Source organism: Gracilinanus agilis, chromosome 2 (genome assembly GCF_016433145.1).
Source record: "Gracilinanus agilis isolate LMUSP501 chromosome 2, AgileGrace, whole genome shotgun sequence".
Taxonomy (NCBI): Eukaryota; Metazoa; Chordata; class Mammalia; order Didelphimorphia; family Didelphidae; genus Gracilinanus; species Gracilinanus agilis.
In genome coordinates this window covers 50167551-50277074 of record NC_058131.1, presented here as the reverse complement: position 1 = coordinate 50277074, position 109524 = coordinate 50167551, and the positions used below count along the sequence as shown (strand labels likewise).

The following is a 109524-nucleotide window of genomic DNA, read 5'->3' as shown; positions in this document are numbered from 1 at the left end:
CCGGCGGCCTCGGCCACGGCCTCCCCGGGAAGCGACGACGGTAAGAGCCAAGCGCCGGAGGCCGGGAGAGCCGGGGCGGGAGGCGCGCCCGCCCCTCGAACGACGGCCCACGGCGAGGGGGCGGTGGACACAGGCGGGACGAGGGCTGGACCGCGCTCCTAGGGGGCCGTCTGGCCGCAGACTCCGCGGCGGCGCCTCCTCGCCTGGGGCTCCCGATCCATAGCGCACAGTTCCGAGGCGGCCTCTGACTTCCAGGACCCAGCGGCGGCTGCGGCGGCCGCAAACCCGCATGAGACGTGCCCTTCCATTGGCTCGCCGTGTCCGCCAATGCTATTGGTCCGCCAGACGAGCACAAGAGACTGTGTACGTCACGCCGTCGGGGAGGAAGTGCGCTAATAGGGGGCAAAGGGGCGGGAGCAGGGACGGGCATTCCCCCCTCCTCCTGAAGACAGGCAAGAGGCGGAACGAAGAGACACGATTGGTCGCAACCATTTTCGACGGGGTGTATCTACGTAGGGAGAGCGCGCGGAGAGGAGGTCGGTGGATTGGCTGCCGGCCGGGATTGGTCATTGGGTGATTCTTTAGAGTTTCTCGTTGACGATTGGTCCTTTCTAAATGCCGGAAATTATCAAGAGCGGCGCTGGGCTTCAGCCTAGAGTGGAGGACCTCCCGAGCGAAACTCCCAGACTCTCGTCTCCTTGGCCCTGAACGGCTTGACCTAGGCTGGGAAGCCGCTCGACCCCGCCTGCTCCTGCTCCAAGGGCCGACCGCCCAACTCTGAAGGAGTCACGGCGGGCCTCGTCCTTGCGTTATTCCCCTGAACGGTCTCGGGAGAGCACGGGGCCGGCCCAGCCCAACCCTGCCAAGCCAGGGCCTTCCAGTCGGGAGGCGCGTCCTTGGATCCCGCCGGGTAAACACGGGGCTAGGGAGCCGCCCCTGACGCGGATTCCGCCCCACCCCTAGTCACGCCGGAGTGCCCCTCCTGGCCTCCTCTGCGCCTGGGATTGTCTTAATATTGCACTATGCTTCCCATCTCTCGTGGGCTGCCTTTGTAATCCTGTTCATTTTGTTTTGTTTTTATTAAACCTTTCACCAGGCTGCCTAAGAGCTCTGACTCACACACACACACACACACACACACACACACACACAAGCTTAAGAACTCCTGCTTTTTAAGCCCCAGGAAGATTTCACACGTTACAGGTTTTCCCTATTCTCTTAACCTCATTAATAGCATTTTTTTAAATCATCGGTGATAACCTAGTGCCCAGCACACACAGTAGGCGGTTAATAAATGCTTGTTGACTTGCAAAGCCTCTTAAAAGGAGCTTCATCTAAATTTCCTATCTCTCACAGTCCATTGTGCACAAAAATGTTTGCTGATTTAAAGAATTTTTAGCATTTTAAGGTTTACCGAAGGGGGGGAGCTTTCCCTATAATCTCATTAGGTAGGGAGTACAAATAATTGTTGTAATGAAAAACTGGAATTTCTATTCAGAGAATATAAGCAACTCACCCAGGGATCAATCCAAATCATTGGCTCTGGAGAGGGTTTCTAAAACAAAAATGAAGAAAAAATCTGTCTTCCAGAAACTGACGAGGGGGTGGAGGATGAGAAGAGAGGAGTTTCAGTGAGTAAAGTTGGTACCTGGACAGGGACAACTAATAAATAAGAGGGCTATGGTTATGGAACCAAGGAAAGCATGCTGGAGGAGATAGCCTAGGATTGAATGAGTTCTAGACTGCTGAAATCAGAGTGTATGGGACTGAGGACCATAAGTAGACCAGTTTCACTAGAGTGCCTGAAGAAGAGTAAAGTTCAATGAACTGGGATCAGGGAGTCTGGGACCAGATAATAAAGAGCCTTAAATACCAAATTGAAAGGTTAGTATTTTACCTTAAAAGCCAAAGGAAGCCTTTGGACTCATACAGCTGCTGGGGTTGGAACTGAAATTCTGTACATGGGAGCTTCATGACTGTTCCTGCTCTTCCCATTATACTAGATTTGAATGGAGGAGGAGGAGGAGGAAATGACTGGAGAAACTGGGAGTACAGAAGAAGGCAGTGCAGAGCCTTTCCCCTACCCTGCCCCACACCTCAACACACCCTTTACAATTCAAGTGCATTACTACACACCCCACCTCCACTGTCCCCAATCCCTGGGTATTCTTTCTTCTGCCTCCCTACTTCCACCCCTCCCCAACCCTTGCACCCATGGAGGACTTAGAAAAAGGTTATGTGCCCTAGGTTGGATAGCACTGGCTTCCTGCCACTTCACAAGTAATATGATTATGGGATTTTAGTGTTGAAAGAGACCCTAGGAAGAAAAAAAAAACCTTGAGTCATCTAATCTTTGCCCCTCCCCCATTTTATAGATGAGAAAACTGGATTTTAACAAAATACTAATGTCTCCTGGTTAATTGTCTTTTGTGTAAATATCAATGAATAGACTAACCCCTCTTGGCTTCAGTTTTTCTACATTAATAATATTCACAGGATGTAGTGAGAGGTGATCTGTGTATATAAGCTTTTTCATTTAATTTTTTATAATATTCACAGGAAGGGATCACATCCAGCCTCCTCTTCTTTATAACCTTTCATTTCGAAAAAGCATCCTATTGTAACTACAGTTATCCTTTCCACATTGAGACTTTCCCCATCTTGGTTTCTATATCTCTGGCCAGCATGAGAAATTAAATGGGAATTTGGGGGCGTTTTACAGAAGCCCCAGAGGATACTCAAAAACCTGCAGACAAGACAGAAAAAAATTTAGAAACTCAGAAATATACACAGCCCAAAATTTACAATAAGGTACTGTGAATACTCCATAAAAGAAAACAAATTCAAACTTCTCTGGTTCAAAAGGAGGGCCAAAAAATTTTACCCAGATTTTCCATATCTCAAGGACACAATTCCCCTAACCCCAGAGATGTAGAAAGGGTGACTATATAAATAATGTAATATTTGGAGACTACTGTGTGATATAGTAGAGCTCTAGAAATAGATTCAGAAAGATGTGAGTTCAAATTTGACCTCAGACACTAGCTGGGTGACCATGGGCAAGTAATTTTTCAGTTGTGACTCAGGTTACTGTTTTCTTGGCAAAGCTACAAGAGTGGTTTGCCATTACCTTCTCCTGCTCATTTTATAGATGAGGAAACTAAGGCAAAGAGGGTTAAATGACTTGCCCAGGGTCACGGAGCTAGTGACTGACTGACGCTAAATTTGAACTCAGAGGTGATGGAATACTATTGTGCTGTAAGGAATGATGATCTGGAGGATTTCTCTATGAACTGGGAGAAACTCAATGAACAGAACCAGGAGAACATCATACTCAGAAAACACTGTGGAACAATCCAATGTAATGGTCTTTGCCGCTAGTAGCAATGCAACAACAAGCCAGGACACTCCTGAAGGACTTCTGGGAAAGAATGCTAACCACATTGAGAGAAAGAACTGTAGAAATAGAAAAGCAAAAGAAAAACATATGACATCATTTAGCACATGTATATATGGGGATGTAATTTGAGGTTCAGGTTTTAAAAGATCACTCTATAGCAAAAATTAATAATATGGAAATAGGTATCAAGTGAAAACATTTGTACAACCCAGTGGGATTGTTTGTTGCCTCTGGGAGGGGGAAGAGAAGAGGGAAGAGAGTAGGGAAAGAAAATGAATCATGGAAACATGGAGAAATATTTAAAAATTAAAATTAAATAAAAATAATTTTGAACTCGGGGAGTTGAGTCTTCTGACCCTAGGCCTAGTATTTTATATCCACTGTGCCACCTAGCTGCCTTTTCTCATCTATAAAATGGAAAAAATAATAGTAACTACCTCCCATAGTTATGGTGAGGGTCAAGTTAGATTATATTTATGAAGTATTTTTGCAAAAGTGTTATATAAATGCTAGCTATTATTAATAGCTATTCAAACAATAAATTCAAACAATAAATAAAGTCAACTGAATTAGTCAAGATGTATATCTATTAGGTACCAGGCACTATAATTACAAAGTAAGAAAAAAATAGTATTCTTGCCCTCTTTATGTCTTGTTTTTATTGAGTTTGAATTCTAATGAAGACAAAAAGTAAATATCCACCTGTAAAACACTGGGCAAGAAAATGGAAAGTAAAAGTAATTTCAAAGAAAGTAGGGGAAAGTCCAGGGAAGGCCTAAGGCAAGAAACTCCCTTCTTGAACTGAGTCTTGAGAGAAAGAAGCAAAGCCATTTGTTTATGTAATGTAAGCAAAAGACTTCAAAAATAAGGATTAAACTATATGCTTGGGGACCAGCGAAGAATGTGACTTTTATTCAAAGAATCATATACATATAATACATATTATATGTAGATGAAGGGAAAGGGAAAGCTAGGGTTGTATGTCATCCAGTCCAAGTATGTTTATTTTACATATGAAGAAACTAAAAAGTAATTTGCCCAGTCACACAAAGCCCTCTGACTCAAAATCCAGCATTGTTCCTAATAGCTACATGCTCCCTCCCCCCCTCCAGTGGGTGCCTATGGACTAAAGGAAATTCTGGATTTCATTGGGTAGATTCTTTAAGAAAGATTAATAGAAAGAGTACCTCTACTGGGAATACAGACAATGCTAAATCATAGGGTAGTCAAGAATTGTGGACTTTAAAAATATTTGTTCCAGGTTGGATTAAAATAGAATGAAGTACTAAGTAATCCTAAATCCCCTAAGCAATTTCATAAATCCCTGGCAAAATTTGAGTTCACTCAAGAGGCATTGTATGTGTATTTATCCAAGGAAGGGCACAGAAGTAGAGAAAGATAAGGTAAATGGGGAAGAGGCCCCAGGCCCATTGTTCAATTCAATTCGGCCAGCCAGGCCCCCGTACTAGGCCCTAGGGATACAAAAACACTCCAGAGCTCCTTCCCAGATCCTGCCTGCCTTCTGTTCAAAGCTCCTCCCACAAGAAAAAGTGACTCCCACCTTCTGTAGTCTAAAAAAAACCCTGAAGATAAACACTTTTGCCTACTTGCCCCAAATAAGTAACAATTTTAGATTAGTAAGTGGAAAAAAATGCTAATTAGAGTCATGTTCATACCATTGTTTTTCACTGGGGGCGGAGGGGGGGAGGGGGGCATAACAGCAGCCAATAAACAATTTCTAGGGTAGTGACAGCTTTGTTTTTCCTTGTTTTTCTTTGTGACAGGGAAGGGTAAGGGTGGAGAAAGAATATGAGGAAATGTCCCTAGAATAAAAACAAGACATCAATAAAACTTTTTTTTTAATTTTTTTTCTTATTTCATGGGCTGAGAAGCTTGTTGAACTTGTTTACAATGCTACTTTCAATAAAATATGGAGTATGTGTTACAGTAGGAGCATTTTATTTTTTTATTTATTCACATCCTCTTCCAAGCCATCAGTGGAACCAATCTACTTACTACTAAAATTTATTAAACACCTGAGTTTGCTCTCTATTTCTGTATAATTTATTAGCCTACTAGAAACTCACAAGACTCGGGCTTGTTCTCAAATCTTTCATAATGTATATTAAGGAGGGAGAAGTTAGGGAAATCAATTAAGAATTTATTAAATGCCTACGAGGTACTAAAATATCGAAGTAAACTTGATCTCAATATCATTTGGAACCTTTGGCAAATGTTATCAATCTATATAGTTACATATCTCATTTGGGGTTTGGGTGACATTTGCTTAGTGCCCTTCAAAAATAAAATTTTTTCATACTTAAACTGTAGTGGTAATGCTGTTTTTTTGCTTTAGTCTTATCCAGCTCTATAAAAAACCTAAACATTTCAGTAAAGCTTCCAGACAATTTTCTTCACTGTCTATTATGAGAATCTAACATATGATTTAACCCTTTAAAAAGCAGCAAGGTAGAGGCAGCTAGGTGACTCAGTTGATAAAGAACCAGATCTAGAGTCATGAGGATCTGGGTTCAAATGTGACCTCAGATACTTCTTAGCTGTGTGACCCTCAGCAAGTCACTTAATCCCCATAGCCTAGCCTTTAGTGCTCTTCTGGTTAGAACCAGTACTTAGTAGTATCATTTTAAGATAGATGGTAAGGGTTAAAAAAAAGTGACAGCCTTATTTAACTCGGGGAAAACCAATATCTCTAGGGGGCAGCTAAGTAGTTCAGTGGATTGAGAGCCAGGCCTAGAGATAGGATGTCCTGCATTAAAAAGTTGACCTCAGATACTTCCCAGCTATGTGACTCAGAGCAAATTACTTAATCCCCGTTGCCTAGCCCTTGACACTCTTCTGCCTTGGAACCAATACTCAGGGTTTTAAAAAATAACAATATCTCTAATTGATGTCAAGATTTCAAATCAAGAAAAAAAACATAATAAACCCAAAATAGCTGTATTATCTCCTAAGTAAATAATATTTTCAAGGGTTTACTAAAAACTTTCCTTGGTGACCAGCAATTAATTAAAAATGACACCTCGTCTGATGCCTCTTCCCAAATTCACAACCAAGCCAAAGATGAATTGGCTTTGAAGACTGCCTCCTTAGAAGTGATCCCCTGGGAACACAATTGAGTTAAACTGATAGAGAGTGTTGTTGTGACAGTAGCACTGTTACTGGGAAAGCTACCCTGAATATAGAGTTCCATCAAAATTTCAATATAAATCTTCTCTGTGTGTCCTTGTAATGTCATACCTAGAAGAGGGTCAAATGAAGGCTCTCATACCATTCCACTGATTACCAATTATTCTCTCAAACAATTCTTCCAAAAAGAGAAAAGTTCTAGGACATTCTAGGACCACAAGTAAAATGTAGACTTATTGTCTATCACTCCAAGCTCTTCTGAGCACTTTCCTGACAACCACCCTGGGTCCTAGGTAGTCCAAGGATAACTTCCATTTCAGAGGAGAGGAAACACACCCCTGCCCAGAGAAACTGGGACAAGAGTTAGTACATGTCAGAGCCAGGCTTTAAACTCTTTTTTCACCGACTTCATCCAAGGCTCTTTCTATTTCATTTTACTCTACTTCATATTCTTCAAGATTACAGATCTAGATGCACCTGAAGAGTCATGAATAACACACAAACAACTCATCAGAGTGCAGAAATTCCATTGTGGTGGATCATGCTAAATACTGAAGTCAGTCAAGATAAGCGATTGTTTATTTGTGGGTGAGAATTCTTCCACTAAAGCTCTACCTACTTCACTGTTGTATGAAGGTGACCCTGAAGCCTTCCCTAGAGAAGGAGTTTTGGCAGGTCCCAGCTGGAAAAGCTTCTGATATGGACCTGGCAATAGACTATGGGCTCTTGGCCAAGGACTATCCTAGCTAAGCTCTCAAAGAGGCTTATTACCAGTCTATTCGTAGGTGATAAATTTCATAGCCATGTAAACTCTTGAAAACCATCTATTTACGCACTCATAAAGGGGTTTTGAACTTCATCAGAGGGATAAAGGAAGTAGGGAAAATTGTTGTTTGTTGTATAGTCCTTTCCTATTCTTCATGACCCCATTTGAGGTTTTCTGGGGAAAGACACTAGAATGGTTTGCCATTTATTTCTCCAGCTTATTTAAGAAATGGGAAATATGAGGCAAATGGGTTAAGTGACTTGCCCAGGGTGGTCCAGCTAATCAGTGTCTGAGGCCAGATTTGAATTCAGAAAGATGAGTCTTTCTAAATGATCCCTCTAGTGCAAATATCAATTATGTGGAAATAGGTCTTGATCAATGACACATGTAAAACACAGTGGAATTGCACGTTGGCTATGGGAGGGGAGTGGGAGGAGCAGAGGGAAAGAACATGAATCATGTAACCATAGAAAATTTTTCTTAATCAATTAATTATTGATTAATTATACTTTATTACATATAATAACAAATATATTAATTTATAATAAATGAGATTAAATATTATTTAATAATAACAAGAAGAAAGATGAGTCTTTCTGACTCCAGCTCTGGCACTTTATCCTCTGTGCCACCTAGCTGCGCCACAAAAAATAGTGATGGCATCACATAAGAATCTTTCCCACACTGACCACAATCCAAATGCCCAGCAGTGGGGAAATAGTCTTAATCTGATATGCTGGTCTGGCATAGTGCCATTAAGACCACCAAGGACATTGGGAAAGCCTTTAGGCAATGCTGCCAATATGAGGTATACTCTGGATAACCTCAGTCACTCTCCACTCTGCCATCTAGCTGTCCCATTATTATAATTTGTCATTTTATTTTCTATCTCTGTTCATGTAGTTCATCTGTCTGGAAATTCCCTGTCACTGACTGTGAAAATGTTACTCATCCTTCAAGCCCCAACTCAAATATGAATTCCTCCAAGATCCCTTCCAAGATTGCTTCAGCAAGGAGTGATTACTCCCTCTGTACTGCAGGGAATTGTATCCCCATCCCAAATAACAAAAGCACAAAAAGATGAGATTTCTCCATTGAATAATCAAGCAAATGGGTAGATTAGGCATGAACAAGTACTTAATGAATTTGGGAGTGAAGAGACTGGGTCAGTGGATGAAAACAGAAATTATTTTGTGATTGGATGATTTGGATACCCCTTTGGCATCAAAAAAAAAATAAAACATGCCAATGTGGAAGTACTCATTCCAGAAAGAAAGTCATCAAACTTCAGGAGCTGCCAGACTAGGGAGTATCCTGAGTAGGCAAATCTTTTTACCTTTACAGGTGAGTTTTTCACCCATCATGTCATCAGGCAGACAGACTGGACCGTTAGAGGATAATGGATCCTACCAGAACTAAGAGCCACACTAAAGATAAACTACACACAGAGGACAGCAGATTCAGGACTTTACTAGATCACCTAGCAAAGAGCAGCCACTAAGGGGAACATCATGAGGTCAATGTGAATGAAGAATAGGGTTTTCAACAACTTAGAGATATGATATATGATATGATATATGTTACATGCATATCCTAAATATGTACTTATAGCAGTAATAGTACTTTATGTCTGAGCCCAGTTTTCCCATGGATTTGTGTGCCTCAGACTTATGGAGAAATATTTCCTACCAAGAATCTGTTAGTAAATATCATTTTTCAAAAACTATTTGGCTAATAATCAATAGAAAGCACACTAGTGAAGGCTCACAACTGATATCAGTTCTGTAGGGTTGACCCTGGAATCCTGAGAATCCACCTATGAAAATGGGGTTTCAGAAGTAGACCTAGAGAGAGGTCTACATCTCTATCGTAATTGGTTCCCCTTATAATAATAGCATTCATTTAGAGCAGCTAAGCTGGATCTGGAGGCAGGAAGACTCATCTTCCTGAATTTAAATCTAGTCTTAGACACTTATTAACTGTGTCACTCTGGGCAAGGCACTTGACTCAGTTTCTTCATCTGTCAAATGAGTTGGAGAAGGAAATGGCAAACCACTCCAGTATCTTTGCCAAGAAAACCCTAAGGGGGTGGGGAATCAGGAAGTGTTGGACAGGACTGAAATGACTCAATAACAACATTTAGAGATATAAGGTTTCTAAAGCACTCTGCTTTAAATCATTGATCCTCACAATAACCTAGTGAGGCTGTGCTATTATTATCCCCATTTTACAGATGAGCAAACTGAGACACAGAACAGTTCAGTGATTTGCCCTGGAGCTTAGAGCAAGTGTCAGAAGCAGAATTGTAAATTAGATCTTCCTGATTCCAAGTCTGTGCTCTATCCATCTTCCTTCATATTCTAATTTCACATTATGCTTGTATTGTATTTTTTATATTACATTGTAAACCCTTTCAAATCAGCAACCTTCAAAGGGCTATGAAACAATTGATCAGGTAATACCACTACTAGGTCTGTATCCCAAAGAGAATATAAAAAAGGGGAAAGGTTTTCATTTTTTACCAATTACATGTAATAACAAATTGAAAGTACCTACTTGCACAAAAATATTTATAGCAGCACTTTTCGTGGTGGCAAAGAATTGGAAACTAAAGGGATGTCCATCATTTGGGGAATGGCTGAACAAATTGTAGTACATGGTGATGGAATACTATTGTGCTGTAAGAAATGATGAACAGGAGGATTTCAGAAAGAGCTGGAAAAAAACCTACGTGAACTGATGCAGAGTGAAATAAACAGAACCAGGAGAACATTAAACACAGTAACAGCAATATTGTAGAATGATCAACCTATCTATTATCAGTAACACAATGAACCAGGGCAATTCTGAGGGACTATAAAAAAGAATGCTATCTACCTCCAGAGAAAGAATTGTTGGAGTTGAAATGTTGGAATATATTTGATGTTTGGTTTTTTTTTGGAAGGGGGGTTGGTTTTATGTATTTATTCTTTTACAAAAATGAAAAATATGGAAATATATTTTGCAAGATTATATATATATATATATATATATATATATATATATATATATATATATATATATATATAAAACCCTGCCTGCCAGCTCTTGGAAAGGGGAGGGAAAGAAGGAAGGGAGACAATTTGGATCATATAATTTCAGAAAACTTATGTGGAAATTTATTACATGTAATTGGTAAAAAAATAAAATATCTTTATAAACAAACCAAAAAAAGTATCAGATGATCATGTCTTTCTCACCCCTACAGTATCTAGTTCAGATCCTTGTATACAAGAAACATTTAATAAATATTTGCTGAACGAATTATTAGTTAGCATAACTACAATCCAATATTATGCTACAACTTGGAAAAAAAATTTTAGAAAATATAGGGATGAGGACAGCTAGGTGATTCAGTGGATAGAGAGCCAAGCCTGGTGTTTCAAGGACCTGGGTTTACTTCCTAGCTGTGTGACCCGGGCAAGTCATTTAACCCCCATTGCCTAGCCTTTATTCCACTTCTGCCTTGGAACTGATACTTAGTATTGATTCTAAGACAAAAGGTAAGTTGTTTTGTTTTGTTAAGAAAAAGAAAGAAAGAAAATATAGGGATGGATTTCATGTCAAATTCAGATTTATGATTATATTCCTATACATAAATGCCTTTTAGCTGATTAGATTGATAGTTTCCATTAGCGAGATAAATCATGTTTAAATTGTCTGACATAATTAGCATCTACTTTGTAATTAGTATACATGGCTATACTAAGTCAGCCTCCCTAGCAAAATCTATACCAAAGCAATTTTTTCCTATAATCATCTCAGTTTTCTACCTTACCAGTAAAAATCAGAGACTTAGTTTGCAGTCTTTTAGATTGATTTTTAAAATTTAATTTATTTGATTTTTTAATTATTTTTTAATATGCACCCTATGCATATTATGCAGGATGACCCTGGGTTATTTGTAGAGAATTAAAACATCAAACTCAATTAGACCTATAATAGTAGCTGCCATGAAGCTAGCAACAGAAAAAACTGTCTGTGTTTTATAAAGCAGTCCCAAGTATCACCCAGTCCTCAAAAGCAGATTTAAAAGCTTACTCTTACATCATACCCTGAAGGTCAACAGACTCGGACCTTTTCAAAACGGGGGCAGACCAGGAATTCCACAAAGGGCCTTTTGAGGAAAACACATTGCCTGAATTCCCTGTAGGAAAAACTTGATAACTGACAGCAAAAGTATACCCATTTATTTCAATAGTCTTAATGGACAGGGAGAAGAAGGGGAGGGGAAAAATTGCTCAAGTGAATTAAGTACCCAAGCCAAATTATAACTACATTCAACTCAATCCTTTCATTTGGAGGAAAAACTCAAGTAGTAATTAGCATAGACTATAAAACTGCCCCATCTGGGTCACCTTTTTTAAACTGAATGTATTAGTCATCCACATTGGCTCATTCTGTAGGACAAAGTATATTAATACTGTACTCTATATTTTTGGCGAGAATCTGCTAAAAACAATTTATCTGTTTGAACATTATTTTATATCCTGGACATTTCTGTCCCCCTCCCACTTTTCCAGTCTTCTCTCCCCTTACTTCCCTCCACAAAATCCAGTGTCACCCTAAATTCCATCTCTTTAATTCAAAGTATTTTCACTAACACCTGGAACTCTATGTGTACTCCTCTCAGCTCCCTAGCTCTCTGGCTCCCTTCAAGTTTCAGCTAAAATCCTTCTTCTGCAAGAAGTCTTTTCAGGTCTCCCTTAATGCTAGGTCAACAGTGCCTGGAAGGTAGCTACTGTTCATCTTTCCTTTTTGCAAAGGACCAATGACATCACAGGTAGTGTCTTGACTTGCTTGTGAATTGGATTTAAGTGAGGCAAAATTGCCAAAAGTCATTAGCCTCACTCACTCAATCCAGTGGTAAGACAAAAGCGAGAACACCTGGCAATAACCCAGGATGCAGTGAATGACATTGGTACCTCCAAGCACTAAGGGCTCCACAGCATTTGCTTCAGCTTCCTTCATGACCAGTGGAACAAATCACTTTCATCTACTCATTTCCATCAGGGAAGACTTCATATGTCTGGGGCAAACACCCCCAAACCCAACTCATGGACAGGTTGAAGGTTTGTTGGTTACCCTCAACTTGAGTTTATTCTGTCTACTGGAACAGTTTTCCTGGGGTTCGACTTGGAATCACAGGTGAGAGTTGGGTGAAAAGTATATAGCAAAGTGGGATGAGCAGCTCTGAAACACTAGAGGTGTTAGTCTTCCCTGAACACCTGTAGCACCCCCCCACCCCAAACATGGTGAGTGCTTAATAAATGCTTATTGAACATATCTAACCCATTGGAATTGCTTGTCAACTCTGGGAGTAGGGAAGGAAGAGGGGAGAGAGACAACATGAATCATATAACTTCTGTAGAAATTTGTTATAGAAATAAAATAAAGATGAAATTTTAAACAATAAATAAATGCTTATTGATTTTACTTGATGTGGAGAAAACTCCAAACTGGCATAATCCTTCTAGACTCTTCTATACTCTTGGACAGACTCTCTAATGAAAGACTATTTGAGGTAACAATTATAGTAATCCTGAAGAAGATAAATCTGTGTTTGTTTTTTAAATCCTTACCTTCTAAGAACACGTGTGATTTATATATGGGTATAGGATTTGGGATTTTGGTTTTGAAAGATTATTACAAAAATGAAATAGGTATCAGCTCTGGGAGGGGGGAGGGAAGAAAGGAGGGAAAGAACACGAATCATGTAACCATGGAAAAATATTTTAAAAATAAAATAAAATAAAAATTTATACTAAAAAAAAACCTTACCTTTTGTCTTAAAACAATGCAGTTAGATGGCTCAGTGGATTGAGAACCAGGCATGGAGATAGGAGGTCCTAGGTTCAAATTCATATACTTCCTAGCTGTGTGATCCTGGGTGAAGTCACCCCCATTGCTTAGCCCTCACCATTCTTCTGCCTTAGAACCAATCCACAGTATTGATTCTAAAATGGAAGGTAAGAGTTTAAAAAAAAAATGTGAAGGTCTAAAAGGTCCTAAGGAAATCCAGTAGAAATTCTTGTATACCATGTTTAATTATAAATAAATTTTCCATTTATAAAAGTTGCAATTCATTGATTACCTCTGACATTGTTAATTCCTCAGGTAAGCCAAAAAAGATAAGGATTTTTGTTAATTAAGATTTACAAGAAAATATATTTTTGTAAATTTTGAATATACTAACAGAGGGGGCAGCTGGGTAGTTCAGTGGATTGAGAGTCAGGCCTAGAGACAGGAGGTCCTCCGGCCTCAGACACTTCCCAGCTGTGTGACCCTGGGCAAGTCACTTGACCCCCATTGCCCACCCTTACCACTCTTCCACCTAGGAGCCAATACACAGAAGTTAAGGGTTTAAAAAAAATAAATAAATATACTAGCAAAGGCTGATAGGTGGCTCAGTGTACAGAGAGCCAGGCCTGGAGAGGAGAGGTCCTGGATTCAAATCAAAGTGTCTGCAGACACTGCCTAGCTATGTGACTCTGGGCAAGTCACTTAACCCTGACTGCTTAGCCCTTACTGCTCTCCTGAATTAGAACTGGTACTTAGCATCAATTCTAAGACTGAAGGCAAGGGTTAAAAACAAACAAACAAATAAATAAATAAATATACCAGTATTTAAAGAGATACAATAAAATATTATTCCAACATATGTATCATTTATTTTTGATCTAGCCTCACAATTTCACCCAAAATAAATAAATAAATAATTTTGCCAGTATTCAAAGAGACAAAATAAAATACTATTCCAAAATATGTATCATTTATTTTTGATCTAGTCCTATAATTTCACTGATAAAGAAATTCACTCACTCAATGAGCAAACAAATCTTTGCCTTGTGTTACATAAAAGACTTTTAAAAATATAAATTAATAGCCTTGGTTTTATAGTCAGGGAAAAGAATTACCTTTATTTTTAAACAATAATATTTTGCATTTTGCTCCTTTCAAGACACTCTCAAGTTTACTAACTTGGTTCAAATCATAGCAACTCTGAGGGTGTAGGAGTTCAAGCAAGGTTGAGTTATAGTTTGGTGGATAAAGCCCTGGACTTGGTGTTAGGAAGGTCCAAGTTCAAATTCTGCCTGCTTTTGGTTCCTCTAGGACTCAGTATACACCTTAGTGAAAAAAGAATTTGGAGCAGATGATCTTTAAAGTTCCTTTTCTTTCTAAATCTGAGAGCCTAGAGGCAGCTAGGTGGTGAAATAGATAATCAATCAGTTAATAAGTATAAATAGAACACTGGACCCTAGCCAAGAAGACCAGTACAAATCCCAGCTCAAATAGAACACTGGACCTGTAGGCAAGAAGACTAATACTAATCCTGTCTCAGACACTTATGAACTGTGTCACCCTGGGCAAATCATTTACGTTTTCTTCCTCATAGTTTCCTCATCTGTAAAATGGGGATAATAATAGCATCTACCTCCTGAGATTATGGTTGTGAGGATTAAGTAAATTAACATATACAAAAGGCTTTGTAAACCTTAAATCACTATATAAACATTAGCAATTATTAAAATAACTTTCATCAGTTTATGGAATATTAAGGCATTTCAAAATGAGGACACAGTTGTGCCAGTTGTAAATTGTAAAAGCAAACTATTCTTTAGGGGATGGCTGGAATCATTGGGAAAGAGGGATAAATCAAAAGTAGAGATAGCATTTAATATAATTTTTCCCATTTTTTTGTTTTTTTCAGTTACATGTAGAAATAATTTTTGACAAGTGTTTTTTGACATCTTAGAATTATGACTTTCTCTCTCCCTATACTCTCCCCTAACCCAGAGCGAATCGTCTGGTATAGGTTATACCCATTCTTTCATGTAAGACATATTTTCATATTGCTCGTCATGAGAAAAGGTATATATGACACATAAAACAGAAATCTCACAAAGTAAATACAGTGGAAGATGACATGCCTTGATGTTCACTCAGACAACAACTTTCTTCTTTGGCCATGGAGAGCATTTTCATCATGAGTCCCCTGTGCTTATCTTGGAGATTTGCTTTGCTGATAATAGTTTAGTCTTTCACAGTTCATTATATAATATTTTTGTTACTAAATACTTTGTTCTGGTTCTGCTCACTTTACTTTGTGTCAGTTCATGTAAGTCTTTTCAAGTTTTTCTGAATTCATCCTGCTTGTTCCTTTATGGCACAATAGAATTCAATTGCAACCATATATCACAACTTGTTCATTCGTTCCCCAAGTAACAGATAGCTCCTCAGTTTCCAATTCGTCATCACTACAAAAAGAGCTGCTAAAATATTTTGGTATAGGTGGGTCCTTTTTTTCCTTATCTCTGACCTCTTTGGGTCTATAGACCCAATATTGCTGGGTCAAGAGTACATCTTGTTTTGTGCCTTTTGTGTCTGGTTGAAATGGAATATATATATATATATATGTATATATAAGTATATATATATACATATATATAAAAGGGAGGGATGACTACCAATACAATGCAGTCCATCCAAGAGCATTTCCCTAGATAGTAATGGTTGAAAGATAAGAGGGAAAAGATAGAGAGAAAAACAGAATAGATGGATTGACAGTGAAAGATTGTACAAGATATAGGGTATGAGGGAAAGAGACTTTGGAATAGAATAAGCTAATAACTACAACACTTTTGCAATTAGACCTATGGTTTCTTTGGCATAGGGATTCTCTGATGGGGAATTGTCTATTCTGAATGTGTCCTACAGCTTAAGGAACTTGCCTAGGCTCACTTAGCTGGGATGTGTCAGAATTGTCAGAAGAGATTTGAACATAGTTCTTCCTTGTTTGAAGGCTGGATTTTTGTTCCCTAGACCAAGTGTGCTGCCTCTCAGTTATAAGAATAGTGCAACAACATTGCTTTTTATTATCCCCATTTTACAGTGGAAGAAACTGAGTTAAGTAACTTGCCCAGAGTCACAAACCTAGGATATATAGATATAGATATATACATATATATATGTATATAATTAAATAATTTATGTATTAGTATTATTACTATATTAACTAATTACTATATATTAATGAGCTCAGGAGGTGCAGCTAGGTAGCTACAAAGGATACAGAGTCAGGCCTAGAATTGAGAGACCCTGGATTCAAATCTGTTCTTAGGAACTTCTTAGCTGTATGACCCTGGGCAAGTCTCTTAACCCCTTTTGCCAAGCCTTTGTTCTTCTGTCATAGAATAAAACCTATTAATTCTAAAACAAAAGGTAAGGATTAATTAAAAAAAAAAAAGACAGGTCAGGATGCTGAACTCAAGAGCCTTGGGAATAATAAAGCCTCAAGCCCAATGCCCTTAGCCATCAGTTATCCTGGGAAGGAAACATTACTTGTTGCTCAGCTACTACTGCTGCAGCTATTATGATTTCAGAGCTACGGCAAACCCAGAAAAGAAAGTTCTTGCCATCAAAGTTCTTGGCATTGTCAAATGTTCACCATTAGAAATGGATTCATTTTATTAAGGAGGAGGTTTAAGCATTTTCTTTGTTGCTGCTTCCTAATGACCAGACCACTAGAACTTGTCACTGGTTGTAGGGAAATTGTAGGATTTAACTTTAACCATCCTTAAATCATTTACTTATTTCACACCTGACATCTTCTACAATATGCTATCTCCCCCATTTGAATGAGTGTGCCTAGAGAGCAAGGATTGTCTTTTTTTTTTTTTTTTTTTTTTTTTTTGAAACCCTTACTTTCTTAGTATCAGTTCTAAGACAGGAGAGCAGGAAGGTCTAGGCACTTGGGGTTAAGTGACTTGCTGAGAGTCACACAGCTAGGAAATGTCTGAGTACAAATTTGAACCCAGGTCCTTCCAACTCCAAGTCTGGCACTCTAGCCACTGTGCTTCCTGGCTGCTCTAAGGATTCTCTTAAGATTCTATTTTTATTCACAATGCTTTGCATAGAGAAAGCACTTAATAAGTATATTTTTCATTCATGCATTCAAGATTATGAAGCAGGATTTGGATCTGGGTCTCCCTGACTCCAATTTCAGCTTTCTCATCTGCTAAATATACCACACTGACTAGATTAGCCATGAAAATTAGTATGTGCTTCAGGGAATAGGGCTTGATAAGAATTAGGATGGAAAAAATTAAAAATATATCTGTGAGCAAGTAAGAATTGTAATTAAAACTGAACATTTAATTTACAACTGTGCTAATATATTTTTTCTTTAGCTTATTGCTTAGAAATTTGGTAAAAATGCATGTTACTCCTTATATAACTTACCTAGGCAGTGGGCATTAGGGAGCCCACCTGAATAAGAGCCAAAATTGTCTCCTTGGGAAGATAGAATTCAATTGTTCATCTCTCACTTTTCCTGTGTGACCCTGAAATAAGTCACCTCACTTACTACCATTTCCTAATTTGTATGGATGGAAGATTTAAATGATATTTTTGATATTACTTTTAGATGTAAAATTGTTTAATTCTAAGGAATATTTTAGGTAAGAACCAGACAGATGGCATGGTAACTTCCAAAGGAAAAAAGTGACTCTTTGCTGTTAGGAAATCCTGACCTCCTGCAATCAAGAACTACCTCCCACTCTCAAGAATAGGGAATTGGGGGCAGCTGGGTAGCTCAGTGGATTGAGAGCCAGGGCTGGAGATGGAAGGTCCTGGGTTCAAATGTGAACTCAGACACTTCCTAGCTGTGTGACCCTGGGCAAGTCACTTGATCCCCATTGCCTACCCTTACCACTCTTCCATCTATAAGTCAATACACAGAAATTAAGGGTTTAAAATAAAAAAAAATTAAAAAAAAAAAGAATAGGGAATTGTATAAAAGTGATAGAAAGAAACTTTCAAAATGACAGTATAGTATAATGGATAAAATACTGATTTTAGAGGCCCTAAGTTAGAAGTCTGCCTCAGGTACTTACTAGTAGTATGATCCTAGATAAGTTGCTTAACCTTTCTGGACCTCAATTTCTTCATCTATAATTGGGGGTTGGGCTTGCTGACTTCGAAAGTCCATTCCAAGCAAAATCTAAAATACCATTGAGTACATTCAAAACCCTCCTCTAGAAAGGATATCTATGAAGTTTTAGTGACATATCAGATTTCTTAGCTACTGAATGAGCGTTAACAACATGGAATTTCAAAACTGAAAGAGGAGTCCTTTCATTATATAGAAGAAGAAACTGATGTCCAGGGACATGACTAGCCCAAGATCTCACAGATTATTAATGTCCAAAACTCTGACTAGAACTCAAGTGTACTTACACTTAATCAATCAGTTAATAAACATGTAGTAAGAACTTATTATACCGGGCAGCTAGGTGGCTCAATGGATTGAGAACAAGGTCTAGATCAGGGAGGTCCTGGCTTCAAGTCTAGGTTCAGATACTTCCAAATTGTGTGACCCTGGGCAAGCCACTTAACCTCTATTGTCTAGCCCTTACCACTCTTCTTTCTTGGATTTAATACACAGTATTGATTCTAAGATGGGAGGTAAGGATTTAAAAAAAAGAAAGAGCTTAGTATATGCTGTACACTATACTAAGTGCTGTTGATTTAAAGAAAAAAGAGATCCTTCCTTCAAGAAGTTTACATTCTAATGGTAAAGATAAATACTTAGATTCTTAAGAGATATATACAGAGTAGATAGAAGATAATCTCAGAAGGAAGGCTAGGTGGCTCAGTGGATAGAGAGCCAGACTGAGAGATGGGAGATCCTGGGTTCAAATCTGACCTCAGACACTTCCTAATTAAATGATTCTGGGTAAGTCACTTAATCCCCATTTCCTTGCCCTTCTAGCTCTTCTGCTTTATAACTAATACACAGTACTCATTCTAAAATGGGAAGTAAAGATTAAAAAAACAAACAAACAAACAACCACAAAACTAAGGAAAGCAGCAGCAGCTGGGGAAAGCCTACAGGACAAGGTAAGATTTGAGCTGAAAATGGAAGGATGCCCCCGGAGCCAGGAAGTGAAAGTGAAGAGGGAAGACATTCCAGGCAAGAGAGGCAGCCTAGACAGAGAAATGAGAACAGTAAGTAGGCTGATGTCATTGGAATGTAGAGTGATGGAGGAGAGGAAAGTATAAAAAGCATGAAGAAGTTGGAAAGCCAGGTTATGAAGGGCTTTAAACGATGGAATAATTCATATTTGATCCTTAAAGTAACAGGGACAGCTGGAGGTAATTAGGAGAGTGACCTGGGAGACCTATACTTTAGAAAAATCACCTCCACCTTGAAGAGAGGACAAACTGGAGTGGAGAAAGAATTGAAGCAGGAGACCAATTAGAAGAGTATTACAGTAATCTAAGTGAGAGAGATGAGGAGGTCCTGAACTAGTGTGTGAGTGGAGAAAAAGGAGATATATCAGAACTAGGCTAAGTGATGGGAGAGAAGGGAATCTATGTAAGAAATGATATGAAGGTAAAAGTAGAAATTACTTATATAATTTATATATTTATAATATTATTACATATATTATATCTTTATTATACTATTATAACTTTATTTTTAATTATGTATTTTTAAATTGTATTTATTTGTTTTTTAAACCTGTATCTTCTTAAAACCTTCTATCTTAGAAATAATTCTAAGTATCAGTTCCAAGGCAGAAGAGTGAAAAGGGCTAGGCAATTGGGCTTAAGTGACTCACCTAGGGTCACACAGCTAAAATGTGTCCGGGGTCTGTTTTCAATCCAGGACCTCCTCTCTTCAGGCCTGGTATTCTTTCACTGCGCTACTTAGCTGTCCTAGAATGACAAGATTTGGCAATGGATCCAATATGTAGAGTGGAATGAGAAGAAGTCTAGGATGATCCTGAGGTAGTAAGCCTGGGTGACTGGGGAGATGGTGGCACCCTAGAAAATAACTGAAATTGAGAACACAGGAGAGTATGCAGGAAAAGATAAGTTCTGTTTGGACATAATGAATTTGAGATGCTAGGCTAGGTGTTTCAAGAGGCCACAGTAAATCTAGGTTATCCAGATGGCACAAATGTTTGACCCAGTAAAGGCAAGGAGATTAGAAAAGAATAGGTCTATTTAGCTTGTAAGGATCCAGATATTGGTTAGAGAACAAGGACAAAGGTGGGTAATTTTGTTTCTAGTTCTGAAACAGATTCAAGTTCAGCTGAGTACCCAGAAGCCCTTGTCACCTTTCCCCCTGTGCTGATGACATTTACAATGGTGGCTGGTGTTTGCCACCGTCTACATAAGGTGGAATAACAGTGGATAGTTTTATACGTCCAGAGGTTACTCAGCACCATGCCACAAGTGCAAATGTCTAAATTATATCCATGAATCAAAGCAACTTTCGTGTTCTGACTGGGAGGGGAGTACTGTGGTCCATCTGCACTCCCTAACTCAAAGTGGTTTGTAATCCTCACTGCTCTATCAGCTAGATTCCCCCTGTGAATTTCTGTGCCTACTTTAGCTTAGGAATTTCCTTCTTGAAATCCTGGCTGTACATCTCAGATCTGTTTGGCTGTGGAGTTGTAACTGGTCATTGCCTTGAATCTTAAGTCTTTCAAAATTTGTCCTTTACCCAGGTGTAGTCAGTGCCGTTATTGTTGTCCTGGTCTAGTTAATCCTGTAGAGATCTCATAGCTGTTTACATGTCGTTTTCTCGATTGAGGATCCTGCCTGGCACATAGTAAGTGATTTATAAATGCTGGTGAATTCTTTGGAAGAACAAGCAGAAGTGGGGTGTCGGTCTGGGGAGAAACAAGGACTGAGCTTTGAAGTGGTGATAGCCGCGGGAATTATTAGACCAGGTCCGGGTGGGGCGCGGGTGGGCGAAAGCTGATAGGAGGAGGGACTCGCCCAGGCCACGACCTTGAAGAGGGTCTAGAAGCAGAGAGAGCGAAGGAGGGCGGAGAAAGAGACGCATGCGCATGAGCTCCCGGTGCGTCGGCACCCCGGATCCTCTGCAGACCTCGTCCCCACCCCTCCACGCCAGCTTCGTTCAGCCCGAGAGGCGCCCTGTGCGCAGGCGCCGCTCTCAGACGGATCATGGCGGCGGCGCTGCTGCTTCTTTTCTCTCTCCGCCGCAGGCCGGGCCGCTGGAGGCTCCAGGCCGCGAGATCCAGCTGGAACCTCAGGCCCGTCGCCGCCGCTGCCACCGGGCTCGGGGAGAGGCAGTTCTACTGCGCCCCGGGGGATCCTGCTGGGACTGGCGGCCGAGTCCTACAGGTAACTTCCTGGGCCTCAGCTCCGCCCGCGGGGGGGAGGGGTGGGAGTGGAGGAGTAGGCCCCGCCCCCAGCCTTGCCCCGTAGCCCCCTGGCTCTTTAACGCCTCAGCCCCATCACCCAGTTTTCCCAATTTTAGGCCCTGGCTCTCCAGCAGCGTTGCCTGATGTGCCGGGCAACTTCTCCAGGCGCTGGGGAAGCAGCCCTTGCCCTCAAAGAACTCCCAGTTTAATGGAGTCAGAATGCCCACAACTTAGGGACAGCATGAGGTGTATGCAAAGTAGAAGTAAGGCGGAGGGACCAGGGAACCTAGGAGAGATGATGGGAGACAGCTAGGGAAAAAAGCACTGAGTTGGAAAACACTTTAAGGCTTGTGAGCCCAGCTCGTCAATTTTACCCTTGGGGAAACTGAGACCCAGAGAATAGGAGGGAGAGCTTTTGACCCCATGTCACATCCAGGGCTCTTTTCACTGCATCACTTTCACCCTCCACCCCTTTAGCGGTCTGAAGCCTTTGAAACCTTTCCTTCCTTTCTTTCTGCTAGTAATAATGAGCATCAAGGACTTCCAGGAGAGCTATTTGTTCTTATTATTTACGAATACTCAGGTTCTAATTTACTAGATCTAATTGATCTAGTGAAATGTCTAAATAATTGTCTGTTGAACCATTACTCATCTGGTTAAATTCTTCATTCGCCACTCCCATCAGTAGCAGCCCAGGTGACACCCACCCCCTGGCTGAGTAAAATGGTTATGTTTATCCCTGTTTTCATCAGTACTAAAAGAGATTTGTTCAGCTTGACCCCAAAGTGCAGAAATCGAATGAATAGAAGTTACAAAGAAAGGTTTCATTTATTCATAAGGAAAAGTTTCTGTACAAATAGAATTGACTAAAAGTGCAATAAGTTGACTCAAGTAGCAAAAATAGTAATACAGTTGATCTTTACTTAACCCTTTTTTTGGTCATGAATCCTTTTGACAGTCTGATGAAGCTTATGACTCCTCAATTTAATGATTTTAAATGTATAAGATAAAATAGAAAGGTTTGCAAAAGGGAAGGGAACAAACATTTGTTAGGTGCCTACAATTTATCAATTACTGTGTGAAGCACTTTATAAGTATCTCATTTGACCTTCATAACAACCCTAGAAGGTAGTTTCTTTTATTATCCTCACTTTACAAATGGAGGAAAATGAAGTAGTCAGCAGTTAAGTAACTTGCTTAGCATCACATATTTATTAAGTCAGGTACCATCTGAACTTGGGTCTTTTTGACTCTAGCTCTCTATCCCTTGTACTACCTTTCTATCTTTTTCCAGTTATGTGGAATAATAAAATAATTTAAACAATTTAATAATAATTAATAATTTAATCATAAAAATTAAATTTCCAATTATTTTAGGAAATTCATGGACCTCAGATGAAGAATTCATGACTTAGTGTTTTAAATTTTGTGAATTATTTTATATACATCATTTCATTTAAACCTTTTCATGGCTTAGAAGGTAGACAATGAAAACCCTACAACTAGAGATCTTAGCTTGGAGGCTGGGTAATGACACTGGGAATCTTGTAGAGAGAATTTCTGTTTAGGTACAAGTTTGATCTGGGTGTCTTTGAAAAAATCATTTAACCCACTATGGTTTTCAGTTTCTTGTTCTGTAAACTGAGGGAATTGGACTCAGTGATCTTAAGATCTTCTAAGGTCCTTTTTGATCTAATTATATAAAACAAGTTTTGTCTATTCATATGACAATGAAATATTAACTGAATTCACACTGTGTATATGTTGCATGTGTTTTGTAAGCTGTAGTCTCTGTTGGTCTGTTCTTCCCAGGAACTCCCTTTTAAGGAAGTGCCCAGACCAGCAGTTTCTTCTCTGGACTCCATCCCAGAATCCTCTCCTTTTCAGCTCCCTTTCATGTGAACCACCATTAGAACTATAAGCCTCTTGAGGTCAGAGACTGTTTTTCTTTCACCTTGTATTTGTATTCTCAGAGTTTAATACAATGCATGGCACACAGTATGTGTTTAATAAATGCTCTTTGACTAACTGGACCTTCAGAGGTCATGCCTGGGAGGAACACTCTTTGGGACCATTTGCCCTGTCTCCCCATGAATTGAGGATCAAATGGATACTAATTGTAAAGAGCTCATTAGAATGTAAGCTTTTTTCCCCCCCTTTTTTTATTTAGCATATTTTTCCATAGTTACATGATTCATGATTCCCCCTGCCCCCATTCTTTCTTCCCCCCTCCCAGAAGCCAACAAGCAGTTCCACTGGGTTATACATGTATCATTGTTCAAAACCTATTTCTATGTTATTCATATCTGTAGTAGAGTGATCCTTTAACATCAAAATCCCAATAATATCCCCAATCATAAATATGTATCGAACTATATGATCAATCACATATTTTTCTAATGCATTTCTATTTCCATACTCCTTTCTCTGAATGTGGAAAGCATTCTTTTTCCTAAATTCCTCTGGATTATCCTGGGTCATTGCATTGCTGCTACTAGGAAAAAGTCTATTATATAGGATGTAAGCTTCTTGAAGCTTATCTCTTTAAAAAAAAGTTTTTATTGATGACTTTTTGTACTATAATTTCTCCCATTTTCCTTTCCTCTCCTCTACTCAAAGATCCATTCCATATAACAAATGATATTTTTTAAGATAGAAAAGAAAAGGAAAAAATCAGTACAACTGATCAATACATAAAAAAAAATCTGAAGATTTGTGCACCTCCTTCAACAGAGGGTGAGTGGGAGTGTCTTTTAGCTCTTTTTTCAAGTCATGCTTCTTTAATAATTTTGCAACATTCACTTAATTTTTAAAAATTAAGTCCATTTATGTCACTGTAGTCACTTTATACATTATTTTCTTGGCTCTGCTGACTTCACTTTGTATCAGTTCACATAAATCTTTCTAGACTTCTCTGTAGTCATTATCCACATAATTTCTTAGAGTACAATAATATTCCTTTACATTCATTTGCCACAATTTGCTTTACCCTTCCTTACTCAATGGGCAATGACTTAGTTTCCAATTCTTTGCTCCCACAACAAGTGTTGCTATAAATATTTTGGTATATTCTTATCAGTGGTCTCCTTGGGGTATAAGCCCAGTAATGGAATCTCTGATTCAAAGCATATGGACATTTTTGTTATTTTATTTTCATAATTTCAGATTGCTTTCTAGAATAGTTGTCCTGAGTAAACAATACCAACAATTTGATAGTCTGCCTATCTTCCTATGACTCCACCTATACTGATAATTCCTATCTTTTGGCAAATTTTGTAGGATTTGAGATGCATCTCTTACTGATGATTTGGAGCATTCTTTCAGGTGGTTGTGAATAGTTTGCAATTCTTTTGAGAATTGTTTGTTTATATGCTTTTATTTTTTTTTAAATTTTATTGTTTGTATACATTTATACTTTGGAGAGAGCTGGAAGCTTGTTTCTTAATTAGAACCCCAGGACTTTCATCCTTATTCTTTGCTGAGGAGGGACTATCTAGCTCTGTATTTGTATTCCCAGTCCTTAGTATAGTTTTTGGCACAGCATTTAATAAATTCCTTTCATTCATAGTTAAAAAAAATATAAAATTGATTCCTTTTGTTTTTACATCCCCTAGATACCCTGTATCTATTCTTCTCCTCCCAAAGAGCCATCTAATATAACCAAGATTTTTTTAAAGAAAAAAATTCAGCAAAACAGATTAATACTTTTTAAAAATTCATTTAAAATGACCAATACATTTAAAAAAACTTGAGAATACGTGGAGCATTCTATATCTGAGGACCTTTCTCCCCTCTGCCAAGGAGAAGGGAAGGAATCTTTTTTCTGTTTTCTTTGGAACTAATTTTATTTTTTGTTATTTTGCAATATTCATTTTTTTTTTAAACCCTTGTACTTCGGTGTATTGTCTCATAGGTGGAAGATTGGTAAGGGTGGGCAATGGGGGTCAAGTGACTTGCCCAGGGTCACACAGCTGGGAAGTGGCTGAGGCTGGGTTTGAACCTAGGACCTCCTGTCTCTAGGCCTGACTCTCACTCCACTGAGCTACCCATCTGCCCCTTTGCAATATTCATTTTTGATTGTTTTGTGGTAGTTTTTTCCATTGACGTTGTTTAGTTGTGATGATTATTTTCTTGGTTCTGCTACTTCTCTTCTAGTCATTTCTTGTAGGCCTTTTTGTGCTCTTTATTGATAAAGTTCATTGTTTCTTGTTGTTCAGCCCTGTCGAACTATTCATGACCCAATGGACCATAGAATGCCAATATTGTCCCTTGAGTTTTCTTGACAAAAATGGACTGGTTTGCCGTTTCCTTCTCCAGGGGATTAAGGCAAACAGGTAAAGTGACTTGCCCAGGGTCACACAGCTAGGAAGTGTTGAGACTGGCTTTGAACTAGGATCTTTCTTACTCCAGGCCCAGCACTCTATTCACTGAGCCCCCTAATGGTCTCCAGCCACTGAGCCCCTAATGTTACAGCATAATAATGTTCCATTATATTCATGTATCATAGTTTACTTAGACATTCACTAATGAATGGTATCTACTTTTGCTTTCAGTACTTTTCTTCCACAAAAAAATGGTGCTATAAATATGTTAGAACATATGGAAGTCCCCCCTTTTTTTAACTGTGACCTTGGAATATATGCTTAGTTGTGGAACTTATAAGTCAAAAGAATATGGACATTTTAGCTACTTTATTTGCATAATTACAAATTTCTTTTTTTTTTTTTTTTCAACCCTTACCTTCCATCTTGGAGTCAATACTGTGTATTGGCTCCAAGGCAGAAGAGTGGTAAGGGTAGGCAATGGGGCCAAGCGACTTGCCCAAGGTCACACAGCTGGGAAGTGTCTGAGACCAGATTTGAACCTAGGACCTCCGGTCTCTAGGCCTGGCTCTCAACCCACTGAGCTACCCAGCTGCCTCCTGCAAATTTCTTAATGAAGTGGTCTTACTAATTCACAGCTCCACCAATGTAGTAGAATGCCTATCTTAGAACCCCTGTAATGCTGTAATCCCAGAATTGTTTTGATTTGCATTTCTCTTGCTAGTGATTTGGAACATTCTTTTATAAAGTTAAATATTTAAAATTATTCCTTTGAGAATTGCATATCTTTTGAACACTTATCCATGGAGTAATAGACTTTGGGGCTTATATATGTCCTATGCATTTCTGTTAGTTAACAAATACTTGTCCAAAAAAAAAACAACTGATAATAATTTTTTTCTCAGTTAGCAGCTTCCTTTCTCTTGGATACATTGTTTGTGTAGAAGCTTTTCAGTTTTATTTAATAAAATTTATGTTTTTCATTCATTCATCATGTGTTTATAAAGACATGTTAAACACTTTAAACATGCTATATAACACTAAGGTTGGCAGTTTTATATATGTTATCAATATGTGTGTGTACAGATGTGTGTTGTCTCTCCCAATAGAATGTAAACTTCTTCAGGAGAGAGACTATTTCATTTTTCCATATTTGATTTCTAGCATACTGTTAGGTATATAGTAAGCACTGTGGAATTAGAATCTGTTCCCCAGGACTCCAATTCCCAGCACCCCACTTTCGTTCTCACATTATGTCCTTACATTTTGGAGATAAAGTTTGTGGGTAACTGGGCCCCTTGTTTCCTGCCCCCCCCCTGCCCCCCCGGAAGGAAAACTTTTCTTTACTCAGGCTTTTTACTTTTTGTCTTTTATTTCTTTTACTTGAAGTGATTATTAATACTTCTTATAAAATATAATGCTTGGAGTTATTGGATATTACTTTTAATTTTACAGCACTTAATAAGTGGTAATTGATTGATTCTGTATATCTGAATAATTGGGATTTTTCCAGACTGTTGCTTATATCTCATTTATATATTTATTTTCAAATACCCCTAGATTTTTTTGTCATTAGAGATGTTCCTTGAGTTTTTTATAGTTGATCTTATGTATTATGATCTACAGCTTTTAAAAAAAATAGACTTACTAAAGGTAGAAAATAGAATTTATTGGGTAGTAGGAGGGAACAGGCATATCCATAGCTTTCCAGGACCACCCTTCTTACTCTTCTGGGCATTTGCTCATTTGCTACTTTTCATCTGATTGTTCCTAACCTTTATGGAGTTAATTTTCTAATCCTTCAGTTTTTTGTTTTTTTTTTTGTAGCCTTCTCCAGTAATCCTATGTCTGTTTTTTGCCTAATTAAAAAAAAAATGTATCTACAACTAGATACAGTAAGCTTGACCAGTCTGTAGTGGATCATTCTATAGATACAGTTTGTATATCTAGTCTAATAAGTGTTTATACTGTTTAACAGTATAAGTTTATACTGTTCTAAAGGCAGCTGGGAGTGCAGTGGATGAGATGCTTAATTTGGGATTTAATAAGATTGGAGGTCAGATGTAGTCTCAGATGCATACCAGCTGTGTGGTTCTGGGCAAGTCACTTAACCTCAGCCTCTGTTTCTTCATCTATAAAATAGGTATAATAGCAGTACCTGCCTTCCAGGGTGGTGTGAAGATCAAATAAAGTAACATATCTAAAAATGTTAGCCAGCTTTAAAATGATTTATAGACAAAAGAAAGGATTCTACTTACATTTTCCCAAAAGTTTAATATTGTATGAATGTCATTCATCTAGTATTATTTGAGGATGTTGTTGAACAGCTGATTGATTTATAGGAGAGATTTATTTGTGAAAAGAGCAAACTTAAGAGACAGAAGACAGATTTTTGGTTCTTGTTCTGCTACTTACTAGCTGGGTAGCTTTTGATAAGTCACTTATCTCTGAACCTTACTCAGTTTCTTCATTTGTAAAATGGAAGTAATGATACTTGCCTACCTGCCTGCCTACCCACCTCATAGCATCACTGTGATAATTAAATGAGACAACATTTAAAGGATTTTGTAAACTTAAAGCATTATATAATTATAATTATTTCTCATTTGTAATATAGCTAAATGATGCCATTACTGTAGAAAAGCTTGTCACATTCACAGGCCAGTTTTTATGTCCTTGAGCTTTTCACTAGGGAAGGGATAAGCATTAAAGAATAGTTAGTGTATTAGCTTATATTTAATTCAGAGATCCTACTAAACAAGAAAACAAATGAATATAGGGTACTATTTCTGTGGCACAGCCATAAAGGTGACTAGGTGGCATAGGGGGTAGAACATAGGACCTAGAGTTGGGAAGCTCGTTTTCCTGAGTTCAAATCTGATCCTCTGTGAGGATCTGTGCGATCCTCAGCAAGTCACTTTAACTCTATTTGCCTCAGTTTCCTCATTTGTAAAATGAGCTGGAGAAGGAAATGGAAAGCCACTCAAGTATTTTTACCCAAAACCCCTCCCCCCCAATAGGGTTGTGGAGAGTCAGATATGACTGAAATGACTGATTAACATCACGAGTATATTACTTTGATTCTTGTTACTGTTTTTTTTTTTCTTTCAGAGTTTACTTTTGAGGACATTGTCCCCTACCTTTCAAGGAATCAGAGGATTGTTATTGAAACAACATCTAATTCAGAATCCAGTCAGACTCTGGAAACTTTTAGGTATGAGGCTTTCATGATTTTTAAATGCAGCTGCTATTAAAGTAGTAGGAGCAATAATAATAGGTACCATTTAATGCTTTCAAGTTTGCAGTGTACTTTACATATTTTCTCAATGGAGTCTCACAACAGCTCTATGAGGTAGATGCTAAACTGAGGTCTGAAGAGGTTCAATATGTTACCCAGGATTCCACAGCCAATTTAAAGATCTGAGCTGTTTCATACCCAAGATTTCCTGACTCCATGTCCTTTCTACCCTTTTCGGATATGCATGAGAAAGAAAAAGTAAGATATGATGGTCCCAGCTTACACTAGCTGTGTTACCTTGTGTGAGTTATCGGATCTTTGGTCTCCATAGCTATAAAATGAGAGATTTTACAAGCTCTTCTAGCTCTAAAATTCCATTATTCTAAATTGGAAATGGCTAATAATGTTGCTAGCTTGGTTTTGGCCAAAAAGTTTAACCATCTCATCTTTTGGTGATGAGACATTGTGATGTCATCAAGTTGGCCCTTAAGTCAAGAAATCCTGGGTTCTAATCCCTCCTCTGACCCTACACAAGAGTCAACCCACATTTATACAGATTGCTTCCCTGGGAGCTATCTAGAGCAGTGAAATCACAAGTCCATTCCCTAAACGTAGCTGGATAATACTGTGGATAGAACTTTGAAATCAGGAAGACTGGAGTTCAGATCCCTTCTCAGACTCTAGCTATATTTTCCTGGGCAAATCATTTATTCTTTCTTTGCCTCAGTTTCCTCAGCTATGATGAGATGGATATAACAATGGAACCTCTCTCTCCCAGTATTATAGTGAGGATTAAGTGAGAGAATATTTTTAAAATTCTTTAATACAATATCTGCTACATAGTAAGTGCTTAATGCTTATTTCTTTCTTTTTCTTCCATCCTATTCCTATTCATTTGACTACCAAGAACAATTTGGACTTCTGTTGTAGAATTGTTTTATTCTCTATATTTGTATCCCTAGTGCTTAGCATACGTAGTGCCTGGCACATAGTTGGTGTTCAAAAAATGTTTGTTGAATATCTTCCATCAGGGAAATCCACATGTCCTTAGGATAGGCTAGAATGAATTTAAGAAAATACAATAAAAAGACAATAAATTTAAGGTCTGAATGGCATTTTTTTGCTTGACATGGAATTGTTTTGATTTTTATACAGTATTTCTCATATAACAAAAAGTGATATTGTACTATTTGAAAAATAAATAAATATGAATTTTTAAGCTTTTTATTGTAAATTTTATCCAAAATAAACCTTTAGATATATAAACAAGAATAAATAAGATTGTTCCTAAAACTGTATGAATCTGTTTCTCCATGTTGTCTTTGGCCTTCTGTCAGCTGTTGAAGGAAGTAGCTCTGTTGCAGATCTCCGACATTGTTGTGAATGTTTTAAATTCAGAATGGAACTGAAAATAAACTACAAAGAATTTAGTGCTTAAAATAGATAGGTATTGCCCTTTTGTGAGTCACTCTATTGCTTGGCTGAACTCCTACCTAATGCTTTCTTTTGGTCCTTGGTTAAAGAACCTTTAGCATAGATACTGTGTACCATGTTCAGCTTGTTTTTATTGTGGAGAAGCATAAAAAGATTGAAAAATGTAGAATCCTAATTACCAGCAAGCAGCCTGCTGTCCATATGTGATAATGGAGAGAATGTATGCGTGCCAATTGGTTTTGAGTCAGTAGCTTGCACATGTGAATAATATGTGGTTTTTCCTTTTAAAATGTACTTAAGAGAGAAAAACAGAGGAAGGTTGGCATATATCTTCATGTCCTTGAAAAAATTCTTTTAATATGTTATACTGACTCTCAAACAAGATTCATTTGTAGGTCCATTAGTATTCCTATAAAGAAAGTTACAGTTCAGGCCACTGCTTTATTAAAAATAGAATTTTGCTAAGGGCTATTCCCTTGTCCAAAGGCCTTGAACAAACTGAGGTCTTTGATGTAGTATGTATTGTCTTTGGTATATCCTAGTGATAGTGACCAGAAGGTTACTGATATTGCCTTATTCAAAAAAGCTACCTGTTTGTGAATTCTTGAGATAGAATGTCAGTGTACAGAGGAACCAACTTTGGAGTCAGGACATGAGTTAAATTCTTTTCTTTGAAACAAATTAGTTGAATATTTATTGGTAATACTATTAATCTCTCAGTTAGGGCCCCTGACTCTCTTAAGGCTGAAAGTTATGAAGGAATTGACAGAGTGTATTGTTGGAGAATCATAAGATAAATAGCAGGGGGAAAATTAATTTTCCACATTAATGATCCATTTAATAAAGAGCTTTAATTGTTTTCTGCAACATTTTTCCAATATATTTCCATAATCATTGAATATAAATTGTTCCACCTTAGATGTTTTACATAGCATCATGGGAAAAATAGTTTATTATTTTATACTTCATAAATCACACTTGTTTGTTTTATCCAGTTGATGCTTAGAATTTTTCAGATGATCTATGCTGCTTCATTCATTTTATCATGTAGTGACCTTTTTTTCTCCATCATTTTATACCTTGACACTCAATACTTAATATATTCTTTGTAGGTGGTACTGCTTATTTTAGTACCTCCAAGATGAAGCAAAAGAATAAGGAGAAAGAAAAATCCAAGAAAAAAATGCCAGAAGATGATGAAGGTAGGTCTGAGATTTTGAAATTTTTGTTATATCTTGTGTTCAGAAGGTTTTCTCAGTATAGCCACAACAGTAGTTTATAAAGCCAGACTTATAAAAAGTGGGATTCTTGAGAGGCCACATTTCTGTGTGTTGGTTAGGTTTTGATTGATATTTCAATCAATTTCGTTTTTTCAATTTTATATAAATCTTTAATTTATGGATTCCATATTTTTATAAACTATCTTTATAAAATGTATTTAATTTCTTTTTTAATATTGAAAAAAGTATCCCAGCTCCATTTCTGACTCCATCCTTCTTTTTTTTTTTTTAAACCCTTACCTTCCATCTTGGAGTCAATACTGTGTTTTGGCTCCAAGGCAGAAGAGTGGTAAGGGTAGGCAATGGAAGTCAAGCGACTTGCCCAGGGTCACACAGCTGGGAAGTTTCTGAGGCCAGATTTGAACCTAGGACATCCCATCTCTAGGCCTGGCTCTCAATCCACTGAGCTACCCAGCTGTTTCTATAATAAGATACTCTTATCTCCCACCTCTGGGCAATTTTCCTGGCTATTCTCCCTGCCTAGAATGCTCACCATCCTCATTTCTGCCTCCTGGCTTCCCTAGCTTCCTTCACATACTTCTTATAAGTTACTTCATTTTTGTATTTCTCAGATACCTTTCATTTCCTCAATGGATATGTATACACAAGTTTATGTATTGGATGTAATAATACTTTGAGTTCTACACACACCTAGATGTCCCCTCACTTTTGGAGTCTGTCTCCATCCTTTTCCCAGTGTTTGGAGTGGTGGTGAAGAATGAATGAGGATGATTTAGCCACAAGTGTCTATCTACTAGCACTGGTCTGATAACTGCTTTCTTCATCCAGAGAGCTACCCCAAGAGGGCTGAGGTAATTGGAGAGAAAAGAATAGGTAAAGGTACTATCCCTTTGGACCAGTAAAAACAGTGGGATGGATTTCCTTCAGGGCTCATTTCAGCTGCCACTTCTTATGTGGAATCTTTCTTGACCCAGTTTCTGGTGCTTATTGCTCTCTGTTTCTTCAGATTACTTTTTATTTTATTTGTGTTACATATTTTTTCCCAACTCTCCAACCCTCTTCTCCTCAGTGCACTCATCCCTCACACCTTGAAGTCAGGAATTAATTACATTTTTGTTCTATATATCCCCAATACTTAGTGTTTAAGCCTCATATACAGCTTTTTGAATTGAATTGAAAAAAATTCAAGCACTAGTTACATTCTGTAATTGCAAGAGGACCACAGAGAAATACCCATGACTTATTTTCCAACCAGATACCTTTTTGAAATGGTCATGTAAAACATCATTGCTTTAATTGATGGTTTCTGAGGCCTCCACTTAAGTGGGAAAGCCAGTTTGAGACATTGCTTGTCACATACCTAGCAATAGGATTATTTTAGTTAGTGTGTTTTGGGAGTAATTGGTGTGCACGAAGGTCAGACTTTTGAACTTATTTAGAATAGATATGTATATATAGTATTGATTCAAAGACAAAAGGTAAGGATAATTAAAAAAATTAATATATTACTTCCATCTTAAAAATGGAGTTTAAACTGTAGAAACTTTCTCCCAATATTTCTTATATCTAGATACAGCATAACTTGCTGAGGCTTGTACTTTTTCCAGAGAAGTTAGAACTATTTAAATACAAGTTAGATGAACATTTATTAAAAACTTAGCCTGTGCTAATCCCTGGGCATACTAATATAAGCAAGCAAGACATTTCCTGCTGTCAGTGAGCTTACATTCTCACAAGGGAAGAGGATACCTAAAACAGGATGGGGATAGGGACATATCCTTGGTGGTATGATGTGAACATTAACTATTATTAGAAAAATAGTTCCAAAAAGTAGTTCACTATTCTCTTTAAAAGCTATTGAATCTCATTGTGTGAACAGGTTTTAGCAGCTTTTTCTAATGTGGTCTGGAATAGTTTGACCTAAATATTTCTCTTTACTGTCTCTCTGACTTTGGTGGTTTTGGCAGTAGTTACAGGTGCTTAAGCTAATTGGATTTTCTGTGTAATTTGATTTTGTGAGTTGTACTTTCCCCAGCCTTAAAATGGGGCAGAGTTGGAAATTCTGGGTTTTAAGTTTGACTGCTAAGCCCCTATTGCTACCTAGAAAATCCTATAATTGCTTTTGTTTTAAAAGATTCTGAATTTTTATTCTGATCTTAAAAAAAGCACATAATAAAATGAACACTTCCATTTTCCTGAGACTATAAAAAAGATTGTATATGAAAATGTAGACCTCCAAGTATGTATACTGCTTGCTTTTTTCTTTATAGATTATATTATACATTCAGAATATTAGCTTTCAAAGCTGTCCTGATTGTCTATGAATTTTTCTGACCTTCCTTCTGTTTTCTTATGTACATTTTAGAAAAGCTTCAGTGATTTTTCTCTTCTTTTTTCTCTTTCTCCCTTTCTCAACTCTGTTCACTCTGCATTATTTCAAACAAAAAGTCATTCCAGATTTCTCTGAAATTGTTCCAATTTCATTTCTTTTAATATCTTTTAATACTTTTAATATTTTTGTGTATATATGGATCCTTTTACTTTTCCTTTGATCTCTTTGGGATATAGGCCTTATAAGTACTGTTAATGGGTATAGACATTTTAGAACTTTTTTAGGTACAGTTCTAAATGACTATCTACCCACAATGAGCTTATTTTACCATATCTTCCCCACACTTAGCATTTTCTTTTTTTATTATCTTTACCAATGTTCTTTTATTTAGCAATTCTGTAATTATTAATGATTTCAGCAACTTTTTCTGTATTTGGAACAGAGTTTGACCTAAATATCAATTATTCAACTAAATTATTAAATATTAATTATTAGTGATTTGGACTATTAAAAATATAATTATTGAAAACTTGGATTTTCTTCTGCCTTTTCATATCCTTTAACCATTTATCTGTTGAAGAATGGTTCTTGTTCTTACAACTTTTAATTCATTCCTCATGTGTCTTGGATATGAGAACTTTATCATAGAAATTTGCTACAAAGACACCCCCCCCCATCCTCCCTGTAACTATTTCTTATTTATTTAAACTGCATTGGTTTTCTTTATGCAAAACTTTTTCAATTTTAGGCAATAAAAATTGTCCATTTTGTCTACATTATCTCTTTTTGGGTTTATCAACCAAATCCCCTATCCATAGTTGCTTAAAATATTAACTTTCTTGCTCTTAAATTTGTTTATGATGTGTCTTTTAATATCCAAATTATGTTTCCATTTTGAGTTTATATTGCTATATGAGGTAAGATGCTGTTCTATACTTAATTTCCCCTCATTCTTTTGCTAGTACTTTTTGTCAAATGTTCGATATTTCCTTTAGTAGCTGGGGTATTTGAATTTAGTAAGCACAGTGCTACTATATTTGCTTTTGTAACTTATTTACCTATTTTGTTTCTCTGATAAATCTTCCTTTTGACCAATACTAAGTAAGGTTACTATTTAACAATTTGTTGTATTGTTTGAGATCTAGTACTGGTAACTCTTCCTTTTTCATTATTTCACTTGATATTCTCTATCTTTTGTTTCTTAGGTAAAATTAGTTTTTTTTTTTTAGTTCTAAAACAATCCCTTGTAGATTGAATGACAGGACATTGATTACATTAATTTAGGTGGTAGTGATTGTCATTTTTGGTATATCGTCTTAGCCTATCCATTAGCAGCTAATATTTTTCAAATTATTTTTAGGTCTATATTTCTATATGGAATGCTTTGTAATTTTATTGGTATAATTCCATTGTATGTCTTTGTATCCTGTAACTTTGATGAAGTTATTTAAATTAATTTTGAGTTGACTTTTGGGGGTTATTTAGATGGGAAAATGTACAAAATGTACAAAAATCAATAGTTTTGTTTCTTCTTTGTCTTATTACTATAGGTTGCATTTCTAGCACCATATTAAGTTATGCTAGCCAATCTTTTTCTATTACATGTATTGCTTACTTTTACTTTTAGATCAGTATTACTTATAGTAAGGAAAGAGTCATTTAAGTTTTCTAGTATTTTTAACAGAAATGGGTATTGTAATTTGTCAAAAGCTTTTTAAAAATAAATTATGATCCCATCTTTAAAAGTTATTTTGTTACCAATATAATAATAAAACATGTTTATTATGTTTATTATTTTCCTTACATTGAATCAACTCTATATTCTTGATGTAAGTCCGTATATATAATATAGTCATAGTGCATAATCTTTAAAAATGTTACAACCTATTTGCTAATATTTTTGCATCCATATTTATTAGGGAATTAGTCTATAGATTTCTTTCTCTTCTTTATATCTTCTTATTTTAGATAAAAAGACCCTTTTTGTATTAAAGAAGGAGTTTGGAAGTATCTCTTCTTTTTCCATTTTTGTTTAAAGTTTGTGTAAATTGGAATTAATTCTTTGAATGTTTGATAGAATTTATTTGTCCTGGAATTTTTTCATTGGCAAGTTTATTTAGAGCTTGTTGAATTTCTTTTTCTGAGATTGTATTGTTTAAACCCTCTATTTCTTGTTCTCCTAATCTGGGTATTTTATATTTTTGCAAATATTTATATACTTCAGTCAATCAGTATCCTTTTATTGACAGTTCATTATGTGCCAGGCACTTTATTTCATCTCAGTTATCAATTTTGATTGAATATAATTGGACAAAAAATAGTTCATTTCATTTTTAATTATGAGTTCTCCCTTTAAATTTCTGCTATAATTTGGTTTTCCTCTCACTAAAATATCTGATCAGAAAACTTTTTTTCCAGAAATTAAGCTTCTGATTTTATCAGTTCAAGGATATTTTTTCTTTTAGTTTTGTTAATCTTTTTTGATTTTTTAGAATTTTTATTTAGATGTTTACTTTTTTGAAAAATATATTGTTTAGTTTTCCTTTTTTTAATTCCAAATTTTATAAAACCAAGAAAACAAGCATTTCCATACGCAAAAAGGAAAAGAAGACAGTACATAAATGAATTCACAAATTTCTTATATGTTTAGCTTGCTTTTCTTCATTTCTACATAATAAATTTCATCCACAATTATCACAACTCTTCCCCACCCTCCCTGCCTCATGAAATTGTCTAGGAGGCCAGCATGTACATATAAATTAAGTCTTTCATGTTTCACCTTTCTGTTCATTTTCTGAAGGTAATATTCACAATTCATTCTTCCCGAATTAATTCTATGGGTATATATAATGTTTTCTTGGTTAAGTGGTATTTTTTTACTTAATGCTTTTTAGTTTTTTTTTTTAAGTGCATGTCTGATTCATTGATCTTTCTCTATTTTGATGTTTAAGGAATTTAGAGATCAAAAATTTTCCCACAAAGGCTGTTTTAGCTGTGGTCCACAAGTTTTGGCCTGTTTTATTGTTATTTTCTTTTATGGAATTTTATATTTCTTTATTTTGTTCTTTGACCTACTAGGTCTTTAGGATTAAATTAGTTTTCAATGAAATTTAATCTTCAGAGCCTTTTATTAAATGTAATTTTTATTACATTATGATTAGTAAAATGTGTGCTTGTCTTTTTTTGCTTTTCTTTAGTTGTGAGGTTTTCATGCCCCAATTTGTAGATGCCATACTCTGCTAAGAAACATGAAAATTTCTTTTAGTTTCCATTGAATAATTATTAAAGATCTATCATAACTTTTCTAAAGTTTTATACAAGTCCTTAACTTGTTTATTTTTAAGTTTTTCCAATTCTAAAACCATTTATTATAGTACCCTATTAGTATGCTTTTTTTCTTGAAAAAGTCTGTTTTTCCTTGAAATTCAGTGAACTTTTCCTTTAAATATTTAGATGCTATATTTTTGTTTGAATACATAGTAAGTATTGATATTGATTTGTCATCTCATGAATTTAACAAAATAGAATATCCTTTCTTACCTCTTTATTCTGTTTTTACTATTTCCTTCTCTGAAATAATTTTTGTTACCCCCTGCTTTCTTAGATCTCCTGAAGAATAATACTTTTTGCTTCTTTTTGACCCCAAGCCCAGTACTCTAGCCACTAAATACATGGCATTTGATTTTTCTAATGAAGCAGTTCACTGATGTCAACTATGAGTGTCTCTTTGGTTAAATTTAAGAACCCATTTCTCTTTTACAGTTCTTTTCATCTATGTCTACATAGTTAAATATATATTAATTTTTGCTTCCTACATATTAATTTTGTGATTATATACTTAGAAGTTTAAGAATCAAGTCTTTAATTCCAAGAATTTTAATTCTTACAATTTCTTGGAAAGAAATCTTGTGAATTATTTACTTTAAAAGGTTTTTACAAAGTGATTCTTGGCTATAATAACCCCTGAATATTATATACTAAGGTTTTATCAGTTAGCAAGCATTTATTTATTAAAATTCTATAATATACTAGATAATATATACCACTGTACATTTTCTTGTGTTTTTTTTTTCAATCTTTTGATTTTGTTTTGTTACTTCTTATTGTCTTATGAAGTCATTGCTTTCTGTTTGGCCCATTCTAATTTTCAGGCAGTTTAGTTTTTGAATAGTGTTTATTACCATCTCTTTTTAAGTTATTAATTTTCCTTGCCTTTCTTTCATTCTCAACATTACCTTTAAATCTTTCATTTCATTTTTTTTAAGCACTCTTGCAGCCATTATGGTCAAGTCATTCTTATCTCAGAGGTCTTACTTAGTCTTGAATTACTGTCCTCTTTTGAGTTTGTGTCTGGAACTGTGTTTCTTTTCTTTCCTTTTTTTTTTTTTTAAACACTTTTTATCTTATGATCTATTCTAAGAAAGAAGAACTGGCTAGGTAATTGGGATTAAGTGACTTGCCCATGATCACACAACTAGGAAATGTTTGAGGCCATGTTTTGGAGTTGGGAATTATACTTGAGTCAGACTTACTGTTGTATTCTTAGATAGTACGAGAAGAACCTATTTGGTCCTAGAAGTGACTAAGACTAGGACCCATTCTTTGCTGGAATTATTGAATTTTGTCTCTTATTACCTGATGTTGACTTAGGCTTTGGCTTTGACTCTTTCTTTGTTTTTCTCTCTGAATAGTTTCAAACTTGGAGTTGACTATTTTTCCTTCCTGTGATCTTGACAGGCTCTAAAGAGATATTATTGATTGTGTTGATAGCAGGTTTAGAATTCTGGGCTGATTGGAGGAGTTTAGAATTATTTCTCTTTGATTTGCTGTATCATTGTTCTTTCTGATGAACTTGTAGAGCTTTACATGGAAGTTTGTTGGGGAATATGTTCTTTTCTAGGTCCTAATGTACCATAATCTTCTCCAAATTCCCCCAAATTAATCTTACAATTTTTTTTTTAAGCAAATGAAGGGTCCCTGGTCAAGTCATTTGTTCTCACATATGTTTAGTAGCATCTATTAGAAGTAATAAGGCTGGGGCAGCTAGGTAGCACAGTGGATAGAGTACCAGGCTTGGAATTGGGAAGATCTGGATTCAAATTTAGTCTTAGACACTACTTGTGCAAGTCATTTAGCCTTGATTGCCTAGCACTTGTCTCTTTTATGTTTTAGAATTGATACTAAGACAGAAGGTAAGGGTTTAAAAAATAAAGTCTAAGAAAAAAATAATAATGGAAGCATTTGCAAATTGTCTTTTCATTTTTAAAGTTTGTCCTGTGATTTAAGATGAAAAAAAATTGTTTTGCTTCAAATGAAATTATTGCATCTCAAGAGGGAGGGGTAGGATTTGGGTAGGTTGAAAAAGAGTGGGCAGTTGATACAGTGGATAGAGTTCTGTGGCTGAAATCAGGAAGATTTATCTTCCTGAGTTCAAATTTAATCTCAGTTACTAGCTCTGTGACCCTGTTTGCCTCAGTTTCCTGGTTTGTAAAATGAGCTAGAGAAGGAAATTGCAAACCACTCCAGTATCTCTGCCAAGAAAACTCCAAATGGGGTCATAAAGAGTCAGATACAACTGGAAAAAAAAAAAAAGAAGAGTGATGACTAGAGCTTTTGAGGAACAATTTGAGGGTCCTCATTTTAAAATTTTATCTGTTAATATCTTTTGTTTTCATATTACCTTGATTTCCAAATACATCTCTTTCTCTACCTGGTTGGTGAGCTATCCCTTGTGTAAGGATGATTATTGGAGAGCCCCAAGGATGTTAATTTGATTTGATAGGCTTGTGTGTATGAAGCCTGTCTGAGAGGACTCTCTTCTCCTTACTTGGAGGAAGAGGGTATCTCTGTAAAGAAGTGTAATGGACAGAGAGTCAGTGAACAGATAAGGGATTTCTTTGGGGGTTAGAATTGACAGGGTGTAACTTAAATGCCTGGACCCCAAGAAACCCTTTCTGAACCTAACCCTGCCGGAGTCAGGCTTGAATGACTTGCAACCTTGGATTTTGTGTAGCCAAAGCTTGTTTAGACAGCCTTCCCCAATTCCCTCTTCTTCCCTCTGCTTCCCAATATTTCTAGGAAAACTCTGATCTGACTGCTAATAATAAAGATTGCTTTATTGTTATTGTGATCCAGGATGGGTGAGGAGAATGGGAGAGGTGACCCTACTCTGCCTGATGTAAAAGGGTCCTTCTTCCCTAGCCATGCCAGCAGGCTTTGACCAGGAATTTTCCTACTCCTTTTCCTATATCTGATAACTGAGCTAAACTTGAATAGGATGGTAAAGGGTCTCTCTTGAAAGGCTAAGGTCTAGACAGAGAGCCTTTGCGGTTGGCCCAGTGGCCGTCTGGATTCACAGACCCTTTTTCAGCCATTGGCAAATGTCCCAGCTCTTCTTTGATGGTTGAAGTGAGAATCAGGAACAACAGGTCTAGGGAAATCTCCAGAAAGCCACAGCTGAATCCAGAGGTCAGGCAAAAGTCCTCCGTCTCCCACAGAGTCTAGAGACGAAGACTCTCTCCCAGGGTTCTCTCCCCCACAAGCCTCTGCTCCTCCTCTCAACCACTGCTCTTGTCAATCATGTACCTTTTCAACATTCCTAATTGTTCTTTGCAAACTTTTCCTTGCACTTGCAATAAAAAATTTTAAAAGAAATGAAAAAAGCAGTTTAGCAAAACTAACCAACACATTAATCATGTCTGACAGTGTATGCACTTTCCCACACATTTGCAAAAAAGGGGAAGGAGATGCATTATCTCTTCTTTGTGCCCTAGATTGATCATAATAATAATACATTTTGTTTGTTCATTTATTTTTTATTCTTTCCAGGTACATTGTTTTAGTCACTATGTTAGATTGTTTTTCTGGTTCAATTTACTTTATTTTCATCATGTAGTTCATATGAGTCTTCCTATGGTCTCTGAATTTTTAATGTTTTTGCTTTATAGGATGCAGTGACATTTCATTTCATACATACACCATATTACATACATTCAGTGACATACATTACATTCATGTCATACATACATTCATATACCACAGTTTGTTTAGTCATTCCCCAATTACTGGGTATCCACTTTGTTTCTAGTTCTTTGCTATCACAAAAAGTACTGCTATCAATATTTTGGTGTATATGAGCACTTGTTTTTTCTATATTTGATCTCTTTATATGTCTTACCGGATTCTCTGGGTCAATTCTTTTGACATTTTGGTCTTTTCTTTTGTTTAACTTGGAAATTGATTTCTGGAATGGTTGGACCAATGTACAACTTCACTAAGGGTTATTTTTTAGCCCACGAATATAGTCTGTTTTCATAGTTTTTTATTTTTACCAATTTTCAGGTTATATGGTAAAAGTTCAGAATTGTTTTAATTTATATTTCTTTTTAGTGTTAGAAAAACAATTCTAAGACAGAGGTTAAGTGACTTGCTCAGTCATTGTGTGACTGATGGTTTTTTTGTACTTTTAGCCTCAATGTACTATGTGATCTAGTGACACTGGATCATTCCTGGTCATTCCTGGAACACATGATATTCTTCCCCTAAGACATTCTATCTCCAAACTCTGGGCATTTTTACTGGCTTCCTCTCATGCCCAGGTTTCTTTTCCCCTTTTCCTCCTCCTGTCTCCCCTGATTTACATAAAGTTTCCTCTAAAATCTCACCTTCTACAAGAATTTTTTTTGATCCCTCTTAATTCTAGTGCCTTTTCTTTATCATCTCTGAGTTAGTTTTATTGTGTTTCCAAAGCAATAAGAAATATAATTTGATTTTGCATGATGCATTTTTAGGCTAATAGCTTAATTTTAATATACTTATGTCTTTTAAAATTAAGTATGTATGTATGTGTCTTTTATTCAAAAAACAATTTTATGAGATTCTTGCTTGCTTTGCATCATTAAACTATAAGTATTTATTAAAAAAAATATTCCTTTCAAGGGGCAGCCAGAAGGTTCAGTGGATAGAGAGCCAAGCCTGGGACAAGAGATTCTGGGTTCAAATGTGACCTCAGACACTTCCTAGCTGTGTAAACCTGGGCAAATTAACTTCAATTGCCTAGCCCTTACCATTCTTCTGCCTTGGCCAGTGATGGGCAAACTTTTTAAAGAGGGGGCCAGAGGAAAGGAAATGCTCATCTGTCAGTCTGTTTCTAAGGCAACTCTTTCTAAGTTTCATTGTATTGTATCCTACTCATTGTATTCATCAGATTAGGAATGATGTGGCTCAGCTGGATAGAACATTTCAGGCCAGCATCTGGCCACAGGGGGTTTGCCCATCACTGGAATAGACATTTAGTATCAATTCTAAGACAGAAGGTAAGGGTTTTTAAAAAAAATTGCCTTCAAGTTTTGCAATTTCTGACCTAATAACTCTTGGTAAGACATTATTCAGAGAATTCAGTGCAGGCCTTCATTATCTCCTGCTTAGACTGTTTGTTTCCTTTGCCTCAAGTCTATCCTATCAAAGTAACCTTCCTGAAGTATAGCTCTGCCCATGTCATTCTTGTATTCTTGTATTCAGTAAATTGGAGGCTCTGTCACCAGCAGGGTCAATTATAACCCTCTGTTAGGTAGGTGTTCAAAGCCCTTACAACTTCACTCTTCTTCCCTTCCCGGTTGTTTCATATTGTACTCTTCCCCCACAGACTGCATGCAGTCCGGTGACCCTGGCCTCCAGGCTTTTCCTCCCATATGGCTCTCTGTCTCCAGACTCAGTCCTTCATGCCTAGATTCATATGCCATTTCTTGGCTTCCTTCAGACCCCAGTATTCTGCGAGAAGCCTTTCCTAACTCCTTTTAAATGCTAGTGTCTTGTCTCTATTACCTCTAGTTGATTTGTGTGTGTGTGTCTTGTTTGAACATGATTGTTTTTCATGTTGTCTGCCCCTTTAGGTGGGAAGCTCCATGAGAACATGGTATTTGCCCTTTTTTGGATCCCTAGTGCTTGGCCCTGGGCTTCTTACATAGTAGGTGCTTAACAGATGTTTACCAACTGACTTCTAGGCAATTCATCAAACATTATTAAGGGTCTGCTATGCCATAGACACTTTCATGTTCAGTGACTTCAGTGCATCATTGGAGAAAGGATAAAACAGTGGAACCTCTGATTCATCAAAGGAAGAGACCTCATGCTTTTATATAACATTACACAATTTCTCAGAAGTCTTCTGCTCTTTCTCAATTCACATATATGTATGTATTTATGTGTCTAATGTATCATAAATGAGAGAAGGACCTGGAAATGGAAGTATAACATACAATACCACAAGAGATGAAATTGTTATATCTTATTGTTCAGTAATTTTTTTAGCCATGTTCAACTCTTTGTGACCTAATTTGGGGTTTTCTTGGCTCAAGATACTGGAGTGGTTGGCCATTTCCTTCTCTAGCTCATTTTACAGATTAGGAAAACAAGGCAAACAGTGTTAGATGGCTTGTCTGAGGCCAGATGCCTGGCACTCTGTCCACTGTGCTCCTTCCCCCTTATCTATCATTGGAATGCCTTGTGCAATTCTCTTCTTCACTTCTGCCTTACATGATGAAGTGGTCTTAGTCCTTACCAAGAAAGGGTAATCCTTCTACTGGTTCAAACGATCCCATTCCATCCTATCTCCTCTAACAAATGGCCCTCTCTGTCATTTCTACTTTATCACTCATTTATATCTCTCCGTCTTTAGTGATTCATTTCTTACTGCCTACAAACTTGCCCTTGTCTCCCCTATCCTGAAAAAACCCTTACTGCTCTTTGTAACTAAACTTCTCAAAAAGATCATCTTGAATAGGGGCCTCCAATTTCTCTCTTCTTAACCCATTATAATCTGGCTTCTTGCTTTTATCATTCCACAAAAACGTCATTCTTTAAAATTACTTATAGTTTCTTAGTTGCTAAATCCAATTGCTTTTTCACAGTTTTCATTCTTCTCGTTCTCTGTGCAACCTTTGAAACTCTTGATAACTCCACTTTCTTCTCCTGATATTCTCTTCTCTAGGTTTTTCATACGTTTGCTCCTTCCTGGTTCTCCTCTTACCCATTGTTTCTGTCTCCTTTACTGAATCCTTCTCTGGATCATACTGTCTAACTATGAGTGTCCCTTGGGGCTCTGTCCTGGGCTTTGTTTTCTTCTCTCTTTTACTACTTCATTTGGGGTACTCATCAGTTCCCATGGTTTTAATTACCTTCTCTATGTTCATTATTCTCAGATTTTCCTATCCTGCCCTAATCTCTCTGCTGGCCTCCAATCTTGTACTTCCAGTAGCTTTTTAGCTCATTTGTAAAATATTGTAAAATTAAAGCCTGGACTATTTTTGAGTGGCATCAGTTCCTAAAATCAAAACAGTGAAAGGAAATTCAAGTTTTAAAAAAGGTTAGCATGGAAATCAATTAAGCTAGATTGTTATGAAAGCAATTCAGGCTAAAATTTTAAGAACAATAACAGGTAAAAAATGGAAAAGATTTGTAAGAATTTCTGTAACAAAATATTCTCCATCAGTGACAAAATGTAGGGCAGAGTAAAATCATTTAGGTTTTAAATTTGAGATCATTCTTGATTCAGTCTTTCTCTTTCATTTGGTCTCTAAACCTCTCTTGTTTTTCTTTTGAATTTCATCTTACGGTTGTTGCTTCTTATATTCCTTTAGTTTTTTGGATCAGATTTGTGTTTTCATTGGTTTAGAGAACTCTCATGAGGAAATTCCCTCCACCAATCCAGTTCAGCATTTACTCTGTATTTAAGTTCTTTGGAAATTGCCATCCTTACCTATAAGATAAGTGATTTGCCCAGGGTCACACAGCCAAGATATGACAGAACTTGAGCCAGGGTTTCCTGATTTCAGGTTCTGTTCTCCATCCACTACTATCTGCTTTCTCTGCATTTCTCACCATAGGAAAGTTTAACTTCCCTGATCCACTTTTAAAGCTTTCCCTATTCTGGTCCCTTATTTTATAATCCCTCCTTTATATTTATATAGTGCTTTACAAAGTACTTTTCCTAAACAGTGCTTACCCACACTTATTCACCTATATTCTCTCTTGGCAGATTTTAGGTAGGACTTTTCACTGTCTAGTGCTCCTTTCTGCCCTTAGACCTTCACTTATATTGATTCCATTGAGTGGAATTGCTTTCCCTTTCCCTGTATACCAAGGATTCTTTGTCTTTTTTGTGTCCTGAGCCCCTTTGGAAGACTGGTGAATCATGGGGGGGGGGGGCTGTCTTAAAACAAGGTTCTATTTAAAACTACATAAAATAGAATGCCTGCCCTTTGATCCAGCCATACCACTGCTGGGATTGTACCCCAAAGAGATAATAAAGAAAAATACTTGTACAAAAATATTTATAGCTGCGCTCTTTGTGGTGGCAAAAAATTGGAAAATAAGGGGGTGTCCCTCACCTTTTGTTGGGGAATGGCTGAACAAATTGTGGTATCTGTTGGTGATGGAATACTATTATGCTGGAGGAATTCCATATGAACTGGAAAGATCACCAGGAATTGATGCAGAATGAAAGGAGCAGAACCAGGAGAACCTCATACACAGAGACTGATACACTGTGGCACAATTGAATGTAATAGACTTGTCTACTAGCAGCAATGCAAGGATCCAGAGCAAGGCTGAGGGACTTATGAGAAAGAAAACTAGCCACATGCAGAGGAAGAATTGTGGGAGCAGAAACACAGAAGAAAAACATGATTGATCACATGGTATGATGGGGAAATGATTGGGGTTTTGGTGTTAAAAGATCACTCTAAGCAAATATGAATAATAGGGAAGTAAGTTTTGAATGATGATACATGTATAACCCAGTGGAACTGCTTGTCTGTTCAGGGAGGGGGTAGAAGGGAGGGAAGAGGGATGGGAAAAATTATAAATCATGTAACTGGAAAACATCCCAAATAAATAAACGAATGAAACAAAATATGTAGGATTACAGAGGAAACTATCTACATTGATATTGTATTCTATGTATTTTTTTTTAAACCCTTAACTTTTGTGTATTGACTCCTTGGTGGAAGAGTGGTAAGAGTGGGCAATGGGTGTCAAGTGACTTGCCCAGGGTCACACAGCTGGGAAGTGTATGAGGCCAGATTTGAACCTAGGACCTCCCGTCTCTAGGCCTGACTCTCAATCCACTGAGCTACCCAGCTGTCCCTGTTCTATGTATTTGTAAATAAGTTCCTAGACCCCAGGTCTATAGAATCTCCAAACCTATGCAACTTTTAAATTTTTAAATTTTTAAAATTAAATTAAATTAAAATAAAAAATTTAAAAATTTTAAAGCCTAGTTCAAGTCACTCTTTCTGTTGAATCTTCCCTTTTATTTTACTTTACCTATTCTAATCCTAGAACTCTTTGATTTCCTTTACTTTAGATTCCTGTTGTACTTACATAGTCAGTTTAGCTTTTCATAACATATTGTCTTTCATTATTATTTTTTAGTATGTGATTTCTTCCCAGTTAGGCTTTCTGAGAAGAGCGACTAGGACAGAAGCTTCTCTGTTTCTCCTGTAGAATCTAGCACAGTTTTGAGTATGTAGTAGATTCTTGGTGATGGGTAAAGGAAAACACATCCTCAGTTATGATACTATCCTTTAATGAAAGATAATAAGAATACTAAGCTATGCTAGTATGATGAATTAACTTTTATAAAGTCTATTTCATGTTAATAAGGGCAGGCCTGGGTTTTTTTGGAGAGATCTCCAGAGAATGTGTAAGAGCCACTACTCTTATATGTACAAAGCTATATTGCTTCCATTTATAGCTAAACCGTGTTTTCTAAAAGCTGGGCTTAAACCAGAAAGCAGATGAATTTTTTAGAAAATGCTTTGTGCTTGAAGAGCAGGCCATTTTTAGCATGATAATTGAATCACACACCTTTTCTGTATAGAGTAGTAGGCAGACTAATGAGAAATAATAGTGCTATAATCTCTAGTCCAAGTTTTTACTCATAAATTTAATCTGATACAAGTAAATATACAAAATGCTTAGCAATATGAGTTAAATTGTTTCTGATGCTTTACTCTTATGTCATATATCAAGGTCGTACAATTGTGTGGAGTAAAAAAAATCTCCATTTTTATTATTACCAAGAATTACTTAGTCAACTCTTGGAAACTTTTTAAGCGTCTATATCTAACAATGTATTCTTTGGTTTTCTGGAAACAGCCTCTTGAATTAGAAAACTAGATTGAAGTCAAGTATTAAAGATGATTTCTAATGCTGTGGTTATAGTAAACTATTTACCTAGAGTTCTAACTTAGCAGAGAATTCTTCATTTTCCAAAATGACCTGGGTTTAGTTGATACTTTGTGGAAATAGAATTTAAAATGAGGTTCAAAAAGACCCTTAGGTTTTCCACTTGCAGTTGTGCTAATTTAGTTATGTCTTCTAAGCTGAACCAAAATTTAGAACAATTATTGCAAGCAACATTACTTTATCCTGCTTGTGTACTAGAAGATCATTTTGGTGCTCCTGCTGTAGATTTCTCCTTTCTGCCACTTGCCTGATCTGTGGTGGTCTGCCATTTTCAGGCGCTACTTATCTGACCAGTGAAGGGAGGGCCTCTTTGCCAGGTGTTAATGTTTGCTAACATTAAATCTAATCCTCATATAAGGGGATTAGGGATTTTTTTCCTCACATTTTTCCTCATAATCACTTCCTGGTGTGATTCTTCAGGTTGGAATCATCCTCCTGCTCAGTGCCTGGACTGGACTCTATTTTGGGTGTGAGGTAGCTGCATATGCCTATTCTTTTGTATTAGTGTAAGTTAGAATGTCAAGAGGAGCACAAGGAGATATGAATAAAGAAAGGGAAGAAAGACATTTTATTAAGTGCTGAAATGCCCTGATTATGAAGAGAGATGGGGTAGGTTCTGATCAAGCCTTGGGAAGGTTCCTAGGTGTGATCCTCAGAAATGAACTGTTGCCCATTTCTGTAGCAAGCTCTCTAAATAGCCTTTGGCTTTTTCCTTTTGCAGCTTGATGTTCAAGAAGCAGAATGGTGTGGTAGCAGTTGGAAAGAGACATTTTTTTCTTTAATATATTTTTATTTAAATTGTTAACAATTACATGTAATAACAAATTTCCACACATGTTTTCCTAAGTTATGTGATAAAATTAATCTTTCTCCCTCCCTTGCTTTCCCCCTTTCAGTGCTGACAGGGGATTTTATCTGGGTTATACATGTATTATCGTGCAAAACATATTTCCATATTGTTCATTTTTGTGATTAATCTTGCAAAACAAAAAAAAAACCCAAATATAAATGTGAATAAACAACTGAAAAATCTTATGCTTTAATTTCCATATTCTAACTCCAACAATTCTTTCTTTGGAGGTAGATAACATTCTTTGTCATAAGTTCCTCAGAATTGTCCTGGATAATTATATTGCCAATAAATCTATCACAGATAATCATTCCACAATATTGCTATTACTGTGTACAGTGTTTTCCTGGTTCTGCTTATTTCACTCTGCATTGGTCCATGAAGGTTTTTCCAACTCTTTCTGATGTCCTTTCTAAAATCATCATTCCTTAGAGCATAACAGTATTCCATCACTATCATATACCACAATTTGTTCAGCTATTCTCCAATTGAGGGACATCTCTTTAGTTTCCAATTCTTTGCTTTCACAAAAAAAGCAGCTATAAAAGAGAGTCTTTTCCCCTTTTTTTTGAATCTTTCTGGAATACAGATCTAGTAGGGGTATTACTGGATTGAAGGGTATGACTTGTTTTATAGCCCTTTGGGCATAATTCCAAATTGCTCTCCAGAATGGTTGGATCAGTTCACAGCTCTACCAACATGCATTAATGTCCCCATTTTTCCACATCCCCTCTAACATTTATCATTTTCCTTTATTGTCATATCAGCCAATATGAGGTGGTACCTTGGTGTTTTAATTTGCATTTCTCTAATCAAGAGGGATTTACAACATTTGGAAAGAGACATTTTAATGTGAATGCAGTATTCTAGGAGGACATTATTGCTAGGTCATTATGTATATTCCAACATTCCTCCTGACAGTCCTAGTAGTTGGGGTTTTAGGTCTTTTCAAAGTATGAGAACATATTGCATCTGGCTTTACCCCAGGGAGAAGAGAATCTTTCTTGTTAGCCACTATATCACTGTCTTCTTCGTTTGTTGTCTTCACTGGCCTTCTTTTCCTTCAGAAAGGTGCCACTTGCTCTGTGAAATCTTCCATGATCTAGCCTTCTTTGGATCACTCCTAGCATTCTTTTTAGTCTCTCTTGGATGTCTTATCATATTCTTACTTAAAGTTGTTTGTGTAACTTCTTTTCCCCCTCCATCCAGATCTGACTTCATCTTCTTCTAAGGATTTGGTACAGAGCCTTTTACCTGCTGCGTTCATGTTTAGTTCATGGAATTGTTCCCTGCATGGATCATGTGTAACCGAGATCTCTCCTTTGTATTCAGAATTACACTTCCCAGTTCTCTTCTGCCCTTGTCCAAATCATATCTTTCTTTGAGGCCTAACTTAATCTGAACTAGTCTATGACGTCTTCTGTAATAATTTCTAGCCTACATTGATCTCTTCTTTTAGAAGTTGAAAATCTCAGAGTTGCAGGGCACTTTAATGGTCATATAGTTGAATTTGTATCTGATGAGGAATCCTCTATAACAGGGATGGCAAACCTATGGCAAATTGCCAAAAAGGGGCATGCAGAGCCCTCTCTGTGGGCATGCCTGTAGTTGCCAGCCAGAGTTTGTTACTAGAAAGCCAGAGGAACTCAGGGTGGAGCTGTTCCTCTCCCCATCTCCATGTGCCTGAGGACATTTCTCACTTCTATCCCCTCTGCCTAGCAGCCCAATAGGAGAGGGGTAAGCCATGCTGTATGAGGGGATCACATGCTGTATGAGGTTGCAGTGCAGAGAGCCAACAGCCTGTTGAGTCTGTGGTGAAGGTGGTTCCTGTGGTGGAGCTGGAGAGAAGCTAGGTTTGAGGGGAGAATAGCTCACAGTGTGGCCCAGAGCTGGAAGGGAGTAGAGTGCTCAGGCCATTCCCTTTCCCAACTTCACCTGTACTGAGGACATTTGGCAGCCCAATGGGAGAGTTTCCTCCCTTCCCTGTCTGGGCTAAGGGGTAGGGCCAGGGTTAGGGGGTGGGACCTGGCACTCCGTCTCTAAAAGGTTTGCCATCACTGTTCTATAAAATGACACAAGTAAATATCTAATAATGTGGAACTCACTACTTAAAAAATGTTTGTATTGATATTTTTTGTTCTTATATCACCTAAATTCTCCCCCTTTAATCTCTCTTGTTCCCACTCCCCAATTTTCCAGACAGCCATTCTATATAACAAGGAATTTTTGTTGCTTTCTGATGTATATTTCTCTGTGGTACAACTCTTATCATTAGGAAATTTTTATTTTGTTGTTATTCTTCAGTTTTTTTTAAGAAGTATCTGACAGTTTGCCCATTTTAGGAGTGTTTCTTGGGAAAGATACTGGAATGATTTACCATTTCCTTTTCCAGGTCATTTTATAGATAAGGAAACTGAGGCAAACAGGGCTAAGTGACTTGCCCTGGGTCACACAGCTAGAAATGTCTGAGGCCATATTTTAAACTCATGAAGATGAGTTTTTCTGGCTTCAAGTCTAGCATGCACTCTCCTCTTAGATCATATATCATATCCTACCCCTTATCTTTAATCTCACTGTTTACTGCTTCTTTTCATGCTGTGTACAAACATTCCTATTTAATCCATTCCTTAAAAATTGTTTACTAGAGTCTGCTATCCCTGTTATCATCATATCTCTTTTCTCTTCTAAACTCCTTGAAAGTCATCTGTACCCAGTACCTCCACTAAATTTCTAACTAAATTGTCAGTACTCTTCCTCTTCTCTCCCTTCACTTTAAACCAGAGGTGTCATAGTGAAGACTCACAGGCTTTGTGCCCAGTGAATTGTGGGAACCAGTTTAAAATGTAATTGGGAAATGTTTAACAAAATAAGTAAAAATACATTTCAGCAGAGTTAATGTTAATTTGTGACTTTCTAAGTCAATATGTAGTCTGTAGGAATAATATTTATTTGTTTGACACAATTGCTCTAAACCTTCCATGTTCTGGCTTCCACTTTCATTAATTAATTGAATACTTTCTTTAAAGTTATCTTTTAATTTCCAGATATACTGGCTTGCAACATTTAACCTTATTGACCACCTTCTTGTATAACTTCTCCTCCCTTTATTTCTTGTGACCCTGCTTTCAGAGTACTTCTCTGACCCCTCATCAAACTCCTTATCTGGATCTTTAAGTCTTGTTCACCTGTGGGTATGTCCCAGAACCCTTTTATGAGCAATCTCATCAGATTGCCAAGATTGAGTTATCATCCTAATGCCCACCAAACCTCTACTTCAAGGACCATCCCTTGTGTAGGTGGAGCCCCTTCATTCCCACCATCATCAGTACCTATTGACCAATTGCCACTGATAGGGGTAGGCAACCCAGTCTAGGGGAAGAAAAGTGGCACCCTTCAGGAGAGACTAGATGCAGCTTGTGCCAAATGGGTTACACGAGGCCACTACATGGATATACAGAGGTGACCTAGGATTTTGAGCTCAAGAACTGGGAATATTATTGCCCCTCCCCCAAAATCCTTGAACTCACCCCTCCATCCAGATCCTGGTTGCAGGTCGGCTCTTGCAGCTGGAGTCCAGTGTTTATGGAGCTTTTGCCTACTGCCACCACCATCTACTGACCAACTATTGCTCCTCAGCTGCTAAGCCTAAGATTCTAGAAATAATAGCATCTCTCACATCTGCTTTCAATCCAGGGAAGCAATCCTTGTAGAGACTGGATTTAGCAACTTTCTCTACTGGTACTACTGTGCCTTTCTTCTCAGGAATCATGGTTACTAAAAACCTGGAAAACAAGTTCTTCCCTCCAAAATCCTTGGCATTTTCAAATGGTTTTACATCAGAAACTGAGTTTTTATTAATGGAAATTACATTAAGGGAGATTCATTACCATCTGCTTTGCTACTGCATTCCAAGTACCCCGGGGTCTTTTGGTCTGACTTACTCTGAAACTACCTATATGTGTTGTTTTTTCTACTTAAGGAGGTAAGCTCCTTGAGTCTGGGACTCACTTACTTGATAATTAAATGCTCATTCATTCATTCATTCATTCATTCTTTCATGATTCCCAGATCTATATATCCAGGCCTAGTCTTTTCAGAACTGCATCCTTTCCTCACATTGCCTGTTAGATATTTTGAACTGTCACATAGAGATCTCAGATTCAATTATGTTAAAAACGAACTTATCTTTCACCCCAAACCTTCCTCTCTTTCAACCTTCCTATTACTGTCAAGGGAATTACTATCCTTACTGTCACTCATGTCTGTAATCCTATCTCCTTCAAGTGCTTTAGTGATCACTTTAGAGATTCATTCAGTTGCTACATTTATTCATTTTAACCTTCATACCAAGAACTATTTTTGCCCTTTTTTTGGTACCCTTAGCATAGTCCCTCATAACATTGTAAGCTTTTAGTTTGGTTATTTGGTTATTATCTATTATATAAATGTTTATATAGGTATATTATATCTATTGTAATAGATGGTTATTAATAGAGTATTTAGGGAAATTTTTCCAGCTGTGATATTTTGTGATTCTGTCTTAAATGCTTTTGTATCCCTCACAGCACCTACCTACTATGCTAGAATGTAGTAGGTATTAATTAAAAGGAATGATTTACCATAGTTTATAGGCTCATAAGATTAAGGGGTTTTCTTAGTCCAACTCCTATTTACTGCTAAGGAAACTGAAGCCCAGAGAAAGGAACTGTCTCATCCAAGGTCAAGTTCCCCCACCCCACTTTTCCCCCTTAATAAGGAACAGAGCCAGCATCTGAAACCAGAGCTTTTGGCTCCAGTTCTAGTGCTCCTGACACTGCCTTATAGCTGTCTTGACTATTGAAGATGTTTGGGGCCATAGACAGGGATTCTTTTATAGCCTGGCTGATATGATCTTAGACACCGGGGTGGTGGGTGGTGGGTGGTGGTGGTGAACAAGTTCCTATAATTGGCATTAGCCCCAGTGAAATTAGTTGTGAAACTGGTAAAAAACAAAACAAAACAAAAATCTCATATAGCACATGCTGCATTTTCTGAATTGAGCTTTCTTAAGAATATATATAATGAATTTTATTTTAATTGCCTTCTTTATAAATGTTAATATGATCTTGTCTTCCTTATGTATTTGTTTTAAATCTTTTCCATTGGTTTTCCCATTCATTAAGAGGAAAAGAAACGGAAAGAACGGGAAGATCAGATGTATCGTGAACGATTACGGACCTTATTTGTCATTGCTATTGTCATGAGTGTGCTGAACTCTTTAAACATTAGTGTGGCTAGCATTTCCTGGAGCGACTTTGTGAATGAGATGCTGGCAAAGGGGGAAGTGCAGCGGGTCCAGGTGGTGCCAGAAAGCGATGTAGTGGAAATCTATCTGCACCCAGGAGCTGTTGTATTTGGCCGACCTGTAAGTAAATCTACCAACTTAAAAATGAATTATAAGTAAATCTCACCTTATTCAGGAGTTTATTGTAAATCTTATTTTTGTTTTATCATATAATTTTGCATGGTCTAGGGAAGCTGGTATTTAAAGAAACCTTGGGTGCATCCTTTTATAATGTAGATTACTGCCCTGTAATTGTTTTGTAAAATTCTATTTGGAGGCTTCCTTAAAAGAGATATGACTTTTAAAATAATTATGAATCTTGATCATTTGAGAAGCATTTAGTGCCTATTATGTGCTCAGTGAGAGAACCAAAGAAACTTGATTTAGAATTTAACTTATATTGCCTTTGACATGTACTAATAGCTTTGTGATTTAGCATCTTAGTTATTTAACATCTTAATACCCCAGGCAATAAGATTGTAAGTTATTGAGGCAACTAGGTGGCACAATGGATAGAGTGCTTAGGACTAGAGTTGAATGGACTTGGATTCAAATTTGGCCATAGACACTTGCTAGCTGTGTGACCCTGGGCAAGTCACTTAACCCCATTTGCTTAGTCCTTGCCTTTCTATCTTAGTTTTTTTTTTTTTTTTTACTAAGATAGAAAGTAAGTAAAGTATTAAATTACTGAGAAGTTCCAGATCTGTACTGGTGCAGGATATTTTCCACAATCAGTTCCCTAGGGAAATCATAGTTATTTAGCATTGTATTCCTTTGGCCTAAGACACAAGAGGTCGGGAGGGTTTTGCTTTCAGGGAGCCTAGAATTGAATGAAGAAAAAATAAGATTAACTGAATCACAGAATAATACAAGCAATCTGATAAGTCCTAATTTATATCATGCAGACCTTGAATGTGGTAGGAGATCACTGAGAAATTGAATAATCAGAGACGGCTTCTTTAAGTTGAGTCCAAAGGATGAGTAGTTTAGAGTTGTGGAAAGGAAAGGACACTCCAAACAGTGGGAAAAGTGTGAATAAAACCATGAAGATAGACTTCTTTTTGAGATAGAGAGGAAATCAAAGTGAGTATGTGGAGGGTATCTATTGGCAAGGAATAGACAATAAGATCAGATAGGTAGATTAGACTAAGCCTTTTCAGGGCTCTGAAAGTCAAGCCAAGGAGTTTAGATTTCGTATATCAACTTAAGGGGACACTGAAAGTTTTTAAGCAGAAAAGTGACATGATGAAAGAGATATTTAAGGAAAATAAATATTAGGAATTGGCAGAATTAATTGAGGATTTAACACTTGGGAGGTCAGTTAGGAGTTTCTTTTAGTAATCCAAACATGAGATGTTGATGACTTGAAGCAGGGAGCTATGTAATATGGAGGAAAAGGAAAATTTAAGATGTTTCATAAGATAAATGAGCAAGTCTTGGTGATTCATTTTTGGAGGTGAAGGGTGAGTAAGATAACCAAGATTCAGTGATTAGATGAATGTTGATGCCCTTTATCAGTGGTGAGAAGAGGTAAAGAAAGTAGAGGGAATAAATTAATTTTAAGATTTTAAAGTTGAGATGATGAGACATCCAAATGGAAATGTGTTATAGACAGAGTCTCAAAATAGTTCAGTTGAGAGAATAGAATGCATAGAATGCATGAGTATAAATTAGGGAATTTTCAAAGTAGGAGCACTGAAGCCATGAGAATCAGTAGACATTAAGTGCCTACTGTGCAGCAGGTATGAATATATCTCAAGGGAGAAGAGCAGAAGAAGAGCCTTGGGAAAGAGAATTCAGGTGATAGAATTAAGAGAATTAAAAAGGCAGCAGGATCAGGTGAGCATTTTCCCTAGATATTGGAGTTCTGCATGTATTTGACTAGAAATAGTGGACGGACAGACAGGAGATGGTGGAAATATAGGATCCATGAATATGTCTTAATAGACTGTTAGATGGCTTAGTTTCAGAGAACAAGAATGTAGTCCTAAAAATATCTAAATCACAAGATGAAAAAATAGTAGTAGTTTCCATTTATCGTTACTTTATCATTACCAAGCTCATTGCATAAGCATCAATTAGACTGAAACTTTCAACATACATATGATAAAGATTGGAAGTCCCTGGATTTTCTGATATGCTACTAAATGGGTATGGTGAGTCTTCGAAGTCATCTTTACCCTTGTTTTTCTCTTTTCTGTTTTCTACTTATGCTTAAGTATAGATACTCTAAAACATATTAGATTGGGTTTAAACTCTGCTCTGCCTCTTAACCATCTGTTTGTCTGAAGAGGGGGCTACTTAGGAACATAGATTTAGAGCTGGAAAGGACTGTACAGGTCATATATTCCAGTCCCTTTTATTCATGAGGATACTGAGTTCTAGAGAGGTTAAGTGACTAATGGCTAAAAGTCAGAATAAGTGTTGTGTCAAAGCCAGGATTCAGACCAAGGTCCACTGTCTCCAAATCTAGTGCTCTTTCCATTGCCTCACTGAATTTACCTCTGTGAATTTTTGTTTCCTCATGTAGAATGAGATGGTAAAATGGATTATTTCTAAAGGCCTTTCTAGTTCTAAAATTATGTTGTTTTGTGAATAGCTATTGTAGAACTTGGGCCTTCTGCTACATTATTCCTTCTTTGTCCTAGGCAAGCCTACAATACTTGCAAAATGACCAGTGTGTCAATTCTGCATTTCTATAAATGGATTTTGCTTAGTTGAATTACTGGATTCAGGAGTCTTTTTGTTATTTGCTAGGCTTATCCTTGGAAAATAGTCTTGATCTGTTGCAGGGACCATCTTTAAAACATTTCCAGCATAATAGAACCTGCTGGAACTTGTGCTTCACTAGTATAGCCCTTGAGACCCCAGGGTCATCTCCAAGTACTGATGAGTCATTGTTGGAGGAAACATCCAAATCAGTGAGATCACAGATCCATTTTAGTGTTTGAGAACTGTCTTGTCATAGCATGCTTTTACAGAATTGACATCTACCTTTACTCCCATTCTCCAGGAGTACCTTTGATTGTTTCCTTAGCATTAGACAAAAATAGAGATAATATAGGGGCAGCTGGGTAGCTCAGAAGATTGATGGCCAAATTTAGAGATGGGAGGTCCTAGGTTCAAATTTGACCTCAGATACAACCCCATTTCCTGGCCCTTACTACTCTTCTGCCTTAGGTAGAAGATAAAGAGTTTAAAGAAAAAAAAGGCACACCAGCATTTTTTGCATTTATTTCCTAATTTATTCTGTATTTGCAAGTGCTTGAATTTTACAACAATTTTATAACAATTTTCTTAATCTTTAAATTTTTTTAAATTAGAAATTAAGAAATTTAAGAAATTTAAAGATTAAGAAAATTGTTTAACATTTTTGGCTGTGGATATTTGATACTTGTAAGATTTTTCTTCCATATCAACTGATATTGTATATCTGGGGTATAGATGATATTGTGCTAAATATTATGGAAGAATACAAAAAACTAAAATATACAGTCTGTTTCTTTGAGGACCTTACAGTTTGGGTAGGGACATTATATAAACATATAAAGAGTTAAACAAAGTGAACTATGAAATAAATAACAGTAAGATACTTAAATAACAATTCACAAGGCAGTACATATCATAGGATTGTAGAATTTTACAGTTCAAAAGAACTCTCTAGGTCAAACACCAACTTCTTTCTGAAGATATTCAAGTAAGAAGAAACCTATTCCTCAAGGTAGTCCATTTGGATTTTGGACTTTTAATTTAGAAAAATTTCTTGATATCAAGCCCTTGCAACTTCCACTTTTTATTCTGGTCCTTCCTGTTGGAGATAAAAAGTCTTAACTTCATTTCCAAATTTTGGAATATGGCTGTCATGTCTTTTTACATCTTCTCTTCTCCATGCTGAACATCCTAAATTCCTTCAGCTGAACTTGAATCTTCACCACCCCAGTTGCCTTACTCTGATTAATCTCTAGTTTGTCATTGGTCTTCCTAAAATGTGACTCTCAGAACTGAACAAAAATGAAAGCAGATGTAGTCTGATTAGGACTATGTACAGAAGGACTCACATTACCCTCCCTGGTTCTAGAATCATGATATCACCAAAGATACCATTTGCTTTTTTGGCTGCCACATCTCTTTTAATGTTCATTGAGCTTTCTGTCTATTAATTAAGCCAATGATAGATGCTATAGGAATTTAGAGAGGGAGAGATCCCTTGATTGTAATGTGCTTTGGAAAAGCCTGCCCTGGGGAGGTAATAAGATTTTAATGGGATTGTTTGAGTATCAATCTTTACTTTGAGTCCTTGACAAAGAAAATTTTGACACAGGGGAAAGCATTTCTGAATAAATCAGTGATAACCTATTTTATACCAAGAAGCTAGAATATTGCCATGATGGAGGGAATGTTTATCTCAGTGGATCATTTTTTGGGGTCATTAACTCTATAAAGTTATACCGCAGTAGTATTCATTGGGTACAGCACCTAGCACAGTACTATTCATGTGTGTCATTAAATATGTAATGATTTATTGATTTGTCTGATTGCAACTTTTTATCTGCCTGTCTGTCCATCCATCTCTCTATCTATTGATCTATTCCTACTGGTTAACAAGTAAATGAAGAGGCATTGTTGCTAGGATGACAGCTATTGGCTATGATATTTTCCAGTAACTTCACTGAAAGTAAAAAAGGAATCTTATTGCACAGTGAAGATAGAAATTCTTAATGTGTGTGCAGTGTCATGACATTGCAAGCAGATAATTTATTTGATCCAGAAAAGTACATGGTCAATAAGAGAACTCTCACTGGTATCAATTAGGTATCTTGGAAATAATTTTTGCAACCCTCTTAAAACTTTCACTTGCCTTGGGCTGTTAAATGATTTTTTTTCTTGGTATGAATAATTCCTGTTTGTATTTTAGACTCACTGGCATTCTTATGCATGCAAATGAATGACTTCTTGATTTTGATAAAATCATTGACTTTGAGGACTCATCTGGGAATTCTTGGCCTGGTATTGACCCACACTCAAACAATTATCCATTTCAAATTACACATTAATTAAGGTACCCACTGACTGAGCTAGGAGTGGTGGTAGAGGAGAATTAATCATTGATGCTTTTGGGAAGCCTCTGATTGACCAAAATAATAATTTTGCAATAGGAAATCTTCCCTTTTCTCCTGTCTCAGCAGAGTTTACTGAATTTTCATGAAAATTAGGTTGTATTATGAAGCTGGATAAAGAATACACACTGGAAGCATCAACTTTAAATGACCTTTGGGTGGAAAAATCCTAGAATGCTATTTCCTTATAGGGTTACTAATAACATTCTGTAGAAGTCTAGCCAGACTTTGTCATGCAGTTCCCAGGTTTAGTGGGCCTTTATTATCTATCTACTGGTCTTTTCATATTTCCTTGAACTCTTAACAAGAGAGTAACTTCTGTGCTTTTGTTTTGATATCTAAATAAAGCAATTTTTAATCTTAAATGCCTCTTTCACTGGCTTTTTCCCCCTTCTTAGTGACTGGTAGACATTGATTTAGCTAGCATGTTATCACCAAAGACATTGTGGTAACAACTCAATCCCCAGGAGGGTGGTTGCCTTTTTTTTCCCTTTTTTTTTTTGAAGTCTAGGACTTCCTGCCTCCCTTAGGCTACAATTACAGTGACTACAAATTTGCCTAGTCTGGTTGCCCTCTTCTCCCAGGATTACATTTGTGCTGGACTTTGTGTGGATAGCTGAAGGCCTTAGCTGAAATGTATCTCAAAACTCCTGAATCAGAGGCCCACCATCTTTAGCCTCCCTTATGGTAAGGAATTGGGGGGGAGGGGACAGCTTTGAGACACACTAGATATAGTAGCTCATTTTGACATACTATAAAGCACAATTTGAAATTCATATATACACATATTCTCTAAATGCATATATGTGATTGTTTATATATATATGTATGCTCATGTAGGGGATATGTGGCAAGTATTGAAAATTTCCTTAATTGATTTTCATTTGAGTCCTCATCATCACTCAGACCACCAGAGTAACCTAGAATGTTCTCTCTACCTCTAATCTTTCTCTTCTCAGTCTACCTTTCACACTGCTGCACTATGCACAGATTTGATCATGTCACTTAGGTAGGTACTCAGGGAACTCTAATGGCTCTGACATTCATAATCTGGACTCAGCCATCCTTTCCAAACTGGTTGTTGTTCCCTGTCTTTAATTACTCTCCTCAGGCACTTTTAAAAAAAAAAAAAGAGGAAACCTTATTTTCTGTCTAAGAATCAATACAAGTATTGGTTCCCAGGCAGAAGAGCAGTAAGGACTAGGCAAGAGAGGTTAAGTGACTTGCCCAGGGTCTCACAGTTAGGAAGTGTTTAAGGCCAGATTTGAATTCAAGACCTCCTATCTTCAGGCCTGACTGTCTATTTATTTACTGAGCCACATGGATGCTCCCATAGTAAACATTTAATAAATGCTTTTTGAGTGACTGAATGAAGTAAAAGATTAGACATGATATAGGGGCAAAGGAAATACCAAATGTCCTACTTAATCTTCCTAGTAGCAGGCTAGAAATAATTGAATAGTGAAAACTTCAAAGGGAAAAATTTTTATATGAAAAATTTTAAAAATAGAACTTAGAATAATGGGAACAATACAACAGAACCTCCATTGATTGGAATCTCTGGGTAAAGAGGGATAATTAAGTTTTGAAGGATAAGCAAAAATTCCTTTTTCATAGTCATAGGTTGATAGATTGGGAAGGAACCTTGAAACTCTCTTATATTAGAAGATAAGGAAACACAAATTCAGTTGGGTGAAAGTTACCCAAAGCCACAAAAGTAGCAAATGACAGGACCAGTATGGGAAACTTAAGTCTGATACTGTCTAGTACTCATTCTGCTTTGCCAAATTACCTCTCTTCTTGTTGCAGATTTTTCTGAAATGTCTTAGTTTATTTTCTAAATACCTCGATAATTAGAGCTTGTGGAATGTAATGGTTTTGTTGTGGGTGATATAGAAAATTAGACTGTAATGCATGAAGCTCAGGATAGGAGTTTTTTTCAAAAGCATATCCTTCATATCAATTGGTTTTCCTGGAATTTGCCTTTTTCTGATACAGGAAAAATCTTTTGGGTTAGAGGGAAAGAGGTGTCTATTTGAATAGAGCATTTTGGTCATTTGGATTTTTGCTAGAGTTGATTCAAGGAAGCAGGGCGTCTTTTGAGACTGAAATAATGAAAAGCTCTGCGATGTTCCAGATAAGCTTAATAGTATCGAAAAATTGTACCTTGATTATATACATGAAGGGATAAACAATGCCAGTAAGTTTATACGATTCTGACAGTCTGCTGCTTCACTGTCAAGTCTGTTGGATTTGGGGCTCTTTCTCATCACCGGCCTCCTCTGCTTTATGTCCCCAGCGTTTTACCTTGATGTACCGAATGCAGGTTGCAAATATTGACAAGTTTGAAGAGAAACTTCGAGCGGCTGAAGATGAACTGAACATTGAAGTCAAAGACAGGATTCCAGTGTCCTACAAACGGACAGGCTTCTTTGGAAAGTATGATTGTGGCCTCAGGGTTTCTCATGACTATTTTAAGTAGGTTAGGTTAATTTCTACTAAGTCATGATAACTCCAGGGAGCAGGAAACCCCCAAAGTGCTTTGAAACTTACTGGAAGTGGTGATCTCAAGAGCATGTATTTAACAGTGTAGTTCCTTGTGGGAATAGTAATTAAATGTGCTCAAGAAATACTTAAAATTTAGAAAGAAAGAAATCTATAATTTGCCTTGAAATGCTTTGCTATTTCCCAGTTTTCCTGACTTATTTATTCATTAAATTTGTAAAGTTGCCAGTTTTCCTCAAAGAAGTGAATGAAAGGTGTGGAAATCAGGGTCAAATGAAAACTTTCATTGTGTTGTCAGCAAAAGAGCAATAGATGGTGGGCAGGGTGGTATTGGAAATCAGACTTATCAACCTGATGGTTTCAGTCATCAAGGTATTTGAAACTAGAGGAAGCAGGCAGTTGAATCAATTTGGACTTTGCTCATCAACACAGTGACAGGATTTTAGTTTAGAGTCATAGATTTAGAACTGGAAGGGATATATGATCCAACTCCTTTCTTGTACAGATGAGGAAACTGAGACTTAGAGAGAACAAGTGACTTACCCAGCATCCAACAGGTATTGAATAATGGATCCAGGATTTGAACTTGGGTTTCCTGGCTTGAAGCTCGGGTATAGAGTAAATTTGATGTTGATTTAGAACCCTTTGATTTTTTTTTTTGGTTTATTTTTTAAACCCTTTCTGTATTAGTAACAACTCTTTAAGACAGAAGGGTAAGTGCTAGGCAGAGGAGGTTAAGTGACTTTCCCAGGGTCATACAGCTAGAAAGTGTCAGGCCAAATTTGAACTCAGATCCTCCTGCCTCCAGGTCTGGCTTTCTATCCACTGAGCCATATAACTGCTTGCTCCCCTGTGAAGTTATTTTAATGATAGGATGCAATGTGTGGGGAATTAAGTATTCTTATCACATTTATATAATTGCTAACTTGAAAGCCAGTAGACCTTTATTTAATACAAAATACTTTGGAAATGAAAATTTTAGTTTTACCATAGGAGTATTCAAGTAAAAAAAGGGAACAAGGAGAAAATGAACTTTTTAAGCTGTGCAATGGCTAGGTATTTATTCAGTGCTTATTATGTGCTATGCACTAGGATAGTGATGGCAAACCTATGACACATGTGACATGCGTAGCCATTTTCAATGACATGTGGCCACATACAGAGAAGTATGGGGCTGCATGCCAAGGATGAAACATTTGGTGTATTGTAATGTAGACACTCTGTGCACTATAGATGACAATTCTACCTATATTGAGTTACCTATTTTGGTTTATTAAATACAGTCATATATTACAATTATATATTTTTGTTATTTAAACTGTAAATATCACAAAATAATGTTTGTTTTCTCAAATTGACACACCACCCGAGTTATGCTTGGTTTTCTGGCAAATTTTGACACACCAAGCTCAAAAGGTTGCCCATCACTGCACTAGGAACACACATAGAAAAGTAAAAGCGGCCTTTCTCAAGAAGCTGTAAAGAAGAAAGGAAACAAGCATTTATTAGTTTCTTGTCATATGCCAGGCATTGTGCTAAGCTCTAGTGCTACAAATACAAGTAAAAAGGGAGAGGCTATGGGAATCATGGTTTGAAGTTCAGAAAAGGGTCAAGAGGAGAAGGAAGGTAGACTGAACTTGGGTCCCTCCACAAAGTGGAGGCTTCTAGGGGAACCCCCAGTAGGGAGAAGGGAGGTGGGTGTTGTGGAGGGATATTCCATGGTGAGAAAGCCCCAGGGTGGTAGAGTGTTTCAGCTGAGGAGGCCCCACATGCTGAGAGAAGTTCCAGCATTAGCCAATAGTCATTAATTTTGTGGTTCAGAAAATTAGGAACAGGGCCAGGAAGGAGATGAGATGAATGGAGACAGCACATATAAGATAGTTCAGCTATTTGGGCAGATGGAGAGATCTGGTGGTTCTTAGAGTACAGCAGCAGAACCTGTTGCAAGACTGAAGGGTCCTTAGAGTACACTGTTGGGAAAGGGAGATCCTGATGGGGTCTGGGACCTAGCCCCCTGAACTGGGGCTATTAGAAGATAAAGAGCTTCCCTTGTTGGTTCAACAGCATGCAAAAGACCATAGTGAGATCCTTCCCTGTCCTTATCATGTCAGTATCCCAGGAATTTTGGTATAGTTTTTAGCTGCAATGTTTTAGTAACATTTTTTTAAATGGACAGCCTGTTTTTCAAAGTGAAAGTAGAAATTTCTACAATGTAAGATTATTCCCTTCATTGATTAATTAGAAGAAATAAAAATGAGATTGTTTCATACCTGGAGCAGCTGGGTGGCTCAGTGAATTGAGAACCAGGCCTAGAAACAGGAGGTCCTGGGTTCAAATATTACCTCCAACACTTCCTAGCTGTGTGACCCTAGGCAAGTCACTTAACCCATATTGCCCAGCCTTTACCACTCGTCTGCCTTGGAACCAACACTTAGTATCACATCTAAGACAGAAAGTAACGGTTTAAAAAAAAAACTAAACTAAAAAAACTATGCTAAACTTTTCTGAATCAGACTAGCAAAAATGCTTTTTATTGAGTAATATTATGGCAGCATGCCCTGAGCCATGGGAAAAAACAAAACAAAATAGAACACCATTTAGGAAGAAGTTATTTCACCTCCAATTTCAAAATATTGTAGGTGGTTAGTAGTGGTTCTTCATGTTAGGGCCCTGTGTGGCCAAACTTAACCTACCTGGTATTCTAATCAGTCTCTGACTTTTTTTCCTTCCTTAGTGGCACAGAAATTCCTTGGCCTCCCATGATATGAAAGAGTGGGAATTTGCCTAATGGTGAGATTCCCTGTGTTCTTCAGTTATCTTATTCAAAATCTTCTGGCCCCTTGTGGGACTTCATGTAGACCATGAATTTCCTTCTTTAAGAAGCTTAGGGAATTTCTGGCTCTATGACAAGTGTGAGAAAGATGGATGAGATTCCTGTTAAGCTCATTATCCTTTTCTATGTGAACACTTGATCTGGGTTCTTGGGTTATTTCTGCATCATGTCTGAGATATAGTATATATTTATTGAGTCTAAATGATTAATTGATTTTATGGAATGCTAAGAATTTAGTTTGTGGCACAAGGTGCTTTTGAAGATGAAGCCTTGTATGATGAATTTTAAAATTTTGCTTATATATGAAAACATGAGTAAAAAACCACTTATCTAAGAGACTAATCAATATGAATTGAAAAAGAAAGACTATATATATTCATGGCCTTTTTTTCCTATAAAGCCTCAGATAATTTTCTCACCTCTGAGTGTGTCAAAAAGCTGTTCATTGTTTGTAGATTTAGTATTTTGTTTCATTAGTAATAGTTGAAAGCCTGTGACTTGCCTTTTTTGTTCCTTCCAGTGCACTTTATGCCATAGGAATGACAGCTGTGGGTGTGGCCATATTATGGTGCATTTTCCGCCTTGCTGGGATGACAGGAAGGGAAGGAGGATTCAGTGCTTTTGTAAGTTGCATAAATCATATTTAATTGTATTTGCAATCTTAGAGTTTGGTTCTCTTTCTTCTGGCTCTGTTTTTTCTTTCTCAGACAATATGAATAAAAAATGAAAATGTATTGTTAGCAATGGCCATGTTTCATTATACCTTGAATGATCTCTAATCCTGATCAGGTGACTGGAAGTTAAATAATAACTAGTTTTAACTGAGGCCCCCTGTTTTTCCTTTGGAATTATTAAGCTGAGTAAATTCACAATAATAGTATATTTTGCTATTTTCAAAACTTATTAATCAGTAGCAGCATGTGAATGACATATTTATTTGTTTCTTCTGTGAGCTGAAGAGCTGAGAAGCATCTGTCACAAATGTTTATTGTTTAAAAGCATTATTATTATAAATATGCCTATAAATTATAAATATACCTCTGACTCTGCTGGTCTTGATTATAATTTATTCATCTTCTGACAACTCCTGCAGTCTCCTTTCTAAGTCTCTATATTTTTAATATTACTGATGAAACTTAAAACTGTCAAGATTCCACAGTTTTCTTGTGGACAAGCTGAATAGGGCTTTTGAATTGGATCGATACTATGTGAACAGAATCTTAAGTCTTCATTGAATGACTATTTAAAATGCATCCATATAGATTGAAGTATAGTTTGCCTTGGGAGTGGGGGTGGGAGGAAGCCTGTAAGCCAAGCATGTGAGATAATTCACAAGTCATTTATTCACACTGGCAGTCATAAGTAACAACTTCTCAAAGCATATAGGAAGAACCTAAAAATTGCTGTTAAATGCTACAAGCCAGTCACATTTCTTAATAGCCAATTTTATTCAACACTGATACTTTCCATGCATCACTGAAGGAAAATTACCTTCTTTTCCTGATGCCTTTTCCCTTAATGAACCCTGCTCTGTTATAGGGCACTGTGAACAAAACCCGATACTGAAGTAGTAAAGAAATATATGTGTATGTAAGAAGTAAACAGATGGGTGGCTGGGCCAAAGGACCAGTGCTGATGTACTGATTTTTTGTCTCTTCCTTACAACACTTACTCTTTCACAATTGCTTCTTTTACATATTTTCTAACACAGAACCAACTGAAAATGGCTCGCTTTACTGTTGTCGATGGAAAGCTTGGGAAAGGGATCAGCTTCAAAGATGTAGCAGGAATGCATGAAGCCAAATTAGAAGTCAAGGAGTTTGTGGATTATCTAAAGGTGAAAATCAAAAATTGTGGGGCAGAAATATAGCTGAAAGTATAGAGGAAAGCCTGGTGACTCACTTGAGTAACTGTGGGAATGTACTATCATTTCAATCACCTCTGAGGTTTTTATATTCTAAATAAGCAAGAAGGAAAGACATTTTAGCTTTCCTAGGAAAAAAACTTGATGTCAGAGTTATTTTTGTGGAGAATAGGCATCATCTTCAGAACCGGATTTTATTTAAAAAAAAAACCCAAACCCCAAACCACCTATATAGCTTATTGATGGATAACTTCCTACATAGCCTTCAGTTAATTTGATATCATGTCTTTTTCTTCTTTTATTGAGACACACTGAGTGCCAGACACATCTAACCAGCTAGAAAAGCAAAATATGCCTGAAACATTTTAGGTTGCTTGGATTAGTGATTATATCGGCAATTACCTTAACTGAGAAGGTGCATCCTTGAAACAGTGGAACATTTTTCCTAGCTTGGGTTTATAGCCATCAGGTCATATGTGAGAAAATAAAGTAACTGATGAACACTGGACTTATAATGATCAAGGTTTTCCCTGAAGAATAACAAGATAATATTCCTCTGTTCCTACTTTATAGAGATGGGAAGATTGTGGTATTGAAATATTACATATACCATTAGGCCTGGTCCATGTGTTATTTTCCTGAACTTTGAGGGATGACTTGTTGGACAGAGTAAAGAGAAGGAATGTATTTGAAAATGAAGGGGATGTAAAAATGAAGGGGTCAGTAAGAAAAAAGAAAAAGAAAATAAGTTAATTGAACTTTATTTCCTCTTACAAACTGTTTGAAATCCCAAGTGTAACATTTTCTCTCTACCTTTTAGAGTCCAGAGCGCTTCCTTCAGCTGGGTGCCAAAGTCCCAAAGGGTGCTTTGTTGCTTGGACCTCCAGGTTGTGGAAAAACTTTGTTGGCAAAGGCAGTAGCTACAGAAGCCCAAGTGCCATTCCTGGCGATGGCTGGCTCAGAGTTTGTGGAAGTGATAGGAGGTGAGTCATCAGCAAAGTATCCATAAATTGGGAAGAAAGTGGAATAGCTTTTGAGTACCCCAGTTTGCTGAATGAAATATTGAACCCGTTTCTGAATTCCTCCTGCATTGTGCTTCCTACTTCCTCATATGTAAAATTAATAGAGTTGGGGAAAAGATAAAGAAAATTGAGATGCCATAGCTTTAAATTTATTAATCATTTTTAATAATTATGTCATTAAAGTGAAGAATTTTCCCTTAAAGCCAAAAGGTCAACAGGTATGAGCTTTTTAGTTTGGTTTGGAGTAGTTATTATTGTGAATATGAAAACAAACACTCATGTATGTGCATACCCACAGACAGCATCTTGTTAGGGTTTGGACATTATTATTACAAATATGCCTACTCTCCAGTAGGAGAATATGATTACTTTATCAACTAGTTGGTATTGTTTCCCAGTATTTTCCAGTTTCCTGTTTTTCCTTGTTTTTTTTTCCAGGTCTTGGAGCTGCTCGAGTCCGAAGTCTTTTCCGAGAAGCCCAGAACCGGGCCCCGTGTATTGTGTATATTGATGAAATTGATGCTGTGGGCAAGAAACGATCCACTACCATGTCTGGCTTCTCCAACACTGAGGAAGAACAGACTTTAAACCAGCTTCTGGTGGAAATGGATGGTTAGTAGGCTGCCAACCCTGTGTCCAGCCTTCCAATTTGTCTGATAGAAAATAGTTCTCTGTATAGATGAAGTTTTTTAGTGTGAATCTAACAGTGTCTGCTACCACCCATCTCAAGGATGTGATGCAAACATGATGTCGCACTGGGCTAGGGGAAGAAAATACCAGAATTGGGGAGCAGCCCGGATGTTTACCATTCTTGAAGTCACTATAGCTGCCTTTTTGTTTGCCCTTTCCTCAGTTGTATTTCATGTGGCAGCCACTACCTGCCTTTAAAATGATCCTTCCTAGGCAGATGGGCTGGTGGGCAGCTGGATAGACATCATTCTCCCCCATTATCCAGTGTTAGTGAATGAAGCTGGATGATCATTTTCTGCCTGACTCTCTCTTACCCCAACTTCAGCAGTAGTACATGAGGTAGGGTGCTTATATGAGTATTGATATAATTTAATTCTCTCTAGATTTCAATTGAAATTAGGTAAATGGATTTACCTCCCAAAAACCACTAGGTTACTCCTTTCTTGTAGATATAATAGAGAGAATGTTATGTTTATGTGTATAAACTAAGATGTTTCTTGGTTTGTAGGGTGAGCAAATGAGTAGATTTTAAAAACTCTTTGTTTTTTAATTCATTGTTTTTATCTTCCTTTGGGACTCAGCCCATCAGAAGGGGATACACTTTTATAACTAAAAACATTAGCATTATCTACCACTTTGTCAGACTCAACAAATATAATTTTTGATTTGCTGACCACAGCCATTAGTTAAATAAACCAACCATGAACAAAACATTAGTATGAATATCATCTCCAAATTTATTCATATTGATTCTAGACATGTGTTTCATGATACAAAGTAGATGATTATATGTAGTAAGTAGAAGTTTTTTGCTATATAATTCACATAGAATTTAGCACAGAACATTAGAATTGTCTTCTTTTTTATAGGTGATATGTATTTAAAAGCTGAGAAGGATTTCTGAAGTGACTGTAGAAATGCAGCTTTTTTCTTGTTAATTGAAATGTCTCTTTAGTTAGTTTACTTAATTTTATCATTGTTGGACAAACTCTCATGTTTTCCTTGTGAACAAGAAAAAGACATGTCGATTTGATGATAGTATAGTTACCTGGATGCACAACTCAATCCAGTAGTCATTAGTGGGTTGGTTAATCTCATTTTGTCAGAAATTTTTTTTATAGAGTACCCCAGAAAATCTATGATTGCTTCCATTCTGAGTTTTCCCATCAATGAGCATGAAAAAGTTTTAGTTACTGGTGACATAAAGCCAGAAGAGATAGCTACCATATTGGATGACAGAATTAGAATTAAAAATCATTTAAAAAGGCTAGAATGATGTGTTTAATCTTCAGAAAGATTAGATTTGTGATTTTATCGCTCCGCATTTGGGACCTGTCTGTACAATAGAGATTATAATCTATTTTTGGCTTAGAGGGGAAGTATCAGAGGTAGGATTTGAACCCAAGTCTTTCTGAGGCTTAACATGGTACTCTGTTCTCTGTGTTTTGTAAGACAGAATTGAGTGTGCTATTCTCAGAATGAGTATTTAATTTACAAAGGCTAGTTTGTTACCTTTTGTTGATTGAGGGCTCAGGGACAAGTTTAGGAGGGAGACTGATGAAAGATAGAAAGAGCAATGAACAATTTGGTTGCTCTCCTTACTTCACCTGACCTGGGTTGGAAGAGTCACAGGTATTTTGGATTGTAGGTCAGGGCCTGGTGGGCTGGGGTAGGAGTGTGCCTAAAAGAAGGGGAGAAGAGCCTTGTGTTTGGAACTTGTATATATTGCCTGTTTTCTGCCTAGTCAGTCAGCACTTCTTAGCCCATCATTGAAGTGCTCTCTTTCTTTAAGAGAATAAACAACTCTCTTTTTACTCCTACCTTCTAATTCCATGTTTCGTTTATTTGAGTGAGTGGGCACTTGTGCTCATTTTTTATCTCACACAATACATCATGCTATCTCTACTTGGTTGAATCAAATAGGATGAAATTTGTTAAGAGATTGATGGCTTAAAAAAAAATTTTTTTTTTCAATTAAAAACCTGTGGGTTTTTTTTTTTTGACCTTTTCTGTCTTAGTAGCAATTCTAAGACAAGAAGGGCAGAGGCTAGGCAAATGAGGTTTAAGTGATTTGCCTAAGGTCACACAGTTAGGAGGTGAAACCCGTTTTCTTTTCCACCTCTATCCTTAAGGGTTAAAAATTGATGGTCTGACTGAAATATATGAAGATTATAGTAGTAGTGGTGGTTGCCAGTTCAAAGTATTGCTCAGTCGAAATGTCTTTAATAGCTTTTATTTACAAAAGAGGTGGAAAGAGTGAAAGCAGAGAAATACAGAAGGGTAGAGATGACATTAGCCTATCTAACTAAATATTGCTCTGGTGCTCAACTCAGCCAGGACTTGTTGACCTTCAACAGGAATTAAACCCTCCAGAAGACAGGAAGGGACAGCCAGCTATCCACTCCCCCAAGTTCCCTCTAAGAGGCAGGTAAAGACAAGGACTCAAGCTGAAGGTGATTCTTGAGGCCAACTTTCTTCCTTGAGCCAACCTTCTTCTTGAAGCTGACTTCCCTTTTGAAGTCCAATTCCTTGAAGTTGACTTCCTTAGAAAGTCAGGGCCTTTTATAGTGGTTTCTAGTCCCTTCCCCTTTTCACAAGAGCCAATCACAGCTTCCAAATTGCCTAGCACTGGCCAGGGAGGCAGTGTCTGTGGGATCCACTTCTCACCTTCTGGAGGGGTGAATTCTCATCAAAAGAGTTCACAGTTTCTTGGCTGATTGAGCTTCTGAGGGTGTGAGTTCTCTAAGTGGTGGTTGCAAGCTCCTCTACCTAGTTCAAGCTTGTGTTGATTCAATCAGAAGGTAGACAAAGGAGAGTTAATCCTGTCTTCACGGTCTAGTGAGGTACTTAAGTTAGTGTTAACTCAGGATAGACAATAGACTAAAGAATTGTCTTTTACAATCCCTACTGGGAAAAAAAAAAAGAAAATCAAAATATTTTTGACACATATTCATAGTTAAGCAAACAGATTCCTATATTGGCTTTGTCTAAAATACCTACATCTTATTCTGCACTGAGTCCATTATCTCTTTCAGGAGGTAAGTAAGATGTTTCCTCATCCTCAGTCCTTTGCAATTGTGATTGAAGTTATTCTTTCAGAGTTATTTGTCTTTACCGTATCATTATCATTGTTTGAATTGGTCTCCTGGTTCTTCTTACTTCATTCTACATCCATTTACTCAAATTTCCCCAAATTTCTTGGACATGAATTAGATTCATATAAAAATCTTACACTTGGTTTTTAAAAAGTCAGCTTTTCAAGGACAAAATGGTGCAGATATCAACAGTAGGTGATCTGCAAAACATTAGGAGTTTTAGGGGCTCACAAGCTCAGTCTGGTTCTTGAGTGTATTAGTAGTGGCCCAGAAGATTCGTACAATCTTTAGCTGCATGGAAGTGCATTGTGTCCAAAAGATAATAGCACCATTGGATTTCTGCCTTGCCAGGCTCCATCTACAGGATTTTGTTCTGTTTTGGGCACTGCAGTTTGGGAGGAATATTGATAATTATGTTGGAGAGCCCCTGGAAGAGGTCAGCATGAACAGGGAAGGGTTGGAATAGGCTGGACAAAGAATTGGCACTGTTTAGCCTATGGGAAAAAAAAGAATGAGTGGGGAGAGTGATAGCTTTCATTTAGCATTTTAAAGGCTCTCCTGCAGAAGATGAATTAGATTTCTTCTATTTGGTCCCAGAACAGGTAGAAGTTGGAGAGAGACAGATTGAGGTTTCCTATTGTAAAACTTACTAGTTATGCCAGAAATGAAATGAACTGCCTTGGCAGGAGGTAGACTGTACTTGGTACCTATTGGACTTGAATGGCTTGTGGCAGTGATGTCGAATCTTCTAGAGATGGAGTGCCAGGCCCCACCCCCACCCCCAAGAGCAATTGCCATTCTTCCTCCCCTCCCCCCCAAGTGTTGGGTGCACCCTGTCCACTCCCTTACCCTACACAGGGGAGGGAGAAAGCCCTCCCATTGGGCTGCTGGACAGAGAGGCAGGTGAAGTAAGGAATATCCTCAGTGGGTATAGAGGACCAGAGCCCTCTGCTCCCTCCACCTTACCCTCTGTGCACTTCCACTGGGCTTCTGGGCAGAGGGGTGGGGGATGTGAAAAAAAAGTCATCAGGCACGGTAGAAAGGGGGAGGGGAGAAGCTTTACCCAAATCCCTCTGCCTTTTTAGTACAGACTCAGGGGAGGGAACATGGCTGCATGCCCACAGAGAGCACTCTGCGAACTATCTTTGGCACCTATGCCATAGATTCACCATCTTATGGCCTATGGCCTTCTAGCTCTTTGATTTTGTTCATATCAAGTGTTGCTTATTGAGTTGCTATTTTTCAATTTTGTCATATCCATAAAAAAACAAACAAACCAAAAGAACACTTTTTATCCTAGTAACAACAACTCTTAAAGGAGTAAAGGCTAGGCATACAGGATTAAGTGATTTGCCTAGGATCACACAGCTAGGAAGTGTCTGAGGACAGATTTGAATCTGGGACCTCCTATCTCTAAGCCTGGCTCTCAATCTGCTGAACTACCCAGCTGCCCCCTACATCCATTTCTATCCTTAACTTTTTTCCTTTAGCAAGTATACTGATCACACCTATGGTAGCAAATGGGTGGGCAGTGTCTTCTTCTGGTGTATTTTATTCCTTCGAACTGCTCTGAGAGGCACAAAGCTTAGACTTAATCATTTTGTCTTTTTGCCTCAAGTTGGGCAACTCTTTTCCCTTTCTGAGCATCATTTTCCTTCTTAATAAAATGAGATGTTTAGACTAGTTATTTTCCTGTGTTTCTTTCAGCTCTAAATCCTATGATTCTCTGATTTTTTCCCCCAAATATTTTTTGTTATCTTCCACATATACAATTATTATTTTTTATAATCCAAAGCTTATGGAATGAAGTATGCTTTGGGTATTTGAAAATGTGTATGGCATAGTCCATGTGCTGCTCTCAGTTTCTTCAGTTTTCTCCCCAGAAAAGCTCAGTGAAGACGTTAAAGTAATCATAAAATGATCAAGTTATGATAAACCTCAAAGTAAATCTGAATGTAAACAACTACTAATAGCAAACTTTACTAGACTTTTAATAATAATGAAAAATTAGATGCTAATAAGCAAGTTGGAGCAGTGTATTCATCTCTGCTTTCAGGAAATTTTCATTTCTCAGCCATATCTTCCTGGTTATCTACTTAATAGAATAAATATGTCAAACCTAGGAGTGGTATTGAAACTAATTTGGCATCAGGAGCATAATTTACCTAGCTAGTCAGAGATTGGACTGGATCTCTGAGGTCCTTATGTAGCTCTGAGAATCTGGTATTATGTGAAGTATTTGCAGGCATGGCTGGCCACTTACAAGCCTTTTGCCTTTTAATATATAACTACCTGAAAAGAGTACTCATTTTATTCATTTGACTTTACTTTCTTTGACTTATCCTCCTGTTGACAGCTCAGACAACAAAAGCTAGGTTTTAGCTATTTCTCTGGTGTTATTGTCAGCTGTGGACCTCTTAAGTCTTATCTGTTCTAGTTTACTTCAAACATAGTCCCTAAAAACCTGAAGGAAATTGTTCATTTGGTCTTTTTGTTTGTTTTTACCTGCCACCTCTAAGGTTGGGTAGTAATATACCTCTCTCCACCCAGTGCTTTGGAAGACATATTCGCTTTGAGGCTGAATTTATCCCAACAGAAAATGTTCATCTGGTTGGTATCACCTTGTATATCTTTTTTTTTTGGGGGGGGGGAGGTGGGACAAAAATGAAACAACCCCTACCCTCAAAGGAGTTTTTAGTTTTTTTTTTCTGAGAAGAAATTTACTGAAAATAATTACATATAAAATTACATATGATTGGCATCCTACTAGACAGAGAGAATAAGAGAGTGAGCAGTCAGGATGATACCCAAGATAGCAGAGCAGAGTACCTGAAAGAATGGTAGTGCTCTTGACAAAAATAGAGAATTTCTAAACAAGAGTGGGTTTTTTGGAGAGTGATGGTGAATAAAGTTTTGGACATATGCATAAGGAGGAGAAGCTCTCTAGGAAAGAGAAGGAGCACTGTTTTGGTATTTGGGATAGAAAATCTGGTTCTTTCATGACCCCTAGATGTATGAATGTGGGTGAGTCATCCCCTTTTTTTAGTCTTCCTAGTACTATAAATGTTCTATAAAATGAGAGGATCCTATTAGATCTCTAAAGTTCTTTTTACATTTTAATCTTTTGGTTTCTATGAAGACACAAAGATGCTGCTCCTGTGATACAGGAAAATAATAATGGTACAGACGTGACCTTGAATTTCACTTAGGGGAAATTCTTAGGAGGACTGGTGTACGCTTTTAATGTAAAAATCTTCCCCAGAGTAATGAAGGAGATGAAGGCAACCTTGCAAATTAGCATTAGTTCTCCAGCCTGAGTAAAAGTTAATACAAACTGAAATTGTGACCCACTGCAATGGTATGCTGGTACTGTGTTTTGCGAAGTTCTTATGAAATACATCTTGTCTTTGATTCAGGGGATCTTGCTAGAACTGGTGGAAGTGCTATTAAATATTTGGAAGCAGTTTGGTTGTTTTTAAAGATGTCAGCAAGTCAGTTTCCTCCATGGTTACATCTGCTGGATTTGGACATAAACAGGGATGGATGCCTGCAGATTTGGGATTTGTCAGCTTTGACATGGAATTGTAAGAGTAGTTGTACCAGATGACATTGGTCTATTTGGAAACTTAAATAGGTCCTAATGAGAAAATCCTTGTGTGTAAAAATAAGACTTGCTTTTGTTTGCTTTTTACATTACAGTAGAAGAGGAAAAACTGTCTCATTTTTGTTGTTCCACTAAGCATTTTCTTACATTAAAAAAATCCCTTTCTGCCCTTTCTTAGCCATTTAATTAAAGTTTTGTTTTGTCGTTTTTTTTTAACTGAAGCTAGTTTCTTTGTTCTGGTGATTGTTTACCTGGCTCTTATCAGGGATTTCTAAATTAGTCACTATTTGCCTGTACCTTCCCTGTGGGTATTTCCATAGCCACTACCATAAATGTTTGCTTTTTTGCACTGCAGTAATATAGAGGTCTTCATTCTGTCATTTGTACTTTTTTTCTGAAGATTTATAATTTTACTGCAGGTGTTTGAAACATAGTCTCAGGTGTTATTCTCCATTCCTTCAAAGTGATAGTTTGGTGAGTACTAAAATGAGTGTGTCTAAATGACTGCACCTTATGAGGGTTGCTCCAAACTTTTTTGTCTCCCCTCTAGAAGTATGCAGAATTCTAGGGACTGAGTTGGATGAGGAAAAACCTGCTCCTGTTTGCTCTGTGGAGATGCCTCTGTAGTAGAGGTTAGAACTTGCTCTGACCTACATAAAGCCCAAGGATAACACAATAGTCCCTTTCCAGCTTGAATCCTAGGGCTAGATCAGGGCAAAATTATAGCAGAATCCTAAGAATGAGGTATGGCTGGTCTGGGCCTTTCCCAGAAAAACTTACCAGTAGGAGAAAGGGGCTGGCTACCTGCAGTGGTGGGTATAAGTTTCAGAGATTTTAATGGTCTTTTTTGAAATTGATATTTATTCTTCATTCCCCATAACTTGAAATTTTGTGCATGTTCTTAATGTTCTGTCTTAATCGTTGATATCATATAATTGCATGGCTTTATTATTCCCAAAGCACCTTCACCTACATTCTCATTTGATCCTCATAATTTTCCAGTGACACATGCAGAACATGTATCATTATTCCCATATTACAGATAATAAAACGGAGGCTCAGTGAGGTTATATGACTTGTCTAAGAGTCATACAACTAGTAATTAGAGGAGACAGATCTGTAATTGAGGTCTTCCAAATGTGAGGTCAGTGTTCTTTATTTTGTGACCATGTTTTCTTTTGTACCAGCTGTGCCTTTTTCCCTCAAAGTTTTGGTTACTTGTTGAAATGATATATTTTTAAAATTTTGTGTTCACTGGCTTGACCTCTTTAGAGGAGAAGCATTTCAGAAACCTAAGATAAATACTGCCCTAGATTCCCGAGGGAAAATGATAGAATCTTCATTCCCATAGGTATGTTAAAGTAGACTAGATTTCTATCTGTGGGATAGTTATAGGTCCCATCTGGAGGGCAGGGAAATGAACTGATTATTTCTCAGGGGTTCTCCCATCTCTGTTATCCTTTGATTTCCTGGATTGACGTTTCACTTAAATTGATATTCTGTCCTAGAAATGGAAGAGAGTGGCTAAAGTAATGTGTACTTTGTGGCTTCTGTTTTTATTCGTTTATGCCGTACTTATTTTAATTGAAATTTTTAAAAGATCAAAACTGCAAGCATTTATTTTGCGTCTTTAAAATGATACTCTGCACTTTATAACCTTGTAGTATGAATAGAAAGAACTTAAGTTAGTCTCATGTGACTGACACCTTTTAGTTTCTCCTGTGTGGTGTCAGAGCAACCAATATTGAGGCTTCTTCTTTTAGAAGTAATTTAGAAATCTGGAGGGATTGTGCTTCAAGATGGAAGCACATTTGGGAATAAGCCACCGTATCCTATTGCTCATATAGAGGCAAAACCTCTTTCAAAGTACTTTCAGCTTGTCTTGGTGAGAAGCTCTTCTTTCTGTAATAACAGTGCTTGGGCTCTGCAGGCTTGTGAGTCATCAGACATGAGCATGTGGACCAGATAGAGCTCTCGGCTTGGAAGGCTGCTGCAGACGGTGGAGCTTCCAGTTTGGCTGTGAGTGAGAAAGCAGAACTGAGTTTTGTTGACATCCATCTGTTGAGAGGCAGAAGTATGCTTGAAGATAGCAGGGTTTGTTTGTTTAATTATCTCTGTAATATGAGCTTCTCTCTGGTGAAGTGGCATGGTAGCTAATTTTAAAGGTTGATTAAAAAAAAGTATCAGCTGAGCCTAAAGTTTAAAAAGACAGGGGTCATTGCATTTTAATAGTATTCATTAGTGATTTTTCCATGAACCCTCTTTACAGTTCTTTTCTAAGAAACCCTGTGCCTGAAAAACCATTGCTATCAGACCAAATAAAATACTGCAGATGTTGCAAATAAAAAGTCACTTTAGGCAACGGAAAACCATGGAATGAGGATAGAGGAAAATATGCTGTAGATCCTTAGGTTCAACAGTGCAGTAAAACTATCTTTCTCTTGTTAAGCATTTACAGGCAATCTAAATCCCTCCAAGGAGTACTGTCTAGAACTTAAAGCAGGATATGTGAAACAGACTCCTGGCTTAGATTTGTGGTATGCCTCTGACACAGTCTTGCCTTAGGTGGTTCTCCCCCTCTTTCTGTGGATAAAATAGGTGAACACTTGTTGGTCAAAATTCTTTTGGATGAAGGGTATTAAGGATCATGTATTAGCAGTGTTTATGGAGCTCTTATTAGGAAACTAGTTCAGTGTACTCGTTCTCTCTACAGTACAAATCTATAGATAATTCCTGCCTAGTTCTATAGCCTAGAACTTCAACAGAAAAAAAAAAAAAGCCCAAACCTTATACATTGCTTTAAAACCATGATTTTTGAGAAACTACAGTTCTTTTTTATTTTTTGTTACAAGGAATGGCTCTCTAGATAGATGGGAGAGAAGTTTTCTATTTGTAAATAAAGATGATAGAGAAACAAAAGGTATCAATGATTTGGAAAAAAAATTCTCTTATTTTTCCTTAGGAATGGGAACCACAGATCATGTCATAGTATTAGCTTCTACCAATCGAGCTGATATTTTGGATAATGCATTGATGAGACCAGGGAGACTGGACCGACACATTTTTATTGATCTTCCTACACTTCAGGTAAGAAACAAGAATTTGACTTTTACTTGGCTGATCTGCAAGGCTTTTTAGAATTACTTCCCAGTAAATAGTTGTGTTTTTAGGCTCTGAATTTGGTAGTTGTGAAAATGAAAGCTCTCTTGTATGCTATAGGCTACAAGACTTCATCAATTAATGGAAAGGGGTGATCAGAGCTAGTAACTAACCCTCTGAAAAGATTCCTAGGCCAGTTCCTTATATTTTGCTTACAGTTCCCAGGGCTGAGGGTGTAGGGGTTAGCCTTTTGTCATGGAAATAGTCAGTGAGTGAAGCTTTTTGGCATCCTCTCCCATGAACTGAAGAGCTGCCTAAACTTGCCCTGCAGTGAGCACTGCCCCCACAGGGATGGCTCTTGTTTGTAGCATTCCTCCAGTGCAGATGGAGTGAGTGAATTTCCTTGCCTCTTATCTGTCCAGGCTTTTTTTGGCTCACTGCTTTCTCTGGTTTTGCAACTTGTTTTTGTTCGTCCACTGTTGTTTTTCCTCTTTCTCCCTGAGCATCTGGGGTTGAATTTGCTTGCCTGGATTGAATTTTATAGCAAAGTCTCTGAAACCAAATCCAGAGAGGAAAAGTAAAAGAATCCCATTCTTCTTGCATGGCATCTCTTCCTTCCATCTGCAGCTTTGTAGACATCCTCAGAGTTTTCATTTTAAATACCTTAAATGCCTGATACTATCTGGCACTGAAAGCCTGAACTGTGCAGCTGCCCCTGAAGGAGGAAGGGGAAAGAGCTTTGGCAACTGAGCTTTGAGTGTTTTAATCAGGACCTCCTGGACCAGCTGAGTCATTCGCTCCTTGGCTGCCTGCCACCCCTCCTCCACCTCCCAGCTTAAGGTTAGAGAAAGACTCCGCTGGTAGAAGAGGGTCTTTGTAGCAGTACCTCCAGGAACAGGAACTTGAGCCTGGTGTGGTGCTTTGGCCCTGTGGGAGCAAAAGGAAGGGTGTGAGGGGTGGTGGGGACAGAGGGAGGGCTCTTTGAGCAGAAGCATAGTCAAGTTTGGGTAATATCACCCTTAGAGAGAAGCTTGGGAAAGCAGGCTAGTGATTCATGATAAACCCCCACACATTGAGGCTACATTTGGAAACTGAGCTGTGACCAAGCCTCTGCTTGGTGGGGAAGGTGGATTAATCTCCTTAGAGTAGAGACGTGTTTCCCTCTCGTGGCCCTTACTGGGACAGCCAGAGCCACCACTGTTCTACAGAGACGTTGGCTGCTGTGCATATATCCTATAGGCACCCCACTAATGACCAACTCACTGGTCCATTTGTGCCCTCCCCCCCAAAAAAAAATATTTGTCCTTTTGTGTTATGACAGGAAAGAAGGGAAATATTTGAACAGCATCTGAAGAGTCTGAAGCTGTCCCAGACTAGTAGTTTTTATTCCCAGCGCCTAGCAGAGCTCACGCCTGGGTTTAGCGGTATGAGAATTAATTTCTTCTTTGGAATGTTTTGTGTCTTGAGTACTGTATGTGAATCTCTTTTGATATCGCTTTATATGTCCCTAGAGTTTGTGTCTTCTGACCTTCCCCTTTTCCCCTTTGTTTTATTATTGCCTTTTTGCCACCCTCCCCCACCCTCCTTTCCATTTAACAAAATCAGTCAGCACAGCAGCAGTCTATTCCTCATCTCTGTGTTTGGTTGTTCACTGTAATTCATCAGAATCTACTTTTACTTGTGTTATCATTTATGTTATAGTCATGGTTTCTGTTTTGGTTTTGCTTCTATTACTCTGTATCACTTAATAGAGGTCTTCCCACATTTCTCTATATTATTTGTATTCCTTTCTTATAGCATAGTAATATTTCCTTACATTCTTATATCACAATTAGTTTAATCATGCCACAAGGGATGAGTGTTCCCTTAGTTTCTGGTTTTCTGTTATCAGATTCTTTATGAATCTTCACTTATACAGAAGGCTTTACTTGCTGTTAATGGCCTATTTTAGGCATATACCCATAATAGGATAGCAGGGTTAAAGGAAAGAAGTTCAGTGGTTTTTCTCAAAGAATTCTCTTTAATTCTACATTGGATTTGTTTGTCATCTTTTTTAATGCCAATGGAGATAGACAGCTCAATTCTGCCCCAGGCCAGGTGTCAGGATTATTTGAGGTTCTTTCAACTTTGTGGGATTCTCTACTGCTTTGTAATAAGTATGGAACTGTGAGGCTTTGTGGGTTTCTGCACACAGTTCTTCTTTCTCTTGTAAGGGAAACAGTTCAGAGAAGCCTTGACTTGAGATTAAGTTTTGCATTGCAGGTCAGGTGAAAGATAAGTTAAGTCAATAAGCTATAAAAAAATAACAGCGATTTTTCCCACCCAGGGGAAAAATGAACAGAGTTTTTTTTTCACTTCATATTTGGACCACCCACTTATGGTAGATCAAATCCTAAATAAGGAACTTAGTGTCTGCAGCAGTATTCCTATCTTAAAGTTGCTCCCACTGTGGTGTTCTTTTCAAGCTTTACAGGACCCTTTTATACATAAAAGACTGCTAGAATTTCTTTCCTTGGTTTCTTGCTCTGTCAGGGCTTAAGGTACACTGGCTCTCCTATTTATTTCAGAATTTTATCCCCTTTCACCGACAAATTTAGATTATATGTTCACATTGTTCTGTGGAGAAAGATTGGCTTGGCAATTCTAGGAATATCCTGACACATTCTACCACTCACAGAAATGATCATTCAATCTTTTTCATTCTGAGACAAGATTTAATCTTCTAGTGATTCATTACAATTAACTCATCCCTTTTTTATCTGATTCCTGTGTTTTCAGTGAGAGTTTTTTTCTGTATTAGTTTTAGTATAATAGAAATAAACTAGTAGAGGGTTTTTTACTCACTCAGTTTATTTCCTGAAAGTCTAAAGGCTCTAAATTTTACAGGTTAATATTAACAGCCTCATGGCATTTCTTTTGTCAACATATAGGCTCTACTTTTTTGGTTCTTTGACCAATGTTCTAATAGATTAAAAAAAAAAGTAAATACAATAAAAGGATAACATAATCCTTGCTTTAAAGGAACTTGGTATACTAGAGGAAGCTAAGATGGGAACATAAATAATGACAATATAAATATGATATTGTTGTTAAGTGACAGAAAAAGATACAAATGAAAATACAAATTTTAGGGTTTCAGAGGAGGAAGAAATTTTATTTTGAAAGCCCTTCGATATATTCTTGTTCATTGATGCCTTTTATTTCTTAACCACTGTTTTTTCTGTAATAGCTATCATTTATAAAGTATTTTACATTTCCTTCAATAATCCTGGGAGGTAAGTACTATTGTTATCCCCATCTTACAGATGAATAAACTACCAGAAGTGATTAAGTGACAGCTGAGGTTGGATTTGAACTCAGGTTTTCCTAACTTCAGTCTAGAGCTCTACCATTGTGCTCTTGGCTACTTATATGAAATGATGTTTTTTACAAGTAGTGCACAAACTAAATACAACACTATTTGTATCTGTTTTGAGACTCAGCTTCTGTTTGGAAAGCCTCAGGATTTGTCATTCATCAAGCCCTATGTTTGACCATATAAATATTATAACAGAATTCTATATTGATTCATTTATTCCCAAACATATTAAATGATGTCAAACTTTTTACCAGTAGGAGCTGATATTGCAAATATATGTAATGAAGCTGCTCTGCATGCTGCAAGAGAAGGACACAAATCAATAGATACATTTAATTTTGAATATGCTGTGGAGCGAGTAATTGCAGGTATTGAGACTCTGTTCTTCTGTTAAATTGTTTCTCTTCTATTCCTATTTTCTCTTATGATGTACTAAAAAATAAATATATGATATTTGTCAAAATATTCATTGATAAACATGTAAAATGGGAGGTCAGTAAAATAAAAATATTTCATTACCCTTCCTCAACATGCAGCAGCCTTAGAGATTGGGATTACCTCATTTTAGTCCTGGGCTGTATATGGTTTGGGAAGAAAGAGTAAGTTCAGGAAGAGGGTTAGATAAATAAAACAACTTAAACTTTCTGAAGTCAAGCAACAAATATTAAATGGATTTCTTTGTTCCAATCACTGTTCTAGGTATCTAAAGCCAAAAGTGATGATCTCTGGCTCAAGGAACTTATATTCTCTCAGGGAGACATTCACATATAAATATATACCACAGAAATGCTAGGTAATTTTATTGGGAGAGAGACCTTGGCAGCTGGGAGGATTAGGAAAGGCCTTACATAGAAGATGCTACTTGAACTGAACTTTAAAAGTATGAGGAGTTACTCCCAAGAAGGGTGCATTCTAAAAGGCAGAGGGGAGGTGGGAGTCCACTCCACCTATAGAGAGCCTATGCAAAGGCATTGAGAAGCGGAAAGGAATGTTTCTGCATGGAGGGAATTGCAAGGCCAGTTTGGCAGAGTATATGCAAGAAAGTCCTGTGTATTAAGAGATAGAAAGGAGACTGCAGCCAGGTTGTGAAGGGCTTTACATGCTAAACAAAGGAGTTTATATGGAGATGGAGATGGAGTATGGGAGTGACATGATCGTACCTGTGATTAAGGAGTATACCTTTGGCAGCTATGTGGAGAATGGATTGGTGAACAGAAAGCTTTTCAACAGAGAAAAGAATTAGGAGGCTATTTCAGTAGCTCACAGGACACTGATGAAAGCCTGATCTAGTTAGGTGGTCACAGAAGCATAGAGAAATGTAGGGATGCAAAAGGTAACTAATTCTAGAGTCTGGAGATTGAAGAGTCAAGGATGACTGAAGTTGTATAAATATGGGTGATTGGAAATATGGTGGTGTGTAATAAGTGGATAACTGTAGCTAATAATAGAGGAGCTGGTAGTACAAGTGAGTCACCTGGGCCTGGGAGCCTGTAACTACAGTAGCAGGTGATTTGGGGCTGTCAGTGATGAATAGCCTGAGCTGTGATGTTCTGTCAGTCTCTCTGCTACCTATAGGCTCCTTTAAGGTGGAGAGTGAGGGGCCCCTCCCTGCTGGAGTAACTGCCTTCCTTTGGGTGGAAGCAGAACTCAATAGGAAGTGAAGCTCGCACACTTCCTGGATACAATGGAGGCTTGCCCAGTGCTTCCTTTAAAGTCAACTGGTTGATGTTCTCCCCTCTCCTCAGCCCCTTAGCCTACGGTGATGTTATAATAATTACAGGAACTCTCAGTTGCAGGCTAAGGGTTTTATTTTAACTTGAAGGGGAAACTGAGGAAAGAGGGTTTAGGGTCTTGAGAAGCTGTTGCTAGGGGTGACTGGCAAGTGCTGGCAAATGGACCTAGAAGGTGAGGTCAGGCTGAGGGAACCAGCCCTCAGCCAGAGATAATCCGATACTGGCCTGATGTTGTATGATCCACCAGCTAATAGATATAGTTGTTAAATTGGCTTGGGGGTGTCCCTATTGCTAGCCTGCCCTAATCTAAAACCTGCCCACATTCCACAACCCAAGCCTCCCTTCTGCCTCCCTTCAACCTCCCAGGGTCCCCAAGGGGGAAGTTCGGGGGTAGCTGGGTGTCTGGGTGAGGTCAAGGAAATCAGAACTCCTAGGTTGGTTTTGCAGGGGGTTTTATAGTCCCAGCTCAACTGTCAGCTCCTGGGACTGGCACCTGCTGGACCAGAGTTCCATTCTCCTAACTGACAAGATTGCCTAGGGTAATTTTGCAAATGTAAGAAACCTTGCACAAATCCTGTATTACAGGTAGTACCCTTGATAGAAATAGGGAAGTTAAGAAGAAAGGTATGGAGAATAGAAGATGAGTCCCATTTTAGGATGAACTTTAATTTTAATTTTAATGACAATTCAGCAAGAGAGACTGAGATGGACTGGCTAGCTTGTAGGTGGAAAAGCAAGTTAGTAGTGTCAAGACTGAGAATAGAGAATAACCAGGAAAAAAGTCAATGGTGTCAGATGCTGCAGAGAGGTGAAGAATGAGGAGGATTGAGAAAAAACCATATGTGTCAATTCAGAGATTGTTGGTGACTTTGGAGAGAATAGTTTCATTTGAGTGATAAGCCAGAGTAAAGGGGGTTAAGAAATGTGTGAGAGGAGAGTAAGTGGAAGTAACAAACATCAATAGCTTTTTTTTAGGAGTTTGGCTGAGAAAAAGGGAGGAGATAAAGTATGATAGCTTTAGGGGATTTAAGTTTCTATGAGGGTTTTTTAAGGATGAGGGAGATATGGGTGTATTTATACACTAGTGAATATGCTGATAGATCACTAGAGTGAGGGTGGGGAAACATGCTGGAAGAGACAGGAGAGGGTGGGAATGGTGTGAGAAGAGGAGTCATCCTTAAGCAACTAAGCCTCCAAGTCCCCAGGAGCTGCAATGCCTCTCTCAAATATTAGACTGTTAGATTCTTTAGAGTAAGAACCATCTTACTCTTCTATATGCATCCTCATTGTTTAATTCAGTGGTGGTGCTTAATAAGAATGGAGGAAATGAGAGAATGGGGTAGGGTGTGATGCATGATGTCAAATGACTGTGAGATTTAGTGTAGGGGGTAGAGGAAGGAACTCACATTTGGCCTCTATTTTCATAGTAGAATGAGATGAGGTCTCCCACATGCATCCCTCTAGGAGAGGGAGGGAATTCATGTTGTGTGAAGATTAGTTGAATGAATTAGAGGTGGTTAGTCTAGGGAAGTAAAGCTATATTAATAGACATGTAATATCTAGAACAAAGGAGGCAGTATTTCCATTCTTCTCTCTAGTGATTAATCTATAGTTAGAATATAATGTTCAGTTATAGTTTGTCACATTTTCATATGGTCATTGATAACCTGGAATGCATACAGACTAGAGGAACCAGGAGGAGGAAATTCAAAACCAACGGTCCATGTCAAGCCAGCTTCCCAACATTCTAAAAGGTTGCCTTAACCTGCCTTCACACCATGCCATATGAAGATTGCTTGAAGGAAGTATAAATAAATGTAGGAGAGATTTTGATCACTCTCTTCAAATATTAGAACTTTCATGTGTTAGAGGAATTAGTCTTATCACATGGGATTTTCAGACTTAATAAAGACCAATGGGAGGGATTGCAATTATAAAGAAAAGGGGTCTAACCTGTAAGAGTTCTCTGAAAGTGGAAATGGGTGCTTTGGGTTATAATAGGTGGGATATAATCCTTTTCACTGGATATTTTTCAAAAGATGCTGAAATTTAGGATTCATGCATCTGGTTTAATTTAATGACATCTAAAGACTTGTATAACTTTAAGATTTTGTTAGTCTATGAATTCTTCTCATTTTGTCTTTATTACCTTTTCTGAAGTATTGTGAATTCACATATCATAAATGAATAAGTAGATAACATAATACATTTTAACAACATTATTTTTGAGTTATATCTGCCATTTGGAGTATTTGCTATCATTAGTTACCTATTATTCTTTCTGAGATGTCTTACTGGCATATCAAATACATTTAATCTGATCTAGAACTGATTTGTCTTTTCTTCCCCTCACTAATCTGAACATATTCTTTTCTAAATACCCCTATTGCAGCTCAAGATACTACCATCTTCTTAGATACCAGGTTAGTAAGCTTATAGGCATCCTTGAATCATCCTTTTCTCTAACTCTCATATCTAGTTTTTTTCAAGTCTCACTGATTCTTTCTAGCATTTTTCACATTTGCCACCTTCTTTCCATCCACATGGTCCCTTCCCTACTTCAAGTCCTTATTTCCTTCCATTTACTTATTTTACTTAATTACTCATAGAATAATTTGCATTACTATAGTAGTTCATTCTGCTTCCAGGCTTTCTCTTCTCCATCTTTTTCTTCATATCATAGCCAAAATAATATTCCGAAGGCACAGGCCTGACCATGGGTTTCCCTTCTTCAAAAACCTTCATTGGGTAGCAGCTAGGTGGCTCAGTGGATTGCAAGCCAGGGATAGGTTGGAAGGTCCTGGCTTCAAATCTGGCCTTCGATACTTCCTATGCGTGTGATCCTAGGCAAGTCATTTAATGCCTATTGCCTAATCCTTACTGCTTTTCAGCCTCGGAACTGCTACTTAGTATCAATTTCTAATACAGAAGGTAAGGGTTTAAAAAAAGAATAGTAATCCTGACAGTCAGTTTATCTGCTGAATTCTCAGAGCTGAGATATCCATCTTTTGGTCCCTCTCAGTCACACTCAAGGGAAAACCCAAAATAAAAGTGGCAGCTATGGGCTTTGAGATCCCCAAGCCAGTACATGTGCTGGCTGCCACATGAGAACAGTTCCTTATATGTTCTAGAGGCAAGAATGAAAGACAAAAAGGAAGCTGTTTCTCTTTTTAGTTGGCATCAGGCATCACCCCTGTCCTACTATCACAGAGCTGAGTGGTGTGGGGGTGGAGAGAAGATTGGAGCTTTGAACCAGATGTTTGCCTGGATGTTCCCAGGAGAGCTTCATGCACGTTCAGACAGTGGAATGGCTGTTGTAGGTCTGTCTCCAAATGAGCTTTTTGGAGTATATCCCAATTCTGCCATGCTATATATAAAGACCAGAAAAGGTCTCCTTCAGAAGGGGGTGTTTGAGGCAAGGCTTGAAGGAAACCAGGGTTTCTTTGAGGTGAGGGAAGCATAGGGGGCACGCCAGTGCACAAGTGTAGACCCTGGAGATGGAGTGTCATTGTGAAAAATAGTCAGAAATCTGGGTTGGCTGTTGACATCAAGTGTGTAGAGAGCAGTAAAGAATCGGGAGAGCTGGGCCTGTACTTGGCCTCCTTAGAACTAAAAACAGAGTAGGTGCTTAATAAATGCTTAGTGAATGATGGCTGAAGAATGCTGGAAAGAAAGGGTAATACCAGGTTTTGAGAAATGTAAAATGCCAAAACAGAGGAACTGATATTTGATCTCAGAGGTAAGAGGGAGCTTTTGAAGTTTATTAAATATTAGAAAGATTGGAGTAGGGAAAGATTGGAGTCCACCTATAACATTACACATAAGAAAAGATGAGGGCCTGAACCAGGATAATGATTGTTAAGAGCGGAGAGAAAGGAATGTATGTGAGAGGGTCATAGTGATGGAAATGCAAGATTTTGCAACTGATTGTATATATTGGGTAAGTGAAGAGTTGACTATAACAACTAGTGCTATGATCCTGATTGACTAGAAGGGTGGTGGTGGTTTTTTTGGGGGGGAATATGATGAGTTCTCTTTTGGACATAATGAGTTTGAGGTATTTACAGAACATCCAGCTTAAAATGTCCAATAGGAAGTTGGCAATATGGGGAATCATGTGTACAGAGTCAAGCATACCTTCATATGAATAGAGGATAATTGAAACTCAGGGAAGCTAATGAGGTCAATAAGTGGGAGAATGTAGGGGTCAAGATTAGATAACAAATTTGTTGGGACCCCACTTATGGTTGTCTAACTTAATATCTAGTCATCCCACTGAGTGGGAGCAGAGAAGATAGATGGTGGGAATAATCTAGGGTTTGGCAATTCGTGAACAGCAATAGAACAAAAACAGCAAGGAATCGGAGAGTAGAACAGGAGCTGGCAAACTTAGGGCCAAATTGTCCTTTCCTCCTCCCCAAATTTTTACATAAAATTTTATTGTATTTCAAAGATGGGATGGGTTTGGCCCTTTGGTTATAATTTATGCACATTGAATAAATCTCTTTTCACCTCTGCCTCTCAGAATTGCTGGTATTTTTCAAGGGTCAGATCAGATACCCCCTTTTCCTGTAGCTTGCCCTAATTCTCCCCTCCTCCCAACTGCTAGGATTCTCTCCTTCCTGAAACTCCTTTTTATTATACTTATTTGTATATGAATTTATACCTGTATAAGGACCTTGAAGGTAGGAACTGTTTCATTTTTCTTTGTCTCTTCAATGCACATAGTAGGCACTTAATAAATGCTTGTTTTTGGACTAGGCTTTGGAGAGCTTCCTTCCATTAATTTAGATGGTTGTGTGTGGATGAAAACACAAGATAACTATTTACAAGTCATTAGAATGTAATTGTTTAACCAAGTAAATTCAGATAAGAATAGTAGCAGGGATTAGAGGTTTGTACTTTAGGGAAATACCTCTAATATTGTCATCTCCTTTCTAAAAATTAATATAAATTGTCAGGATGGAATTTTTATGTTTATTTTTGTGTATATTTTATTTTTTTCCAATTGTATGTAACAACAATTTTACTTTATTTTCTGGCTATACTAGATTTTATTTTATTTGTAATTTATTTATTACCAGTTAGTAATAATAGATTTCTACATAAGTTTTCTAAAGTTATATGATTCAAATTGTTCTCTTTCCTCCCCCCTCCTGGAGCTGGCAAGCAATTTGATCTGAATTATACCTGTATAATCATCCAAAATATATTTCCATATTGTTCATTATAATCATATAAATCCAAAATCCCCAAATAAACAAGTGAAAAATCATAAACTTTAACCTGCATTCAGACTCTTGTCTATTCTTATTCTGGAGGTGGATAGTATTCTTCATTGTAAGTTCTCTCCCAGAATTGTCTTGGATCATTGTATTGCTGAGATCAGCTAAGTCACACAGTTGATCATTCCACAATATTGCTGTGTTACTGTGTACAAATATTCTCCTGGTTCTGCTTATTTCACTTGGCATTAGTTCATGTAAGTCTTTCTGAGATCATCCTGTTCATCATTCTTTACAGCACAATAATCCATAACATGATATATCACAGTTTGTTCAGCCATTCCCCAATTGATGGACATCCCTCCAATTTCCAATTTTTTGCTACAACCAAAAGAGCAGGTGTAAATATTTTTGTACAGTTAGGTCCTTTCCCCATTTTTTTAAAAATCTCTTTGGGATAAAAGATATGCATTGTTTTATAGCCCTTTGAGTATAGTGTAACAACAATTTTAAACATTCGTTTTCCAGGATCATGAATTCCAAAATCTTTTCTCTCTTTGCCTCTCCTCCTCCTTCCCTGAGACAGTAAGCAATTCTATCTAGGTTATACATGTGTGGTTATATGAAATGTATTTCCTTATTAGTCATATAGAAGAAGATTCAGATAAAACGGAACAAAACAAAACACTAAGAAAATAAAGTGAAATAGTATGATTTGATCTGTTGTTTTTTTTTTTAAACCCTTACCTTCTGTCTTGGAATCAATACTGTATTGATTCCAAAGCAGAAGAGTGGTAAGGACTAGACAATGGGGGTTAAGTGACTTGCCCAGGGTCACACAGCTAGGAAGTGTCTGAATCCAGATTTGAACCTAGGACCTCCTGTCTCTAGACCTGGCTCTCAATCCACTGAGCCACCCAGCTGCCCCCGATTTGATCTGTTTTAAGACTCTATCTGTTCTTCCTTTGGAGGTGGGTAGGATCATGAATAAATAGGGGGTAGCTAGGTGGCTCAATAGATTGAGAACCAGCAATGGGAGAGCTTGAGTTTTTGGCTTCAGACACTTCCTAGCTTTGTGACCCTGGGCAAGTCACTTAAACCCCATTGCCTAGCCCTTAATGTTCTTCTCCCTTGAGCCAATACACAGTATTGATTTAAAGACAGAAGGTAAGAATTTTTTTTTAAACACACAGAAAAATTCTTACCAGTAGCAGGAAGGGTTCCATCTTTTTTGAATGAATTTAAAAGGTGTAGTTGATGGAGAATCCCTCCTTAGTCTGGGTGACCTGTTTTCCTGTGCTACTAATCAGATTTGAACTGTAAGCTCTTGGGATCCCTTCTTTAATGTCTCAGTGCCACAGATTGGCCCTATCATAATAGTTACTGACCTGCATTGGTAGCGAAAAGTTTTCTCCTTTCTCTGCCAATGAAATCACTAACTCCAAAGAACAACCAAACAGTACAAACAAAGAAGATGAAGCTATAGTGCCTTATAACAGACTTTCTGAGGCCTCCCAAGTATAGGACTGATGTCTGGCTGTGAAGCTGTGTTTTTCCAGAAGATGATGAGGACTGCTTTAGTTAGATTACAATTCTGTTTTTTTTCTAATGTATTCAGAACAACCAAAAGCTCAAGGTTGAGGACTATTACCATCCTAGTTCAAAATGATAACATGAATCCTACCTCAAATCTGTATCATACTTTACAGTTTTCTAAATGATTTTGAATTTATCATATCTGGTATAATAGTTTTGTAAGATAAGCCTAATGAAAAGTACTGTTTTGAAGGTAAAGAAAGTAAGACCAAGTATAGTTATCTTTTCCTATTCACACAGACAAGAAGTAGCATCCAGAGCTGATTCTTCAGCCCATGCTTTTTCTTCTACATCCTGTATTTGAAGCTCCCATTATTACCACATTTATTGGGAGAGCTTTTTAGACATTTCCTCCTGTTTTAAAAACTCTTATATTGATATTTTTCCTCATGAACAATGCTTTTCTGCTATAGGCTTCTTGACCTAGAACAAACTTTTTATGAGGAAGTTCATCACATACTTGGGTGCTACGTATAATTAAATCTAATCTGAAACTGTGACCCATATTTGAAGAGAAGTGTGCTTTCCATCTGTTACATCCAAATGCCAAGTTATATTGTAATGCTATAAATTCTTTCAAACCCAACCCTATTGGGCACTTCTTAAAATATCCAGTAGAGACATCTAGCAGTGTGATACCAACTACTCTGAACTTAAATCTCATCTGCTTTCATTCCAGATAACTTAAAAATATATCTTAAAAATACCATCTTCTTCTCTAGGAAGTTTTCGTGCCTCTAAGGCAGTATGATATATGGCCAAGGGGCCAGGTTCTTGATCTGGGCCTACACCAGCAGCCAACCTGGGAACTTCAGACAAATCACTTCATGCCTGTAGACCAGAAACTCTTTATTGATTAAATGAAGGAATTAGACTTTTTCATCCTTAAGTTCCTTGCCATCTTTTAAGTTCTCTGTCTGTTCGCCCATAATGCCTCATTGGCAAAGGATCTCTTTTGATGATATATTAAATAAAATAAAAGTAGGAATAGGAAAATATTTCTACCTCTTGCCCTAGTTTGTCCAGAAGGCAGGACATGGCTAAAGAAAATGAATAGCTGGTACCTCACATTTAAGATTATACAAGGCAGAAATAGCAGGACCTGTAAACAAGGACATTTCCTGGCAGATTTCACCCAAGTATTGCCAAGACTTTTACTTTTGCACGACAGATCTAAAATCTTTGGTGTTTCTTTAGGAACTGCCAAAAAAAGCAAGATTCTGTCCAAGGAGGAGCAGAGGATTGTGGCATTTCACGAGTCTGGCCATGCTTTGGTTGGCTGGTTGCTGGAACACACTGAGGCAGTGATGAAGGTAAAGCTGCTCATTGCTCACAACTTGTCATCTCTTGAGTTTAAAACACGAGCCACCTTTGGTCCTTTGGTTCTCACTCATCCCTTTCCCTCAGCTGATCTTGCATCTGTCACCTTCTGTCTACTCATACCACAACTACTTGAGCCTGTGCTCTCATCTTCTCTGACAATTTCAGTAGGCTCCTTATTAGTCTTCCTACATCTACTCTTTTATCATACAAACCATTCTCCACTCAGCTGCCAAATGAAGACCCCTAAATACCAGGTCTCCCCACATCACTCCCATGTTCAGCAAGCTTCTATGGCTCACCTGTCCCCTAGGATAAAATGCAAACTCCTGTTTGGCATTTCAAACTCTTCTCAGTTCGGCTCCTTCCTATATTTTCAGGGTGGTTAGACAGAGACACATACACACAAGCCCAAATTGATATACTTGCTCTCTGCCCTGAGCCACACGTAGACACAGACAGATTCATACACATAACACTCCCTCCCTCCTTTCCCTCTAGCCAAATTGACATACTTGCTCTCTGCCCTTAATCTACTTCCTTTTAAAGTTTATTTTAAAGCTTATTGTGTTCTCATAGACTCTGTCCTGTATGTTTATCTTTAATGAATTATCCTGGAATTAAGAGAGAAATGGATTAATGTGAGATTTATGTTATAATTGTTGCCCCACAATAGAGCATATCTTCTGATTGGTTAGTAATTGACATTATTGTGCGATATTTTTCTTTGGCATTTTGCATGCTCCAAAATACCTTCAGCCACCAAACTACCATTACAATTACCGTAAAGTGAAAGTCCCTTTTTCCTTCTGTGTACTGTTTTACTTGAATATTAGAATTCTATTCCATTATCAAAATTGGGTTGGCGTATTTATGCTTTAACTTCTTTGTAAGCTTGAGATTAAAAATGGTTTCAGTTTTGCATTGCTTTTTCTCTGATAGCTTCTTTTGTTTTTGTAAAGTCTCTATTCTGTTTGTGGAATTTGAGGTCCATTCTGACATTTTGCAGATCTCCATAGCACCACGGACAAATGCTGCCCTGGGATTTTCTCAAATTCTCCCTAAAGACCAATATCTCTTTACTAAGGAACAGCTATTTGAGCGGATGTGCATGGCTTTGGGAGGCCGAGTGTCTGAAGCCATTTCTTTTAATAAGGTTACTTCAGGTGAGAAGCTAGTTCTTTAGGTGAATCAGTCAAGAGTTTCTTAGTATCATGTATATTACAGTAATATCCTTTTATAGAAGCAACTTCAAAGTCAGATTATCTTATTTCAGAATCAGTAGCCATGAACAAGGTCACAAAATTTGGAACAAATTAGACCATTTTCTGAAATATTATATTCAGGAACTTAAAAGAAGAGAAAAAACTCAAGAGCTAGAAAAAAAATCAATTTTTAATACTTTGAAGTTAAAGGGTATTATTACTTTTTGTTGTGTACATATTCTGCATCTGTAATTAAGTTGGTTTTTTGAGAATTCTTGGTACATATAATTCAATAAAAGCAGTTCCACATAACTATAATAAGTTACTATCTGGGGCTAAACATTATTATTCTTCACCACTTCAATGTAATGGGGCCTTTATTTCAGTACCTACTTGAGCCTCAACATTAGCATGTTGTTTGACAAAGAGTAGATCAGGAGAACTCCAGTTAACATAAATATGTATTAAGTACTCAAAAACTCAGATTGATTTAGTACTCTCTGAGTACAGATCCTCTTAAAAATATTAGTTAAGAAGAGCTTATAGATATTAATAGACGCTGTTTGACCCCTCAGAGCACAAACCTTAACAAGTGCCTTTAGGGGTTCAGCTGTGAAATATTTACCTGATTTTGATTCATGATGACTCATTGCCAGTATGTGAAAAATAGCATCGTTTGGTATGAGATTTTAGTGTAAATTCACAAAACAGAATCAATTTGTATTTCCATATTGCATAGGTTTAATTGATTATTAATAATGAATGCTGTAAATCTAATAAAACCGAAGGGTGAAAGAAACTCTGTATTGCCATATAAGCACATATTCATAATTATTATTTATTTATCTACTGTTTGACTTTAATCACAATGTGTTTTCCCATTGATTAGGGGGTAGACTTAGGTATCGAAATAGTTGAGTTGTTTGTTAATGGGAAAATCAGATGATCAGGAAAGACGTGACTTATGTCCCATTATTATCTTTGAACACATGAGGAATGTTTTAAATTCTGGTGTCAGATTCATGCTTGTGCTCAGAAAAAAAGTCTTAATGAGAAATCTGTTAAATTGGCCAGCATAAAAACCCTTTACTTCTTTTGATTCTGATTCTTCAGGGGCACAGGATGATCTTAGGAAAGTCACTAAAATAGCCTATTCCATGGTGAAACAGTTTGGGATGGTGCCTAGTGTTGGCCTTGTTTCCTTCCCTGAACAGCAGGAAAGCACATCAGGCATAGGACGACGACCCTTCAGTCAAGGGCTTCAACAAATGATGGATCAGGTAAATATACAAAATCAACCAACTGTCAGAATCACAGATATTTATTTTCTGAAGCTGAATATAGAAATTCCAAAGCATAGGAATCTTAAGTTGATAGGGTGTCAGCAGCTCCAAATGCTAGTGTCCATGTCAATATGAGTACCTCTGATTTCCAAAGACCTAAAGTGTGTGGCCCTGAAAAGCAGAGAGGGAAGTATGTAAGGGCTTTCCTATTTCTCTTTGTCTTCCTAAGACTTGGAGGGCTTTTCAGGGTTTTTCACCATTTATTTACACAATTCCTTTCTGACTTCAGTTTTTTATATCTTTATGTTTTACTGGTCTCTGAACAAATTAATTGGCATTGCTTTAGAGCTTAATACATTAAATTCTAATCTTTCCACCCCTGGAAGATTTTTTCTTAGTATTTGTTTTCTAGAATAGATTTTTTTATTTCTTTAAATATGTGAAATAATCAGTTTGCTCTCTTTTTGTCATTTAAGTGGACAAACGAATATTTAACATAAAACCTGCAATAAGATTTTCCCTAAATTCTTCACACATCAGCACTATGCTTCCTTTCTTGTTCCTTTGTCACAGCTACTCATGTATTTAAACTCAGGACACCAAAGAATTGTGTGTGGAAAGAGGCCCCAGGATTTTACAACCAGACTGGCCTGATACAAATTCTTAATAATACAAATACAAAGCCATAGATACAAATTCATACCATAAAGGTAACAGAAAATGACCACTAACCAAAGCTGATAACTGTTGGGATCATCTAGTACCTATCAAGTGAGTTCAGTTCTCTCAGGATAAATTAAATGAACCATATATAATAAATGCCAAGATGGCTAATTATCTATTCCTTCATTTATCATGTGTTTCTTTTCTGTGTGAAAGGTTTGACAAATGTAGAATATTGAATTTTAAGATTTGTGAGTTCCTGATGATATGAAATGCAGTTGGCAATGTGACACTTTGGTTGAAACACCTCTGCACATTAAGCCTCTGTTGAATAGTCATTTTCTTAGCTAAGGTCATTTCCTCAGAGATATAAAAGCCTTGCTCCTCCTGTACTTTCAGTCCCTACTTCAAAGAGAATAACGAATCCTTGATGTTCTTTTTCTTTGTGATGGTAGAGGGAGTCTGGTTTTAGCATAGATCAGAAAAAAGGCTTAGTATTCTGGAAACTACATCTACATTTGCCTAGAGACCCTGGCTGACCTTAAAGAAAAATGTTGTGAATCATCCAACCTGCATCTCCTCCAGTTAGGGTTAATAATGAAAATATCTCCCTAAACACTTAACAACATAACATTAGCTCAGTGTCATCTACCTTTTTGTTGTTTGGTTTTTACCTTATTCCTTTCCAGATTGAGAAGCAGCATCATTTCAGAAAAGTCTAGTACTGCTTGTACTGCTAAAAGATGGCTTTTCCATGGTGCTGTCCAGGTTGATGTGTTTTCTGTGAGACCACAAAAAGTAGTTTTTCCTCTTTACTAGCAAACACTGGAAAGTAAAGAATTTATTTTTCTAAGAATTCTCCAGCACTAGGAACTAGTTCATTCTGCTGTCCATTTACCTGAACCTTGTTGTTGTTGTTATTATTATTATTTTTATTTTTAAATTTTATTATTTTTTAAGAATATTTTTTCATAGTTATGATTCATGTCCGTCCCCCTCCTTCCTCCCTCCTCCCCCCCCCCCAGGAGCTGATGTGTAATTCCACTGGGTTTTCCACATATCATTGATCAAGACCTATTTCCATATTTTTGATAGTTGCTCTGGGGTGGTCATTTAGAGTCTACATCCCCATATCATATCCCCATCAACCCATTTTGAACCTTGTTATTTTTGAATGTGCCATGAGGTAGGGCTGAGAAGGTGGAACACTGTGTCTTGGGGAATAGTGAGGAACTAAATGGAAGGAAACTAGAGTCTTAATTAGGGAGCTGAACAGCCTTGAGGTTAAAATTCACAGGATAAAGAGAACTATGCCTCTTCTAGCTTAGCTTTGTTAAGAAAGGTGCAATTTTGGTAGCTGTGAATGAGAGCCCTGTCTAAAGGCACCACTGTATTAAATTTATGGTTGGACTAAATATAAGAGAATGTGGTTGCTGATTCAAAAATAATTAATATAGCTCAAGTCAAAATAACTCTTTAGCAGCTTTATTTACAAAAAGAGAGTAAGAGTGAAATTAGAGAAATGTGAAAGAGAGTAGAGTAAGATTATCTAACTTACACTAAATATTTGCTCTGGCCCCTGGCTCAAACCAGGCAAGGCTGATTAGCCCTCAGCAGGAGGGCCCGGTGGTGAGTACCCTACATGACCTCCTCCAAGACTGGGAGGCCTCTTTAGAAACTAATCTCTCCAGAAGCCAGGAAAGGAGTCATCTTTTTACTCATCCAAGTAGTAGCTCCAAAGGGAGAAGATGCAAGAGCAGTCTTACCAGAGTCCCAGGTCCTCCATGGTCCAGATTCAGTCCAAAGACCTCACGACAGGAAATTTCAGCCTCTTTCTTAACATCACTTTCTGTCCCTTCTTCCTCTTTACAGGGATCAGTTGTAGTCCTTAAATTTGCTTAGCACTGTCCAGGGGGCCAGTCAGTGGCTTCTGGAAGTGCAAACCACTTTAGTGGGTGGTTTGTGGACCTCCCCCTACTTAACTTAAGTATGGATGTCTTGGCCTTTGATTGATTAAATTTAAAAGTAAGAAGGGGAGAGTTAGTCCTATCTTCACACCACTGTGGGAAAGAGGGAAAGATCTGCCTCAGATGATACTTATTATGGCTTCTTAGGAGATGTTTTGCTTATAGGATTTAGAGCTTGATGTGGGATCTTAATTGTTCACCTTGGGGCACCTAGGTGGAACAATGAATAGAGCACTAGGCCTGGAGTTGACAGGTCCTGGGTTCAAATATGTCCTCTGACACTTTGTGACCCTGGGCAAGTCACTTAACGTCATTTGCTTAGCCCTGGCCCTTCTGTTTTAGAGTTTTTACTAGGACAGAAAGTAAGGGTTTTAGGATGGGGAAAGAAGAGCTCACTTAATTTAATATTTTTTCGACTGATTAGGAAACTAACCCAGAAAATTAACTTGACTTGCCCGAATGAAAAAAATTTTTTCAAACTCTTACCTTCTGTCTTAGAATCAGTACAGTGTATTGGTTCCAAGGCAGAAGTCAGTGGGGTTTAAGTGACTTATCCAGGATCACACAACTAGGAAGTATATAAGGCCAGATTTAAACTTGGGACCTCCCATCTCTAGGCCTGCCTATGAATCCACTGAGCCACCTAGCTGCCCCTAAAATGTAATTTTTTCAAGGCAAGAAAAAAATTAAGAATTATAGCCATCTTCTGTAGCTTCTTTTCCTCATAGGAATTTGTCCTCTTCCCACAGGAAGCAAGACTGCTAGTAGCTAAAGCATACAGGCACACAGAGAAGGTGCTGCAGGAAAACCAAGCCAAACTGCACTCGGTAAGTGCTATGCTGGATTCTTATGCTCTCTTTCTGGGACCTTAGCCAGTTAGAGCCTGGAGTAAGGACTGGAGGAAGCACCAGTGGCCTATTGGGCTCGGTCTTTTCTCCCTCTGCTAAGTGCATCTCTTTCTTCTTTTCTTCACCTGTCTTCTTTGGTCTGCTTTTTCATCTTCTCTTTTCTCCTTGTCTTAGTATTGCTTGGCTCTCCTGGTAGCACTTAGAGCTAAGGAAATTGCTTGTTCTTGGCCAGAGCTCATTAATATAAAAAGGCCACTTTCCCAGCTTCTGTCTCTGTGTTATCTTTACAAAGAGGAAGAATTCTTTTCCACCTCCAGCTATACCTCCTATACCTAACCCACATAAAGATCCCCAAAATTATGTTAAGTATTCTGTCACTATAATTCTTAGCCTGACTGGGAAAGGTGAGGAGGGTCAGAAATACTCTTTTATGTTAAGAGCTAAGATAAGACAGTAATTGGATTCTGATTCAGAACAAAACAAAACAAAACTGGGGGATTAGTGATATTTAGGTGGTGCATTTGTTTGTCTCAGTTGTCTCCTGGTGACTCCTCCTATCTTTCAGGTTATCACATGTGGAATTATATAATTGGGTTTGCCCAAAGCTGATGTTGCTAGGTAACTAAGTAAATAGATGTTTACACACCCATCTGGGGCCGTAGGCCTGGATGTGAGGGACTGAAGCCAAGGGAAATACAAATTAGTGAGAGGTTCAGGAAGAGAAGTGATCCCTGGCTTTTACCCTTTACCTTTTGCCATTGGAATAGGCTTCTCAAAAAAACATTTTAGTGTCCAGAATATCTTGGATGGTTCTATTATATAAAGCTGACTCTGAGCTCAAGGGGAGCTCTGAAGCCAGACCCTCCTTTTATAGGTGAGGAAAAAAGCCCAGGAATTTCAAGTGACTTTGCCAAGCTCATACCAGCAATGTAAGGATCAGAGATGGGACTTCATGTCCTCTGATTCCAAAGCCAATGCTCCAGAGTTCTCCAAAAGTGGAATCAGCTATTTGGGGAGGTAACAGATCCCCCATATTTAAATTCTTCAAGGAAAAGCTGGATGACTGACTGCCTATCAGCTGCAGTATAGGGGTGACTTTCTTGGGGGCCACTGAAGTTCCCTCTCCCTATTAAATTGTTTTACTAGGGTACTTTGGAAGCTACCAGTTGTTAGATAGTTCAAATTCAACAGATATTTACTAAAGATTGTGCTTGGGGCTGGAGAAGATAAAAAGTTACCTAAAACATAGGCATGCCTTCATGCCTAGTAGGGGAGAGAGCACACCAACGTGATCAGCAAGGGCAGCAGATTTGGTTGTTAGAATCAGGTTCAGATCCCATCTCTACCAATTACCACCTGTGTGACCTTGGACAAGTCACTGCTTCCAGCCTTCTTACACATCACTTTGTGGTCCAGCCATACCAATGTACATGTTGTTCTGTGTCTCACACAAGACATCCCTCCTATTTCTTTGCCTTTGTCTTGGCTGTTCCCTATTCCTGCAGTGCTCTCCCCTTCATGTCTCTTGGAAACCCTGGTTTCCTTAAAAATTCAGCTCAAGCATCACTTTGGACTGGAAGGTTTTCCTGATCATCCTAGCTACTTGTTCCTTCCCTCCCCAAACTTCTTTGTGCTCTTCCTCCTGCAAGTCTTGTTTGTACCTGGTGTTTGCATTTTGTTTCCCCATTAGACTATGAGCTTCTTAAGAGCGAGGACTGTCTTTTGTCCTTCTTTGTCTTTTCAGCTCTTAGCATAATGTGTGGTATGTAGTAGGTGCTTAGTAAATTCTGGTTGACTTCTTTATACATATATATGTATGTATGTATGTATGTATGTATGTCTTCTCTCCTGTTGAATGTAAGCTCCCTTGAAGACAAGGACTGTTTTTGTACTGAATTGCTTAGCACAGTACCTGGCATATAGTAAGAACTTAATCAGTGATTGCTGATTGATTAATTTATCTCTCAGGACCTCTATTTCATCCTTGCCAAATGAAGAGGCTGACCTTGATGGCTGCTGCAGTCTCTTCTAACTCTGCTATTCCTGTGACCCCATGACCTATCACACATAGTATTTAAGTGATAAATCAATTAGAATGGCACAGGGAAGAGTGCCCTAGAAGGGAAGCCTTCTTAAGATCCACTTAGTTGGCACTGAAGGGGCTTGGTGGAAGAATTAGATAAGTAAACCAATGTTAAAGAAAGGGCTTCTAGCAGACATTTTTAAGAGATCACAGATAAGAGACATGGCCTTTAAAAGAATGGTTTCTGGGCAGCCTCCTTTCCATCTTCCTTTCCAGTCCAGGAACTGATCCCTCTAAAGTGGGTGTGGAAATGGGTAAGGAAGACATCCAACTCTTGATTTCACCCAAGAGCCTTGTGCCCTGAAGTTTTCAGGCCAGGAGAGGGGATTTCCTAGTAGATTTGGAAGACCCTACTCTTAAGGATTTGGTGCAGGACTCTGCTAAGCTCTGCTGAGGCCATGCTTCAGCGTAGCATGGTGATCAAGGCTATTTAGATGGTTTTGGTTACAGTCATGTAGATCTGATGTTCCAGAGAGGGGGTAGGACAGAAAGGTGGACATAATGATTGGAGGAAGAAGGAGGTGCAGCTAAGGCACAGAAAAATGTCAGATGTAGCACAAGACTGGTGGAGAAGAGTGTTCTGGATAAGAGGGCATTAGCCGCAGCTTCAGGAAGGAGATGACATGTGAAATGTTTTCTGATGGGGAGAGAAGGAATTCAGAGAGGGAAAACCATTCCAGGCACTGGATTGAAACATAAATACCAAGTAGGAAATCATTGTGTGTTTAGGAGGCAGAAGTAGGTCCAGTGACAAGGAGTATGGATTCAAGGAGAGTCCCAGGAGTTAATCACACATTATAAGAACATTGAACTTGACTTGTTTGGTAATGGGGGAGGAGAATTAACATTTTTGAGCAGTGTGGCAGCAGTGTAATGATGAAGTTGAACCAGCAGAGTTTAGGTATGTGGGAAGACTTATTAGGAAGTTATCAGAATTTGAGAGGTAAAAGTACAGATTTGGCGTCATCTATGTTAAGGTAGGAATGTCTGAGTCTGTGTGTGTGGCTAGAAGAGGGACTTCCTTTGAACCTACACCTGGCATAGAGCTGGATCTTGTGGCAACAACTCCTAATTCCTATTCCTTTTTGGAAAGTTTTGATTTTCTCTGTCACTAGAAAAGGGGAAAGACTTTGCAGAATCTTAGAGGTACACACAGCTTTCTTCTGAAGACAGTAGCAAAAGTTTCCTAATCTCTGTCCCTAGGCAGTGAAGATAAATGGTCTTTGGTTCCATGCTAGAAAGAAGGCTGTAGGGGGGATATGGATGATTTTCCAGAAGTCATCTCTGAATTGTCAGAAATTCCCTGTATTGACAACTTTCAGTTATTCCTTAGACTCTCATTATGTTTTCCAGGGGAGGTAGGGTGTTTGATGAATGAACAAGTGAAAAAGCATTTATTAAGCACTTTACTATGTTTCAGGCACTGTGTACAATCTGGAGATACAAAAACAAAAAGGAGCTGTCCCTATCCTTATTCTGTTCTATTCTATTATATCCTTTTTGTCCCTTCTAATAGAGGAAAGCAATATGTCAATGTTGGCCAGGGAGGGGTGTTTGGATCTGGAAAGTAAGAGGGGGTTGGTAAGTTGAATCAGAGGGAAATTGATTGGTATGTATTTCTAATAATTGTAGTCTTGATTTGATTTCTATACCCAGAGTTAGAGGTAACAATTAATAGATGAGTAATGGCCAATAGAAAGGCCATTAAGTTTGGAATCAGGGGATCAGGGGAACTAGGTTCAAATTCTGGCTGCACTAAGATGACTTGTGGTTTTAGAGAGGTTACCTCGGGTGGCTTCAGGTTTCTTATCTATAAAATATAAAATGAAGGGAAGAGACTAGATGTCTTTTTTCTTTCTTTATATCCCTAGCACTGAGCAAATGCCTGGCAAATAGTATATGCTTAGTAAATGTTTACTGACTGACTAAGATCCCTTCTACCTCTAAATTTATGATTTTGTACACTCTGTGATAGTTTTTCCTCTGTGATCAATCTTCTAGCTAGAGAACCTGTCCAAATGACATCTATTCTTTTGGATTGCTGTTTACTTTTTTTGTGAGTTTTAAGTTTATTCATATGAGAAGCTCTTAAAATAGCTCTGCCAGGTCACAACTATTAATTTTTTTTCTGAGGATCTCAGGATCAAAGACAGTTTCATTTCCTCATTCTTGTCTCCTTTGGGAATTCTCTCCAATGGGAATTCCCAACTCCTAAGCTTTCTCCCATTACTGAAGGTAAAGCTGTACGGAATAGAGAATGCTTTCTGGGGATTAATTGGAAATAGACATAAATTGTCATTACAGCAAAAACTGGTAAAATGATTATGTTTTTAAAAACCATGTAACTTCTTTATGTTTTTCAGAACCACCTTTAGATTATTTATAGGTTATCTGTTGCTTGAACTGTCCCAGTCTTTGGGCTTGGCAACACAGACAAGCCATGGGATAACCAATTTTCCCTTCTTGTTAGCTACCTACCTAAGGGGCCTTAGGTGGGAGATGTGCAGAGCAGGGATTTGTTGGGTAGATGTTTGAAATCCCATCATCAAATAGGTGTGATGAATATTAAAAGCCATTCTATCCCAGCTATCTTGCCTTAGCTTCCACTCTTTTTCTTCACATACAATATAATATACTTTAGTCAAACTTCATTACATAAAGTTACTGAACCCTGAATTTTCCTACCTCTCATCCTTGCTCATGCTTCTATCTCCACCCTTCTGACTGTCAAAATTCTGCCATTCCTATCACAAATGTCTCCTTTTCTGTAAAGTATCCCTAATTCTTCCCAGATAGAAATATGCTGTCTCTCTGTGTCTCTATGTTTCTGTCTGTCTCTCTGTCTCTGCCTCTCTCCCTCTCATGTTACCAGATCACTTTGCTTATCAACTCTTCCTAGTACCACATTTTAACCTTAATTATAATTATTTGTCTTTTTCCCCTTTATATTCCCTGAAGGCAAGAACTATGCCTTCTGCATTGTTGAATACCCCATGTTGCCTAGCTCAGTGCTTTGTAGATAATAGGTACTCTGTAATTGTTTGTCAGATTAAGACTAAGCTAGCCAGAAACAAGGATTGGGTTATTCTGGTGGCATTCTTTGTACTCAGGTACAGGAGCTAGTCTCATTAACTTTTCCTTGAGGTTGCCTCTACATCTCATTTTAAACCTCTACACGTTTGAAATTTATCTAAGCAAGCACCACATCAGGAGGGTCAGAAATGACTTCCTCCTTCCTCTTCCACTTATTGTAGGATGTTACAATTATTCCTTTCCCCAACTTCACTGAGGGCTTTATACATATTCTAAACCCCAGTCACCTGCCAATAAAAAGAGTTTGCTGTCAGAAAATGAGGTAAAACATCATTCTCAAGCTGTATCCTCCTTCTGTCTCCTAGCCTGCATTCTTGTGCCTACTTCCTTGGGAAAATGATTTGTCCTAGAGCTTGATATATACCACTCATAGAAATACCCTTTTGAGCTTCATTTCCTGGGAAGACTGAGAAAGGTTTTACTCTGAAGTTTGTTAGCCTGCATGGATATTCTGTTGAATGGTTTTCTCTTTCATTCATTGATATTCTGATCTCAAAAGGCTCTTGTCTATATCTTTGAGCCTGTACTCAGTGCTTATACACTGGTATATTTGTTCTTTCTAGTTGGCTAATGCCTTGTTGGAGAAGGAAGTGATAAACTATGAGGACATTGAGGCCTTGATTGGTCCACCTCCCCATGGGCCTAAAAAAATGATCACTCCGCAGAAATGGATTGATGCAGAGAGAGAGAAACAAGGCACGGAGGAGGAGGAAGAGCCACCCCAGCGACGACACCCCCGAGAAGAGGACTTGGATGAGGAAGAATCATCCCAGCAAAAATAATCTGAATTCCCTTCTCAAAGGGTTAGAAAAGGAGTCCACATTTCTTCTAGAAAACAAACATCCCATTCAGTTGACCTGTTAGTTTCATTTAAAATAGGATCTGCAGTTCTTGTGTCCAAACATTAGTCTGAAATCCATAACATTGCACAAATTATCCTAGGCAGCCTCCCCCAGGTGCAGGTCTGAGCTATATTCACTCATTAACCATTAGTAAATCCCTTTGCAGAGAATTTGGGATTTTTTTATATCTTTTCCCCTACGGGGATACTCTCTATTCCAGATAACAGGTGTTGCAAATGGCCTAGTATCCAGAGACTTAGAAACATTCTAATTGAGAACATAAAGCAATACTGACCTATTGTCCATGAAGACCAAGGGTTGTATTTCTTAAAACCCCCATGTCTGCCTGACAGTTGGTATATGATCTTTTCTTGGGTCCTGTTACTTTATCAGAATAATGAAATGCTCAAGAAAGGACTCTATAGCTACACTGATCTGATAATTATTACATCTTCTTAACTGTGAGTTCTCTCAGTTTGTCATCTGGTAAATGAGCTTATATTATTTCAGAAAATGAAAGAAAGCAAGTTTATGGGATTAAAATATCTTCACCTGATGCTGATATTATGTTTATAGATGTGTTCTTAATGACTCATTCTCAAAATATCTATGTCACTTTGCTTTTTCTACCTGGGAGAACTGTTGTAAATGATGAATTAATAAATTTTGCAGGATGACATCCACCTCAGCACAACTTAACTAGGCCTCATTGAGGGGAGTAGTTGGGTTTATATGTCTATTTAATTTTTGATAATACTTTGTATATTCTTCCATGGATGCAAATCATTTTTAATCTCTCATTTAGTGAGTCCATCATTCACTGCCTGGGAGCGTCCATTTTCATTAATGGATAAAAATGCTTTTTGGTTCACTTCATCCCTGGTACATGGAAGGAAACAACTATATAAGAATATTTCTCAATCTGAGATTTTTCTCCCTCCCTCAATTTTCTCTGCTGAAAATTAGAGTCACTGATTTGAGGGTACTGTCATGAAGGAATAGGATTTAATATTAAATTGCTCTTCTCAAAATCAATATACAAAAAGAAATATCCTGTTTGTGTTAGGTATGTGAATCCAGACAGCTATTACAGATACCTGTAGGGAATAAATTACAGGATTGCAGTTTTCCCAGAGGTGGCACTGAAATAGTTTTGCCATGTTGTCTTCTGGCCTAATCCTCAATTAAGACAATTTAATATTTATCAGGGGCTCTTTTATCTCCACAGACAGCACTCTGCTACCCCCAGGACTTTATGATAGGTTTTCATAGCCCAGCTGACTAACAGGGTACAAGCTCAGGCTATCTTAGGCTCACAATTGACTTTGAAAAGTGGATCTTCATTCAAGTGACCATCCAGAAAAGTCTACAAAAGGGACCCAGTTTAATTCACATCCACCCTATGACAAAATCCCCAAGTGAATTTTCCTTTTACTGAACCTTAAAAATCATCTATTAAATGAGCCTATAGGAGTACAGGAAATGAAATAAACCAAATTCTTGTATTGAGCATTATAAAGGAGGCAACTTGTGGTGGGAATAGTGGTGCACTTATAATCAGAAGAGACTGGATGTGAGTTGGTTGACCTTTGTACATGTCACTTCTTGGAACTTCATTTCTTGTCTATATACAGGAATAATATTTCATAAAGTAGTGGTGAGAATTAAATAATATAATGAATATGCATGTCTTTGTAAGCCTTGAAGTGTCATCTAAATTATATTATTTTGTTGGGCTAGGGCAGTTTCCAAGAAAAAACATCATTTGCATAATAGTAATAAACATCTGTAAGAAATGAATTGTAGGGTGGTGTCTTGCATCAGGTTGAGGATACAGGTGGAATTCCAAAAGCCCTGGAATTGATTTGCCCTCTTGGGGATCCTCCAGACTGCTGCTCCAGAGCAGACTTCCTAAGGCAGTACCATGTTGGAAATAAGTTCCTGGGTTCACTTTGGAATCTGTCCAGAGTCTAGGGGGACCGCACAGCTGAAACAAAGCTAGCTGTTGGTGGGCTTGCCATGGCCTTACAGTAAAGCTTCTGACTCACCTGATTTCTGGTATGTACTATAACACATCATTACTTCCTGCCAGGCTCAAGGAATGTCTTCAAATCCTTTTTTTAAAAATATGTCTTGGAATCTTTTTTTTTTTAAATCCTTACCTTCTTTCTTAGAATCAATATTAAGTATTGGTTCCAAGGCAGAAGAGTGGTAAGGGCTAGGCAGTTTGTTAAGAGACTTGGCCAGAGTCACAAAGCTAGGAAGTGTTTGAGACCATACTTAAACCCAGGACCTCCCATCCCCAGACCTGGCTTTCTTTCCACTGAACCTCCTAGCTGCCCCTGATGTTTTAGATTCCTAAAGGACAGTGCCTTGGAGTATTTTATTCATTGCTAGACCATAATCTACTGATATTCAAGAGGGAAATCTAGAGAAGCCAGGAGGCACATACTAAGAGATGTATTTTGTATGGCCAGAGATTCACCAAGATGAAATTCCAGGGAGAGACTGTCAGAGTGTACATAGAAACTTACTAGAGTGGAATTTATTAGATAACAATCAGATACACATCTATCCTGGAATAGGGAAATAATTGATGATCTGTGAAAAGGATTTATTTAGCAAGGGCCCCAAGGTAAAATTTATGATAATAAATTTTTCTGGTCTTTCATCACAAAAATTTTATTCATCTATGATTTCAGGAACTATTTCATTGTATGGAGAAAAGGTACCTTCTCTAGGACTGAGATCTGTTTTGGTGCCAGATAGCTTTTGTCTTCACCAGTATAAACAAGTAAATATTTTGTTTGACTATTGAAAAGAAAGGTTTGTGTCCAAGTCCAGAAGTTGCACATTTTAGTCTCAAGTATTTCTGACGTAATTTTCTTCTGCAAATTGGTTGAAATTTTACAGTTATGTAATTTTTAACTATTTGGCAACTGTTTTAAGGATTCTCATCTTTGCAAAATACTACATAGGACAAGAAACTTGTTGCCAATTACTTCAATATATTCTCTTGCTAATAACTCTTGAATACAAAATATGAGTGTCTCTCATCAAATCCAGTTCAACAAAATTTATGTTAATTGCTTTCTCTGTAAGGCACTGGGGAAAAGTTTAAAGGTAAAATAAAAAAATTCCCTTCCCTGCAAGAATTAAATTCCTTTGGGGAAAGAAACATGGATTATTACATGTGGAGGGAGTAATAAAGATGGAAGAATGGAAGGACGGAAAACAGAATAGTGGACAATTATTGGTGCTGTTTCTTAAAAATTTGGAGTGGAGTATTCTGAACGTGTGTTGCTTGGATATCATACTCATGTCTCTTTTACAAATAAATCAAAATTTTTCTTTTTTTTTAACTAATAAAATTGATTTTTTTCTTCCAACAAGTACAAAAAAAAGAAAAACAAAATTCTTATAACAAATATATATACTTGAGCAAAGTAGATTCTTCCATTGGCTTTGTCCAAAGAATATGTCTCACTCTACACCCCAAATCTGTCACTTGACTATCAGGAGATAGATTGTATTTTTTATTGATCCTTTTAGAACCATTTCATTGCTTTGATCAATTCTTAAGGTTTTCAAGGCGTTTTTATTTTGGTGGTATTATAGAAATTGTTCTGCTTACTTCATACTGATTGTATTAGTTTATACAAATCTAGCCAGGTATCAGTGAAAGGGTCCTTTCATCAGTTAATCAGTAAACATTAAGTGCCTACTGTGTGCTAAGCTTTGGGGGATACAAAAAGAGGCAAAAAGACAGCCCCTGCCTTCAAATTGCTCACAATCTAATGGAGAAGACAACATGCAAAAATATATATACAATGCAAGGTACATACAGGAGAAATAGGAAAAATGGAGAGAAGGCACTAGAATTTTGAGGTATTAGGGAAGGCTTCCTGTAGAAGGTGGGATTTTATTTGGGACTTAAAAGAAGCCAGGAAGGTCAGAATCTGAAGCAGAGGAAGTTTCCTTCTTGCATTCCAGGTAGGGGAGAAAGCCTGAGAAAATGCCCAGAGCTGAGAGATGGAGCTTCTTGCCACTGGAACAGCCAAGGAATTAGTATGACTAGACGGAAGAGTACATTTTTGGGAAGTAATGTGTTTGAAGATTGGAAAAGAAGGAGGGAGCTTGGTTATGAAGGGCTTTAATGCCAAACAAAGCATTTTGTGTTTGATCCTGGAAGTGATAGGGAGTCACTGGTGTTTATGGGGTGGGATGGAGGTTGACATGAATCAGTCTTGGCAGCAACTTGGATATTGGCAGGGAGTGGGGGAGAGGACGAGAGATAGTGAGGAATCCAGGATGACTACTAGGTTGTGAGTGGGAGGGACTGGAGGGTGGTGTTGCCCTCTATGGCAATAGGGGAGTGGGAGGAGGTTTAGGGGAGACGATAGGAGTTCTGTTTTAAACATTAGTTTTAACATATCTTCTAGACATCCATTTTGAAATGTCTGAAAGGCAGCTGGAGATGTGAATGTCAGAGATTTTTAGGCAGGATAGGTAGATTTGAGAAACATCACTTTTGAGATGGAATTACATCCAAAAAAGCTGATCACAAAATGAAAAGATAGAAGGAGAAGAGAGGAAGACCATGAATAGAACTAAGGGATACCTACATTTCAGTTTGAGTGGTATCTGATTTGGGTAGTAGGAAAACCAGGAGAGTGTGGTGGCCTGACAGAGCAGACAGTATCGAGGAGAGAGTGATCTAGTATAGAATGCTACAGAGAGGTCAAGGACTGAGAAAAGGCTATTGCATTTGCAACTAAAGAGATCAGTGGTGACTTTGGAGGAACTTTTTGAAACCAGATTATAAGGGATTAAGAAGAGAGAGGAGAGAAAGTGGAGGCCCTTTATACCTCCAAAGAGCAGAAGAGATAGAGCATGATAGGCATAACAGGATCAAATGATAGGTATTTCAGGATCGGGGAGACCTGGGCATGTTTGTAGGCAGTAGGAAATGAGCCATTAGTGAGGGAGAGATTGAAAATAAGTAATAGAATGGAGATGACAAAGGAGGCACTCTGTTGGAGGAGACAGGATGGAATAGGATCATTTAAACAATTAAGAGGGGTTAGCCTAGGTATCGAGTAGGACCACTTCGTGTGAGACAAGGATGAAGGAGGAGAGTGGCAGAAGGCATCTGAGTGAAAGGAGCTAAGGAAGAGGAGAGAAGATGGAGCTTACTAAGAATGGTCTTCATTTTTCTGCATTTAGAATAACATTAATATGTCATAAAATTGGTCAGCCATTCACAACCAAAAGACTCCTCCTTTCCAGGTTTGTGATACTACAAAAAGAACCAACAAGTATTTTTTCCAAGTTAATGCAAGGAACTATGCTAGATGTTGAGTGTACAAAGACACAAAAAAAATCCCCTGCCTCCGAGAAGCTTTCATGCAAGTAATGCAACATTTGAATAACTAAGCATGATAATTTGAGGAGGAAGAAAGCATTAACAACTAGGGGGATCCAGAAAATCTTATAGGAAAGGAGGTCAACCATGAGTTGCTTTGATGAACAAGAGGGATTCTAAGAAGCAGAAATGGGGATGAGTATTCCAAGCATGACTCACACCTGAGGGAATGCTTGTACGTGTAGAGGATGTAGAGGCAGGAGATGAACATCAGCTTCAAAGAACCACAAAGAGTTCACTTTGGCCAGAATGGCCAGTGGATAATTATGAAAGAAACCTGGAAAAGTCTCTTGGAGTCAGGTGGTGAAAAATTTGACATGTCAAACAGGCATTCATCATTTAACTTTGAAGAAGGAAGAACTGCTAAAGATTCTCTAGGGTGATAACTTAGGTACAATGCTCAGGGCAGCTCTGTGGAGAATGGATTGGAGAGAGGCTGCTGAAATAGCCCAGGAGGAGGACTCATTGTTGAACTCCAGTCAAATTTGATTATTTTTGGTAGAAACAACTCTTAATTCCAGCATACCAAGGTTTGAAAGTTTCAGTGGCTCCTAGCTTCCTCCCTGATGAAATACAAACTCCTTATCCTAATGTTTCATTTTTATTTATAGTTGCTCTTTACAAATTCCACATTCTAGTCAAGCTGACTACCTAGTTGAGAATTCACCCACCTCCCTACATTCTCAGACACCAATACCTGTCCATTCTCCCTTCTCCCTCTATCCTATCCCACCCTGCTAAAACCTCTACCAGTTCAAATCCTCTTCCTTCTAGGCTCAGTTCAGGGGCTACCTTCAGAAAACCTTTCCTGTCTCATTAGCAAAAAGTATCCCTCCTTAGGTTTGTCTTGGATCTCTTCTTTGCCCTTCTAGACCACTGTCTTGTACCCGTTGCATCTTCAAAGTAGAGAAACTGTAATTGGCTTAATTGCAGGAACCATTTCTTTTTTTAACCTTTGAATTCCACTCTCTTTCACATGAAATCTTTTTTTTTACTAATTATTTTTATTTTTTTAATATTTATTAATATTCGTTTTTAACATGGTTACATGATTCATGCTCCCACTTTCCCCTTCACCCCCCGCACTCCCTCCCCACCCATGCTGACGCCCCACATGAAATCTTTTTGTTAAATAGAATAGAATTGTTTTGCAAAGGCCAGAGGCCCAGTTACTTAAAACTAGAACTAAAATATACTGGTATAACTACAAGAAGCTGGAGGACCCATTGGTGAATAACCACACAGCCTCCTCCAGCAACTAATCTCTCCAGAAGCCAGGAAAGGAGTCAGCCTTTTCACTCACCCACGTGGTAGTCGGAAGGGGCAAATCCAAGAGCTGTCTTACCAAATGCAGTTCAAGTGCTAGAGTGCCAGCTCCTCTACAATCCAGATTCAGGAAGAAGGGTCATCAGAGAAAGTTTTTGCCACTTTTAAAGACGCTTTGCATCACTTCCTGTGCCTTCCCACACTTTATGAGGACCAATAGCAATTTATAACTTTGCTTAGGACTCCCCAGGGGTCAGTCAGTCAT

General features: G+C 37.7%; 1 protein-coding gene across 2 annotated transcripts; it reads left to right on the top strand.

Moving 5' to 3' along the window:
- Positions 1-21333: 21333 nt before the first annotated feature.
- SPG7 (SPG7 matrix AAA peptidase subunit, paraplegin) lies at positions 21334-104368 on the top strand. Of its 2 annotated transcripts, XM_044663168.1 has the most exons (18): positions 21480-21515; positions 23348-23466; positions 28969-29071; positions 31642-31731; positions 53363-53604; positions 60940-61079; positions 64499-64601; positions 65690-65815; positions 66663-66825; positions 67303-67476; positions 77216-77340; positions 78674-78776; positions 80968-81078; positions 90462-90577; positions 91594-91750; positions 92903-93069; positions 96452-96529; positions 102290-104368. In XM_044663168.1, exons 4-18 carry the CDS (start codon positions 31671-31673, stop codon positions 102506-102508), a joined length of 2085 nt encoding a protein of 694 aa, XP_044519103.1. In that variant the 5' UTR covers positions 21480-21515; positions 23348-23466; positions 28969-29071; positions 31642-31670; the 3' UTR covers positions 102509-104368. The 2 variants fall into 2 exon arrangements, with proteins under 2 accessions (XP_044519102.1, XP_044519103.1); XM_044663167.1 differs by lacking the exon at positions 23348-23466 and having other exon boundaries at positions 21334-21515.
- The last annotated feature ends 5156 nt before the right edge of the window (positions 104369-109524 follow it).

Coding starts and splice junctions, on each gene's coding strand:
- SPG7 (XM_044663167.1), top strand. CDS start 21,336: ATGGCGGCGGCGCTGCTGCTTCTTTTCTCTCTCCGCCGCAGGCCGGGC. Junction 31,732..53,362: donor AATGCCAGAAGATGATGAAG/GTAGGTCTGAGA, acceptor CCATTCATTAAG/AGGAAAAGAAACGGAAAGAA. Junction 67,477..77,215: donor GCTTCTGGTGGAAATGGATG/GTTAGTAGGCTG, acceptor ATTTTTCCTTAG/GAATGGGAACCACAGATCAT.